The 104,386-nt window shown below is 49.5% G+C and overlaps 1 protein-coding gene across 1 annotated transcript; it reads right to left on the minus strand.

Annotated features, from left to right (window-relative positions):
• Window positions 1-9,461: 9,461 nt before the first annotated feature.
• Window positions 9,462-70,014, minus strand: ZCCHC24 (zinc finger CCHC-type containing 24). Its single transcript, XM_081074874.1, has 4 exons — window positions 69,625-70,014; window positions 57,616-57,816; window positions 21,445-21,609; window positions 9,462-13,633 (listed from the first exon to the last, which is right to left on the minus strand). The coding sequence occupies exons 1-4, from the start codon at window positions 69,868-69,870 to the stop codon at window positions 13,520-13,522; spliced, it is 726 nt and encodes a 241-aa protein (XP_080931000.1). The 5' UTR covers window positions 69,871-70,014; the 3' UTR covers window positions 9,462-13,519.
• Window positions 70,015-104,386: the final 34,372 nt, after the last annotated feature.

A 104,386-nucleotide genomic window follows, 5' to 3' on the forward strand; every position in this document is an offset into this window, starting at 1 on the left:
ACCCTTTAAGTTATTTGTGTCTTTATGTTACGTGTCTTGTAGACAGCATATGATTGAGTCTCGGTGTTTTTATTCTAATAATCTTTGCCTTTTCAGTGGGATATTTAGACCACTTACATTTAATGTAATTTTTAATATGGCTGTGTTTGTATTTACCATCTTGATACATGTTTTCTATCCATCCCATAGTTCTTGTTTCCCTTTTCCTCCTCTTTGGCCTCTTTTTTTGGATTGAGTTTTTGTTATTATTCCATTTTACCTTCTCTGTTGGATTATTAGCTATAATTGTTTGTTGTGTTGCTTTAGGTTTATAGTACGAGGTGTGATCAAACAATATGGTGAATGTTTAAATAAAAAAAATTATAGTATACATCTTAAACTTAACAGTTTGCCTTCCAGTGCTATTGTAGCTCTTTGCAAATAGTATAAGGCTCTTACCACAATATACTTTCATTTCTCCCTTTCATGGCCTTTATGTTACTGTTGTCATACTGTTGACATGTTAAAAAACAATATATTGCGATTTTTAAACAGTCACTTATTTTAAAAATAAATTTAAATAATAAATTTCAAAATTATTCTGTGTTGACTCGCGTTGTAACCATTTTCCCATGTCCTCATTCTTTTCTGTAGATGCAGATTTCTATCTGGAAACATTTTTTTTTTCCTGACCAAAACACTTCCTTTATATTTCTTGTAATATGCGTCTGCTGGTGATGAATTATTTTGTCTTTGAATGTCTGAAAAGTCTTACATTGCCTTTGTTTTTGAAACATATTTTTGCTGAGTTAGAATTCTAGGTTGACAGTTTCTCCTTTCAATAATTTAATGCTGTTACTTCATTGTCTTCTGACTTGAATATTTTTTTTTCCTAATGAACAATGTGTTACCATTTTAATCTTTGTTTTCCTGTATGTAATGTATCCTTTCCCTCAATCTCCTTTTAAGATTTTCTCTTAATTTTGATTTTAAGAATGTGATTAAGATGTGACATGATATGGTTTTATTTCTTGTGTTTGGGTTAAGATTCTAGGTTTACCATTTTGATCAATTTGGGAAAATTTTCATCAATTATTTCTTTGAATATTTTTCTCTGTATTTTACTCTCTTTCTTTTCCTTTGAGGATTCCTGGTATGTATACTAAATTGAGAGTGGCTGTCCCACAGCTCATTGATGCCTGGTTCTTCTATTTTTTTTAAGTCTTTTTATATCTGTGTATTTCATTTTGGATAGTTTCTATAACTACGTTTTTAAGTTCATCAATCTTTTCTTGTTTTAATTTACTGTTAATCCCATCCAGTGTATTTTTCATATTAGAAAAATGTTTTCCATCACTGGAAGTTTGATTTAAGTTTGCCGAAAAAAACAGTTTCCATGTTTCTTTTTAACATGTGCATGCTTCCCTCTACTTTCTTGAACATATGGAATACAGTTATAATAACTTTCTAAAACTATCATCTGTGTCATATTCATATCTGTGCCTGCTTTTAAAATTTGTCCTCCTCATTATGGATCATATATTTCTCTTTCTCTATATACGTCACTTTGATTGGACACCAGACAGAGTATCTTTCGTATTCCTACAAATATTCTTAAGCTTTGTCTGGAATGCAGATAAGTTATCTGCAAACAGTTTTAGTCTATTGAGGCTTTTGAGCTTTGTTAAAAGAGACTGGAACACCCTTTAGTCAAGGAGTAATTTTGTCCCTCCACTGAGGTAAGATCGTTCTAGGTACTCTGCCCCATTTATTTATTTATTTATTTATTTATTTATTTATTTATTTATTTATTTATTTATTTATTTTAAAGATTTTATTGGGGAAGGGGAAGAGGACTTTATTGGGGAACAGTGTGTACTTCCAGGACTTTTATCCAAGTCAAGTTGTTGTCTTTTCAATCTTAGTTGTGGAGGGTGCCGTTCAACTTCAAGTTGTTGTCCTTTCAGTCTTAGTTGTGGAGGGCATAGCTCAGCTCCAGGTCCAGTTGCCGTTGCTAGTTGCAGGGGGCACAGCCCACCATCCCTTATGAGATTCGAGGAATCGAGCCGGCAACCTTGTGGTTGAGAGCCCACTGGCCCATGTGGGAATCGAACTGGCAGCCTTCAGAGTTAGGAGCACGGAGCTCCAACTGCCTGAGCCACCGGCTGGCCCTCCCATTTATTTTGAGGTTTTGCAATCTGGCTGGTGGGAACTATGACTGGCCCCTGTAAGCTCTGGAGATTTAGTTCTGTTGTTCCTTTTTTTGGGGTTCTTTCACCAGCTTTCGGAAATTTCCTCACACAAACAGGTGCTCATCAGCTTCCAGCTGAAGAGTTGTGGGAACTGTGTACACATGTCCGGAGCCATCTCTCTAGATCTTCCTCTTCTCTAGGCCATTATCTATACTCGGTTCAGCTCTCTTCTTTCCAGTGCTCTGATCTGAAAATTCTACCCAACCTTTGCCTCCCTGAATTCCCAACACTGTCTCCACAACAAAGGGAGTGTGTTGAGCTCTGTGTGGCTTCCCCTTCCCTGAACAGTGACCTGGAAACTCTGTCCGGGAAGTACGCTCTGCAACTGTAGGGCTCACCTCATTCACTTTCCTTTTCTCAGGAATCCCTGTTCTGTGTTGCCTTGTCCAATGTCTGAAAACCATCGCATGGTATATTTCGTCTGTTGATTCTCTTGTTTAAAGTGGAGACAGTATATCCAGTCTCTTTTCTCCATCTTGGCCAGAAGCAGAAATCATTTTCTGTATTGTTTGAATTGTTTATAAGGAGAATACATTCTCTTATTTCTTGGATAACATACAACGTCAGCATGGGGTGACAGATATAGATACCCACACTCCCCTCCAACAGAAAGCAGCCAGCCCAGGGGCCCTTAGGGAGCACAAAAGAGGAAGGTAGGTCCGACCTCGGCCCTCCCCTCACCCAGCCTCACCCAGGAGGGGCGGCCAGTCCTCTTAGGTCTAAGCAGACAACATCCCAGACTGGTCCTCTCCACAAGTGTCAAAGTGCTCACTGGCCCCCAGGGTTCAGGTAGGTTTTTGGGTTCACAGACCCCCTCCCTGCACCAGCCCAAAAATTGTACGGATGACCCCAGGACAGGTTGTAAGCTCTGCCCACCCAATGCGAAATCACAGATCAGAGGGATAGTCAGAGTAAGGGATTCTAGAGGGAACCCAATGCCCTAGTGTGTGGACGGGGAAACTGAGGCCTGGAGGGGCACAAGGATCAAAGCCGTGGCCTGAGACCTGTCAAGTCAGACCCTGGCTTTTCTGACTCCAGATCTTCCTACTGCACCAAACAGAAAGGTGATTAAGAAAAACAAGACTGACTTTTAAAAACAATAATGCTTCAATAGGGAATTGATAAATACATTACCCAACAAAGGAATACAATCAGGTGCTGGACATGTGAGGATGATCTCTGTGCTAACAGACAACGCCGCTGATGAACAATGCAGGTTACAGGACCGCAAGCTGAGTGTAATCCTGTTAACGTGTGTGTGTGTGTGTGTGTGTGTGTGTGTGTGTGTGTACATACACACACATATATTTATACAAGCAAAACGACTATGGAAGGATATGGCTGAACTCTGGACAGTAGTGATTTCTGGGGGAAGTTGGGCTTCTGGGAATCTTCACATCCTACTTCCTATTTTTCTGTGTTGTTTCCACTTCACATTGTACATGCATTATTTACATAATCAAGGGGGGAACCCAGATATTACTTGACAGTTTTACCCAAAATAGGTGCATGAGACCTGTGCTGGGGAAGTCAAGACTCACCTGGGATTTGGGAGAAAAAAATGTCTCTTTTGCCCCCTGTCCGGGCTTGCCACCAGCAGGCAGTCGCAGCTCTCAGCGTCAGCCACCAGGGGGCAGCAGGCGATCAGCCTATCCTTACAAGAGGAAAACGGGATTTCTGAGCTGGCAAGGTTTGGGGGGGTGGGGGGAACCCCGCCACATTGTTTGAAAAAGTCTGCAATGTGGGGCGTAGCTAGGGTCAGGTTACCAGGAAGAGGAGACCTAGTTTCATCCTAGGTGAGGTCCCTTGCCTCAGGACAACAGGGAAACTGAGGCAGAAGCCAGTCAGAACTGAACTAACGGGGTGTGGGTGGCTGGGGAAAGAAGGGGAATGGCCTATAGGCCAAGGACCAGACAGCTCCAAGTCCCTTGGTTGGGGGTGGCATGGGCCTCTCATCTCCTGCAACCTAATCAGGGTGAAGATTTCAAAACACATAGCTCAAGGGCCTGACAGGTAAGAAGCAGAGGCAGAGGGGGATTATGGGGGGCCCATTTCAGAGGTAGCACAGGTCCAGGTGACTGTCACCACCCCTGTGATCAGCACAGTAGCTAACAGCTCATGAGCATATCCCAGGTGCCAAGTGCTTTGCCTCGGCCTCTCATTTCACCTTGACAATGACCTTCAGATAGACAGGCAGGCATCAGTGTTCCCATTTTACACGAGAGGGAACTGAGTCTCAGAGAGGGGAGACTGCCTTAGGGTGACAGCTGATAAGGAGTGAAGTTGCAGTTCGGTACGCAGTCCATCTGACCCTCGCCAGGGGGAGGCTAGGGAGGCAGAGGTGGAGGTGGAGGCAGTGCCATGGTCCCCGACACATGAGGCAGGACTTGGACCCCAAATTGCCCCGTAGGCTGCAGGAGGTGGGTGTGGAGGGATGTTGAGAAGGTCGTAGAGGACAATGCTGCTCAGCTCCCAGTGTGGAGTGCTTAGGTGAGGAGAAAGACCGCCTTCACTTCCTGGACCAAGATGGAGGATGTGGGAGGTGACAGGCCTGAGTGCAGGGCTTCAGAAGGTTGTGGGCCAGAGGGGGGGCAAGGATGAGTGGGTATCCAGGATGGAAGGCATTGCTGCCTGACCTGGCTCACACAGGAGGCAACTGGGAAAGGGGCCTCTCTGGGAAGTTTTCACAGATGGAGGTGGAGGGAGTATTGGGGGCTGTGGAGGGGGACGGCAATAACCGGCATGGAAATGTGCTAGTTGGTTAATGGCTCTGAGCTACTGCAGAAGGCTAGCAGGCTGGGCTGGGCAGGTATCAGGGGTCCAAAGCAGAGTGGAGGGGCTGAGGGCAGCTCAGCAGGGCTCCCTAGTGGTCTGGAGGGTGGCACAGCTGCAGGAGGCAGGGATTAGGTCCTGGACCTGACTTCCCCTGGAGGTGAGGGGTCGGAAGTGGCTCAGGGAGGGGGCCCAGCCAAGGAGGAACTCTTCTCCTACTAGCGATGTGGTCTTGGACGAGTCACTCCACCTGTTTGAACCTCAGTTTCCCATCTGTAACATGGTACTCGTCCTTGTCCACACCTCACAGGACTGTTGCAAGGATCAAAAAGGATGACACATGTAAATCATGTAGCACAATGGCTGGCACATAGAGGGCTCCATGGATGTTCAGCTGGGTCTTATTTATTTGCTTACTCCACATTTGACCCTACCATGTGCCAGGACATAGCAGCACTGGAGAGGCAAAGGTAAAGCGTGCACAGCCTCTAGTGGACTGTGTGCGGGGTGGCGCACGGGAGGTGGGTGTACGTGAGGCCATCTCTGGGGAGCCCCCTACTTTGCCTGCTCTACGGCCTTGGCCTGTCTCCTGCCAGAGAGTAGAAGCAGAGGTACAGCTAGTCCCCAGGTCCCTCTCCCACTTCAGCTACTGTCATCGTTTTTGCCAGTCTCGTTTTGACAACCTCCAATCTCCTATTCTGGATTATTTGGAAACAAAGCACAGGCACAATCTCACTTCTCCCCTAGCTACACTACTGTCGAATAGATGAAGACATTTTCACACGACCCCAGGGCTCTCGTCACACCTGAGGGAAATAACAGGGTGCTCTCCACTGTCTGAGACAGTGAGGACGGACTCTGCTTGCTTGTGGAGCCGACGTGCGGGGCTTGGCTTCTTTCACCACCGGAGGGCTCCGGGGCCCCAGCTCATGGTGAGACTCATGGCCTGCAGGGAAGGATGGGGACAAATTTACAGGAAATCCATCAGCCTCTGGACCAGAGTTTCCTCCTCCCTAACAGCGACCTTTGGCTAAGAGAGGTTAGGGAGAGGGGCTGCCCTGGGGCGCAGGCTTGGGGGCACTGCACTGTTGTAGCTGGAGAGGGCACCCCAGGGTTCCCGACCTCAAAGGACTCCCAACAAATGTTTGTGGGTATGGGTATGTGTGTATGTTTGAGTGTCTACGTGTGTGAGTGTGTGTTTGTGTGTGGTGGGGTTGGGGTGAGCACAGGGTCTGTAACATCTCTGGATAAATGGGGAGCGGGTATTTAGAGGGGCCTTTGTCCTGAGGACAGGTTGTTCCTGGCCTGACTACATAGGCAGCGAGCCCTCCCCCAGCCCAATGCCCCGTTGTCTCAGCTCCTCCTGTCCCTTCTCCCCCTCAGACACCATGGGGAATGCCGGCCCAGGCAGCCCTGGTTGGGGAAGCAGCTGGAGAGTGGTATTTGATGCTCTACCCTGGTTCCAAGGCTGTGGGGAGCTGGGGTCAGGGCATCTGGGGACAGAACGGGGCTTGGCTCCCAAGCTCCTCGTAGGGCCCAGCCCGACGAAACGCCGTAGCAGTCTGCTGAAGGGCTGAGCAGGCTCCTGAAAATCCACTTGGAGTCTTGTCAGGATCAGAAACAGCATAGAGTTTGGAGGCCGGAGGGTGTAGCAGAGGACCCCGTTTATTACTTTTGGGCATCAGGGCCCTCCCGGGCCTCAATTTCTCCACCTGCCATATTGGCCTATTGTTCCCTGTCTTGGCTGCTGCCAGGACTGCTAGTAGGACACAGGAGAGACTTGAGCCTGTCCCTGGGACCCAGCGCAGAAGCCCACTTGTCACCTGCGCCCAGCGTTGGGGTACGAGGAACTGCAGCAGGGTAGGTGAGAAGGGGCATGGTCACCATGGAGAATCTGCTGGGTGCAGGAATTGCCTGGTGACCACTAAAGCCGGCAGGTGCGTCCTCCTTGCCCCCAGCTTACAGATAAGGATGCGAGGCTCCCCATCACACATTTCGAGAAGGGGGCGGTGCTAGGAGTCTTGTCTGGGTCACAGGAGGGCCCCTGGGCTCCAGTGGTTCTGCGGTTGAGGTGGGAGAGGAGAGGTGGTTGAGCACTGCGCCCTCTCTCCCTCCAGGCCTGGGGCACTGGCCCGGTCCCCCTTCCCTGTGTCTGGAGCAGACACTGAGGGGGCTCCTTACCAAGGCTTTGTGGGTTGGAGCTACCTGTCCCTTGAGACTCCCTCAGCCCATGGGGCCTTCACTCCTCGCCTCACCTTTGCAACTCTGAGTGCAGGTGCTGTCTAGGGCTCAGGCCCGGATCTGTCGCTGAAATACAGCACTGGAAGTGAGAACATGGGGTTCAAATCCCGGCTCTGCCACCTGCCCGCTGGATGACCTCAGGAGAGCCCTTCCTCGTCAGGGGCCTCAGCTTCAGCCCAGACAGAAATATAGGGGTTGGGGTCGGTGTCAGTTTAGAAGGGAAGCAGGGGTGGGCCCAGAGCCGGGCCGTTCTCTCTGAGTCTCCTGACACCCCTTTCTGCAACGGACGCTGCTCTCTCTCGGCCCTCAGCAGCTGGCAGACTCTGAACGTGGACATTAAGTCCAACCGGAAATCCTTCCTGTCCAGGGGAATTACTGGTTTCCACAGTCCTGGGAGATGTCGAAACGCAGGCTGTATTTGCCTTGGGTTTGTTTTCCTTCCACGGAAAACAAAACAAAACAAGCACACAGGCAGATACACTGACACACGAGGGCAGATAACAGAGCATGAAGCTGGGGCCTCAGCCCCAGGACACGTGGGTGCTCAGTGAATGCCTGCTGGGGGAGCAAATGAACCTAGCGCTGGCAAGATGGTTCCGCCTGAGCCGCAAACAGGGGGAGCAAGAGATCCACACTCCCTGGGTCCCCGGGATGCCAAGCTGCGAGGTGCTTACTGGGCCATCTTATCTGCACAGTACCCCTGTGGAAGCTGGGGCTCCAAGAGGCGTGGAACTGCTCAACCTACACAGTCAGGGAGCAGGATTTCAGGGACGGGCACTCTGACACAGACCCAGGCTCTGTGTCCTCAGACCTGTCCCCTGGGCTCCTGGGTGGCTATTCTCTCCTCCTCCCACTGTGTTGGGGGCTGGGTCTCCTCCCCCCACACACACACGCTCACCTGCGTGGCCGGCTGACAGCCACCTAAGTTCAGGCTGACTCTGGCCCTGCCGGCATGTCACACGCCCTGAGGGCAGGCACTGGAGGTAAACGGTGCCTTTATACCAATACGCAGGAAAGGGCTTGGTGACTTCCAGGATTCCCTGTGCGCCCCGAATAAGACAAGGGGTCCTGCTTCTGGAGCCGAGGGTCTCTGTTACTGCCTGTCCATCCCCCAACCCCATCCACGGTCCCTGATCCTAAAGACTCACATTTTGTTTTCTCTGCTCCATCTTAGAAGCTGTAGTTTGGAGCTGGCCCACAAACATATGGTTTGACCTATATACTATTTAAACATTTAGTAAACTACTTGCCAACATTCAAAAACGGGAAAAACCCCAATAAAATTAATTAAAAATAAAAAAAATTTAAAACAAAACAAACAAAAAAAAAAAACGGGAAAATCTCACATAACCTGGATTTCCATTCCTCCACCCCTCATCCCATCCCAGGGATGGGATGCCCCTCCCATGAGGCTGGAGTCCCGCCCCTGCCCCCCACACTGGCCTCCTCACTGATGTCACCATTGCCCCAGTAGGACCATTGCAAAGCCCAAGTGCTTCTCAACCTTGCCCATGGACTGACCTGGGCTAAGCACCTGAGGACACACCCAGGCTGAGATCTCAAGCGTCTCTGGGGTGAGACCAGGCTCCCTGGGTGATTCTGCTGAGCAGCAAGAAGGAGCAGATTGCTGATCCTGGGACCCACGGCTCCACATAGCTTCCTATCTGTGGCCCTCAGCGAGAGCCCCGCCTTCTAACAGCCCCGTCTCATCCTGGCCTTGCTCCGCAGAGGGACCCTCTGATCCCTCTCCTGGAGACTTCCCAGAGGCCTCGGATACTTCACTTTGCTCACTGTTTGATGCTCAGCATCTGAGGCCCAAACCCCTGCCTTAGCAAGAGGGCCAAGTGCAAGCAGGGGCGGCAAGGCTGCTGGCTCCCGGCTCCGAGGAAGATTCACTCCTATATATGGTCATCCAGGAGTCCCATCGCTGAGCTAACGTGTGACCTAATGTGCTGACAATCTCGCCCAGTCTGGGGCCCAACTTGGGGAAGGCCCTAGCTCTGGACAAAGTGTCCACTTGGGGCAGAGGGGCTGGGAGAAAACATGAATGGCATGGAGGCAGGGCAAGGTCTAGCCGACTCAGGCACCGGAGAGTAGGAGGGTGGCCCCAAGACCCTCCCTCCCTCCCTCTCCATTTGGCCCAAGCATCTGTGAGAGCATGTAGCGCCCCACTGATGCTCTGCGTAAACAAGGAAACCACAAGCCTCTCTTGCTTTTAAAGTCCTTTTAATACAGCATGAAAAGGCTATATTTCTATAGGCAAGCCGTATACAGATTCTCCAGGAATAAGGCACACAACGGAATGCCATCCCGAGGGCAGCCCTTCGAAGAGGTCAGGAGACTTCTCATGCACCCTCCGAGCTGGGCCCACGGGTTCTGTTTGTCTTTTTAGCTGGACACACATGTATTAACAGGCATAGACACGAAAAGGGTCACCCCACGGGAGTGGAGGATGTCAAACAGTGAGGTTGGCAGCAGATAGCAAGGAGCCTGCTGCCACCAGCCCCCAGAGGACAGCTCGGCCATCTCCCTGAAGGCTGGAACACCTCCCACACTTTGGGGTTAGTTGTTGCACTGGGCTACAATGTAGTGATGTTGGGTTAAATATTCACTTAGTGTAGATTCAAGTCTATTAGATGTTGGAGGGCAGGTGAAGGCTCTGGTTGACAAAGCCAAGTTCAAAGAGCTTGGAGCCCTGGAGGCATGGCTCAGATGGCAAAGACCAAGAGGGGCATGGAGAAGTCCTGCCGCTTCTCTTCCCTCCCTGGGCCCTGCTGATGGGGACCCTTCACCAGGCCAAGGTGGCCAGCCCTGGAGCTGGCTGACCATGGAGGGCCTAGTTAGTCACATGCCCCTTCTTCCCTCTGCCCACTCCCTGCCCCCCTACAAAATTAATAACTATAATAACAAGATAATAATAAGAAGGTGCGAGAAAATGGATTACAATGCTGTGTTTGTTATTCTCAGCTGAAGAGGCTCAAAGGGGTCACCATTCCCTTTTTCGCTATGTATCTAGTAATAGCTTCCCTTTAAAAAGGCAATACTTTCCAAAATACACATATGTATAAATACAGGACAGAAACATATTAATAAGTCTAAGCATTTGAATAATATGCTGGCTACTTAATACTGATATTTTCATCCAAGGAAAACAACACAGAATAACAACAATATGGCTTAAAGAACTGCAAAGGTTTTTTTTCCTCATCAGAATTATGTACCAACTTCATATAATATTCTATGTAGACAATATTTCCTTCTTAATGTAGTTCAGTTGCATACTTTTTACAGACCCAAAGTATAGTAAAAAAAAATCAAACCAAAAAAAAAAAAAATTAACCGCAAAAGAGAAAAGTTCTCACCATAAATATTTTCTTGCAGCTCAACAGAAGGTTTGCAAAATACTTCCAGAAATCTCCGTTTGATATTCTATTGTCCTCCTGAAGGCTCTGAAGTTTTGAAAATGCCTCTTTTGTTTTTTTAATCTCAAAAATCAAACAATTATATTTTTCTTTTCTTTTTCTTTTTCTTAAAAAAAGGCCCTCAAATATATACAGACAAAAATTACTGTGAAGATTTTTTGGGAGAAGGTAACAAATTCAGTGTTGTGAGAAAAATTGGTAACCACGCAGAAATTTTAACACCTATGATTTTTTTTTTCAAAATACACAAATAGCATTTTTCTTTAAAAAAAAAAAAAGGAATCCTGTGTCAAGTATAACTCAAAATAAATACAACTTCACAAGTAGAACTATTGAATACTTCATATGGGGTAAACACTGATATCTCCCAGCTAGATCACTAGACCTACTAACTGCAAGCGATTGTCCCTTTTGAACGTACTAAAACCACACACTTTCTTGTCCCCTGGGCTCCCAAGCCCTCTGAGCACTTAATTCTCACAGCACCCGGCCTGCACAGTAGTGGCTTTTGCTGACCTCAGAGAGCTCCCAAATTCAGCCAGAACTATGCAGAGGGGCTGCCTCCGACAGCGGGCCCAGCCCCCACGGTGGCCAGATGGCAGGAGCAATGGCTGCCAGCTGGATAAGCCCATTGAAAAGGTCACTTTGGGATGACAGCCCATCCCGTTGGCCCGTGGAAGGCCCTGGCCTCTGGCAGTCTGGAGTCCAAGTTCTTTTTAGGGTGTGGGTTTCCCCCACCATTGCAGCATAGTTGGCAGGCCCAAGGCATTCTGGAGCCAACATCCCCCTGTGGGGCCAGGTCCCTGGACGGGTTGGGGCCTAGTCCTGGCAGCAGAGAGCACACTGCCCACCACTGTGACTATTATCATCAGCAGTGCACTAGAATGACTGACAGCTTCTCCTTGGGGACAGAGAGCCTTGGGCCAGGGCGACTCCAGCTCCTCTTGACACCCTGGAGAAGGCAGGGAACAGCTGGGCAGGGACTCCTCAGTGGCATTTCCAATGGGTGGGGAGGGTGTTCACAGTCATTTGCCAGGCATTGCCCCTGCGGGGGAGGCAGCTTTCAGGCTCAGGGTGGAACAAATACCCTCTTTTTAAGTGTCAGATGGCACAGCCCCCCCCCCCCAATCTATCTGCAGCCCCCTGGCTGCAAATACACTCACTCCATCTCCTCAACTCGCACCCTGGACCCCTGGTTAACACTTTACTGTAACTCCTCAGTTGTACAAATCATTTTCATTTGAAAACAAAAGGCGATTAGGCACCAGGTGGGTGCCCTTGAGCCGTGGTAAACACTGAATTTCAGGCCCATTTCATGGTCTGATTTTTTTTTTTTCCCACAGAGGCATAATGTTGGGGCAAAATCAAGTGACCCAGTCCTGACAATTGGTTCTCTCCCTGTCCCTGGGAGAAAGGAAGGATGATATGACAATAAAAAGAGGACTTCTCACTGGGGAGCAGGGAGAGGAGCATGATCCCTCCTGCATGCCAGGGCAGTGTCTCCCTGACCAACGTGATGAGCCAAGAGGCCTCCCTGCTCTCTCGGGAGGTAGGAAATCATTGTCCCAGGTTTACAGACGAGAGGTTCTGCAGCTTGTTGCTGGGTTGCCCCATGTGAGGTGGAGGGGGATTCTTCTCCTTCATTTTTGCAGGGGTGGGGGACCACAGGCAGAGCTGGGTCTGCAGGGCGTGACAGGGGAGGACTGGCATCCCTCAGCTTGATGTCTTAAGTGACCAACTGATGGGTGGTGTAAAGTACGGGACCTGATGAAATTCTTCCCATGCAGCCCTCTGCTCCAGGAGATGGCATTCAGCCAGGCTAAATTCCAGCACATCAGAACTGAAATGGGCCTCTCTGCTCTCTAGTGTCACTCTCTCACTCAACTAGTGGGGAAACTGAGGCCGGGAGGTGAGAAATTCTTCCCAAGCTCCATAGTGCATCAGCGGCAGGGCAAGCATATGAGTCTAGGTCTCAGACAGCCACACCCGTGTCCTTCCTGCCAGAGTGGCTTCCACACTCAGCCCTCCAACCTCGACTGAGGATGGACACCCCGTGTGGGTGGGAGGTGAAGGAGAAAGGAAGGGAATGAGGCTGACACAATCCAAGCAAGTGGGGAAAGTGTGTGGTGGGGGCGAAGGGGGCAATGCCTGATGTGCTCTCGCTCACACCTTGGGACACTGTTCAACATTCATTGCTTCTCCATCCCTGACCTCAGGTCTATGGGTGGTGGGTGCAGCACCCAGGTGCAATGCCAGTCATGTCAGAGGCAGGCAGGTTTGGGGCTCGAAGTGGGCAGGGGCCACTGGCCAGCAGCTGCTAGAAACGGCGTCAGCTCACCGTGATTGCTGACTTAAAAAGGACAAAAATAGGGCTTTCTGAGAGTGGCTTTGCACATGGGGCAAACAGGAAGGATCTGGGTAGGAGAAGGTGGCCTGGCTAGTCTTGGGGAGACGGTCCCCTGCAGGCTTTGGGATTCACAGTAAATTTAGTGCACTTGTGGCCAATACAAGGCTGCTCACCTGGAAGGGTATCTCAGAGGAGGAGAGCCTGCAGGGGACGCCAAGGGCTTTGTGGAATTCTGTGCATGGATCTCTGCTCAGCCCCGGCCCTTCCACACAGACCCCAGGCCCACCTGTAGAGAGTCCCAGAGACCTGGCCTTCTGTGGGGCAGCTACGTCAGGAACACCATTTCAACACACATGAGATAAGAACCAAAGCCCCCCCAGGCCCACACCCGCAGGCCTTCGAGAACTCCCCCACACGCAGAGACACGCAGCAACACGGAGGAACACAGGGGAGGTGGCGTCTCCTCTGGCTGGCAGGAGGGTGGTGGGCAGGGCAGTGCGGTCCGGTCATTGCACTCGGCGGCAGTAGTAACCCAGCACCTTGCACTTCTCACACAGGTGCTGGGGGTGCTCCTTGCTCTGGTCGGACACATCCAGGCCATCGGGCTTCTCCAGGGGTCTCTGCAGAGAGGAAGGAGGATGAGGGCCCAGTGGGGGAGGGCAAGGGGCAGCGAGAAAGACAGAAACACAGAGTGAAGGAGGAAGAGAGAGGCAGAGAGAGACAGGCAGGAGGAGTGAGAGGGACACACAGGGAGGGCCCGGAGAGAGTGCGTTGCAGTCACAGAGGTTGTTTTATGAGGCACCAGGGCCCTTCCTGCCTCTCGCTGTCCCGGAGGCACAAGCGGAGGTTTTGGACTGGGGCCAGGGCTGTAGGATGTGGTCCTGTACCCACGGCCCGGACCTGGCTGCCTCTGCTCGCCCCCAGGACTCTCTGAGCAGCCACCACCTGAAGCTCACAAAAGCCCGGGACAAAAGCAGGAGAGGTGCATAGGTATTACCCAGACAAGGAAACCAAGGCCCAGGACAAGCCTACACCTTCTGACACCCAGCACCCAGTGCTTCTTCCCTGGCTACTGTCACCCCCCACGCTTGCTATGTGGTCTCAGGATTCAAGGAGAATTTAACTTGGACATGGTCACAGCGCTTCAGGCTTGGGGGAAGCAAGCCATCAGTTACGTGAGGGGTCGGCAGACAGTGTTCTGATTCCCCCTCATCCCAGGGCCAGGCTATATGAGTGGAACCTCACTGTTTCCTAACAGTGAAACTGAGGCCCAGAGCAGGAAGGAGACTTGCAAAACCCATGATGCTGCTCAGTCACTGTGCGACCTCAGAGAGCCTCAGTTTCCACATCTGTGAAGTGGGCCGTCATCACACCTTGTTTGCAGCGCATTGGTAGGATTCGGATGTCTAGATATTTGTAAACTGAGCAATGTTGGGCACATATGAGCACATTTCTGTTACAAGGAAAGCTTTCCTGCTCCCTTTTTCCCCCCTCCCTTCCTGGCTCTCAAAAGCCAGCAAAATCTTGTCTCCCTGGAAAATTTATGGATGCTATTAGGCATACTTCTTTGGCACAGCCCCAGCACAGGACCCCTGCCTGCAGAAGGGTCCCCTGCACGGACTGGGGGTGGGGGACTCAGAGGAAGCTGGTCAGGGCCAGCTGGCAGACACATGCTGAGGAGAGGGGGCAAGAGCTGCAGGCTGGTGTGGGGCAGGGAGCCGTGGTGCCAGTGACCATGACCCAGGATGGTCCTGGAAGAAAGCTGAGGCTGAGCGCTGCCCCCCTGGCTAGACTGCAAGGTGCTCAAAAGTAGCATCCTGGCATTTCTGCCCCATGACAGGGTGCCTGAACCCAGGGTGACACTCAGAGAACTTTGGGGGTATAGGAGATGAGCACAGGGCCTGTGGAAGGCAGGGTTTTGAGCCAGGGGTCATAAAGCCCATCCCTGTGCTTCCAGGCACAAAGGCACAAAGGGATGGACTAGACAAAGAACAGGAGCCTTGCGTTGCCCAAGGGGCTTGCAGATGGCCCCTGTTCCTGGCTGGGGCGCAGGAGACAGTCTGCTTGGCTCCATGTCAGACCTGGACTGGAACACCACCTCTGCTACCTAAGTAACCTTGGGTAAGCCACCTGACCTTTGACCCTCCATTTCCCCATCTGTAAAAGGGTATATTGATAACCCTTTCTCATGAGATTGCTGTTCCAACTCAATGAAGATCACGAATAGAAAAAGCATAGCACACAGAAACTGTTAATTAGTATTAGAATTAATGGAAGGGGGACACCAACTGTAGAGGGAGACTGAAGGTTGAAGCCCGGATCCCAAGCTGGAAGGCCTTGGAAGGTCACATGCTCTGCTCTCCCAGACAGCTTCATGGGCACCTACAACCTCCCTGGGCAGGGCCTGTAAGCCCGCAGGGTGGGGGGCTCCCTGCAGTTCAGCTGAGCTTGCTGGCTCAGCTCATTGTCTGAGCTGTAAGAAGGGCTTCCCTATCTCGAGCTGACATCGGGGTCCCTGTACCCTCATCCTAGTGATTCCTGCCACACAGGGGCCACATAGACTCTCAGCTCGGCACCCACAGCTTGGTTTCCATTCCTCTCCCCGACTCTTCATGCTGGTCAGGGACCCTGAGCTGGTCTTCCAGATGGGACCAGAGAGGCCAGAGTAAGCAGCCCTGACACCCACTTGCTCCTCATGGTTTACACTTTGCAAAGTGCTGCCACATAGATCACACCACCTAATCTCACACCCTTCGTGTATGTGTGTATATGTGTGTGTGCATAATATTCCTGAGGCTCCAAGACATTAAGGGTCTTGCCTAGGGGCCTGCAGCTTCATCTGAGGGCTGGGAGGCAAGACCTTTCTCTTCTAGAACCTCAACTTGCCCTTCTGTAACCCGGGTAGGAGGTTAATAACACTTGCTGTATGTGTGATAGAGAAGTAAATGAGATGATTCTTAAACCATAAAAAGCTCTGCAAGATTTATCATTGCTGTGTGACCCTTAGAAAGTCACCTAACCTCTCTGTGCTTCAATGTTCTCCTCTAATAAGCACACCTACTTAATAGGGTTGTTATGAAGAGTAAGTCAGTCACTACATGCAAAGTTGTTAGGACAGTGTCTGGACCTAAAAAGCAAGTGTTGGCAAGTTTTAATACTATATATTATTACTATTAGTATTATGTAGGGCTGGGGGCAGGCTGGGAGCAGGGGTACCAGCTAAGTCGCTGTGGGAATGGTCCTGCAATACCCTCTCCATCCACTCCTTGGCCTTGGACCCTATCAGTGCCTCTTCCCCACCCCCCCTGTGGGTCCTGGCTCAGCCCTGCCCACCCCTGGGTGGAGGAGCTGGGGGAAACTGTCAAGACTACTCAACTCACCTCCCCTCCCTTCCTTTCCTTTCCCTTCCCCTCCTTTCCCCTCTGTGGAGGGAAAACAAGCAGCAGCTGGGGTTGATCACCCCAGGGCCATCCCCACCCCTGCAGTGAGGCAAAGCCTATTAGTGTTTTCTTCTGGCTGGGGGCAGGGCCGGCAGGGGGGGCCTCAGCTGGAACCTGACGGGAAACAGATGTGGCAGGGGAGGGAGGAGAGGGGAAGTGGAGGGTTCTCAGGAGATGGCTGCCACAGAGGTCAGAGCTTAGGGGGAAGGAGAAATAAAGCAGCCCCTCTCCACCTGGGGGGTGGGGGACTCCAAGCCCCTCCTCTCAGCTCTTCAAAAGCTCCTGACACCACCCCCCTCAGCCCTCTGCCCAGTTTGCAGCCTCCCTGAGGGAGAAGGCCCCTGTGAGAGGCAACTGCGGGGCTGGTTGGTGGGAGCACTGGGTCCTAGGTTCCCTGGACACTGGCTGGCTGAGTGACCTTGCTCAAGTTCCATATCCTCTCTGGGCCTCAGTTGCCCTGCTGTACACAGTAAGTGCTAAGCAAAAAAGGGCTGAAACACTAGGAGCAGAAAAAGCAGAGCTCCATGCTTTTGGAAGAGCCTTCCAGATTAGGCCCGGAGATTCTGATCCTGAGTATGGAGATGGGGGAAGGGTGGTCAGGGAGGCTGCACTTGGACAGAGCTTGGCGGGATAGAGATGGGGAAGTAGGAGAGGCCATGGTGGTACAAGCCAGGAATGGGCCTGGCATCGAGGAAGGGGTGCTGGGGCTATATAGGGGCAGGGGCCTAGGAGGCTGGGGCCACTACAGGAAGTTGGGGCTCACCAGCCTCAGGTGGACGGGCCAGGCCTCTCTGCTTAAGTCCCAGAGGGTGTGACAGTCGTAAGCACTGAGCCTCCCAGACCTCCAGCACAGAGCCAAGCACCCATCCATCGGAGCCCCTGCAGGAACAGGTCCATTCCAGACTCCCCTGCTCAGACAGCCCCTGGGACTGCCCTCCCTGCTTCCATTCTCCCACCCAGGCTACTCATTGGCCCCATCCGGGCTCCACATTCCCTCCAGCCCCAAATTTGATCCTTCTTCATGAGTCTTAGGTTCTCTACTGACCTTGGGTAAGTCACTTACACCCCTTGCCTCAGTTTCTTCCTCTATCAAATGCGGAAACAATAGAGCTGACCTCATGGGGTGACTGAGAGGACGAAGGTATAAAGTACTCAGAGCAATGCCCAGCCACTGCTCACTGCTGTCATAATTTCCCCATTCCTGGCCTCTGGTCACTGAGATCCACCTGTGGCCCTTCTCCTCTCTCCTGCGCTGGGAGCATGGTGCTTTGGCCCAGGACATCGGGTTCATGGTGGCAGAGCGGGGACACACAGTGAGGCCTGCCTGCCTCAGGGGCAGCTTCCTGACACTTCAATAGACTGTGTCCACAGAGGCAAGTTCAATTCTCGGGCACCACTTCCACTTGGGGACCCTAGAGAGGCCATGTGGCTTCTCAGGACCCTGCTTTCCCTCCCTGTGAAATGGGGATGAACAGATCATACAATTGGAAGGCAAAGCACACATGACGGGTGTGCAGGGGCTCAGCAAACGGACCTGGAGGGTGACCACACCTGCGATTTGGGCCAGGATTTCTCTGAGTGCCAGTTGCTAACCCTGTCTGCTTGAATCCTCTCTTCAGTTAGAGAGGAAGCTCCTGGAAGGCCTGGCAGCCCCCTGACCTTCTTCCTTCAGTACCTGCACGACCTGGCACGACCTCTCAAAAAAGTGTGTCCAGTGAGGGGAGGAAGGAACCCTCTGAACAGCACTGGCCGTGTCCAAAGGCCCCTGGGAAAGCAGAGTTCAACCCAAACGGTGAGCGTGCTGACTGAGACATGGTGGGGAGGTATTTCTGGGCTGGGGTCCAGACCTTCTCAGGAATTGCCAGGAAGACTTCAGGACCCAGGATGCGTCTCCTTTAGACTGCCCACTCTGATCCCATCCCCCGGAAACGCTCCTAGAACACTATATCCCTGTCGTGCACCCTGTGCCCCACCACCTGTTGCGTCACCAGGCCTCTTTGCATTCAGGGCCTCGGTCTCCCCCTCAGTGCCATTCAGGTGTGGGCCTGACCTTCATCCGTTGGGCCATTATGGCCAGTTTTCAGTCTGTCTGCTCGCGGGGACAGTACGGGTTGTGGGAACCATGAAAACTATTGGTGGTGGGGTGTGGGGCTAGAGAGCCTGCTAACAGAGGGAGTGGAGGCCGGCGCAAGGGTCATACAATCAGAGAATGTTTCAACCACATGCGTCCTCTCCTCACGGAGTGTTACCAGTCGCTTCTAGGAGAGAGACCAAATCCTCTGCCAAGACCTCGAACCGCCAGCTGGATGGATAGAGCTGGCCCCTCACACTGCACTCTGCTTCACTCCTTAGCTCCTCCCAAGCTCTGTGCCCACGCTGTCCCCTACTTTGCATGTGCTGTTCCCTCACCAACAGTGCCCCTCTCCTCTCTGCCACTCCCACCCAGCCCCCTTTGTCTATGACCCTCCACGCCCCATCAGGGCTCAGCCTGACATCACTGCCTCCCTCCCACCCCTCTGCCTCCCTTTCCCTCAGGCCTCCTGTGGCCCCTGCTGCTGCCCTTCTTCTTGGTGACTCAGCTTACACAGGGGACTCCTCAGTGCCTCGACTACCTCGTCAAGTGATCTCCTCTCCTTCCACCCCCTGGGCCAGCTCCTGGACTCGGCGCTCTTCAGAAACCCCTCTCTGTCCAGCTCACTGGCTCCCCGACCTCCATCCAGTGCTGGCCCCACCTGTCCATCAGGGCCCCTCTGGCTTCCCTTTCTGCCATCTAAGCTGTCACCTCAGGATCATGCATTACCACACGTCTCCAAATATGCCCAATGCTTCCACCTTCTTCCCTCTGAAACACTCTCCCGGTAAACCTCTGTCCCCTAACCCCATTCCCTGTCTCCTGCCCACAACTGCCCAGTGAACTCCAATGGAGCGAGTCCCAGAACTGGGCTGATGGCTTTGGGTACAGTTAGGATTCAAACCTCCCCTGGGGATGCTGCTTGGTAGTCGCAAGCTTCCTCTGGTAGGCCCGCTTCCTTGCTGGCTTGCTCACTCGTCCTTCCTCAGGCGTGCCACTCTGCCTTCATCCTCGCTCTTAGCTGAAAACCTCATGTCCCATTTCACTGAGAAAACAAGCTTTCTTCGGCACGACATTCCTCTTCTCTGCACCATCAAACCCACCAACCTCCCTAATTACCCCTACCTCTCTCCCTCCTGTGCCGATGATAAGGTGTCCCTCTTGTCCTTGTATCATCAGCCTTTTGTTTTCTTCCGTATCATTCTCATTTGCCTGTACTATGAGTGTTCCAGGCTCTCCCATCTCCATAACTCCCATCCCAATGGCCCCTTCTTGACTCCAGCTACTGTCCCATTTCTCTGCTTCTCTCCACAGTTGAGAGAGTGGACAAAGAAGGGATTCCCTCTGCATGCTTGCCCGAGAAGCCACCTCCATCCTGGCTCCACACACACGACCCTGCCAACAGGTCTGCTGTGAATTGCCATCTCCATTCTGCCTGCATGGTATTGGCTTGAGTGGTTCAAACTTTGGTTATAGTTCAGCAAATTCTCAGGTAAAAGGCATGCCCCATGAAGCCTAAGGACCACCTCCTCATGGCCACTTTTTCACGGTCATTGTACCTGACATCTTAGCACGGACCACCACCTGTCCCCTTAAACAGTGCTCCTCCTGACCTCCAGGTCTCCATGCTCCCGGTTCTCCTTCTCCCTGCTGGGCCCTTCTCCTCCATCTGACCCCCAAAAGCTGGGATCACAACACGTGGCCTGTGGAATCCTTTCTCTGCGCTGCCCACATTCTACAGGAAATCTCATCCAGTCCCTAAATACCTTTAGGTCAATGGTACTGAGTTGTGGAGGAGCCATTGTGACTTCTCATCTGAGCTCCATCCAACGACCTTGACGTCTCGACTTGGATTTTCAGAAACATCTCAAGTATGACCTGTATCAGAGAACTCTGGCTTTTACCTAGGGCATCTATGTCCTATCCCGCCCTGCCCCCAGCCCAGGCTGCCCACCTCAGTAATGACCACCTCCACCCACTCTGGTGCTCAAGCCCAAAGTGTAATTGTTCTGAATTCCTGTGTCTCCCTCACCTTCCACATCCAATCTGGTGACACTTTGTGTTGAACCCAGGTCCAGAGCCAGCTCCTTAGTTCAGACTTCTTCCAGCTCACACCAGACAATGGCCACAATTTTCCCCCTTTCAATCTCCTAGCCCCGCTTCCTGCTCCCTAATCTCTATACACAGCCAGAGTAGTCGTCTCAAAATGAAGAAGAAAGCCGTGTTGTTCAGGGATTTCCCCTCATGGCTCCCAAAGCTCCGTTGAGTGCCCGTTCAGCTCCCCGACCCTTTCCTCTCGTTCCATCCTCCTGCTCTTTCACTGAGCACCCCAAGTCCTAACAGCCTCAGGGCATTTGCACCTGCTGTCCCCTCCCTCTTCTTAGGATGCCTGCCCCCACTTGTGACTTCCTCCCCATCTACAGGTCCCAATAAATGTCACCTCCTCCTTGCAGCCTGCAATGAGGAACACCACCAGGGCAGGCTCATGGGTACCTTGGCCACCAGCCCTCTGCACTGTGCCTGACACACAGTAGCTGTTCCGATTATACATGAGTCAACTGGATGAATAAATAAACGAAATGCACATTTTCTACTGCATCCTATTGCCCTCACATCCGTTTGTCTCACTACAGCACCCCAGTGCATTAGTTTCAAAATTAATTTGGGGTCTGCAGTCTCAGGGTCTAGGTACAGCTGCCCCTTTATCCTCCTTCCCATTCTGGGGCAACGGGCACTCTCTCACCCCCATTTCAGAAGAGACAAGGAAAGAAAGGGCTAGTTAGGAGGGATCTGGCCTCATCCTTGTCGTAAGAAGGAGTAAACTGAGGCCTAATGGGACAAAGCCACCCTCTGTGGCCCTTCGGAGAACACCCACCCCCACAGTGCTTCCCTGCCTGCCTGCCCAGCCCCACCAGCTCACCTGCTTGTGTGGGTACACATTGATGTGGCACTTGATGCATTCCTGCCCCATGTTGGCCCAGGAGTTCCCGCTCATCCATTTTCTCTTGCACTTGGGACACTTGTACTCACCAAAGCAGCGCTTTTTGCCCTGGTACGGGGTCAGACCCTCTCCTTTGGGTCGTGCCTAGAGAATAGGAAGCAAACACAGAGGATTAGGGTCCACCAGGCCAAAATACTGGCCCCACAGGGGCCCCACGGTCTCCCTCCTCAGCCTTCATAACCTATGTCCCCAATCCAGAGAACACCAGGGTCACTCCAGAGCGCACATGGGAATCCAAGGCTAGGAGACCCACACGGGGAACAGAGAAAAGAGGAGGTGGAGGGAGTGCTCATCTTTTTTAGATTTAAGGGAGCAAATTACTTGATGGTGGCTAGGAATTACTTCTTTAACTCAGACATTATAAAGAGGCGGCTGGTGGTCGCACGGACCTACACACAGGTGCTCTTTGGTCCACATGGTGGTATGGGTTAAATGGTTATTGAAAAGGCAACACAGGTACTGTACAACCTGGTACGTATGCAGTAAAAGTGGTCCCCCCTCACCCCTGCTCCCAGCCACCCGCTCCCCTACCTGGAGGTAATCTTAAATTCCTTTATGTACACCAGCCCTAAGATGGGCTCTGTATTTACAAACGTACGCAACACATACATATACACATGCATTCTTTCTTTTCCCTCACTCATATGGGAACAGATTATACATTTGGTTATACATCTTTCTTTTTTTAACTTAATAATGTATCTTCGACATACAAGTACTATTATTATAAGACATAGAAAACATCCTTTTCCCACATCAGTACAAACAGAGCTACTGTAATCTTTTCATAGTTCACAGTATTGACAACCATGCAAGTTCCGGTGTCTGCCAGTCACTGTTACAGAGGATCTGGGTGGTTTCCACTATTGCAAATAATGCTCCAATAGCTGTGTGTGTGTGTGTGTGTGTATGTGTGTGTTTGCACGTGTGAGAGTACATTTGTGGAATAAATTCCTAGAAATGAAATTGGTACGTGCACTTTTAATTTTTAAAGATATTGACAAATTGCCACAGCCCTTCCCCCCACGGTAGGTATACCAACTTAACACCCCATAGCCTCACCAAGTTTTCATCATTGCCCATCTAAGAGGTGGAAAATTCTCACAGTAGCTTTGACTTATATGCCTGTTAGTATGAGCAAGAAAGAAGTTTCCTGTGCATTTAAGAACCATATGTGTTTCCTTTATGAACTGTTAGTTCAAATCCTTTGTGATTTTTTTTTTCCGGCTGGGGTTTCGTATTTTTCTTGTTGATTTATAACTGTACTTTATATATTAAAGAAACTAGCTGTCTCCGACATGGTGTTTTTAAAAATAGATTTATTGAAATGTGATTCTACATTTCACCCAGTTAAAGTGTACAATTCAATGGTTTTTATTATATTCAGTTATACAACCATCATCACTACAATCTAATTTTAGAACATTTTTATCACCTCCCAAAAGAAACCCTGTACCCATCGACAGTCATTCCTTATCCTACCTCCCACGTCCTCACCCCACTCAGGCCTAGGCAACCACTAGTCTACTCTCTATCGCTATAGATTTCCCTATTCAAGGTATTTCACGTAAGTGGAATAGTGCAATAATTGTCTTTTTGTGTCTTACTTCTTTCACTTAGTGTAATGTTTTTAAGGTTCATTCATATTGTAGCACGTATCAGTACTTCGTTTTTGTTGCTGAAAAATATTCCAGTCCATTTTGTATTGACATGCCAAGTTTCATGTAAATTTATCAGATGGTAACCATTTTAGTTGTTTCTAATGTTTGGCTCTTAGGAATAACGCTGCCTTCAGCATTCATGTACAAGCTGCATAGTGTTTCATAAAGTTGAATTAGCCACACTAACTAAAAATGGGAGATTTCACATAGAAATAGGACAACACTGGTCCAGAACTCTTGGCGTCTATCAGCTGGGGTCGCGAAGTAGCTGCTCTACCAGACCGACTGCATATGCGTTCTGCACGTCACCTCTGTTCCAAACAGCTGCTCCCTGCATTGGTGTCTCCTACGTGGCATGCTTTGAGTTTGAGACAGGCTTAAACCCAGTTCTACACCATGATTATTCAGTGGTGGTCCCCAGATGGGCCTTAGCAGCGTTCCCGAGAGGCTTGTTACAAACGCAGAGTTGCAGACACCCCTTAGATCCACTGACTCGGAATCTGCATTTCACCAAGAGGCCCAGGGGAGTCATATGCCATTAAGTTTAAGAAGCACTGGGCTATGACATGATCTATTTCCATAGTAATGTTTCCCTGGGTAATTGTCCATTTATGAAATCGTGCATAAAGTTAACAGCACAGACGATGGAGCTAAATCCTAGTTCCGTGATCTTGAGCAAGTTACTTTACAAGGATAATGATAAGAAAAAAAAATACAAAAACTACCGTATAAGATTGTTCTGAGGATTAAATGACAAAATACCTATAAAACACTGAGAACAGTGCCTGGCGCATAAAAAGCAAAATGGGAGTATTGGTTATTATTATTATTTACTAATCTAGAACAATAGTGGTATATCAAAGAATAATTTCTTCCTTCAGTAATCATCCCAGGAACTATTACCACCACTTGGTGACAGCCTACTAGAATTTCAGGCAAAACACTAAAAAGGGACATAGATGCTGAATCTCTAAATCTAAACTTAGACAGTGACAGTAACACTGCCCTGATCTTTTGGGCCTGCTGCCTAATGTCTTCTGGATCCTTATGGGCCTTCCTGGCAGCTGTGATATCCCAGGGAGGGTCAGTCTGAGTCCGGAGGCAGGCTGGCTCTTATCACTGGTCAGGTCTGTGAGAGGCTGGTTATGCCCAGGGGACCACTCAGCGTGCAGTCAGGGCCTGGGGTCCGGTCAATTTGCAGTAGAGGAGGCAGCACATGCCTCTGCAGGCCCTGTGAGCTCTGCTGTTGTCTAGTGGGCATGCAATTAGTAACCCCTTATGGTACCATCTTTTCTACCTGGGGCCTGGTACTCCACCTTCTAAGCAACCAGCTTCCACTGTCTTCCTTTCCCAGTAATCCTGAAAGTACTAAACAAACTCATTCTAGTGTGTTCCCATTCATAAAGGTATTTACATTTTAAAGGGGGATGAAGGATAGGTGGGGTGCCTCACTAATGGTAGGATTTGAGACTCCTTGATTGAAGAGGGACATTTAGGGGCCACCACCAGCCAGGTCCACTCTGGGACCTGGCTCTGCAGGCTTCTTAGTCCAGAGACTGATAGGACCTGGCACCCGGCCCCATGCAGCTGGGGCAAAGGGCAGGGGTCAGGGCATCCCAGGGACACTGAGCAGATTGAAGGGTGAGGACTGACAATTTGCTTCCCAAAGCATCTCTGCTTCAGAAACGAGCAGGAAAGAAACCCCCACAAATGTAGAAGATTCAGAGTGTGCAGCACAGGGAGAAATGGGAAGAGGAGAGGAGAGCGAGGGCATGAGGCGGAAGACATCACCACCCCGTGTAACTAGAAAACCAGCACTTGTGGAATCATCCGCCAGGGACTGTGAGCTGCTGGGCAGGGTGCACACAGTTCCCACACTGCTGTCAGGCCAGCACTGGGAGGCCTCGGCTCTCTGACACCCACAGCACAGGATGTGGCTCAGATCAGAGCCAGACGCCCGTGATCTCATGCGGCCTCTGCCTGTGACCGTCTGGGGAAACCTCAGCAAGCCACTCAACCTCTCTGTGCCTCGCCTTCCTCCCATGGAAAACCGAGATGACGAGGAAGGGCCTGTGCCCCTGAGCTGTTGGAAGGATGATCTGTGTTCATGCACACGAAGGTCTTAGCTCGGTGGTTGGACATTCCAAGTGCTCAGTCATCATTAGCGACGCCAGGGCCTTTACTCTCCTGGGCCTTTCCAGGGAGAGGGAGCAGATGTGTTCTACGTGATGGGGAGGCTAGGGCAGAGACCAATGGGTGGAAACCCTAAGAGGAAAGTTCCAAAGACGGGAGGGAGGTCCCGGTCGAGGTGGGCTTGCTCTCCCTGGACTGTCGGGGAGGTGGCAAGCGAAAAAGGAACAGCATGAGGTGCCTGCACCTTCTGAAATTCTCAGGGAGGGAACAGGATAGAGGGAGGCTGTGGAAGCTGCAGATGCTGCTGGCGGAGGACAAAGGGAAGAGCGAAGAGAACAAACATTCACGAAGCATGGTCTGTGTGCTGGTTTTGTGCTCAGGGCTCCACTCACCTCCTCTCATAACCATGCATGGCAGGGAATATCATCAACTCTTTTACCAGAAGGTGAAACTGAGGCACAGGGAAAGAGCAGGACTTGCCAAAAAGTTTCCAGTGTGTAAGGAGCAGGAGGCTCGGCCCAGTGGGCTTTTCTACAAGGTTTTACACTTGGCTCACGTTTTCCATCACCCCCAAGTGTGTCGCCATCATGAGGCTGAGGCCTGTGTTCAGGGAGAAATCCCCAGGACCCCAGGGCCTCCAGCTCAGCCCAGCCCGGTGGCTTTGCTGTCCTGTGGGTTCGGAGGGGAGTCGTGGCCTGAAGGGCAGGGGTGAAGAGGCAGTACACGGAGGTAAGCAGCGCTTCCTGGAAGGACTCAGACCCAACATTGTTTATGCTGACAGACAAGGGCAGGGCTAAAGGGAGCAGGAATTTTTAATGGAACAAAGGCTTCTCTACCCCCCACACTTTCCCCCAGCCTCCTCCCAGAAAGGCACGGCCTCTTCTCATAAACTTCAGCGTAGAACAGACGGTGACTGCCCACAGCTCTGCTTGGGCCTCCGCCCACCCTGGCTGGGAATGATGCCAGGCCCAGCCAGGCTTTCCTGACCCAGGCCCCTGCCACGTACCCCTCTGGGGAATCACATCTGCCAGGAGCCCGGGGAAAGCACACTGGGACTCAGAAACCACTTCTGGTAGCACAGACAGGCTTCTGGGGACCAGAGAGGCAAGGGACTTGCTCAAGAACACATAGTAAATTGGAAACGGAGCTGAGAGGAGGGATTGGGTCCTCTGACTTCCAGAGCAGGGCTAGAATTGCCATGGAGAGAAGCTTGGGAAGTGGGATGTGGCAGCTGGTGTGGGGGTGGGAAGAAAGCCCTGTGCCAAGGAGCAGTGAGGGCAGAGCTGGGTGGGGAGTGGGAGGAGCCACCCAGGCAAGCCAGCGGCTTGGGAAGAGATGGAGATGATGCTGACACTAACTGGGCACTTCTTCAGAGTGGCTCACTGTTTTCTTTCCATCAACTCATGAGATTTCTGGTCGATGGCCAGGAGATGGTGAGCTCCCTATTACTGAGGGTAAGTAAGCAGAAGCTGGGTGAACAATGACCAGGGAGGTTGTCGAGAAGACTTTTGGCCTGGTCAGGCAGTGGGACCAGGTAACTCTGAGGGCACTTCCCATTCTGTAGCCTTCCCAACTCTTGTTGCTGGTAAATGCCGACCGGGCAGATGTGGCGGGGGAGGGGGGGCACTCTCAGATGCTGCTGGGTGACGGCTGAACAGCTATATTTCCTACTGTATTTCTATAGTACAACTTGGCATGAAGCTTTCAAACTTAAAAAATAAAGTCCATTCCTTCCCCCCAGCAAGTCTCTTTCTGGCGACTGTCCTAAAAACGATCAGAGATGTGGACCAAAGGGCTGTTCAAGGATGTTCATCACACTGTTTACGACAGTGAAAACCTGGAACAAGCTAAACATTCAACACTGATGCTCTAGTGACTTAAATGATGTTACACCCATTGGATAAATGACAACAGAGCCATTAAACTATTTATGAGGATTTCTTTTTTAAGGGTTTGGGAAGATGCTTTTAACGAAAGAAGGAAAAGTAATTGAATATAGATTGCTCCCAGAGAAAACCATAAAGAAGGAAAAATATGCAAGAAAAGGGCTGGCAGGAAATCAGCCAGAAGGGTTCAGAAGTTGCCTCCGGGAGACTGGATGCTCTGTTCTAATTAATGAGCTGTCTTTAATGAGTAGGTATGACTTGGATGGAGAAGATGATGATGGTTCATCCACCCACTCCCTGGCCTGCAGGCCTTGCCTCCCCACGAGGGGGCACCCTGTACCTTCCCACCAGTGATGGTGGCTCTGTCCATATTCTTCCCCAGCTTTGCCCCTGCGGGTGTGGACACTGGGGACTGGTGCTAGGAACGGTGACCTCTGGCTGCTGGTTCTGTTGGACCATGTTCATGCACAAAGAGCTGCCCTGCCCTGAGCCATGGAGCAGACCTCCCAGTTCCTGGACGCCATCTACTCCCTCAATTTTGAGGACAGTCAGAAGTATTCACAACTGTCACAGGACACAAGAACCCTGGCTGGTCACTCTGCCCAGTAATTTCCCTGTCCCTGCTTCCCAAATTCCTGCCAAGTACGAGTCTGCCTTTAGGGTAAAGCATGCGCTCCTCTTGGCCCCTTGTAGAGAAGTCCCGTTTGCAGGGAAATGACATCATCACCTTTGGTAGCGTGAGGCAGAGCATCCCAGGGACCCTAGCTCAGGAGGCGGTGGCACAGTGGGGTGCTGAGGACCTGTGGCTATGCCCTCCACGTCACAACTCCATGTTGATCTGCACCAGCACGTACGGCCTCTTCTTTCAGGATACTGCGCTCCAGCTGTGGGCCCCAGTAGCAGGCCGCCCCCCTAGCCCTGGCCACCCCACCTCTGCCTGCCCAAGAGGGCAGTCTGTGCCTGGCCGAGCTCTGGGACAGACTAATAGCCACTAGACACTTATTAGGTGTCTAGTCAGGGACAGGCCTTCTTTGAGCCACTTTATGAGCTAAATAGGATTAGGCCCAGGTTTCAGATGAGAACACTGAGCCAAGAAGATGTTAAGTAACTTGCCCAAGTGGTGGAGCCGGGATGTGAACCCAGGCTGTCAGACTCAAGCCCATTCTCTCAATTTCCCTGCAAAGTTCCAGAATCACACAAACATAGGAACACACCCAGCCAGGATGGTGAGAAACAGGAAAGGGTTGTTACTGTCATGGGTCCTGGAATGCTGGGTGGCCCTGAGGGCATCAGTTCCCCTCTCTGGGCCTCAGTTTTCCCATCTGCAGACTGAGGGTAGCACTGACCACCAAGCAGGGTCACTTTCCTTCTGAGGCCCAGAAGTCAGCGTGTGCCCGGCAGCCCCACTTCTGCTCCCTGTCTCCACCATGGAGTTCTAGGCCAGCTCCACAGTGCATCCCGCTGAGAGGCAATGGCGGGAGCCAGAGGCGTATGGGGAGGAAATAAGGAACCGGCTCCTTGCCCGCTCGCTGTCCCACCCGGTCTGCATGCTCTCTTGAAGCTGGACCACTGAGGTGGTCCTGGCCTCGAGGAAAGAGAGGAAGGGCCCTGGGTCTCGGGAGTTCACGATGCCCTTCCCACAGATGGAGATATGGGGGCCATGGGGTGGGGGTATCTGGTCCATGGGCTCCAAACTGTACAGCTTTGTTGGCCCTTCCTGGAAAGTCCAAGTGGGTTTGGGGGAAGATAGGGGTAGTGCCCTGCTCCCAGAACCTCCTCATTCGAGCCCCCCTCTCTCAGGCCATGGGTGCCTCTCTATCCTCCCTGCTGTTGTCTCCTTGAGCCTGGGCCGATGGGAAGAAACGGGGTGTGGCCAGAGGCCCAGGTTTGGGCTCTGGTTCTCCCACGCTCGTCTTAGAACCTCAGTTTCTTCATCTGCCAAGTGAGGGGGCTGCTCTGGTGGAGTTGGGACACAAACATTTAATGAGCACCTACTATGTGCCAGCCACTTCCCACCCGATCACTCCACCGCCCCTCCATTGGACAGGAGAGCAAACTGAGGCCTCGAGAGGCCAAGCACCCTGTGCCAGCCCCACAGCTGTGAGCCAGGGCTTGAACCCCGTCTGCTGACTCCAAAGGGACACGTCCCACCTCGCATGTGGCCTCTCATGAAATGGCTCTGAGAAGTTAGAGAACAAGTCTGCTCTTAGGAACACAGCTCCACCTCTGGTCTCCGACTCCTGGCCATCTCCTCAATTATTCATTTGCTCAACTGACATGTATGGAGCACCCACTCTGCACCAGGCTCTGTGGAACATTCCAGGAATATGGAAATAAACAACACAAATGAGGAATGCTCTCAGAGTCTGGGGCCTTCCAAAAGGGCCAGTCCTGTGACCCTTTCACCGACCAGTCATGAACACTCGTGGCCATACACTTCCAGGCCACACACTTCCAAGCCCAAGTCAGACTCACACCTGTAGGAACACTCTTGGACCCACAACCTTGGGCAAAAGCTACTCTTCACCCAGTCCTGGGTGATACATGGAATTATCTCTAATCTGTGCAACAGCCCCACAATAGCAGCACTCTTAACCTAATGGCAGATAAGGAAACTGAGGCTTGAGATGGGACAACTTGCTTGAAGTCATATAATTAGCAAGCAGTAGGGCCAGCTTCTGAGCTCAAGTGTGTCCCATGCAGAGACCCATGCTTTTCCTCCCCTTGTGCTCCGCGACACTGCTTTAGGGACCCACCAAAGACCCCCACACTCAATTGTCCACAGACATGGCCTTGGGAGGCAGGCGGGAAGGCTGCCTCGGCCTCTGCAGCCTGGTCCAGACAGCTGCAGAGGCCACTGAGGCAGGAGAGGAAGCAGGCGATCAGATGGACAGGTGAGCTGAGTGGGGTGGCCTGCAGGCTGCTGGGAGGGAGGCAGGACGCTGGCAGAGGCCACCCTCGGCTTCCTCCGGAGCCTCAAGGGGCCCCTTGTCTGAGCACAAGCGTCCTCGCCACCTCCCTCAGACTCCCTCCCCTTTTCTGGGTTCCTGCCTTAGCAGCATGGGCCCAGAAGACCCAGTCTCATCGTCACCCCTCCCACCCGGTTCCCAGGCCAAAGCCACCACAGAAATGCCATCTTGATTCCACAACACTAGGGTTTGTCAAAGTGCAGGGGAACAATGGAAGCTTTCACAGTGCCAGGAAAAGGTCTCAGGAAAACCCTGGGGAGGGGGCATGGAGTAGGGGTGTGGAAAGGAGGGAAAGGGCCAAAAAAGAGGAGAAAACAAGGGGAACAGAGAGGCAGAGAAGAGAGGCAGAGGACCAGCAGGAATAAGGGTCAGGAAGGGTGGGGGTGTGGTGAGAGCCGAGGGTGTGAGTAAGACAGGTCCATGTGGACAGACAGACACTGGACATGAGTGACAGGGCGAAGGGAGGGAGAAGGTGGGAAAAGAACCAAAGGGAAAGAGGCAACAGGCATAGGGAGGGACAACAGAGGCCAAAGCCCTCCAGGACCCAAAGGGGTGTACGGCCCAGCACCTCCACATGCCTCTGAGCACGAGGTCCATGGCCCTGGGGAAGCCTATCCCAGGAGGCAACAGAAACCCCTCTTTCCAAACCCTGCCCCAAGATCAGGCAATTTGAAGTTCTCTCGGGCAAAAGTTTTTGGAAAGCAAAGACTTTTTAATCACATGAACAGCCACTCCCTAAGTTATCTGTTTCCTGCTTCTGGCTTTCCTCCATTAGCAAACCGCACAGATCAGAGCTAAGGGGTGGGGAGGGGAAGAAGGGCCAGTCCAAAGGGGTGGAAAACATCCGAATCATAGCGATTGCAAAAGCCCTGGGTTTTCCTCCCCTTCTGTGACTGCAGACAGAGATTGCTGTCTGCTGCCGCCCTAGGGGGCGGATGTAAGATTTGCAACCTCTGTGGTTGGCAGACAGCTGGATGCTGCTCAGTCTGAATACCATTTGTTGTCCTCAGTGGGTTTCCAGGTTCCTGGGCATCCTTGTTTGGGGGTCCCGTTTGCTCAGGAAGCCCTCTCTTCTGATTGTGTCCCCCGCTCTTGCTATAGCCATGACCCCTGTTCAGACCCCTGTTCAGACCCCAGGTACTTTAGTGCCCACTTCAGGCTTAGTGGCCGCCACCGCCTACAGGACTGAGGCAAACACTGAAGGCTTTGGGGCCCCTTCCCCATCTGGTCCAGCTGGCCTTTTCACCTTAGTTGCTGCTACTCCCTTCTACAAAACTCATACTTAAACAACAAAATCATTTCCTCCAAATGATGTGCCCCCATCCCCACTCCTTTGCTTTTGCTGTTCCCTATGCCCCCAATTTTTCTCCACCTGGTGCCTGGTGATTGCCCATGTAGCCTTCAAGGCCAAGCTCAAAGGGCACCCCTCGGACCTCCCCCATTGCACATAGGGTTAACTGCCCTCCACCGTGTGCCCACTCCATCCTCTAAGCCCCAGTCTCGCATGCGTGCTAGCTGAGAATGCTCCTGCCGCTTCTCCAGAGAAGGCCTTGGTTCCCCAAACTCGCAGGGGACTTTGTGTTTGCTATCACTCGTTTGGCTGTGGGTCATGTCCTGCCCTGACCCAGCCTCCCGCATGCCAGGGAATGCACCCCGAATTAAGCAACTTTCGCAAATTGCCATTTCTGCTGTCTTGTTTCCCACTAATCTCTAAGCGTGCTGTGGCCACACCAGCCCTCCCTTCTCCTGCTTCCCTCAGAGCAAGCACCCTGGGTGGGGCCCAGAGCACATCAGTCTCTGAAGGGGACACCAGTGTGGCACTGCCCATGACGGGGGGTATATATGGGCCAGGGCCAAGGTCACTCAGGCAGGAGGTGGCAATACTGGAACTGGTCCTTGGTATGGGCTCTGTCGACTCCCAGGACACCCTTCCTGGACTTTGCTGACCCTCTAGATGGCCACCTCAGTCCGACGGTGCAGTTTTCATAGGCGAGCTGGTCCCTGGCTCTGTATCTGAGGCCTGGCCAGACGTGACCTGGCTAGACATGGCCGTGACCAGCCCAGCCCTATCTGGCTGGAACGAGGCGCCGCACAAGTCCTGAGGGTGGGGCTGGGGGTAGGAATGTGTTGGGTTAAAAGGAGGAAAGGCCTCAACCTGAAGTGAGGCTTTGGGTGTGAGGGCCACAGCCCCGGGAGGAGGGGACAGGGGAACTCAGCTCAAAATAACGTGGGGGAAGGGTGTGGAGAGTGGCTGAGTGCCAGAAAAGAAATCTGATCTGCCCAGGCCGGTGAAACGCTTAAGTCAGCAGTTTGGGGCCACTCTGGCAGGAGCCGGGACTGGGGCTGGGAGGCTGCAGGCTCGACTTCCAGCCTGGGCTCTGTCCTCATGTCAATCCCTCCTCTCTCAGGCCTCAATCTCCTCATCTGGCCACTGAGGGAGAGAGAGGGGCAAGCTGTCCTCCTCAGAGAACTTTAAGCAGGTGACTGTTGGAGACCGTGACCGCCACAGACACGACACTACGTGCCAGCAGTGCCGTGCACCAGACCTGTAGGCAGCTTCCATGTGACCCAATTTCCAGATGAGAAAACAGAGGCCCAGAGAGGTTAAGTCACCTGTCCAAGGTCACACAACAAGTAGGTGGGGCAGGGCTTGAACCCTGGGCTTTCTGGCTGTTGTCTGATACCTTCATTGCCAAGTAAGGTCCAGAAGGCCGTGGACTAGTTTCAAGGTCACCTGTGGCAACTGTAATGGGGCAGGGGTTAAGAGGTTCCTGGGGACCAGCCCAGGCATCTGCCAGCGCAGTGATGCTGGTGTTGGAAATCAGAGAATGGGTCATGGGGAGGAGGGGGTGTGTGTGACCGTGCGTGTGCACTTGTGCGTGTGCACTTGTGCGTGTGCCTGCCTCTTGTGGTCACTGCAGGGTGTCGATGGCAGCACAACCCCCCTATGTTCTTCCCCTTGAGGGGGTGGAGAGGGTCCTGCAGAGGAAGAACTGCTCTGATGTGACTTTCCAGAGGGTCACAGGGAAAAAGCAAACCTGGCATTTCCCATTCCCCCAGCCCAGGCTGCAGCTGACCTTCCTTTTTCACCCAGGGTCTGGAAAAGGCTGCAAAACCGTCCCTTCTACACTGTCCCCAAAGGCAAGGGCATCCAGCACGGCTCTGCAGGAGGCAGGGTGATGGAGCCATGCTGGGTGCCCCTAGGTGCTCCGTTTCCCTCCCTGGGCCCTTGGTTCCCCAGCTATAAAACCCTCGCCGCTCCTGCTATGTCCACCAGTCATTCCGTTCTCACTATAACGCCTACAGAGGAGGAGTCCAAGGCACAGAGAGCTTGGGATATTTGGCTGAGGTCACACAGCCAGGAAGTAGCAGAGCTGGGATCCAAATCCAGGCCTAGCTGGCTCCCACAGCAGTACATGCCTCCCATGTAGTCTGCAGCTCTGAATTTCTGGGGTGTCCTTTTCTTTGTCTGTGGGCAGCCCCTCATGACAATAACCCTGCTTGTGCCCTGAGAAAGGAGGAGACAGAGTATGTACCCATTATGGGAGAGAGCGCTGGCGGTACTCATTCTCACACCCACCTCTGCACATGTCAGTCCCAATATCTGGCAGACCCTTGTCTTCTAAACAAATCCAGTGGAAGCCACACTTCCCCCTGAAAGCTTTCCTTGACTGCTCCTGCCTAGAGGGACCCCTCTGGCCTCAGGTCTCCTCGGGGTTCATCTTGTTACTATCTGTGTCACAGGCCCTCAGGCAGGACCAGGGCCCACTGCACACTTGCTGAGGGAAAGCAGTATACATTTGCCCCGCAACCAGTGCACACGGCCCCTCTGCCAGGGTTCTGAGCCAGCTCCTTTCGACTGCTGATACTGTGGCCTGAGCCAGACAGACGTGGGACGTGCCCTCACGGAGCATCTGTCCCAGAAGAGCTCTGGTGTGGGAGCAGGGCTGACCATGCTGTGTGCTATCTCATTCACTCACCGCAGCGAACCTACCACATACAGGGGGCGGAACACCAATCCATTTTCCTTACCAGAAAACTAAGGCTCATTTCCAAAGCCACACAGATGTGAAATCTGCAGTCCATGTTTCTGACTCCAGATGCCCAAGCTCTTAGTTCTAGAGCCCAGGCTGTTTCTTATCCTTGAACAGGCATCAGAACCATGTGGGAGCTCCTTGTATCACAGGCTGCTGGGCCCAGCCCTAGGGTTTTGGAATTCCTAGGTCTGGGGTGGGCCTGAGAATCTGCCTTCTAACACATTCCTGGGTGATGCGATTCTGCTTGTGCAGGGACCCACTTTGGGAACCACTGCTCTAGATGATACTGTGAAAGTAGGCGTGTCAAAGACTGTCTTTTCCACACTGCCACCTCCCCTTACTCCCATTCTACAGCCCAGGAAACAGGCACAGAGAAGGCAAGGGACTAACCCTAGGGGAAGTTAGGGTCAGAGCTGGGAATGGAGCCCAGGGCTCCTCACCCCTGGAGCTGAGCCAGATGCAGGACAGTGAGGGTGCTGGGCTCAGGTGGGCAACAGCCTGCAGTGGGAAGAAGGGCCGTCTCTCCAAAAGCGGGACTGGTGGTGGTGGAGTTGGTGGTGGGGTACGCGGGGAGGGCTGTCCTGGCTCTCCTGGCCCAGCCCCAAACCTGTGACTCCCCGGCATCTGGAAACCATCATGGAGAACAATGAAGGGAGCAGGGGGCCTGGCTGCTCAGGCTCTGATTCTGTCTGTTCGGGACAGCAAAGGAACCCACGGCCTGCAGGCATCTCCTGCCCCCAGCCGCACCACCACTCTTTGCCATACCACTGGACACACAGTTCCCCAGGGGCCACCTGTCAAGGAAAGTCAGCCCCTGAACTACAGGGCGGGCTGGTGGCCAGGTTGGGTGCCCGGAAGCCTGGCCAGGAGTAAGGAGATCCCAGCCGGCTCAGCTCCCTGCTCAGCCTGCAAGACTCTATGCTCATTGCTGTGCCTCCCCGGGCCTCAGTTTCCCTGCAGAAAGCTGAAGTACCACACTGCCTGGGCTGGCTGTTTATCACGTACTGGCATATATCCGACCAGCTTGGTCCCTGGGCCCTTGTTGCCCCCACGGGTCCCATTGTCCTCTGCAGGCCAGTGGAGGTCAAGCAACCAGCCATAGAGTGGGAAAGCACTGAGGCACATGTCCTCCCTCATGCCTTCAACACTCAAATCCAGGGCCCACTATCTACGAGGCACTGGAGCAGGGTTAACAAGACAGGTGGAATCCTGGCCCCCAAGAACTTACAGTCAGGTGGGAAAAAGAAAAAAAAACAGGTATCTTATGCAACTAATTAAAGTTGCGGTGAGGGCTATGAAAGAATAGGGTGCCACAATAGACACTAACGGGGATCTCTTTTTCAGACAGGGCAGCCACCCTGCAAGGTCTATCCCAGCCTCTGAAGTTACACAACTTAAACTGCTTTTACAGGGATGTTTCTTACCTGCCCCCAGCCCACTACTCTAACCCTAAGGCACTGTGACCTGGGACAAGGCCCTTCCCTGCCTGGGTCTCAGTCTCCCCATGTGTCAGTGAGGGGAGGGACAGAACCAGGAAAGGCAAACACTTCATCTTCTGTGTCCATACCAATTACTTGCTACCAGAGCACTGTGTTGAGAAGGATTCTGCAGCTGTATCCTAGCTCAATAGGCCAGGAGGGGATGATTTTGGTGATGTCTGCTTTACCACGGCCATGGGCTGGGGGTGACAGGCACACAGGATCTGTGCTAGCATTCCTGACCTAGGTGATTCCTAAAGATCCTCCCAAGCAAATGTTCCCCAAGTAGACAGTATACAGGCTTGGAGACACAAACAGAGTTTGAGTTCTGGAATGGGCCCTGGATTGCCGTGAGGAAGAGGCCATTACTTCCTCCCCCTCTGAGCCTGTCACAGATGCTAGTCTTGTACCCCACGGCTGTTGTGCCTTGAAAATATGACCCTGGATGGAAAACACTTCAAAGCCTGACCTCTCCTCCAGGAAGACTTCCCTCCCAGCCCTGCCAGCTGACATCCCTTAGTCCCCGGGGGGCCCCCTGCACTTTGTACAAATCTGCAGGAAGCATATAGGAAGCTTCACTCAGTTTGGTCCCTCCCCAGGGACAGAGACCATCCAGGACTCCTCTCTGCTCCCTGGGCCCAGAATGGGTCTGGCACAGAGCAGGGAGCCTCTGGGGAGGAGGCGAAGGACAAAGTGACCATTTTGGACATTAGTATTAGCCTGAAATAAGTAGCTAGAGGAGAAAGTCAGGAGGCCGGGGGAGGGGGCAGGCAGCAGCCTGGCGACTTCCTGTACGAGCATGCTGGCCAGTGTTCCTCAGTCTCAGTGTGGCTATTGTCCCTGCTGGTCCAGAGAGAGGGCTCAATAGGGCCTCTGTCCCTCCTTGGGCAGGCCAGCCCAGCTTGGTGGCGTCCCACCGGGGCAGCTGGGAAGCGAGGGCCCATACTTCCTGTCCCCACTGCGAGTGTTCGAGTGTTCCGAGAGGCAGGGGTAGGAGAGGGGGGCTCTCCAGACAAGCACCCATCTATGTCCCCTAGAGGAGGGCTGCCCAGCTGGGGGAGGAGGCGGGAGAAGGGACAGCAGGGCTGAAGATGTGCTCCCCATGCCTCAGCTCCTCTGTTTCCGACCAGGTCTCCTTCTGAGCCAGCGCTGTCAGGAGGGTCACTCTGGCTCTCTGGCTCTTCCTTGAATGGGCCAAACACAGCCTTGCCTCACCGCAGGGCCTTTGATCTTGCTATTACCTCGGCCCAAAATACCCTTCCCCCAGATCTCCACATCATTTGTTCCCTGCTTCATTTGTCTCTATTCGAGTTGTCACTTCCTCCGAGAGGCTGTCCCTGAACATGACCCAACACCATAGCATATCTGCTTGTATCTATTTCTTTACCGTCTGTTGTCCCACAGAATGGGAGCTGCATTCTCCCCTTCACTTTCATGTTAACTATGGTATGTCCCCAGTGCCTAAAACAGTACCTGGCACATAGTAGGTACTCATTAAACACATGCTGAATGAACAGAGAAAGTAACACATTCAAACATGGATCTACGCACAGAGAGATGTGCTTTCAGAGCAAAGCCTTGCGTTTTGGGGAGCATAAAGACCAGCTTGGCTGGGGAGGAGGCCACGGGACGTGCAGGAAAAGCAAAGTAAAGATAAAGCAGAAAGGGATCTGCGTGGATGCAGCCGCTTATGCAAGGGGCTGGGCTGGCAGGAGCTCGGAGGGCCCGGGGAAGCCAGGCAACACTGGGCCCTGGGACTACACTGCAGTGGGATTTGGGCTCAGGAGTCAAGGGGAGCCAGGGAAGGGCTTAAAATTGGGGGTGCCGAGGTTGGTCTCATATTTCCAAAAGGTCTCTGTAGATGGAGAAGGGATTGAAGGGATTAGATGTGAGGACACCAGTGAGGGGCTGCTGCCACATGGCTGACAAAAGGCGATAGAGGGATGGCAGAGAGGAGAAAAGTGGAGAGACTCCAAAGACAGACAGGAGGTACAGTCAACAGGACTGGGGTTAGCCTGGGACAGGGAGAGCGGGGGGTCAAAAATGACTCCAAGGTGTCTGCCTTCAACCTCCTCCCACAGTGTGGCTGTGTGTGTTGGGCCAGGGGCCCCCTTTTGGCTGGTGACAGCCCTGGCTCGGCAAGACTGTTGGGGGAAGGGCCAAGGTGGGGCAAGGGGAGGGCGAGGGCAGTACCGTGCAGCTGGCAGTGATGAATGGAAGGAGGACTGGCCGTCACTGCGCTGCAGGAGACAGTGATGGATGGGACAGTCTTGTGATACCTATCTGCCCTGGCTCCTTCCCAGAGGCCTGTCCTCAGGAGTCACCAATAAAACAGTCACCTGAGCCTGTAGAAGGTGTCCCTGGAGACAGGGTCCAACCCGGGGCTAATGTGGAGGTGGGGCTAGATACCCTGGAGTGGTGCTATAATTACACACATACACTCCTGTGCAGGTGAGCAAACAGGCTCCGTGCAGGAAGGGACAAGTTAGAAACAGCCAGGCCACGTGCACTCCGGCCCAAGGCCTTCCCCCTGCTCCAAGCTACCTGGTAGAACAATTTTCAAAGCCACAAAGGAGAAATGGATGGAAGACGTGTTGAGTTTAAAAAGGGAGAAAACCCAGAAGAAAGGCGAAGAAGCTGGAGTCCAGAGGGAGAGGCCGGCCCCCGGCGTTGCTCAGCCTGAGTTTCGCACGGCCTGTGCAGGGTAGCACAGAGCTCAGACCTTCAGGATTCGAGTGCAGTGTGAAGGGACAGTCTAAAGCGGATGAAGAGAGGAAGGAAGAATGGCTCACTTCCAGACTCTCCGTGGACCTTCTGGATCCACCTGCTGAGTCTGGGGACCCCGCCATGCTCCCTGAGAGAATCTCCCAACCCCAAAGGACCAGCATGCCACAGGAGAGGGCTATTCAACCTGACATTGGCCACGTCACCAGGGGGGCACATTTTCCTCCCCAGGGGTGATACCAAGGTAATACTTGGTACAGGGACCCAAGGCAAGCCCCCAGAAGCCCATATACCCAGTTCCTGGACCCACCCTACTGGTCCTAGACCATCTCTTCCATCCTTGTCTTACTCCCAGCCTCCCAGACGGCCAGAACAGCAGGAGTGGAAGGACCTACCTGGGAGATCTGGGCTGTGGAAGCCCCGGAACAGAGCCTCCTTGCTCTGCCCATAAAGGGGCACTGAGCCTGTACACTGAACTGGGCCTGGGCAAGCACACAGTAGCCGCAACACACACACACACACACACACACACACACACACACACACACACACACGTGGGCTCGCAAGGCCCCAGGACCCTTGAGGCTTCTGGGCCTTGGCAGTGGTGTGCAGAGTCCTAAGCCTCTGTGTCAGTCTGCACCTTAGCACACTGGTGCGGGGTGTGCGTACCAGCGTGCACACGTGGGGGCTCCATGTAGGTGCACCATGCGCGTGGCTGCTCAGAGCCCCCTGTCCTATGCCCATCACCACAAGTTTCAGTGGGTTAGAGGTAAGTTCTGGGCTGGTCAGCCACAGGCAGCTCTAGATTTCTCAAAATGATTAAAAATAACTCCATGAAAAATTAGAAGAGTCGTGCTGAAGGAAGGAGAAATGCAACCACTCTTATCTCTTCTGGAAAATGTCTTTCTATTCCTTGGCTGCATGAGGAGATGGCTGCCATCCATCTCGCGACCCTGCATCCTCCCAGCCAGCTGAAAGCAAAGTGGAAGAAAGCTGTGGCTACGCAGTTCCAAGACCTGGGTTTGAATCCTGGTTCTGCTGTTACTGGCAGCAAGAGCTTGGGAAAGTTTCCGAACCTCTCTGAGCCTCGGTTTCCCCATTGCTCAAGTGAGGGAATTGAGAAGACTTGATGAGCTTCTGAATGTAAAGTGCTCGGCACATGGTTGCAACTCACTAAATAATACACCTCAACCCTTGTGGTCAGTATATGGACACTTACCTAAAATCTCAAATGTCTAAGGCCTTTATATTCTTTCTTCCCTATCTTGTCAACCTTCTGAAAACCCAGGAAAATCTCTGAAATCCAAAATTTCACTCTCTCAGCAAATATAAATAAGCTCACTCAATCTCCTTCAACGAGAAGGAGAGCTGGTCAGAACTAGGCTCAGTGTGAGGAGGGGGCAGTGGAGGAGGCCGGCCTCGGCCCTGTCCAAAGGTGTCAGGTTTTCCCAGATAGGATCTCATTTAATCCTCACAGTAACTGGGAGTTACGATCCTCCAGTCCCCAACATGGAAAAGCCCAGAGAAGCGAAGGGACTTTCTCAAGATCACACAGTAAGTGGCATATGACTGTTCCCAGCCCACCCTCTGCCACCTGGTCTGCGAGCTTTATATGAACTGGTGTATGTGGGTACCAGTCCTGGGGGAGTGAAACGGAAGATTGTGTGGTCTGGTAGGCAGGAAATGGCCAGGAGAGGTCACGTGGGGCAGGGAGAGCCGCTCCTAGGCCTGGTGAAATCCACCTACAGGCTGCAAATCTATAATCCCGTGAGTCACAGGGCTGGTCCCTGTCACCTCAGGGAGACCCACAAGTCAACTGGGTTCTATAGATGGTTCTGTGCAGAGAGCAAGGCCTAAGAAGTTCTGGCTAGAAGACAGCATGTAGCAGCTGCTACTGAGTTAAGAATCCTGGGTTGGGGCACCAGCTCTATCAGGCTAGTCACCTCCTCCTTCTGGGCCTCAGTTTTCCCGTCGGAAATCAGGGTGCATGTGCGTAGGGGAGATGATTTGGATGCAACAGATTCTAGCCAAAGCTGACATTCTGGGAACTGACAGCTGTACTATGAGGTGGGACCAACGAACTGCATAAATAAGAGATGCTGTTACATGTCTAACCCACTGCCCTTCTTGCTGCATGAGCAAACAAATATGCCCCTCATGCTTGTTCCACCTTCCACTCCTCTATTGATAGTGATGGAACAAAAGTCAGAGCAGAGAGCTCTGTGGGGTCTCTGCTCTCCCCACGCCCACTCTGTCCCCCAACAGAGGCCGTCCAGGCCAAGCAGGGGAGGGGGCACACGTCCAAGCTTACACAATTGCCACCTTGTCTGGGGGAGACAAAGGCCAAGCTCTAGGCCTTGCCCGGATGGAATGACAGATCACAGAGTTGCTGAATTCAGGATTTTAAAAAATGTTAGTACCATAATAGCTTAGATTCTTAGAATCTCTAAAACCCAGAATAATAATGTTAGAATTATAGATGTGGAGAATCTTCATTTCAAAGAATAACTGCACGCTGAAACAGAAAAGTGTGGTAGAGTTTAGAACCATACAATTTAGATAGGGAATGATTACTGAACCTCAGGGTATAGAACTCAAAAAATTCGGAACAACCAAGTGTCAGAATTGTCCAGTGTGGGAAATCTAGTTCCTCAGAACAGGACTTTGTAATCATATGATCTAAGAAATCTGGAATTGAACATCAGACAGTGACAGAAGCAGGACCACCTGGAACATTCATTTCCGAGTCTCATGGAACCTCTAATCTTGTTCTCCGAGCACCTCAGAAGGACAATGACAGTTTGGCTTAGCTGTAGAGACCCTCCCCCACACCGGTCTGAGCTCCACACTACTTCAGACCTGGGCAAAGGTGTATCAGAATCACTTGGAGAGCTGAAAAAATGCCCATGTCCAGGCTTACCTTGGATCTACTGAATTAGAATGTCTAACACCAAGCTTAAAAAAAATCCCCGGGTGATGCCAGTGTGAGGCCCTAGTTGAGAATCACTGATCTAGAGCACTCTCTTCCATTTTACAGCTGGGGAAACAGAATGCATGTAACTGGCCCAAGAACACACCGTGGTGGTACCTAGCCTCTAGCCCGAGGTCAGGCCCCTGAGGCCTCTCTCTACTTGCTCCCTCTGCCTGGACTCCTTTGGCTCCAGGGGCCTGTGCCTAACTCACTGCACCTGCCTCTGAGCCCCCCTGCTCCAAGGGTGTTCCCAGTGGCCTTGGGACAGAGAGACACCTGAAGGCTGCTAGGCTCCCAAAGCCAGCCCCTCCCTTCCTGCCACCCAATGCTCAAAGCCCTGCAGGTTGTTTCAAAGGGGGAATGGAGGGGCACTATAAAGGTCATCAAGGTCAATATCCAGCCTCCAGGGAGGCCCGTGAAGCAGAAAGTTCCCATGCATGACGAGTCATAAGCCAGGGGGTCCTCACTGTCACTAGCTTGCTGTGTGGCCTTAGAAAAGTTCAAAGTCACTCACTGGCTACACTCCGTCCTCTAAACTCCCACTCCGTGGCAATGAGCGGCCTCACTCAGTGCCTCCCTGTCCTGCCTCCCTGAAGGTAGAGGTCAGTTCCTCTGCCCCGAGGCCTCCTGGGCATCTCCAGCGGACCCTGCTGAACTCTGCTGGCTCCTGATCTGACTCCCAGGGCTGAGTTAGCGGAACGGACAGTTAGGAATCAGCTAGGCTGTGGAGACAGTCTCACTAGGCGCAAATCCTAGCCATGCCCTCGGCTCCTGTGTGAGCCTAGGGGAATTCCTTGATGTCTCTGAGGACATGATGATGTTCAAGGACTCAGCATGGTCCCGGGCACATAGAGAGTCCTCAGCCAACATCAGCTCCCTGCCTTCCTTTCCTTTCCCACATCCCAGTCTTTTTTTTTATTATTATTGGGGAAGGGGAACAGGACTTTATTGGGGAACAGTGTGCACTTCCAGGCCTTTTTTTCCCCAAGTCAAGTTGTTGTCCTTTCAATCTTAGTTGAGGAGGGCGCAGCTCAGCTCCAGGTCTAATTGCCATTGCTAGTTGCAGGGGGCACAGCCCACCATCCCTTGCGGGAGTCGAAACCGGCAACCTTGTGGTTGAGAGGACGCGCTCCAACTAACAGCCATCCACTGGCCCATGTGGGAATCGAACCGGCAGCCTTCGGAGTTAGGAGCACGGAGCTCTAACCGCCTGAGCCACCGGGCCGGCCTCCAGTTTAGTCTTGTTCGTTTCTTCCTTCCTCCTTCATATACCAGAGGAGCCAAACAAATGTATACACATGACTAGTATTCGTCTTTTGTTATCAGTATATATTATTATAATTTTCATGGTGTTTTTTTTTTAAATGTGTATACATTTTTTTTGGCACCCTCTGTATTTATGACGTCATGGACTCTGAAGCAAGACTGCCTGGGACTGCATCTGAGCTGTGTGACCCTGGGCAAGTCATTTACCCTCTCTGTGCCTCAGTTTCCTCCTCTGTGCAATAGGGATAATGGGAGTACACAGAGGGCTATTGTGAGGATTAGATGAGTCAATACATGTAAAGTGCTTAGAGTAGCGCCTGCGATATGGCGAACACTCCTTGCAAGTGTTAATACCTTCTCCATATGACGGCCCCTGCTCTGCTGCAGGTGCCATGCAGACATGAGGGCTACAGCAGCAAAGCAGCAGCAATAGCTCACAATAGCTGAGCACTCAATATGTGCCAGGTACTGTGCTAGTGATTTCATGGACTTCCTGGCCCCACCCCATAAATCATAGTCAAAAGAGAATACCAAATACTGAGCTGGTTGAGTAAAGGGTTTTTTTCAGAAGACAGTGACTGATAGATGGGAGAGCTCAGAAGGCTTGTGGAAGGAGGGGGTGCACAGCTCTGTTTGAGCTTCATGCACCCCAGCAAGGCGGGGGGGGGGGAGCAGAGCTTGGGCTTCTGTCAACTTTTACCCCTTGTCATCATACTTACTGCCTTGGGGACAGCCCCCTCCTCACCATCACCCCAACCCATGGGATGAGAGACACTGGGCTCCTGCACAAAGCTTCCCTCCCTAGCCAAAGCCAGGGAAGTGCCAGGATACAAGGTGGGGAGAAAAGGCAGGGGGCACACTTTCTCCTGCAGCCTAATTTCTGCCTGGGCCTGAGCACAGCAGGTGCAGCATATCCTAATGGATGGCTCTGTCCTCCTGGGCAGAGAGGGGCTATGGGAAAAGCTGGGCCCTGGGGTAATTGACCAGCTGTGTGTCTACCGGCAAGTTACTTAACCTCTCTGTACTACTTTGTTACAAAAGAAAGGTAGGATGGAAGGGAGGGAGAGATGAATAGAGAGAAGGTGGGCAGATGGATTGCAGACTAGGCTCAGGCTAGAGTGACAATCCAATGAGATCATGAGATGGAGACCAGACACGAGGAAGGTCTCATTTCTCCAGCTTCCCCACCCCACTCCATGGGTGTTCCTTCCCTGCATCTGTGGCCTGATTTCTCTCCAGCCTAAATCTTAGAATGGGGGGACCTGTGGGGGAGGGGAGCCTAACTCTTAAAGGCAGGCCAGGTCCGTGGTGCCAAGTCCTCAAACCCAGAGGCTAGGCTACCTCTCACCCCAGACAAAGCCACAGGGTGCAAGAGGAACCCAGTGGAGGCTCCATTCCCATCCCTGAGGGCCACCCCAGACGGATGGGAAGGGAAACCACTACCATCATAAATATGTTTGCAAGATCCCCCCGCCCCAGCCCCCTGCAGACGAGGGCATGGGCTATGGCAGCCCTCTGGCTCACACCCACCTGGAAGCCCAAAACCCTCACTCACTCCCATGTAGCCATTTCAGCAAACATTTTGTGAGTGCCTGCTGGATGCGGGGCCTGAGCTTCACTGCTCACGGGGCAATGGAGCACTAGCACAACTTTCCAGTTTTTATAGTGCATTTGCCTGCCGATAGCCTCTGGCTCTCACAGAGGCCCTGACAGATGGGCTTCACAGCTGACCCTGCTTCCTGCGTTCAGGAGTATGGGGGCTCAAGGGCAGGGTGGACTTTGCCAAGGTTGAACAGCTACTGAGGAGCAGGCCTGTGTCTTCTGACCTCAAAGCCCGTGCCCCCTCTGCCAGCTCTGTGAACACAGACCCTACCTGGGACAGGTCACTTGGAAGTAGGCGAGAGGGTTGTGCCAGGACCAGCCCCAGGCTCGGCAGGGCTCAGCAGGTCAGTGTAGGAGCAAGGCCAGGGACACAGAGGGCACAAGGGACACTGCTCTGGGGAGAGTGCGTTTGGGCTGGGCTTGGAGGAAACGGAGAAAATGAGAGCCAAGGGCACAGCATGGCAAAGTCCCGGGGTATGACAAAGCTTAGCAGGACTCACATGGCAAACAGCTGGGGCCACACTCCAGGACCGGGGCAAAGCAGAGTGGAGCCCACACAACGAAGGGGCATCTCCCGTCCTCCAGGAACTACATGGAGAGGTGGGAGAAGTGAGAAGCCGTTGTAGGCCTTAGAACTCGGTCTTGGGTGCTGGTCCTGAACAGCAGGGTTCAGAGAGGAGAGCCTGTGGGCCTGGGATGGCTGAGGAAGGTATCCCGAGGGAGGGAGGGGTTCAGGCTGAGCACTGACGGGGGCTAAGGAGGGAAGCAATTAGGGAAAGGCACTGAAGGCTTGGGAGATGGCATGAGCAAAGGCTTGGAGCCTGAAGAGCCCCAGGTGCATGTGTGTACATGAAGGTGCATGTGTGCACCTGTGTGTGAGGGCAAGCAGCCTGGCTGGGGGAGGGCAGGGACAAGGAAAGAGGAGGCGTCAATCCCCGTGCGTCGCATGACCACATCCCAAGCCCGTAAAGCCAAGCTCCAGGGCCTTCCCTTACAAATGAGGGAGCTAAGGTTTGGGGAGGCCCAGCAACCTGACAAGTACACGACCAAGAGCTGCCACTTACTGGACACTATGGAACGCCAAGCACTGAATCAGCCGCTTTGCCCACACATTTCCCACAAACACCCAACAAGGGGGCGAGCCCATTTCACATGCCGGGGTGACATCGTGCAACATGCACCAGGTCCCACAGCTGGAACACGGCAAAAGTGAGGTCTGAGTCCAGCTCAGTGAGACTCGGCTGCTCTGTACTATCACAGCCTCACAGAGGTTGAGGGGAGCAAGACATGACCCAGCCAGAACTTTCCACGGGGCCCGAAGACTGCCCCGAGCTACTCCAGGGCAAAACAAGCCATATAAGAGGTTCAGGTCAAGAGTGTGGCCTACAGAAGACCATGGGCAGGGGGTGTTGAGTGAGTGAGTGAATGGGGTCCTTCCAGGATTCAGAGGAGGGCAATCCTTTTGAGCTTGAAGGACAGGTGCAATCAAAGAAGGCTGCCAGGAGGAGGTGACACCAAGCAGCTATTCAGCCGAAGAATGCAACTGCTCTACTTCAGCTCTCCATCCACGGAAACCTGCAGGTGCTCAAAGGACCAGGGCTGGGTCCTGGCTCCCAGGCTTTGCCAACATCCCTGTCCCTCAGGGCCCAGGGGTAGAGGATTGAGAAGGACTGATACAGTGAGAGTCCTAGGGGCTCCACTAAATATGGGGAGGTGAGGGCCCTAAATCACCATCTGTGGTCCATTTAAAAGGAGAACTGACAGCTAAGGATGTGAAACTGGCCCTCTGGGACTCTTTCCTGCCAGCCTGAGACAGCAGGAAGGATGTACAAGTTGCTGCCCCATGAGCCCCCATGCCCTGTGCCCCGCCCCTCCATCCCCCCTGCAGCTGCTTCCACTTGTCTGTGCCAGGGTGAGCATTTGGCGATCCATCCCTTTGCCTGGCCAGAGGGGAGCTGACAGCCCACAGGTGGCTCTGGGTACCTTCTAGCCATGCCCTATCGTGCCCCTCCCGGTGCACTCGTCCTGGGCTGAGCAGAGCCTCTGGCTCAGTCCCTGCCTTCTCGTTCAAGCCAACCTAGGTGACCCAAAGTCATCAGAGGCTGCCTATGTCCCCATCCAAAGGCTCCTGAGAAAGCACAGCCTTGTCACACAGCCTCCCAGTAGCCCATCCCGATAGGCTGAGGGTGAGATGGGAGGACTACAGCTGCCTCTGATGATCCCCACCGCCTTGAAGCACTTTCTTAGACCTCTGGAACTTCTCAAACCAGCCAAGCTGAGGCATAATAATAATGATAGTCGTTAACGCAGCTACAGCAGCTAACACTTAGGGGGTGTATGAGGTACCAAGCTCTCTGTTCAGCACTTCTGATAAAACAACTCACTTACCCTCACAACTTCCCATGAGATAGGCTTTTATTACCTTCAACTTATAGAAGAGGAAACTGAGGCCTAGAGACATGGAATTTTCCCAAAGGTCCCCAGCTGGTCCGAGGCAAAGCCAGGTGTTGAACCCAAGAGGGCTGCCTTCAGGGGCCATGCTTGGAACCACCATGACACAGGAGAGGGCCTCAGAAGAGGTCATAACACTTGGTTTGGGGGTTTCCCCAACACCAGCAGTCACCACACCATCCCCAGCGACACCCATCTCAGGTAAGGTTCTCTGAGCACTCACGAAATTTCAGGTTCTGTGCCAACCACTGGCACATCGCAGCCTGGGCCCCTCGGCCAGTGAGCCTGCCCCAGGTTCCCGAGGAAGCCTTTGCAATGACGCCTGCCATGCACATGTGCAGACCACCAACCCTGGGCCCAACACTCCGTCAATGGAATTATATCATGACGTTTGTCCTCCCTCCCTCCATCCCTTTCTTCCTTCTTCTCTTCCCCCTTCCTCCCTCCCTCCTTCTTTCCCATCCTTCCCCCACATCCTTCCCTCCCTCCCTTTATTGCTCTTTCATAACTTGTAGGCCTGGTCTTGTGCTATGAGAAAACCTGGTTTCCCACTGGTATATTGATGGGTCTGAGCTAAGCAATGGTCCTGGGCCCGAGGTTCTGCAGGGGAAATCCTGCGTACCCTCAGTCCCCCTGCCCAGGCTCCAGCCACTCCAGCCCCAGAGGAAACCCAGGCCTGCAGTGAGGTCAGCACCAGAAGGGAGGGTTAGAAACCCCAGGCAGGGGTCAGACATGGGCTGGTGGCCTTGGCCTTCCCTGCCGTCTTAGAACACCCCACAGGGACCCCTGCTCTGACCTAGGGAGAGGTGCAAGAACTGAGGTCCAGTATGCTGCTGTAACCAGGGGCGGAGAGAAGGGGGCCTGGTCCAGGCTCTGCTTTCCCCTTGCCTCCTGCTCCTCCCCCCGGCAGGACCCTGAAACTATTTACATCCTGCCTCTAAGGTTTCAGCTGTTCTAGGATTCGATTCTCTCTCTGCTCTATTTTTCTTCTTCTTTTGCAATCTCCAAGAAACTTGAGCTGCCAGATGGGTGGGGGTGATGATTGTTTTCTGTCTGACATCTGGATTTCATTAGCAGCCCTGGGCATGCTGACTCAGGAATGGCAGCTCCCCTGTGCTCAGGCCCTCCCCAGACCCCTCACAGAGCCCAAGCCCCTCACAGAGCCCCGTCCTCAGCTGGACATGCAGGCACAGGTGACAACGCCCCTCAGACCTCCCTCAAAGGAGTAACCAGCCCTATTAAGAATGTCTTGGGAGTGGTGGAGGCTGAGGGCTTATAGAATTTCTGCTCTCAGCTCAGTGCCTGATGGGTGGCTGCCAGGCTGGGTGTGGCTGGGCCTGACCACCATGGGAGTGGACAGAGGGCTTAGGGACAGGACGCCAGGTCCTGAATGTACTGGCCCCATCTGCACCCCAGTCTCCAGTCCAACAAAGGTGCTGAGTATGTCATGAGGGCAGGGAGCCCTGCATTGACCCCAAATCACAGATACATTTTGGAGATGAGGAAAGGTAGCTCAGAAAGGTTAAGTGACTTGTCCAAGGTTGCACAGCAGGTAATAGTAGAACTGGAACTTCAGTTCTGGTCTGTGTGTTATAAATTGGAAGTTGTTCCCTTTGATCTCAACCAGCTGTCCCTTCACTAACATTAGGGTCCACAGTATTCGCACGTGGACCCTGAACCTTGTCTAAGCTTAAGAGGGAGGATGATATCGGGAGTTTTCACACCCTATCATCAGAGAGATCCACAGGAGCATCCAGTCTAAAGCAGCTCGCAGATACTCTTCAGCGTCACAGTACACCTCCTGTGGGCCCCTTCTTCCATAAAAAGTTGTTAAAAATGACATTTTACGACTGCATTGGTAAAGACAAATATTATCCAGGCTGGGTTCATTATTATCTATTCATTATTATTATATTCATTTTTCCCTTCTGGCTTTAAAATAAGTAAAAAGGAAAACATTTTTGTGGGCCCCTAAAAGAATCACAGACCTGCTGTTTCTCCTGGAGAAGTTGGTCTGGTGTTCTCTATCAAAACACTCCCATTCTGCAGAGCAGTTCTTGCTGGCTGATACCTCATTTTCTTATTGCTTTGCGCGTATTGTCTGACTTCACCAACTAGAAGGTAAGCCCCAAGAGAGTGGGGACCTTTCATGGCTTGTTCACTGTGGCACCCTCAAATGCGCTTGGCACATAGTAGGAGTTCAGTAACTATTTGCTGAATGAATAAATGAAAGAGAGCCTATCATTTCAGGCAAGCATATTTGTATCGCAGTTAGTGCCACCCCACTTGCCCAGGTGACCACCTCAGAAAGCTGGTAGCCCTTATCCCTCTCCCCTTCAGCTGCCTGCTCACCAGTCCCACAGACGCTACATTCCCAGTGTCCAGAATTTGTCCCCTCGCTTCCCACCTTTGCTCACCCTTGCCCTGTATCTGGTCGTATCATCTATCCACGTTCCTGGACTGGTTTCGTCCACAATCTTGCCTCCTCCAGCCCGGCCTCCAACCTGCCACCAGTGTGATCTTTCAAAATGCCAATCCAAGCATGTCACCTAAAACCTTTGGATGGCTTCTCCCTGCCCTCCAGATAAAGTCCAAGTTTGTACAGCCTGGCACACAGGCCCTTCACCACCTGCTGCGGCCACACCTCCCACTCCTCCCCTCAGGCACCCAGAGCGCCAGCTGTTGCCAAGGGCCGGCGATTCTCGGAAAGCATACTCCCATGACATCCACACTTGCTTGGAAGCCTTCCCCACCCCAGGCTCAGACTCCTCTTCCCTGAGGCCTCCCATGAAGCCCAGGCAGAGCTGGTCCCTCACTGCAAACCTCAAACATCGCCCTGATCACCCTGAGCAGCCAACAGTGTTTCTGTCTATCCCACTGAGGACAGGGGTAGAGTCTTATCTAGCAAAGGCCTGGCACACAATAGGAGCACAGCAAGGGTTGGGTGATGGCAGTGAGTCTTGGGCCTGGCTCCGTCCTAGACAAACGAGGTGTCCTGAGCACAGATATGACACTGAGCCAAGCCCCCACAAACACACATACTCATGAAGGCAAGTGCAGCTGGCTCAGAGCAAGACGCTGCTGCTCAGGTCTTCATGGTCTGGCCCCATTGGTGTAGAGGCCAAGATGAGATGCCCAGGTGACGTGCCAGGTAGGCCCAACAGAGAGCAACCAAGATTCTCCTACAGCCATCTGGGATTTCTGCAGCTACCAGAGCTGGCGGCTCCAACCCACCCCTGGCCTCCTTGACTCAACTAGGACAGCAGACACCTTGGGGCTGGACCAGTGGTGGAATTTACTGGACACACAGACTTGGCCAGACCAGGCCTGATATGGCCTTGGCCCACATTGTGCTTGTCCCTCTTTACTTCCAGAAACCCTTTAAAAAATAAATGCTTAGGCAGAGAGTAGAACCTAATTTGAAAAACATGGACTCTGGAATCAGGAAGATCCAAGTTCTAATTCCAACTTTGATGTTCACTAGCCCTGTGACTTTAGGCAAGTCACTGAACTTCTCTGGGCCTCAGTTTTATCATCTGGCAATTGACTGATAGAGGTTTTGAGAGAATTAAATGAGCTAATGAATATCACATGCTAAGCTTAGTAGTACACTCAATGCTTAGAAACTACTATTATTGTTGTTAATATTACTACTACCCTTGAACTGACACAGTGTGGTGACAGCAGTAGAGGCAGGTTTTTCAAAAATTGAATAGTAGACATTCTTGGCTCCCTAGCCAGTGCTGACATTAATGGAGATGGACTCAGTCCAGGCACAGCCTCACCCCACAAACAGAGGCTGCCCTTTGACAAAATTGGAAACTGGTCTCCAGCACCTTCCATCTCTGCTTCAGGATCTCCCAGTCTTCCTGCACAGCCCAATCCCCCGCACACTGCCCCAGGGACCTGTGAGAAGCCCCATCAGTGTGACGAATTGAGCTCTGGACACCTCTATCCTACCCTTAATGTTGGAAAAGAACAGGTTTCCACCCCTGGTTCCTGTGTCCTACCACCTGGGCATTGGCAGGGAATGGTTTACCCCCACTTTCACTGCTGCCTTCCTCAGAGCTGTGGGACTGCACGGGCAGTTTCAGGAGCTAAGCAGGGCTGACTTAGGGTTTTCCACATTCTACTCCCAGTTAAACCATTTAAGATTTTAAAAGCACTTCGACCATTTAAAAAATCATTCCACAGGAGAGGAGAAGAGAGCAAAAAAAAAAATATTTGAAGAAATAATTAAATAATGAAATAATATTTGAAGAAAAAATATTTGAAGAAATAATGGCTGAAAATTTCCCAAATCTGATGAAAAACTTTGATCAACACATCCAAGCAGCTCAAGAGACTCCAAGTAGGATAAATAGGAAAATACTTACAAATGGACACATCATCGTAAAACTGCTGAAAGCTAAAACAAGGAGAAAATCTTGAGAGTAGCAAAAGAAAAATGACACATCAATTACAATGGAATTCCAATAATATTAACAACCGGCTTCTCATCAGAAACAATGGAGACCAAAGGGCACATATTCAATATGCTCAAAGAAGAAAAAAAAAGCCTGTCAGCCAAGAATTCTATACCCAGCAAAGCTATCTTTTAAAAATGAAAGTGAGCTAAAGACATTCCTAGATAAACGAAAATAAAGAATTCATTGCTAGCACACCAACCTTTCAAAAATACTAAAGGAAGTTCCTCTGGCTGAAAGCAAGTAACCACAAAAAGTAATGCAAATACACACACGCACACAAAAAAGGAGCACTGATAAGGTGATTATGTTATTGTAAAAGGCAGTATAAATGAATATTTATTTTCCTTTCATCTCTAAGCTTATTTAAAAAGCAACTGCATAAAACAGTATGCACATAATTATACTGTCTTATAACACATAGAAACATAATATATTTTTGCCAATAACAGCACAAAGGAGGCAGGTAGGAGCAAATCTGTCTTGGGCTAAGGAAATGATTCCAGGTGGTAACTTGAATCCATAGCAACAAATGAAGAGAACAATAAATGGGAAATAAGGCTAATCTGACAAAAGCTATAGACATATAATTGCTTTCCTTTCTTCTTTCAGCTACCTTAAAACACATACAATTATATAAAGTAATAGCTGTAACAAGTACTGCTGACTTTATAACATAAATAGATGTACTATGTATAATAATAATACTATAAAAACAGGAAAAGAGAATAAACCTATATAGGAGTAATATTCCTATATCTCACTGGAGTTGAGTTCATATAAATCTGAAGCAGATTATGCTAAGATTTTATAAAATAAGCCCCAGAGCAACCATTAAGGAAGTAGCTTTAAAAAAATAGTGAAAAAAATAATTAAAGAGATTAAAACATTACATTAAAAATGATCATTTATGCAAAAGGAAACAGTAAAGGAGGAATAGAAGAACAGAAAAAAACATGAGTAATTTAGAAAATAAAAAATAAAGTGACAGACCTAAATCCAACTATATCAATAATAGCATGTATCAATATAGAATTAACAATAGCATTATCAATAATGTGAATGGATTAAACAATCCAAACAAAAGGCAAGGATTGTCAGAATGGATAAAAAGTAAACCAAGATCCATGTGTATGCTATCTACAGGAGACAGATTCAAAAAGTTAAATAGATTGAAAATAAAAGGATGGAAAAGATCTGTCACGTAAATAGCAACCATAAAAAAGCTGGCTACACTAATATCAGACAAAATAGACTGTAAAACACAAAAAAAAATGTTACTAGAAACAAAAAGGGACATTTTATAACAATAAAAGGATCAATCAGGGAAATATAAACATAGATGTAGCTAATAACAGAGCACCAAAATACATGCAGCAAAAACTGACAGAATTGAAGAAAAAGAAGTCAAGTAAACAATAATAGAGATTTCAATACCTCTACTTACAGTAATGGATAGAAGAACGAGGCAGAACATCAACAAGGAGACAGAAGACATGAACAACATTATAAACTGCCTAGACCTAACAGACATCTATAGAACATTCTATCCAACAACAGCAGATTACATTCTTCAGTGTATGAACCATTCTCCAGTATAGCCCAAATGCTAGGCTATGAAGCAAACTACAACAAAGTTAGAAGCATTGAAATAATACAAAGCATGTTCTGTGACCAAAATAGAATAAAACTAGAAACAATTACAAAAAGATATTTGAGAAACTCACAAATATGTGGATATTAAACAGCAAGCACACTCTTAAATAACCAGTGGGTCAAGGGAAAAAAAATCACAAGGGAAATCAGAAAATACCCTGTGATAAATGAAAATGAAGATACAACATACATACCAAAACTTGTGGGATTCAGCTCAGAGGAAAATGTATAGTTGTAAACATCTGCAATAAGTCCTCACTTAACGTCATATGTATGATTACGTCATATGTACGTCAAATACTGTATGATTCGTTAGTGTCCTCAACGTCATTGATAGGTTCTACAATTTTAAGTGAAACAACATTTAATGAAACCAATTTTACCATAGGCAAATTGATATAAACAGGAATTAAGTTCCAATGACATCTCATCAATGTTATAATGAGCAATGTGGATGAAACGACGTTATTTAAGGATGTGCTGTACATTTAAAAAGGAAGACGTAAAACCAGTAATCTAACCTTCCACCTCAAGAAACTAGAAAAAGAAGAGAAAACTAAACTCAAAGCAAGCTGAAGGAAGGAAATAATGAAGATTAGAGTGAAAAAACTTGCAAGCGACGACTCAAAGAAATATTTGTCCACACATGTTCATTGCAGCATTATTCACAATAGCTAAAGGTGGAAGCAATCCAGTTGTCCATTGATGGATAAATGGGTAAATAAAATGTGGACACACACACACACACACAGGAATAGTATTCACTCTTTTTTAAAAAAGGAAGGAAATCCTGTCACGTGCTACAACATGAATGAACCTTGGGGACATTATGCTAAGTGAAATAAGGCAGTTACAAAAGGACAAATACTGTATGATTCCACTTATTTGAGGTTCCTAGAGTAGTGAAATTCATAGAGACAGAAAATAGAATGGTGGTTGCCAGGGGCTGAGGGAGGGAAACAAAGGGAGTTATTGTTTAATGGGTACAGAGTTGCAGTTTTGCGAGATAAAAAAAGTTCTACAGATGGATGGTGATGATGGTGGCACAATGTGAATGTGCTTAACGCCACTGAACTGCACACTTAAAAAGAGTTAGGATGGTAAATTTTATGTTGTATACGTGTATTTTGCCACAATTTTTTAAAAGACTAGAGTGGAAAGTAATGAAATGGAAGAAATTAACTAAAACAAAAGTTGGTTCTTCTGAAAAATTCAGCAAAATTGACAAAACTTTAGCTAGACTGACCAGGGGAAAAAAAGAGAGAAGACTCAAATTACAAGAATCAGAAATGAAAGGGGAGAAATTACACCAACCTTACAGTGATTAAAAGGATTATAATAGAATATTATAAACAACTGTATACCAATAAATTAGACAACACAGATGAAATGGACAAATTCCTAGAAAGACACAAACTACAGAAACTGACTCAAGAAGAAACAGAAAATCTAAATAGACCTATAATAAGAGTTTCAATTAGTAATAATTACAAAAAATCTACCCACAAAAGAAAGCCCAAGGTCAGATGGCTTCACAGATGAATCTACCAAACATCTAAAGAAGAATTAATATTAATTCTTCCCAAACTCTTCCAGAAAATAGAACAGGATGGAACATTTCCTAAATCATGGAACTGATAACTGCTACTACACGGATGAACCTTGAGAACAATATGCTGAGCAAAAGAATCTAGTAACAAAAGACCACATATTATATAATTCTATTTATATAGTATCCAGAAGAGGCAAATCTATAGAGACAGACGGTAGATTCACGGTCGGTAGCGACGGGATCAGGCGGTGACGGCGAACGGGTATAACGTTTCTTTTTGAGGTGACAAAAATGTTCTATAACTAGTTGTGGTGATAGTTACCAAAATATCTAGTACCTTGCTCTGTGGGTATACTAAAAATCATTAAATCGTACATTTCAAATGGGTAAATTATGTGGTATGTGAATTGTATCTCATTAAAACTGTTACCAAAACAAGCTTTTAAATATATCTGCTGAGCTCTTCATAATATTTCCTTTGAAACAAAGGATTCCATGGCTTATAAAAGCCTGTCCTTTCATTCCGGAAGACTCGCACTAAGCACCTGCTATGTGTGGTCTCTTGGCACGGGGGTCAGACAGTGAGGGGTACAGAGATGAATCTAGCCCAGCACTGCCCCTGGGCTTATGGGCAGGTGAGGGGTGGGGAGCACCCAAGTAAATGCCAGCCTGCCAAAATATCTAGTACCTTGCCAGCTGGGTGCACTCCCCATTGTGACGCAAGGGAGAAAAAAATAATGCTAGTGAACATTTATTGAGCACCCACTGTGTACCAGGTACTGTGTGCTAAGCACTTTCCATGCATTTCATTGAACCCCCACAACAATCCCATGAGTTAGTGTCCTCATTAGCTTCATCTTACAGATGACGAAACTGATGAGGCAAGCCTCTGCCCTCCCACCTTCTGTTCTGTGAAGAAGATCCTTGGAACCCCAGATAGAATCAGGCTAGAGAAGAGGGCCTCTACCAGTTCAAGGGGGAAACTGAGGCGCCACACGCCATGGAGGTCTCACGTGGAGTGGCATGGATGCTCAGGGAGACAAAGAGGACTGACGTCCAAGACCTCGCAGACTCGGTTTCTTCTTCTGTAAAATAGGGCTATTACTCCCACTTTTGTCAGAGAGTTAAGAAGCCGCAATAAGTGAGCCCCCATCACAATAAATGAGCACACTGTTCCCTTAAAGGAAGAACTAGGGGTAGCCCTGAGCTGGAAAGCAAGAGGCACTGAGGTCAGGGACCCTCGCTCCCACATTAGAAAAGCTCTGGCCTTGTCTGGAGAGAGGACAGTGAGTGCTCACACACTTACAAACACACACTCACACACCCCTTCGCATCCCTCTGCCTCTGGCTCACCAGCCATTGCCCTTGGATACCAGTCGCGCCAAGCAAGGGAAGCATTGCAACCCTTCTCCTATCAACCTGCAGCCCCACTCAAGCCCCGCTCCTAGAAGCTTTCCCAGGCTGCCAGCCCACCATGATGAACAGACCTCCTTACCTCCTTGGAGCCCTGAGAGCCCCTGTTGGTGTCTGAGTGTCACCTGCCTGCAGGGGTTAAAATCCCACCTCCTCCACTGACCAGTTCGATGATCTCATGGGAGTTTTTGAGTCACACAAAGCATCGCATAACATGAGGCCAAGGAGAACACTTTACACACTGAGTAGTTGTGAGCACTGAATGAAATAATGCTTGGAGAGCACTTAGCACAGTGTATCTCCTCCTTCACTGGGGCTAAGTCCTGCTGTGCCCGCTTCACAGGCTGCAGGCAGGAGAGGGAGGGCGTGAGTTTTTGAGGTGCTGCTATGAATGACCGAGAGCAGAGAGCCCCTGTGCTGGAGACACAGCTGGGGAGGGCACAAGGGGCTGCTGACTCGGTGGGCCATGGACACGTCCCTGAGGACCAATCAGATCCTTAGCTGCCTGTTTGCCCCTCATCCTATCCAGAGCCCCTGGGTGTAGGACCTCACCTTCTGCTGGGAGCTCCCCATGCCAAGAGCCGCTGCTTACTGCATACTGAGGGGTAGACAGGGCCACTGGAGAACAGCCAGCAGTCGGTCAGCTCCCACTAGCCAGGGTCCAGGGTGGGCCTCGCTCGTCCAGAGGTTGTGGGTGGCCAAGATCACTGGTGTATATGAATCATGGGGCAGGGGTGGGGGTGTCTTACTGAAATGCAGTGCTGGGGAAGGCCTGAGAGTCTACATTTCTGACAAGCTCCCAGGAATGCCGATGTGGCTGTGCCTGGCTGTCCTTTAAGTGGCAAGGATAAAGCATGGCATGGCCATTTCTGAGGGGAGTGGTGAGCAACAAGCACATCTCGGCCTCCTGCTGGTCCTGGAGGGACCCAGCCCCACCCAGCCATGCCCTCAGCTTCCAACATCTGGAGGGTGAGACTACATGGATTTTCTGAGTTTCCAGGATTCCATTTCCATTACATATATAAAATAAAAGTAGTACCACATCATAAAAACATTGGAAAATATGAAAACATAATAGGGGGAAAAAATCACTGATAATTTCATACCGTATTTAAAACAACTGTTAAGCTCTCTCCCCAGGATTCCAAAGCTATGTCTGTCAGAGAGCCAGGGGTCAACTTGTGAGTGGGGTCTGCCCCAGTAGCCCTGCCCTGTCACGGCCAAGCGTTGGGTGAGAGCTGGGGACTACACCCCACACCTTCGATCTCCTGGTCCTTCCCACCCCGGCCCCACAGCACCTTTACCCAGACCCAGCACGGGGGCACAAAGTCGGGGCAAGCCCCCTCCTCCCTCGTAGGCAGCAGGCTGAGGAGGAAGCCTGCTGCAGAGGAGGCAGAGGTAGGGTCTGGAGGAGGGGGTACACATCTGGATTCCTGGCCCAGAGCCTGCATTCCTTCCCTGTGAGTGTGAGGAGACAGGGTCTCAGGAGAGCTGTGAGGAGGTTGCTGGCCCCCATCCCGCTCCACCATAACAGGACCCACCCTGTCCACAAGACTGGTGGGGACTTGGAACCCCAGAACCTCATTTTGGGGTCCCCCTCCCAAATTGCTGCCTACCTAGTGCAGGCCCAAGCTGGGTCCTCTGCCCCATCCACATCAGCCAGCCTTGCCTCAGAAATAACAGAGGGGACAAAACAGTGGAGACCAGAGGGCCACAGGGCCAGTTACTCATGGAAGGGGCCTTGCGGAGGCTGCTTCTACTCACAGAAGCTGGTTCCCAGGTCAGTAGAGACCCCGCGAGCCCTGCCTGGGCCAGGCTGCCTTACCTGGGGGCAGTCCTTGATGTAGTGTCCCTTGTTGAAGCACAGGTGGCACAGGTAGTTGGGCGGGGGCCTCTTGCTGGGCTTCCGGGTCTCAGAGGTGAGGGTCAGGTCAGAGAAGTGCTCGGTGAGGGAGCTGAGGCCATCAGCAATGTTGTTGAGGGAGCCATAGGGTGAGGCACTCTTGTACACGCTGCTGCTCAGCGCCTGTGGGGGACAGAGGCTGTGAAGGCTCTAGAAGCCCTGGACACACTCATTTGCAGCCATGACCTCGGGGAAATTTCCATGGGTGCACGTGTGCACCCGTGCGTACACACACGCGCACACACACACACACACACACACAGTGAATTCATACTGACCCTTCAGTTGCCCATGGGCTCTGCCTCCAAGACTTGAGTTCAACTTCTAACTCTACTTGTGTGTTCATGGGCAAGTCAGTTAACCACTCTGGGCCTCAGTGGTCCCATCTGGAAAGCAGAAATAACTGCCTCCTAGGGTTTCTCTAAGACTAACATGAGGTCACAAATGTATAGCACTTACCACCTGCTTGGCACTTAAGAACTACTCAGTAAATGGTGATGATAGTGAAGATGATAATGATAATTATTGTTGTCATTAGTTCTTCTTTCCTAAGGTAAGAAGGTATAGTAGAAAGCAACCTGCTGCATGTACGGCTCTGCCACTCACTGGTGGAGAGACCTTAGACAAGTCACTTATCTCTGAGCTGACTCAGTTTCCCCAACTTGTAAGGAAGAGGAACATCAGATTCCAGCATCGCTTCCATTGTACAGAAGAGCAGACTGAAATTCAGCTCTTTGCCTGGTCTCCTATGGTACGAGGCCTGTGCCGACTGTGCCCAGAGAGCCCTCAGCCCAGCCCAGCCAGCGCTCTGGGAGCTCAGGGAGGAAGTGGCCCACCTCTCCCACCTCTCTCACCTCTCCCACCTTCAGTTGACAGGAACCAGATGTCTGCCTAGCTTCAAAGCAGACGCGGCCCAGGCCCCCTCCTGGTGTATACAGCCTCTATTTATAGGAGTCACGGGCTCCAGGCGGCCAGGCACACTGGAATTTAGTGAAGGTGGGGCTTGCGGTGAGGCCATGGGCCCCCTTTCCTGGGGCAAGTCCAAGGCTGGAAAGAGGCAGCTTCCTCAGGAGGGTCAATGACAAACCTGGGCATAGGGCTTGGGCAGCCCCTGGCCCCAGCTCAGGTGCCCAAGAACTCTAGGACTGAACTACAGGGCCTCGGGGAGCAGGGGAGCCATGTGTCTCATGGAGACATGGCCTTGCTCTTGGGAGTCCCCAGGCTGATGGGGGAGGAGAGCCCCTGAGAGGAAGTGGCCTCAGGCTCCCTTACAAAGATGGGGCAGGCAGGGGCCAAAGGTGACAGTCCTTTTTGCATCCCCTCAGTGTGAGAAGGGAATGGAGGTGAGCTAAGAGCTGGCCCCAGGTGATGAGGCAGGGCCTCCCCTGCCCTGGGCAACCAGGACAAATTCCCATCCCGCACACATGTGTACCTCAGCCTCGCTCCTTGTTCCATCTCTGGGGGAGATGGAACAGCCCTCACCATCTGGGTGCCCCCACTCTTCCTGGCTCCCTAGACACCCTACTATGTGACTCTGGGCCAGCCCTCTCCCTCTCTGGACCCCTGTTCCCTCTCATGTAGATTTGAATGGAGCCTGGTTTCTGGTCAGAAAGACACAGACAGCATGTCCAGGGCAGCCCCTGCCCAACACACAGTCAGCCTCCAGCAACTGGGCACGGCGCTCAAGGGTTCATAATAGCCATCTCTGCCCAGTGCTACTGTGACATCTAGGACCAGTGGAAGACACTGCACAAACCCACATTCACTGAGACTCTCTAGCTCTCAGTTGGCCCAAGATAAGGTTGTCCGTCCTGAGAGGCAGAGGGTCCCCCATTCCTGGAGGTGGGTGAGCCAATACTAGACAACCTTAAGGGGTATGGGAAGGTTCCAATGGAAATGGGTTTGGATGATGATAAGCATTTACCACATCCCAGGCCCTGGAAACTGTACATATTCAGATAGCTGATGCTCACAACCCTGAGTCACTGTCCCCATTGTACAGATTGTACAAGTATGTTCCAACTTGTATTGAGTGACCTGGAAATCTTTTGAACAAACACAGTTTCCTAGGCCCCACCTCAGACCTACCAAAGCAGCCACATGGCACTGAGGACCTACCTGGAATCTGCCCTTTTTATTATGGTAAAATATGCACCATAGAAAATCTACCATTTTAACGATTTTTAAGTATACAGTTCAACAGTGTTGAATACATTCACATTGCTATGCAACCATCACCACCACCTATCTCCAGAACTTTTTGTCATCCCAGGCTGAAGTTCTGTCCTCATTAAACACGATCTCCCCCTCCCCCAGTCAGAATCTGCATTTTTAAAGCTCCTCCAAGCAGTTCAGACACAACCAGCCCAGCACCAGGCCTTGGGAGCACCTGGACTTTCCAGCGGTCAGGGTCTCTCCTTAGCTGGACTCTAGGCCTCTCCCCACCCCAACTGGCCTGAGGGAGGACAGCATGGCCCTAGTCTCCTAGAGAAAAGTTCATCCAAACACGAAACTTGAAGCTCCAAATGTGTGACTCACCCTCATGGCTGGGAAATGCAATTTCACAAATAACAACTCTCTTTTTTTCCCCCCTTTTCTTTCCTTTTTCTTTTCTGGATAAGATTTAAGCAAGTCCACAGGAATCAGGACTGTTTTGGCAGCAAATTGTCAAGAGGAAGGGGAAGTTTGGTGGGTGCCAGAAAGTGCACTAATTATACCCTGAAAAACCTCTCCCCCGGTCTTGCGGCCACTCTCCCCTGCCCACGGGCGGCCCAGCAGGTATCCCTGGGCAGCCAGAGGCCTCCGACAGCCAAAGCTTGACACCTCACGAGGGTCACAGCTTTGCCTCTATCAGTCAGGCAGCTCCCAGTCAGAGAGGTATGGCCAGAGCTCCCCTCCTCACAGCCTCTCCCAGCTCCAGGGCCCTCAGACCTGTCTCTCAGGGCTGCTCCAGCCCCAATTCAAGATGACACTACGTTAGACCTCAAAAAAACAGAGAGTGGTCAGCTAATATAACCTCACTCTCACAGATGGAGAAACTGAGACCCAGAGAGGCCCAGGGGCACAGACCAGGGCACACAGCCAGGCCTAAGGGCCAGGAGTCCTGCTGCCTGCCGGGAGTGCAAAGAGTGGGTGGGGCAGCAAGCTGTTTCCTCTCCAAAGAAGTCCGAGGAGCTCAGCCCATGGAGGTGAAAGGTGAGTCGGCCTCTCCGCTATTTCCACAGCCTGTGGGGACTGCACAGAGCCGAGGCCAGGACACACCGAGCTTCCTCCCCTCCGGCTGCTGAACTGGGGCCTCATCTCTTGGGTTTACCACATGTAAAATATAAAATGGAGCAAGGAGAAAGGGCAAACTTGATGATCTCTGCGGTCCTACTTTCTTAAGGTCCAACACCCAGGCATTGAACGACACCCCCGGAGCCCAGCATGCAGAAGGTACCATCTGTTCCAGGCCCTGCCATCTGCAGCTGGAGGGCAAGGCCAGGGAGGAGTTCCCTTCATCAGCCAGTCCCTAACTCTGCACCGCGAGCTGCTCCCACAGAACAACTGCTTTTCTCCCGCCAGTTCTGCGCTTGCTGTCCACCCCGGGAGGCCCTGTCTGTGTCCATCCAAACGTCCAAGACCTGGCTCCTGATCTCGTTCTAACACTAGTGCTGGGGCCTTGAACCCACCCCTTCCTCTTACTCAGGCCTCAGGCTCCCCAGGAAAGTGTGAAAAGTACAGATTCAGGTGCTCCTGAGGCCCTACTGGCCAGAGCCCCAGCCTCCGCCAGGGGCCTCCTAGACCTTCCTGCCATAGCCTTGTCCCTCAGTGCTGTAGGGGTCATCCTGTGACTCCCCTGCCCTTGCCTGAAGGAGCTCTGAAGCCTCTCTCTAACGTTTTTGCACAGTGATGCCCCCTCATGTCTCCACAAGGCTGGATATCTCCGAAGGCAAAAGTTCTACAGCCCTTGTCACCCACAGCCCAGACTGTTCTGCAGCTCCTCAGACCTGTGACTGTCCTGAGCCCAGGTAATCACAGGTGGGGGGGCCTGGAAGCCCCACTTGACAGAAACGGGAACGGATGCCCTAACACTTTGAAGGATTTAGGTTGGGGTCTCCAAGGTCCTGTGGACTAAGTCGGAGGGTGCTCTCACCCCAGATTAAGCTGCTCTGGACACTGGTTGACGGCAGCCCACTTATATGGTGGGTCAAAGGCTCAAATCACTAGCCTGGGGGAAGAGACCACCTGTCCTTCCTCCCTGGGTCAGTGACCCAAACAGCTAGCAGGAAGTATGGGATCCTCAAGCCACATCTGGGGGACAGAGTGTCAGATTTCTATCCATTGCTGGAACTTCTCCAAGGTTCTGGCTTCGCGGTTGGGGAAAAGTTAGATGGGAAGACACTAATGTTTATGATGATCCTACTGTGTCATATACTTGAAAGGATCCTTCCTCCTTCTTAGTCCTCTTATACCTGGCAAGAATACTATTTAGATTGGCATTATTGGCCCTATTTCATAGAACTGGAAACTGAGGCTCAGAGAGGCTGAGTAACTTGCTCAAGGTCACACAGCCAGCATGTGGCTGAGAGGAGATTCATACTCACCTACATCTATTGGCCTGTTATGTTTCAGCCACCACATTGCCTCCAAGGCTTGGCTTCCCCTCTAGGAAGGGAACTAGAGGAAAACACCAGGTGTGAACCACTCTTCTTGGCACAGAGGCCTGTGACATAACATTGCCAGGCCCCTCAGCGCTGCCAAGATGAGGCACCAGCTTCTCTAGGCTATATGAGGGGTTCGGGCCCGGGGTTGGTCATTCTGCTAAGGGATTTGAGGTACAGAGGCAGGGATTTCCAAGGCTGACTGAACCTGCCAAGCTGTGCTCCTCTTCTTTCCCACCAGGACAATAAGAGGACACAATGGGAGGGAGGCGGGCCAGAATTAGGGCAGGTGGGCAGAAGCTTCTGAGAAGCCTAGAGGGAGAGGAGACCAGGGCAGAGCAGACAGGCGGGGACGCAGGCAGACACACAAGCAGCACCGCAGGGAAGGACATGGAAGTGGGCGAGGCAATGAAGAGGACACCTTCCAAGGAGACCTGGCAGAAGCAAATGATGAGTCCTGCCCCCCCAGGCTGAGATGGGCCTGGAGGGAGAACTCTCTGACCCTAGTCCCCAGCTCTGTGGGGGTTCCTTCATCAGCTGGAAAACTGCTTTCTTATCCACAAAAGCCACCCCTGTACCCCCCTACGCCCAGACACATGCATATACACATGCATACACATACACACCCACACTCCTCTCTTTGGGACAAGAAACCTTCCTCTCACAAATGACTTCACCCTTTCTTCGAGAGGATCTGCACTTCTTCTACTGCTAGGGTCTACTGGGGCTCCAGCCTCAGAATCAAACATCCACAAGCACCCTAGACACACAAGCAGCGGTGCATGTGGGCTGGGCTTGGGGAGAGGAGGTTGTCAAGGAAAGGAGATGGCCAACGGGAAAATGAAGCCACTGGGAGAAGGGTTTCCCTCGCCACAATCACACCCCAGCTGTGCTCCTGTTTCCATGATCCAAAGCTGACCCATCAAGAAGGAGGCAGGGCTGGCACCTTCGCCCAGGAACTTCAAGGGCACCACTGCCTCCTGGAGGCCCATGCACCCAGGATGCGCAAAACACAATTCCCCAAACACAGGGAGGGCTCAGTAAGAGATTCCAATTTAAACAAGCAGTCCATGTTCTTTTTGGTAGGGGGAACAGGGTGAGAGAAACAGGGAAAGGATCAGGAGATAAGAGGAGTAGTGACAGCAGGACAAGGCAGAGAGGACACAGGGGAGACCCTCCCCACTTAGTTCCTCCTGCTCTTGCCCAGGTACCACTTACCTCATGTTTCACAGCCATGTATGCCCTCTGCCCAGCTACAGCATAAGCACTGAGGACCAGGCTGCCTCTCACTTCTAGAATGTGTTCATTGAATTAAAGCAGAAAGCATGAATCAGAATCTGAGGACCAGAAGGGACCTTAATATTTACTCAGTCTGGGGCACCACTGAGGCCTGCAGCCTCTATACCAGGGGGCCTTGGTATGGGATCCATTGTTGACATGAGGGCGCCATGATCCCCTTAAAATCCTATGTAAATATGTGTCTGCATAGGCACATATGTTGTGCTCTGCGCATTGCAGTGAGGTGAGGAACTCTAGCTATCTTCAGATTCTCAGAGAGGTCCATAACCAAAGAAGGTCAAGAACCAGTAGCACACCTAAGCTGCTATGAGGACACCGCGAGGGACAAGGTCTCACCATCTCCCAAGTCACCTCTTTGCAAGTAATCAAGCAATCCGTAAACATTCTTGCTGAGATAAAACAAGAGGCTCAGAGACGGAGGAGCGCATTCACGGAGTCATTAAGTAAGTCTAGAGGAGGAAGAGAGGAGAGGGTTCAATTCTAGTCGACCATCCACCGAGCAAATGTTAACGGAGCACCTGGTATGTCCCCGGCACTGACGAAGCACTGTATGCCAAGAGTGCAAAGTGGAAGAAGACAACATTCCTACTCTCAGAGCGCTGGCAACAGTGCGATGAAGACAGACGCATCTAGTGCACAGTACTTGGCACGACCAATTGTTAAGACATGCTTGACCAGGGGCTTGTAACAAGTCTTCCGTCACGTACAGAAGCTGGAGAGACAAAGCAGCTGGAGGGAGGTGTGCTCCCCACAGCAGCCATGTAAAGCCTCTCAGAGAGGGGCATCCACCTGTGCCATAAAGAAGAAATCTGGAGTCTGCCAGCTGTACAAGGGCAGGGAGGGACATTTTAGTTAGAAGCCACAGCAAGTGCTAATGCTTTGCAGTTAGAACCACCTCGTGTTTTCAGAAACCTCAAATAGACCCGTACGGCCAGAGCACAGAAAACTATACACCACCACCATACACACATGCGTGCGTGCACACACGCACAACAGATCAAGCACCCTGAGACCTAGGCGGGAGCCCTGGTTCTGCCACTGATTCCCTGTTTCATCCTCCTCTTGAAGAGCCTTAGTTTCCCCATGCAGGCAATGGGGACGCTGCACACAGGCTGAGACCGAAGTACCAAGAAGTGCTCAGCGTCCACCTTCTCTGCCTCTCCCAAGCCAGGCCTTCCTTGGACTCACTCACCCAAGCTGGGTTCCTGGGGAGTGGAGCAGGGGCATGATAGGAAACCCAACACTCATAAGTAATACTACCACTCCTCAAAAGGCCGGGATCAGGGACAAAACCTCAGGGGCACTGAGGCGTGACAAATGCCCCTGGTTTCGGCCAGCATGACCCAGGTGAGAGTCAAGCTAGAGACCAGCGGGACGGACCACAGAGACAACTGCAGTTGGAATACAGAGGAGTACGAGATGGAGCTGTGCCACTGGACCTCTGGGTGACTTGTCGGGCCTCGGTTTTCTCCTCTGTAAAATGGAAGCTCTGAAGAAAGAGATGCCAAGATTAAAGCACCACTAAGAGGAGAGGATCTTAAAGGATCTTCTCCGCAGGGCCCTCCTCTCAGTGCTGACGACACCTGGCCCTCTGCTGCAGCTAATTAGCAATTATTAATGCTGCTGCTTGCCTCCCTCCCACCTGACTCAGAAGGTCCCTGAGGTGTGTTCTCCCCTCTGAGGCTAGGCCTACTCAGTTAACTGAAGATGACGGAGGGAGGGTCAGGCCCTCGAATGATGGCCCTCCTTGCCTGAGTCACAGCTCAGCTTCCCAGGAGTAGCCAAATGGATTTCAGCATCCTCCCAAGTTCCTGGCTAGGCTGGAACAGCCATTCCTCCCAGCACGTGGGGCTGCCACCCACCACCCCACATAAACCACGAAGGCTGATGGGTACAACCTTCAGCTCCTGAAGCCCCCTCTTCGCTCCAGTGAGGCAAACTCCCATCTTCGCATAGGTAAGTGGCTTTATTATACACACCCACACTGCTCAGGTGGACCCTTGGCTCACCTATATCTGTGGAGGGCACAGGTGACACATCAAAACCTTCAGAAGACTGTCAAGACCTGGGGCCCTTTTAAAGCAGGACCCCACAGTCATTCCTCTAAGGGCTCTAAGAGCCCCGTCTGTGCAGAATTGTGAAGCCTCTCTACTAAGCTGGTGACACCTTTGCTGCAGTTTTCAAATCTCCCAGAGTAGTAAAGGCCAGAGCAGTAAAGAGGAAGGGATCTTCAGTGCTGCAGCAGACAGTGCCGGGACCTGGGGAGGGTCCCTGATCACAGATCCAGGAAGAGCCTCCTAAGGGTTCGAACTATCCAACAAGGGAGAGGTCTGCCTCAATGGAGTGTTTTCTGGGCTTGGGGATGTTCAGAAGAACGCTGGCAGGTGTTCTGTGCCAAAAATGTGCTCTGGTCAAATAGGTATGGAAAGTGTTGGGTTAAAGAACGGTTAACAGGTTTTGTTCCCAGAGCCTTTGCTGTGCTAGAGCTCCTGTGTGTCTCCAAGGGAAGGACAGTATTCTATGTTTTCCAAATGCACTTGACCCCAAAGCCCTTCCCCCAACCTCCATAAGGCATCGTTTGACTGTAAGGCCACAATTTCGAGTCATATCGGTCCCTGGAGAAAGAGGGAACGAAAATGGCTGCCCTAAGCATCTGACCTGAAGTGGGACAGCCATATCTCCCCGTGAGGGGGCACAGGAACTACTCCAGAGGGGCTCTGGGCAGCCCTCTGTGGGGCACAAGAGCTAATGCTCAACAAGGTGTTAACTACTTTTATGGAAGAGGAGTCCCATAGTACGCATACTTGTGTGAATTTAAATTCTTGGCAGGGAAGACTCCATGCGTCCCAGCCCCCACTCCCTCTAAGAGCGGCCTTCCTTAGGTACCTGGAGAGAGAGATGGTGCTCAGCCAAGGGCCTCAGGAATCTCTCTCCAAAGACATACAGTTGTTGCCACAGATCAGGGGTTTAAACAGGGTTCACAGGGCCCAGAGTCTAGACCCAGAGGCCTTTACGAAAACTACACAAAGTGTCTGTGCCTCTTTGGCCTGGCACCCTCACCACAAGCTGAGAAGCCGAGGAGCCCCCACAAGCCCCCACAAGCATCCACATCAACTCCTGCACTTGTACATGAAGTCTGCCATCTCTCTCTCTGCTTCCAGGGCCAGTGTTCCACTCAGAACCCTTGGCTTATCTTCAGCATCCAGAGCTGAGGTTCCAGGAGCACAATGGGCTTCTATTACCCCCATGTCCTCAACAACCCCCGCCCCCCACCGCCCAAATCCCAGCTGCATTCATGGTGTTTTGCTATTGTGGTGGGAGCAGCCTGGGGGTGGTGCAGGAGGGGGTGGGCTCTTGGCACAGGGACTGGCGCAGACAGGCCGTGGTCAGCGGTCAGCATGCAAGTCACATCCGCAGGCAGTGCCACAGGGCCTGCCAGGCCTCACACAGAATGGCGATGCTCCTGGGTCCCTGGGTCCCTTCGTAGAGTCCCCTCCGGCCCACACCAACTTACTTCCTCTCCAACTAGCCCCTTGATGGCATTCAGGTAGGGGGTGTTTTTTCTTGCCTTCTCAGCCAGTTGCTATTTTGGAGCCACATTAGGTCACTGGCTAAGTCCTAGATGCAGGAAAGGCCTGTCCCCAGGAGCACAGCTGAGGCTCCAAGAGGGCTTAGGAGGTGAAGCGGGTGGGGGGTGAGAGTGAGTGAGCCTGAAGCCAAAGACAGCCTTCTGGAAGTCTGCAAGCACAGCCCTCCAACCCCTCCAAGGAAGCCACTGGCCTGTGAGCACAGAAGTCTCTGTTACCTCCGCTACCCCAGGCTGTGTCTGTAGGCACATCCTCTCCTGTTTGCACAGCTCTCAAATCCCATACACACCACCTAGGGGGACAGCAGAGACTACATTTAACAGATGGGTAAACTGCAGCCCAGAGACAGGGGGGTTCCGCCTAAGTCAGGTCATGAGAGACTTTTTTTCCACCACTGCTGTAGAGAACCTTCACCAGCTCCTTCTACACCGGCCCCAGTGAAGGAATGTGACTCTTCAGGGAGAAACTAAGGTAAGCAGCAGTGAAGTGACGGGAAGCAGATCTCAGAGGTGCAGCTGAGATCCTGGATGCCAGAAATTTCCAAGAAGAGGCACAACATCCTCCTTCCACAGGGGACTCGTAATGGCCCCAAACTCCCAGGCCCTCTCAGCAGAGACCCACATGTGGGAAACAAGGCCACCACAGGGGGACGTCCAAGGGAGGTGAGTAGGGGCTAATTAGGAACCCCCACTTGACCTGTGGGTCATGGTCACCCTCTTTACTTAGAGTTTCCACAGGACCCCCAAGAGATCACCCACCATTCACTGTATGGCCCTATCGGTCTTCTAATCTGGGCCCCCATGAGCCTGTGACTGAATCCCCAGGGGCCCACACAGAGCTAAACAAATGTAAGAAAACAAACAAATGAAAAGACCCATGCACTGAAGAAACATCCCACAAACTGTGCCCCAAAGTCACTGGTCCCCAAAGCCAGTTCCCTGAAGAGGCGGCAAAGTCTCTTACAAGAAAGATTCCCAGCCAAGAACAATTCCTCGTTTGGAGAGAGTGCTTTACAGTTTACAGAGAGCCCTGGCATACACATTCTTTCACCTGGCACCAAAGGCTGCGCCCCCACACTCCTCTCCTTCAACTGTGCCCAACCAGCCCAGCACAAGTCTTGCTCTCAGCTCGCCTGGTGTTCACCCACCGCTCACCCTGAGACCAGCATCTCACCGGTCCATATCCCTCCTCATCAATAAAGGCAGAGTTGAACACAGGATGGGGCCAGAAAGGGTGACCCTCTGTCTCCCCCTTCATCTGCAGCACACTGGTGCCTACACAGGCCTTCTCCCCCAAATCATTCAGGCCTCTTACTCTCCTAAAACTAACGGGTATGCCCAAGTCTGGCAGGAAAATGACCCTCCTATGTGTCCTCTCCCCCACTCCTTCCCCCTGAACTTTTGCAGAGAGTGCTGCCAAAAGGAAAGTGAGTGAAGGCCACAGAAGGGTGTCTGCAGTTCACAAACGAGGCAGGAGTAAGTGGGAGTGGGGGAGTAAGTGGAGTCCAGCTGAAGAGAGGAGTGACATCCAGGAAGGCTCTGAAAACCCCTCAAAAGGGGCTGGTAGGTCCTGGCAATCTGTGTGTTTATCTAGCTGTAGAAGATGCACTGCCCCTTCGACTTTGTAACTGAATCCACCCAACAGTAGACTTTGCAAGAAGCCGGCGCAGGTTTCAGGAGAAGGCACTGGGCAGCTGGAACCTCTCCCCCGACTAGCCCCCCTCCCAAGAGCTCCAGAGGATTTCCCTTTCATTTCCTTCCAGGCTGGGAGGGCGGGGGACAGCGCAGTCTATGGGGTCAAGCCCTCCAAAACCACTTCCTATGTGGCTGGGGGAGGGAGAGCAGCTGGAGGATGTATCTGGGGGTCCCTGAGTGCGAACAGCAGAAAAACCTTCTGGGCGAGTCACTGCTCTCCAGGGTGCCCTTCGGGTCGGAAACCACCGAGGTCGGAGAAGAAAAGATTTTAGGCCCCTCCAGAGGAGCTCGGGGCAGATTCTGCACTGTCGGTCCCAGCCAGCGGGGTGCCAAGAGGGGGATGGGATTGGGCGTGGGAAGGACACTTGGAAGGGGCTCCCCGCCCTGGCCGCGCCCCCGCTGTCTAGAGAGAATCCGCAGCCCCCAGCCCAGCCGGGCCCCCCAGGCCCCTTCGAGCAGGGAGCCCGGGGCTGGGAGAGGGGGCGGGAGGGCCCCGCCCGCGCCTGAGCTGCTCCGGGCTGGGATCAGCCGGGAGGTGACGTGCTCCGGGCGCCCCGGGGACTTCGGGCGGCGAGTTTGGCAGAGCCGAGCCGAGCCAAGCCAAGCAGGGCCGGGTAATACCGAGCCGGGCCAGGCCAGGAAGAGCGGGGCAGATAGGAACAGGCCCAGCGCGGTCGACGGAGGGCGGGGGCGCGCGGGGGCACCCACCTCTCCGCGCTGCAGCTGGAAGAAGCTGTTGAGATAGCTGGAGTGCAGGGGCGAGCCCAGCTGCTCCGGGCGGCCCTTGCCGAAGGCCAGCTCTGGAGGCGCGGCGCCGGCGGGCGGCTCTGGCCGGAAGGCATCGAAAGCGCTCGCCTGGTGCGTGTCCTGCAGCGACAGGTAGACCCAGTTGAGCAGCTGGGCTGGCTGGTACACCGAGGCGGCGCTCGTGTCGATGGCCGACAGCAGGCTCATTTTGCGGCGGCAGCGCCGGCCCCTCCCCGGCAGCCCGCGCGCACCCCCCCCTCCAGCGGAGGGGCGGGCACCGGGGAGCCTGCGCCCACTGCCTGCCGCCCGTGCCCCGACGGCGATCGCCCCGCGCCCCGCGCTCCGCGAACTGCCCGCCGCCGCCGCCGCCGCCGCCTCCCCCAGACTGCAGCCGCCGCGCGCGGGCGGAGGAAGGAGGCAGCGAAAGTTGGGCAGGAAACTTTGGGGCCCGCCCTCCGCGCGCCGCCCGCCCCGCCCCGCCCCGCCCCGCGATCCGCTATCTGCCTCCGTGCTGACCCCTCCGGCGGCCGCTCCCGGGGTGGGGCGCCCCGAGTCCGCGCCCCTTCGGGCACCCCCGTCGCCCTCCATTGGCTGGTGTATGAATATGAAGTAGCGGGCGCGGGGCGAGCGGGGAGCCGGCGCTCATCTACATTTGCAGCTCGGAGCCGGCCCGCCCCTGGGCGGCCCCCCCAGGCCCCAGCCCGCCCCCCGCGCCGCCAGCCCTGCTGGGGAGCCTGCGGAAGCTCAGTGCAGCCCCGGCCTGACCAGGCTCGTCGGGCTCTGCTCTCGGCGCTCTTCTGTTCTTTCCGGATCCTCTCCAATTATTTCGTTTTCACTCGTGTTTCCTTTTCTATTCGCCTACCTTTGTCATACTCTGTCTTCTTTCTCAGACTGTCTCCTGTGTCCCTCGTCTCTCCCTCTTTCTCCGCGGCTGTGCGTGTGTGTGTGATTGTGTATGTGTGTGTGTTTCGTGTTTTCTATGTCCGTCGAGTCTGATGTGTCTCTGTGTCTCCCCCTCATCCCAGATAAACACACACACACACACACACACACACACACACACACACACACGTCTCTCCCTCCTCTCGCTATCACCGTAGGACCCTCCCCCTCCCACTTAATTCCTTCCATCTGCAGAATCGCTTTGCGGGCCAGCTCTGCCAAGTGGGGCCCGGGTTCCTGCCCCAGGAAGGACTCCCCGCCCCCTTCCCTCGCTTTCCACACCCCCTCTCCCTCTCCTGTTTCTGCTCTGGGCCATCCTCGCTTCTCGCCCCTTTCCTCCTCCTGGACCCTCGGCGCCTCTGCGAGTCGCCAACACCCCGGATGGGTCCGAGGGAGCTCGGGGAGACCACTGCCACCACCCTCCGCACACACACCCAGGGCGACCCAAATAGTCCTACTATGCCTGGAGTGCCCCCCGCCCCCGCCCGACTCACCCCGAAGCACCAGGGCTCTCTCGCTCGGGGGCAGTCATCCGGTGCTTGCTCTTCGCCAGCGCCAGAGACCTAGCGGAAAGGCTCCTTGGAAGGGACCCATATCACCTCTCCCACCTCAAACCTGGCTCTGGAGCCGTTCCACCCGCGTTTCAAGGGCCAGCTTTGCTACCTCGGCCTGGCGCCTAACCTCTCAGAGTGAACCTGTAAGATGCCTACAGTCACCATCCTACCTCTGGGGATGTTTTGTAAGTTTACTAGTTTGATCTTGATAATCAGGAGATATTCCATAAAGGTCAGCTCTCCGTCACCCCCCTCCACCAGGATTTCTGCTATGAACTGCACCTAAGCACACCTGTGGATGCTTGGACCTGAAAGGATCTCATTGATGACCAATGATGCCCTTTCCCACCATATCACCAACCAAGAACCCCTTTGATTTTGTTCTATCTCATTTGACCATGTTTCTCAAAGATTTTTGCCTATCAAACAATTTGTGGTTATTAATACAAATGATAGCACATATACCAATCAGATCTTAATATTTTTAGTCATCAGAAACACATCTATACAGTACCCCTTATATTTTAAAACAGTGTCAAACCTACCGTGTTTCCCCAAAAATAAGACCAGGTCTTATATTAAGTATTGCTCCAAAAGACGCGTTAGGGCTTATGTTCAGGGGATGTCAACCTGAAAAATCATGCTAGGGCTTATTTTCCAGTTAGGTCTTATTTTCGGGGAAACACAGTATTGGTTTAAAAGAAATTACACGTTTGTGAGGAATAAATGTGATAACCATTTTACTCTTGAAAGTATTTGGGGTCATCTCTGGAATTCTGCTACTATCTTTGAGGTTCCAAGTGGGGAGTGGCATAGTGGTGCATAGGATTTGGAATCACTGCTCTAGATTTCCCCTGGATTTTATAGGGAAAGCTGCTGTTCAACGAAGGGATATCTCCCAAGCAGTTGGGGAGCTCAGAGGAGACCCTGAGGCACCCACCTCCAGCCCAGAGCTCTGTCTCTGGCCCCCACTCTTCTTCTGGGGGAGGGTAGTCCTGTTAGGTTGAAGTGCTAACATTTTTCCCAAGTGTGAGTTGCAGAATTCAAATTGCTTTAGGGGGTCAGGCAGGTACCATCAGATATAAGGCAATAAACAGTTGTGATGGAGCCTGAGGAGAAACAAAGTGCTAGCTACACAAAACCCTTCAGTCACGGTTTTCAGCCTGAGACTATGAGTCTGCCACCTGCTTAGAGAGACACGTGGTCGAAGTTCCCTGTCCTTCAGTGATTTGATGCTGTCAGGGTACTTGTCATACCTCGTGACCGCACTGATTGCCTCTGCCCATTTCACAACCCCCACCTGCCCCATCCGCTACACAGGGCCTGGTGCATACATAGATAGTACGTGACCCAAAACTGTTTGCTAGGTTGATAGTTAGATCGAGGGATGGAGGGATGAGCAGATTATGCTCTCCATTGAAGCTTGAATGGCTTTGGTTTTGTACTTTCTCCCTCCCCTTGCCCACACCACACCTGCTCAACATTTGGGCTCTGTACCTAGTGGGTGATCAATAAATTTGAGCAACTAACAGTCAGTTTGCCGGAATAGCAGCTAATTGACCTGAGGTCAGCTCCTTAGCTGGTCTGTCAGGACTCCCTGAGACAGCACCTCCTGTGGGATGGGGCATGGTGGTGATGGGTAAGGGTGACCCGATGGGCATCAGAGACCTGGGTACCAGGCTCAGAAGACTGGGCCAGGCCTAAACTCTGTACCTCCTCACTCCCCATCATGTACACATTAAGAAGTCTTGCATTTAAAATGTTAGAGGTCCTAGGCAGAGCCTTCACTTTACAGAGGAGTAGGCACCATGGCTAGAGAAGGAAAGGGACTTGCCCAGGGTCACTGTCACACAGAAAGCCTGATGGCGAAACTGCTTGCTCCTGATCCACTCCACACCCTTCACTGGTCCTAGTCTGGCAGTCTCTTGGTGTGACAGCTCTGGCCCCATGCACTGTCCTCAGAATGGCAGGTAAGAGGGAACTCCCAGGTGAGATTTGTGTCCCTCTCCCCTTCCCTTTCTGGTGACTCCATCCACTGCACGGTCTCCAGAATGGGACAATGGAAAGAAGACAGGATTTGGAGAAAAGAAATCTGGCCAAATGGCTTTGGGCAAGTCTCTGCCCTCTCTGTAAACCTCAGTTTTCTCAATTAGTGACTGATAGAGTCAGGTGAAGATGTGAACAGAAAGGTGTGTTGCTAGCTGTGAATAAGCAGTCATATGACATGAAGTGTGGTATTAAAAATTTCAATAAGAGCAATATTCAATTTATCTGGAGTAGTGGTTGGGAGGAGGAGGTTACATGTAGGGAAGTATCTGCCCCTGAAGTTGCCCAGGCAACAGGTCTGATAAGAGTTCAGTGGACTTTCAAACCAAGAGCTTCGAGCACAGAGAAGCAGGAGAAACTTTGGAAACAAGAGCAAGGAGGGGTCTTCATGACGGAATCAGCCTTCAGTTTGGGCTTGAAAGGCAAGCAGAGATGAGGAGAGGAAAAAGAGGGGGGTTCACAGTCCTATGCAAATCGATTCAGCTGGTTTCTGTAAAAAACATCTTGTGTTGACTTACAATGCAGAAGAATCCCTAACCCTTTTGAACTTGGCTGTCTTTGTGCCTCAGGAATAAACAGCAAAGGACACAGGGGAGGCTGAGATTCCCCTCTCCTCTGTGCCATGACTGGCTGTTGGGTTCCTCTGTGCAGTGTGTTGACACAGAAGGTGTCAGTTTGCAACACTGATAGCAAAATGGCAAACACTCTCCCTGAATGTACCATTGCCCATCCCCCACCCAGGACCGAGTGCAGAGCTCCTTTCCAGACATGACCTCAGATTCCTTCTTAATACAGCACTCTACGCCACCACGAAGGGTGGAATTGACCCAGAAGATGAAAATCATTTGCCATCGTTGGCTGATGCACCCTCCCAGGCACTCTTTAATCTATAAGGTAGCTTTGTGCAGAATGAAAAGAGGCTCCCCTCAACCCCAGTGAGCTTAGATCTTGTGTAGAAGGCACCTTTACGCAAGTAGGTATGTGTGTGTGCACACTTACACATGCACACAAAAGGTACCTCCTCTTCCCATGGGTGCAGCCCCTTTGTTGCCAGGGCATATGATTTAGTGGATGCTAGTAGATTTCGCCCCAGATATTTTTGTGCAGTGCTCCGATGGTAAAACCACAGGACCCACCTGACCGCTCCAGGCTCCCCCCACAGACTCCTGACCATAAGAGAACCAGAAGGTGGGGAGATCCATGAACCTTAAACTCAGCCATCTACTCCATGCAGGTTCTGAGTTGCAGAAAGTGCCTGGGCCTTTGGAGACTGTCCCCTTCCCGGCTGTGTGACATTAGCAAGTTGAGTATCCTCTGCTGGATGGTTTCCTCATGTATAAAATCTTGCCACTGTTGCTTGAATTCCAGGACACAGGACTGCACTGGACACTCGGATGGCCCTGGCTTCTGGAAGGCCTTGGCAGGGTACTAGCTTGGTTTTGAGGCTAGGCACTGGGAGGTGGGCATAAAGTACAGCAGCCTGGATATCAGAAGCCTATGGTTCTCTGCCCAACTCTTTGTGTGCGGCCTGGTGCAAGCTAAGAGAAGCCCCTGGACCTCTGGGGCTTAATACCAGAAGCGATGTGTGATATGGAGCGGTGTCATGATGGAGGATGATTTACAGCACACTTTAAAACACACCTTCTCTCAACCGTAGCTCACACTCAACTAAGTGCACCGAACAAGTTGAAACTTGTCACACACTGTGACTAAGGTTCCATACGCCGTATTGAAGATCGCTGCCTTTCCGTTGGATGGCACTCGGCAGCAGCGTTCACCATATTTTGTGATCACAATGAAAAGGCTCCATGTCACACATCACTTCTAGTACAGCAATTTTTGTCAAATAAAAACATTATAGTGTGTCTTCATCTACCTTATTTACCAGATATGGCACCGTGTGACTTCTGGCTCTTCCCCAAAGTCAAAATGATTCAAGACATTGAGGCATCCATGACAGTGCAACTAAAGATACTCACAAAAGAGGACTTCCAGAACTGCTCCAGAAAGTGGAAAGAACGATGAGATAAGCGTGTGTGAAGCAAGGGGGAGTATTTTGAAGGGGATTAATAGCAATGTGTCTTTTACTGTAATAATTTGTTTTTTAATTTAAACACCTACCATATGTTTTGCTCCCACCTCATAATTATATATTTAAGCTTATGGGGCAACTGTTTGGAAGATGGAGGTTCAGACATTCACCCTAAAGTTGAGTGTGCTGCACTCCCTACATTGTGTTGGGAAAAGTCTTGTCCACATCAAAGAATGGAAGGGAAGCTGGCTAATGGAAACTTTGGGTGGGGTTGAAATGGCCCCTCAAGTTACACTTTCGCCTTCCTTGCCTACTTAGAATCTTTCCATGACTGCCTACTGAGTCAAGTTCACCCACTGGGCATAACATTCAAGGCCCTTTTGACCTCTGACTCTAACTCCTACACAACATGGGTACCCTGCCCTCTAACAAAACAAAACTCCAATAAGGCCTTCCTTGCCTCCATGCCTTTGCACATGCTGTTCCCTGCCAGGATGTCTCCTTTTTTGGTTTTCCTGGCAGTCTCCTCTCACCATTCAAGACCTAGCTGAAAAATGACTTTCTCAAAGAAGCCTTTTGTCATCACAACACCCACATCCACTCTCACACACACTCATTAGACAGTCTTTCTTTTATTCTCCACTATAGGGTGTTCATACGGTATTACAATATTTGTAAAACCGTCAGTCCTCCCTTCTCACCTACTTCCCACCCAGCACCACCACTGGACTGTGAACTCCTGTACCTGGCCTAGTGCTGAATCACAGCAGGCCCTCTTCTGACTTAATGAATGAATAAAAGAAGTAAACTCAGGAAGCCTTTGTGGTTTATAGTCTTAGAGAAAAGAGACTGTCAAATCTGGTCTGGAACAACTCAGGGACTCAGAGGGCTGCAGAAATGCAGGGGGCTGTGGCAGCGAGAGCCACTGCTCGCTAAACATTCATACCCCCCCTCCATTTCCCAGCCTCCCTTGCAGCTGGGGACATGGGACTTGTTTTTGACACCAGAAAGGTGCATAGAAGCAATGTGTCTCTAGTGAGGCAGCAAGAGTAGGTGTGAGTTCTTCACATTTTCTGTCCTTCATTCTGGTTGGACAGGGGAGAGGAGTAAAAGACTCCAAGACAGCAGAGACCAGACTCCGAAGTCAGCATTGCAGGAGAGCTGAATGAGGACCTTTCAGATTGCAGGGTGAGCTAGAAACAAACCTTCTGGTGGTCAACCACTGAGATTAGGGCATATTTGTCATAGCAGCAGACCCTGTGCTATCTCGGTGAATAGAGGGACTCAAAGCTAATCTGGTCCAAAAACCTCGTTTTACCTGTATGAAAACTGATGCCCAGAAGAGGAAAATTACATAGATTCTGGATTTTGAGTTGTCCTTCTGAAAACTACTTGGTGACAGCACCCAAGTCTTCTGATTTCCAGTGCCAACCTTCTCACTCTCCCTCAGCCCAGGCTCACAGAAGGCCATTAGCTATAATCCCTGCTTCATAACATTATTATTTATTTAATTGTTTGTTTATTAATATAATAAGTCTGTAAACAAACCAGCCGACATAAAACCTCCGACGCTGACAATAACATATCTTCCTACCGTATGAGGTCTACCCCTAGCCAATCCCCAGAAACCTCCAACCAGAGATGGCCGCCGTATGGAATCATCCCCTTGCTTTCCTATTTATATAGTTTGTCTTATATATATATGTATTCTAAAAACATATATCTTTGATTTGTTGTTTAATTTTATTAAAAGAGCGTCATGCTGTCTGACATCTTTGTTATTTGCTTATTTTACTTACTATAGCACTGGTAAAATTTAATTATATTGAAGTATGCCACTCTCATTCATTCGTTTAGATAGCTGTATTCTATTCCATTGTGTGACTACAGCACAGTTGGTTCAATCACTCTCTTTGTGATGGTTCTGCCACAGTAGAGCGAGGACTCTTCCTCACATATATTTGCAAGAGTATCCCTTGAGTATGTGGATTTGCTGCAGTGTAGGACACGTAATTGTTCACCTTTACAAGATACACCTAAAGGTTTTCCAGCATCAGAGGTCCTGTGAGTCTACACCTTCCCCCACACTTGATTTCTCACTTTTGTATTTTGCCTAATGTGCGCAGGCTCCTTGGCCTCCCTGGACCTCAGTTTCCAAATCTGCTAAAGGGAGGTGATATGCTCATGACCTACGCAGCTACTGAAAGTGAAGACAACATGGAGAATGGGTAGCGTCTATGCAGGACTCCTGAAGCCAAGGAGCCAGAAGGTTGGCCTTGTTGCTGTTGTGGCCTTCACAGTGAGATACAGGCAGCTACTCCCTCCAAAGTCTCCAGGACCTGGCACGTTAGGCCATTTTAGCGAAGGAGACGCTGAGACTCAGAGCTGTGGAACCAACATGCTGGAAATGGAAAGTAGGGGCCGGCAGAACATGAGAGTTTAGGGCTGGGAAAGGATTCCAGGCCCACACAAATCGGCCAACTCATCACAGACCCAGAGTTGGGGGGTTTTCCTGTTGGCTCATGAAATGATATTAAGCCAGGGGTATTGTTTTCCCTGGTCTCTGCCATTGATAAGCCAGAGGAAAACAGCTTGCATGATTACCCTGATGCCGCCAGCCCTTCCTGCTGCTTGCCTTCCTGGTTGGAGTCCTCTCCTCTGCCCTTCCTCTCTCTCCTTCCGGAGACTGTGATTCAGGCCGAGATGCCTTGTGGGGCTGAGGAGCTGGGAGGGAGGCTCAGTTGCTACCTTCAGTGGCCTCAGTGAGCTCATAGCTCCTTCTAATCTTGGACTTTCAGCCTGTCAGAGCCCAAAGGATCCTAGGCGGTGGTGTGCTGGACTCAGAAGAGCCAACTGCTAAATTTTTAGGAATTTTGTCAGCCCGTTGTTAAACATAGTCATTATTAAAAATTAAATAAGATTGTGATTGAATAAATTATATTAACAACAAAGGTTTTTATACCCCAAACTCTTCACGTCCTAATTATTTATCTTTTACTGTTATCCATGCTCCTGATGTGATTTATGTATTGTTTTTTCATGGTGGAAAGGCTGCAAATGGTGTGCTGCCACGCATCCCTTCCCAATCTGCGTTTGTCACATAAATATAAATATAAACTGGGGGGAGTATTTACACCATGGAAATCAGTGAACACTACAAATAATGTGTTTTGGCGGTTTTGTTTCTTTCTTTCTTTCTTTTTTTTTTTTTTGGAGAACTGGTTGTTAAACATCAACCAGGACACCACTGCTCCTAGGTACTTTCCCTAAGAGCCTCCTCTGAGGAGCCTGTGATCCAGAGAGGGCTTGAGGTTTGCCCAAGGCCACACAGTGAGTCACAGGTAGACCGAGATGAGAGCCCAGGTCTTCTGAGGACTCCACCACAACACACACCTCACTTACGCCATGTGTCTGTATCACATAACACTTTAGATGCACAGAACACTGTCTCAACTTCTTTCCCTAATTTTAAAAGAAAGTCTTTTACAATGGCTGTATGCTATCATTGTCAAAAATTCAAACTACCTGCAATCCCACCAGCCAGTGAGAACCAATGCTACCTGTTACATGCATCATTCTAGTCTTTTGTCTGTGCATATATGCATACATTATTTTTACCACAGAAGCAGATCAAAAATTGCATGCATTGTTTATGATCTGAATCCTGCTTTTGTTTTTCAACTCTGCAATATAATGTGGACATCTTTCCAAGTCAAGATTCATTCTTCTCCAGAGATTGAGTACTTCTTTCCTTGACAGAGCTATATTTTGCAATCAGGCTAAACTGGTTTAAATCTCAGCTCTGGCACCTATTTGCTGTGTGACTAAGGACTGTGAAGTAACATCTCTGTGCCTCTTCTGTAAAATGAAGATAATAATGGCACCTATCTCATACCATTATCCTGAGAATTAAATGGATATGTGTAATGCTCTTAACACTGCCTGGCGCAGAGTAAGCCCTGAGTAGATATCAACTAAGGTTTTTGTTTTGCCTTAACACTTCACTGTGGTGTTGCTTACTACCTGTTGTGTACTTTCTCTGGAACTGACTCTAAGCCTAGAGCAGACACAATTAAGAGGAGTGAAATTGCACTGAAATTGACACGGTTCAAACTGAACTCTTGGTTACCTGCAATCTGTTCCTTCCCCAGGATAACTCATGTCTGCAATCAGCACTGCTATTCCCCAGCAACCCAATCCAAACGCGAAGTTGTTACTATCTCCTCCCTCTCTCTCCCTTTGTATCTACTTCATTTATAAATCCTGTCCATGCTGCTTCTAAGATACAGTCTGTGTCTGCCCACCTGCTTCTGTCCTCACGTCCAATCCTCTATCCCTTTGTCTCTGGATTTGTGCAACACCCTCCTCACTGCTCTTCCTGCTGCTTCTCTTGCCTCCCTCCACTCTCCCCCAGTATATTTCACACCAAAGGGCCAGAGTAATATTCCAAAAGCAGTGCAAATTATAGGTTACAATCAGTGAGTGGGTTGTGAAATCAATTTAATGGGTCATGACCTGCTTTTTATTTTATTATAATAGAAGAATTGAGACTATAAGAATACATTGCACAACACATCTATTGTTTCGTGAAACTTTTGTTTCATTTATAAAAGACATACACTTATATCCATACCTGGTGTACCTGGTTATGACATAACATGTATGTCTTTTTCTCTTTTCTTTTTTTGTGTGATAAGAACACTTAACGTAAGATCTACACTCCCCAAATTTTTACGTACATAATACAATAGTGTTAACTCTAGGCAGTTTGCTGTACTATAGATCTCTAGAACTCAGTCATCTTGTATATCTGAAACTTTGTACCCTTTAACTAATATCTCCCCATGCCCCCTCTTCCCAATCCTGGCAACCATTCTATTCTCGGCTTCTCTGAGTTTGACTCCGTTAGATTCCTCATATAAGTGATATCATGTAGTATTTGTCCTTCTCAGCCCGGCTTATTTCACTTAGCACAATATCCTCAACATACATTTCTTAAGCCACCGTTTTAAAACATCTATCAGATGCTCTTATGCTGCGGCTCAAAGCCCTCCAATGGCTTCCACCACACTTGAAAAAAGCCCAAGGTCTTTACTCTGAACACGGGCCGTGCAGAACCTGCCACTCCCTTTCATTTCCCCCACTTTCTTTCTAGTCACGAGCCTTCTTTCTGTCCTTCTAACACCCTCAGCTTGTTTGTCCCTAAGGGTCTTTGTACTGGCTGTCTCCACTGCCTGGACCACTCAGCCTCAAATATTTGCCTTGCTGCACAGGTCATTCAGGCTTCAACCCAAACGTTGTCTCCCTGCTCATTTATTTGTTTACTTATTTATTGTCTGTCTTGCTCCATTCCACCCAAACACCCCCTGGAATGTAGGTCCCATGAAGGCAGAGGCGTTGCCCAGCACGTGGCCTGGCACACAGTGGGTATCAGTATATGCTGGCGAATTAATGCACTGACCCCAGCACTTAGGGCAGCACGGATTGTCTCCTGACAACGGAAACTTGCTGTAAGGTCTCCCCCAGCTCTTCTGAAAAACCCACTGCTGTGAACCTTTCAGCTCACCCCTGCACTTTATGGCAGAGGAAAGTGAGGCCCAAAGAGATAAGAGATGCCATAAGGTCACTGAGGGAGTGAGCAGTGTGAGGAGTGCAGGCCTGGCTGCCTCACGCGTCCCCTGCTACCCCTGGGCTCCCCAGTCTGTAGTGAAAGGCTTTGTCCCTGAGCCGACCTCAGGCCCCCGCGGGAGTTCAGGCTCTCCTGAACATTCATCAGAGGGTCTGGCACCTTTAGTGTTGCCATTTTATTTTGCTTTGTTGTATTTTATTTTTGGTGTATTTTATCTCCTTTTGTTAGTTTATAAGCTAATAATAACAGCCCACAGCTTCTGTATTCTGGTGAAGGCTAATGATTTATTAGTGGATCCTGAGCTTTGGTTATTTTTCTCCTCCCTGCATCTCTCTCTCTCTCCACGCTGGCTCTCTCAGGCTGATTCCCCTCCCCCTGTACCCTACCTGGCCCCTTAGTGGGAGAAAGGTACCATGCTCCCCAGGGACTGTTTCAGGTTTGCCATGGCTCCTGCGTGGGCTGACCCCTTCCCTTGTGAGTCCAACTCCAGAACCTCAACAAACCTCCCTGAACCTCAGCAACCTCGTCAGTGTTCTGGGCACGTGGATCTGTGCTGTGTCCATATCCCAAAGCTGGAGGATCCAATTAAAATAACAGATGCAAGCACTCTTGTGGGCTCCAAGGAAGCTAGGTTTCAGGGGGAGAGAAGGAGTTCTGCATGGGCATGCTCTATTTGATCTTGTGCAAAGAGCCATTTGTACTCACCCCATTGGACCGTCTGTCCACAGGCTGACCTGCTGGTTTGGAGTCTCTTCCCCACGCTGACCACCTTCCCATGGCTGACATTCTTCTCTCAGCCATACTCAGATCTAACCCTGCCCTCCCAGCCCCCTGGGCCACTAACAAGGCTCTCTGATTCACACAGCCACCCTGGCCTACTCTCCTTCCTTCTGGATCGCCAGATTTAGCAAAACAAAACAGCAAACAAACAAACAAAAACAAGGTTGCCCAGATAAATTTGAATTTCAGATAAAGGTGAATTTTTTTGTTTCTTTATTTTATTTTTTTTGCAGTAGTATGTTCCATGAAATATTTGGGACATACTTCAACTAAAAAAACTAGTCATCATTTATCTGAAATTCAGATTTAACTGGGCCCCTATTTCAGGAGTTTCCTCACTTTGCCTTGGGTCAATCACCTAAATCACACTCGGCCTTGGTTTCATTTTCTGAAAATGGGAAGCACGATAGATAACTCTCAAGAAAGTTATGAGGCTGAAAAAACATGCTTGGGAAAGTCCAAAAAAGTGTGACTCATGTATGAGGTTGAGTGAATCTCATTGTGGGGCTTAACAACCACCACCAGGCCTGGAGTTCTGGTCTCTGTCTTCCACCCTCCCTAGCAAAGCTTCCCTCCTGGGCTTCTCCAGCTTGGTGAGCTTCCTGGCCACACCACCTTTCCCCACTCTGTGCTCAACTGCCTGCATGCCCTGGTGTGATGACATCACACCAAGGCGCTGTCTTTTTCTCCATCTTGAGGCCTGCCATCAGCCAGAATGGCTAAGCATTAGGATGACCACATGTCTCAATTGGCTCAGGGCAGCCCAGGCTCATGCCTGTTATTCCTGTGTGGATTGTAAATTAATAATGCCTCCTTTCACTTCCAAAAATGGGCAAGAAATAATATGATGGCCCATCCCCACCCTGCCCTCTCAGTTCCTTGACTGCCTCATCCCCAGGGACCGTCATTTCCACTGCATTCCAGTCCTCACACTTCCCCTGGCCACATTCTGGCCATGTCACTCAGAACCACACCTGTTTTGACGTTGAAAATGCAAACATCTCTCTTTGGCCATCACTTCTCTTCCTCTAACTCCATCACTCACCTCTTACTCCCATTTTTTCTTCTTTCCTCATACACCGTACCTGTCTTGCTATATACATCTTGTCAATCATTCTTGTCAGCATTCCACTGGTCGCACTGGCCTGACATCTCACCTGCCCAGAAAATTTCCAGGGTACGTGCATCTATCATCAGCCTTCTCTGGACTGGCCCGGACTGTCAAGGGATTCTGGACAATCTCATACAATCACACAGTCTGAGGCCACTAAATTCTTGGTTGAGGAAACGGCACGATTGACTATGTGCTCTGACAGGACACCTTGGCTATAATGTGGAGCAAGGACTGAGACGAGGGCCTCGCCAGCAGAGACCACACAGGAGTTATTCATTCACCAGAACTTTACCAAGGATAGGCACTGTTCTGAGTACTGGAGATAAAACAGTCCCCAAACCATACAGAGATCTTTGCTGTCAGCAAGCTTACATTTTAGCGGAGGAATTTAGACAGTAGTCAAGTAAAACCAATAGGAGCTATCTATATGTCTACATGTCGATACGTCTGTATCTGTATCTGTATCTCTACATGCATCTATATCCAGTCCAAGTCTGACTCTGAAGGCAGGGAAGAACAATGTCCCAATTCAAAGACAGTCAGGTAGAGAGAGAGAGTTATTTCTTACTCAGCCTTCAATGGATTGGATAAGGCCCATCCGCATAATGGAGGGCAATCTGCTTTAGTCCATCTGCTGATTTAAATATTCATCTCATCCAGAAACACCCTCCAGATAAGCCCAGGTCTGACACACCCAAGGACCTGAGCGCCCAGTCAAATTGACACCCAAAATCAACCATCATAACAAGTGAATAAGTAAAATAAATAACATGTTAGAAAGTATAAGTGCTAAGGAGAAAAGAATAAAGCAGGAAAGGAGGATAGGAAAAGCCAGCAGTTGATGTTTTAGATGTCGCAGTCAGGGTAGGTGTCTCTGAGAAGGTGACAAGTGAAGAGGACCTGAATAGAATGGGGCAGTACAACCTTGGGGATATCAAGAGGAAAAGCATTCCAGAGAGAAGAAACAGCAAGTTCAAGGCTTTGAGGTGGGACTACATTGGACATGCTCAGGGGACGTGGAGTAGGACCCAAGAGAGCAAGAGGGAAAGTAGAAAGCAATAATGTTTAGTGAGGAAACAGTGTCCCACGCAGAGCCTTGTGGGTCATTGTATGGAGTGTGGCTTTTACTGGGTGTGATATGGAGGGATACTGGAGGGTTCTTAGTGAACTGACGTGCTCCACTTTACACTTAGAAACAGGCTTGGGAGGAAGTATGGACACTGGTTGGAAGCCACTGTGGAAATTCAGGCAAGAAATGGTGGCTGGGACCAGCTTGTTAGCCGGCAAGGTGGTGGGAAGTGGTTGGATTCTGGATGTATTCTGAAAGTAGGGCTGACAGAACTTCCTGACGGATTTCCTGTGGCACGTGAGAGATAATACTAAGTGTTTTTTACCTAAGCAACTGGAAAAGTAGAGTTGGCATTCACTGAGATGGGGAAAACAGACTGCAGGAAAGCAGGTTTGTGGGAAAGATTAGGAGCTCACTTTTGAGTATGGTTCATTTGAGATGTCTGTTTGGCATTCTAATGGAGATATCAAATAGGCAATTAGAGATACAAATTCAAGAGAAAGGTCTGGACTAGAGCTAGGAATCATCAACATAGAGATGATATTGAAATCCACGGGACAGGATGAGATCACCAGTGGAGTAAGTATAGATAGAAAATAAGACTTAAGAAATGAGCTCCGGAGAACACCAACATTGAGAAGTTACCAAGATAAGGCTAATCCTGCAAGGGAGACTGAGAGCATGCAGCCTGAGTGTTAGGAGAGAAATCAGGCACAGGAAACATCCTGGGACTAAGCGAAAAGAGTCCATTGTGTCAAATGCAGCCAGTGGGTGAGAGAAGATGAGCACGAGGAATTGTTGAATTCGGTGTGGTGGAAGGCACTGGAGGACTTGAAGAGAGCAGTCCGAGGGAAGTGAGGGAGGTGAAAGGCTGCTGCAGTTGGTATAAAAGACACACTAGGAAGAGGAGAGGAAGAGTGTGTTGCTGCAGTGTCCCAGGAAACTGATGGGGTCCCACACTGCACATGGCCATGGCACAGAGAGGGAAAGATGCAATCGAGAGATGTCCAAGAGGGTGCAGTGACTGAGTGGATGTGGGGAATTTGGAAGAGCAAAGCTCCAGGAGGACACCGAGCTTTCAGGCTGGGGTCACTGGCTGGGTGGTCGGGCCTTTCTGAGACTGCAAACATGGGAAGGAAGCTAGGTTTCAGAGGGAGAGAAGGAGTTCTGCATGGGCATGCTGACTTGGGGAGCCCTGAGACTCCAGGTGGACAGGCCTGGAACTGATTGGATAGTCACGTCTTCAGAAGAGAGATCTGGGCTGAGGTGTCAGTTTAAGAGGTTAAAGAAGAGAGTAAAGCAAGAGCAGGGCTGGCTCTGTAGAAAATGATTACAGTATCTTCCATTTATCAAGCCCATTCTGTTGGACATTAGACATTTATATGCCTCACCTCATTTGTTCTCACAGGCACACTGTGACATCAGTAATATCATTTTCCCAGATGTAGGACAGACATTTGAAGGTGTTAAATGAGTTAACCCAAATCACACTTGGATTAAATGGTAATTCAGCCTACGAACTGTTCAGCATACAAAACCTAGGCTCTTTCCAGGGCTTCTGAGTTTAGCAGGCACATGAAACACATAAACACCAGCCCAAACCCCCACAGTGTGCCAGGCCCGGCAACGAGGCCCTGGAAAAGGGCTCTGTGGTGGTATAGGCACACAGTAGGAACGCACTAAATGATGCCGGATCAGAATGTGCTAACAGGAGAGGCAGTGCCAACTCCCAGCCCCCACCATTGTCCAGCACAAACTGCTGCCCTTGGCTTGGTAGAAAGCCAGGCTCAGTGGAAATTCTTGCTGCTGGTGAGCAAAATCCAAGCAGGTCAAACACTCCTGACCCCCTCCATGGCGTCCAAAGGTCGCCCTTTTTCTGGGGCCTTCACATCAAAGACCCTCTCAGAACCTGTGCAGGAGAAATGGATTTGTTCTGCAAAAGGTGAGACCCAAGGGAGGACTTACTGATCTCTGGGTCATTATTGCAACCATCACTAAATCTTTAATTAATTACACAGTGTGGACTTGTTTTTCAGAGTTGATTACTGCCCCTGGGATCACTGTCTCAGAATTCATAATCTGAGACAGACTTACTCAAGATGCGAGTAATAGAAAAGACATTTTCTATTTGCAAACATCAAGCAAAATCCAGAACCCCACAGATGGCAGGAATTTGAACTTAAGGTAACAGACCCTGAGTGTATGTATCTTAGATACACCACCAAAAGCATAAGCAACAACAAAAAAAGCAAAAAGGTAAATTGGACTTCGTCAAAATTTAAAAGTTTTTGTTTTAAAGGATACTATCAAGAAAGTGAAAGGGAAACCAGCAGAATGGGAGAAAATATTTGCAAATCTTATGTCTGATAAGGAATTTGTGTTCAGCATATGTAATGAACTATTACAGCTCATTAACAAAGAGACAAATAACCCAGCTTTGAAAATATACAAAGAATCTGACTAGATGTTTCTCCAAAAAAGACACACAAATGACCAATAAGAACACGAGAGGATACACAACTTCATTATCATTATCATCAGGGAAATGCAAATCAAATCGCAAGGAGGTACTACTTCTCAGCCATTAAGGTGGCCATTTCAAAGAAAAGAATAGAAAAGAAAAATAACAAGCATTGGTGGAGAACTTGGAGAAATTTATGGTGGAAATGTAAAGTATACCCCTTTGGGGGTTCCTCAAAGAGTTACACGTAGAATTACCATATGACCCAGCAATTCCACTCCTAGATATGTACCCAAAAGAATTGAAAACAGGTACTCAAACAAATACGTGTATACACGTGTTCATAGCAGCTCTATTCACAATAGCCAAAAGGTGCAAACAACCCAAGTGTCCATCAGCTGATGAATGATTCAGCAAATGTGAATGTCATTCAACCAGAACAAGGAATGAAGTAAAGATACGTGTTACAACCTAAACCTTGCAAACATTCCACTAAGTGAAAAAAGTCATACACAAAAGGCCTCCTTTTGTATGATTCCATTTATACGAAATGTCCAGAATAAGCAAAATTATATATAGAGAGAACGCAGTTTAGGGGTTCGCAGGGGCTGGGGTGAGCAGGAGGAGAAATGGGGAATGACTGCTAATGGCGGTGGGATTTCCTTTGGTGATGATGCAGATGCCCTGCAGTGAGTGGTGATGGGTGCGCACCTCTGAATTCACTAAAACCCTAAACCGTACCCTTTAAGAGGATGACTTTATGCACGTGAATTACAGTAGACCTCCCTTATCCAAGGGGGATACACTCCAAGTCCCCCAGTGAATGTCTGAAACCACGGATAGTACCAGCTCCTACGTATACTATGTTTTTCTTTTTCCTATTCACACATACCTTTTCACTTAAAGGAAGCACTTTACGGCTTCTCCTTGGCGTAACTGAATTGCCAGCATCACTATTCTTGCACTTTGGAGACATTATTAAGTAAAATAAGGGTTACTTGAACACAAGTACTGTGCTACCACAACGGTCCATCTGTTAAACCTACATGGCTACTAAGTGTCTAACGGGCAGGTGACATATACAGTCTGGAAACACTCAACAAATGGATGATTCAGGCCCCTGACAGGACAGAGTGGAACAGCGTGAGAATTCATCATGCTGCTCTGAGAGTGCGCAATTTAAAACTCATAAATTGTGCTCGCTTCGGCAGCACATATACCAAAACTCATAAATTATTTATTTCTGGAATTTTCCATTCAATATTTTCAGACCTTGTTTGACTGTGCGTAACAGAAACTACAGAAACCAAAACTGTGGATAAAGGGTGACTACTGTATATCTCAATTAAAAAAAAAAGTTGGGCCAGCCCAGTGGCACAGGTGTTTGGAGCTCCGTGCTTCTAACGCCAAGGTCGCCGGTTCGATTCCCACATGATCCAGTGAGCTGTGCCCTCTACAGCTAAGATTGTGAGTAATGTCTCTCCTTGGAGCTGGGCTGCCGTGAGTTGCCATGTGCTGCCATGAGAGACCAGCAGCCAGTGTGAGTGGCCGGCAGTTGGTGACAACCGGCAATCTACTGCCTCAGCTGGGGGAAGCGCAAGACTTATAATACCAGCATGGGCCAGGGAACTATGTCCTACACAACTAGACTGAGAAGCAACGGCTTGAACCGGAGTTGGGGGTTGGGGGAGGCAGAAGAAGGAAAGAACAAAAAAAGTTGAGTGTGAATTCCCAGATCATATAGAGACCCACCCATTTTCCAGAGCCCTCTATGACTGTGTTGAAGAAACAGGAAGGGGGTTGCATGGAAAAGGAGCCCTTTCAAAGTAGCTTGAGCAAAAGGGAAGATTTACTGGACAGATGCAGAAATAGTTTATGATGCCTGAGGGCAGGCACTGCAGGACTGGGGGAGTGAAAACAGGAAGGGGAAGTTGTCAGGAACCAAGGCAGGCCCTCTTCCAACCTCCCTCCTGTCTCTGCTCTGAGCTCTGTCTCCACTTATGTAAGACTCCACATGACTACCCCCAAAGGCTCTGTTTATTTACCTCAAGAGTTCAGCACTGGCTAATATCTGACCTTGACACTCTATGTTCCAGTGCTACGTAGGAGATACAATCTGATCAGAACAATCCTGCTTCTGGATAGATTCCCCCTGGGTCAAATGTCCACCCACAGTCTGTCCAATCAGCTGGATCTCAGGAGAGGCTGGGGAAAATGGGCCGTGCCTTTTGTATTCTAAGGATGGTTTGCGCCACTAAGTGGTGGGACAGATAGGGCAGAAGGAGGCCTGACCCAGGGACACAGACATGCTATGTCTTTTGTGTCTGTGTGTCAGCTTTCTTTCCTCACTGCAGGCTGGTGTTCTCCACGTGGCTGCCAGCAGCTACAGATCGACACGTGCAGAAGGAAGGATTCTTCCACTTCCAACATGAAGAATCTCAGAGAAGAACTCTGTTTAGCCCAGCTTAGGTCATGGAGAAAGTCATGAGGTCAATGAAGACCCAGGGGACAGGTAATGATCCAAAAAGGTATTCTCTCTGTAGACATGTGAATGGGGTAGGGACAGTTCCCAAGAACAAGGAGGGAAGACAGAACTACAGATATCTTCTACAGGGTCTACAAAAGTTGGAAGTTGGGGAGAAAGTAGGACCACTACCCTATCTGATCAATTTGTGCGAGTCTCTTGGAGGAAGGCAGGACTTCAGGAGTGTTTCCATGACAGAAGAGTTACCACCCTGTTTCCCCGAAAATAAGACCTAGTGGACAACCAATTCTAATGCGTCTTTTGGAGCAAAAATTAATATAAGACCCAGTATTATAATATTTTACATTGTATTATATTATCAAGACCAGATCTTATAGTAAAATAAGACTGGGTCTTATGTTAGTTTTTGCTCCAAAAGATGCATTAGACTGGTTGTCCAGCTAGGTCTTATTTTCAGGAAAACACGACATCTGGTGCCTTCAAAGTTGCAGGGTTATAGAGCAAAAGATTAGTAACCATCTCAACAGATGATGTCAAGCAGGGAGCATCAAGGAATGCTGTCACCAATAAAGCACCATAACACACACACCTGTTAAGGACTCAGTGTATGCTCGGTACTTTCATATTCCTAGAGCACCTCTGCAAATGAGCTCCCTTCCTGTTTTTCAGATAAGGGAAACTGAGGCTCTGAGAGGCAGTGAAGCAGGATTCATTGGACGACTTCTGACTCCAGCTGGGACTCACGCTTTACAGACCTCTGAGGTGGTGGGGGAGTCAGGGCCAGGGCTAGATGTGTGTGGCCAGATGGCAGCAACCTAGACCTCAAGGCACAGGGCCATCGCCAGACATTTCAGAGCTCCTGTGGGAGCAGCTGGGGTGGGAGGCAAGCAGTGTTTGTGTATCTGGGAGGTCACATCCTCCAAATAAACACATCCATGAGGGAACCAGGTTCCTCCCTGTGACCGAATCCATTTGTTTCCAAGCAGTAAACTGGCTGACCTGGGGACTGGCTGATGCTTCCGAGGGGAAAAACATCTGATGCTCCAGCAGCGACCAAGTGCCTGCCCTGAGGGCCTCCCCCAGGCCCCCAGTGCAGATGTTGGGATTCTTCTGTGGCCACCACCTCTGAGGAGACAGGCCTGGAAGGGGTTAGTTTGTTCCAGAGAAGTCTTAGGGGAAATGTAATCACTGTTTACCTGTCCCTGTAGGACTGATTTAGGGCAATGAAGCAGATGTGTGCTGAAAATCCCGGAGAAGACATCAAAAGAAAGGTTCCAACCCAATATGACGAGAGGCTTCTAGTGGTTAGAGATGTCTCTAGGATAAAGGCAGGTTACTCTGTGAGCTAGTGGGCTCTTTGTCATTGGAGGTGTATGAGCTGAGACTGAACGTCACCTTGGAGGACAGATGAGGATGGAATTACAGCAGCCTCGGGAGATCAGGCTATGTGAGCTTCAACGGCCCAGCCTTGCGCTTTCAGGTTTCTGTACTCCTCCTCTTCCAAGATTTATTTCCATTCCATTCTTTTTGTTCGAGGGAATAGTTATGTGATGAACATTGCCGTTTGCTTCCCAACCTCCTTCCCACTCTCCCAACATTCCAGGACAGCTGCCACACAGTTCTGGTGGGACCAGCCCACACCCAGCCCTGGAGGGTGGCCCTGGTTTGCCTCGGCCAATCAACATGACCCTATCTCTTGCCACAGTGATGGGTTACTGGGTGGGCAGTAACTGAAGACTAAGGCAACCAGGCAGAGTATTCGCCTGGACCCAGGTTTTGGTTCAGGTGTGTGCATAGGATTCAGCAGGACAAAGCAAAGTACAGCCCAGAACTATTGTGTGATGGGCGTGGGAGGAATTGTCCCTCTCCCGGTGGGCATGACTGAGGAAGCTCACACCGGTGTAACGTATGCACTAGGTGCCCTCTTCGTATCCCCTGTCCCATTTCCAATTGCCAGCTCTTGTTTATTTTTAGCCTGAGGCTTTTTCCAGCTGCGGGAGCTCACTCTGTCTGTTCCCAGGGTTGTCAGGATAACTCTGATACATGGTTCTACATTGTTCCCCCAAATTCCTCAGTGGGATTGCATTCTAGTTTTCGAAAGGTAATTTTCTAAATCACCCTTTATGAGTTATTTCCCTTCCCTATCTCAGTTTCTCATTTTCCTACTAGTATTTGCTAGGATTGCTTCCCAAATAAACTACTTATTCTTAAAAAAAAAAAAAAAAAAAAAAAAAGAACTACTTATTCTTGTATTCCCATCTCCTCAGGGTCGAGGGGAGTCTAACCTAAGGTACCTGGTTGCTGCTTACAGCCATGCCAAGGCCACATGGGAGCCAGCAGTAGGATGAGACCAGGATCGTGAAAGAATGCAGGGCAGGAGAACAACAAAAGTGGGTCCTTGAGGACATTGATGAGTTGTTTGATTGACTCTGGCTTGAATTCTGCCTTTTTTCTAGACACTTGATTTTTGTGAACAACAAGCTCCCTATCCGGTTTAAGCCAGCTTGAGTTGGGCTTTCTAGTAGTACTTGCAACCTACATCATCGTGAGTGATATAATTCACAACGTGGATAGCCCCAAGCTTGATCGGGCAGGTCGGGGTGGCGGACAGCGAATGCTGGATAATAAGATGCGGAGAGACAGCCTGCCATGGAAGATGGGGTCAGAGGGACGCAGTTAAACTCTCAGCTCTGCCGTGTAGCAGAGCCACTGACGTTTCCTCTCTAAGGCCTAGTTTCCTTACCTATAACATAGGAGTAATATTCCCAGCCTTCTAGGGTTATTGTGAGTTTTGAAAAAATAACACTTGAAAAGTAGCTAACATGTAGCAAATGTTCAATAAATGGTAGTTATCATTGAAAATAGAGGAAGGAGAAGAAGGAGAAAAAGAGAAAGGAGAAGGAAGAGGACGGCTTCCTCTGTGCCTTTGAAGACTATCGAACAGAAGTTCAGAGTTGGGGAGGGGAACAGGGAGTGGAGCCTGATTGGAGTGGAGGGTCTCTTGGGCTCAGAGAGTAATGGTAGCAGCTGACAGCTAAGGAGCACTTTCTAGGTACCAGACACTGTTCTGAGCCCTTTTCATTCATTAATTCGTCTAATCTTTGCAAGAACTCTATGAGACACATGCTATTATTACCATCACTCACCACTTTACAGAGAAGGAAACTGAGGCACCAAGAGGTTAGGTAACTCACAGCCAGTACGTGGCAGAGTCAGATTGGAACCCCGGTGGTCTGGCTGCAGAACCTACACTCCTAACCTCATTCTACTGACTCTTTGCAGCCGCGAGATAAGAGTAAAGCTGCAGATGTTGAGTGGCTTTAATTACAGGATGAAGCATTTAGGCTCTATCCCATGAGCAGTAAATGTTTACTGGTTACAGGCCTGGGGACAGTGGGAACATTGCATAAACCCCTGGTAATTGGTTAAATAGCTATGGAGTCATCCTAGGAACCAGATTTTCATCCCATCCATCCCATGGGAACAAACCCTCCAGTGTATTTTCCAAAAGGGAAACCAGAGAACTGGGAAGTTCTTCTTACCCCAGTGAGAGATAAGTTAACAATGAAGCAGAAAGAATGATGGTTAAAATAAACTTGAAGAAAAACTGCCGAGTGCGTGTGAGACCCTAAACTGTGTTCTCATAAGAGGCTGGGAAGCATCATTCTCCAAGGAGATGGATTTCATTCATCCTGAGATGGTTTAGGGTTGAAAGAGGCCCTTCCAAAATAAACCGCAGGAGATATGTGTTCTTTCAAGTTTCAAGTCAAACAGCAGTCTTGCCCTACACCCAGAGACCTAAAATATTATAACAAAGATATTTAAAAGTTACCAAATAAATACATAACAGTTCCCAGAAACAAGGAGAAGACATATATATATATATATATATATGTGTGTGTGTGTGTGTGTGTGTGTGTGTGTATGAACCAGAAATGTGGTGAATTCTTAAGAAACTCAAAACAGAGAGGTTGGGCTCGAATCTGAAGAGGAAAGGATGATGCAGAATACATCCAGGGCAAAGCATCTCTGCTCAGCTAGAGGTGAGGGAGGGACTGTGGTTGGAGATAGAACTTGGGGAGTCCTTAGGATCCGGGCTGCAAGTGAGAGCACTGAGTGGATGGAATCACCCAGGGAAAAAGCACTCTGAGTAGAGTGACAAGAGATGAGGGCAAAGATATTAGAGGGAGGTGACCATTATGAAGATATTAGAGGGCACAATGACCATTCAATTTCTTCACTCTGAACTTCACCACCTCTATCACTCCCCCAAGACGGTTTGCTGCAAGACACTGTTAGAGAAATGAGGATGGAGGCACCCAGCAGAGAAGGTTATTTGTGCTGTTCTTGCTCTCTTTACCCCTAACCCTGCCCCACCATTTGTGTCATTTTCCCGGGCTGAGCCATATGCAGACATGACCTTGCTCCGAGGCCTCCAGCTCAGAATATTGAGCCAATGTCCCTCCCTTCTCAATAGGTTGTGGCCTTCAAAGCCCCAAGGGAGGGATCATTAAGGCAGGGGGTGGGACTGAGGCCTGGACTAGGACAGGTCCTGGGAGAGAGAACTAGAGCAGAGGGTCTTCTCACATGACTGGAGTCATAGCAGCCATGACTTTGTAAACACTGGCTCTCCCTTCTCCATCCCCAGGGGGATCAAATCTCAGCCTCTGAAGAAGGAAGAGGAGATACTTCTGGTTGAACTTGGTGAATTGAGCACTGACATCGGCTTTCATTCCATCCCACTAAAACGATAATAAAAAAGTAAAAAAAAGGTATAAACCCACAAAATAATGGGATCAGAAGAGGGAATTATGTAACATGATTTTTCAGGCTGGAAAGCTGGTGGAAGAGTGTAAGTTGACTTAGCAGAACAGAGAAAGCTGAATAAAAAATGCACAGGAAGAAAGCTGATTTACAGTGCAGAACCCCAAAAGGTGTGGGAACAGGTGACAGGTGGAGCCAAAATGAATGATTAGCCACAAGTCTGTGTAATTACCCAACTGATTTGAAATCTTGCCCACACAAAAGCCTGCATGCAAATGTTCATAGCAGCTTTATTCAGAATTGCCCCAAACCAGAAGTAACCAAGATATCCTTCAATAAGTGAATAATAGATAAACAGATAAACAAAATTGTATACCCATACAGCTGAATGATATTCAATAAGAAGAAGAAATGAGCTATGAAGCTATGAAAAGACATGGGTGAATCTTAAATGCATATTGCTAAGTGAAAGAAGCCAGTTGGAAAAGGTTTCATACCTCTTGAAATACATGTATGATTTCAAATATATGACATTCTGGAAAAGGCAAAACTATGGAGAAAGTAAAAAAAATCAGTGATTGCCAGTGAGTGGGGGAGGGTTGAGTAGGTAAAGCATGAGGGGTTTTCGTAGGGTTATAAAACTATTTTGTAGGATAGTGTAATGGCGCCTTTGTCAAAATCCATAGAACTTTATAGCACAAAGAATAAACCTTAACATATGAAACATTAAAAAAAAATCATCCAGGAGGTCATCAGATCCCAGGATGGAATGCAGAATGTGACAAAATAATCTAACTACATTATAAATGTATGAACAAAACCAACTGGCGGGGATGGGGGAAAGGTGCTGACCTAAGTAACTTTAGAAATGAATGAAGTCCGTAAAACTAAAGACAAAAGAAACTACATAATCACTGTGCTCAAGCTGTATTCTAATTATTTCCCGTGGGAGAACAGGTTAACAATTCTGGTACTGCTACATATGTACTGTGGACTTGAAAAATTAGGTAAATGCGTGGAGCCTGGTTTCTCACTGTTGGAGTGGGAGGTTACAAATCAGTAAGGAGAAGCAAGAATGATTTATTTGTTAATGGATTAGAGGGGGAGACAACAGCATGCACTCATACTTAGCTTGATATACATGTCATATAGACAGCTACATACACAAATATTTATAGACATGTATAGATACTCATACGTGGCTTAGTGTACACACACATACACACATATATACATATTGCTCTGTCAGTGACTAAGCCTAGAAGCAACACCATCCCAAATCAATGAGCCGCGCTCAGCTCTTGGCTTCTGATACCACAGTCCAATAAAAGGAACCAGGACTCCTTGGAGACACGGCTGATCTAGAACGGGGGCAGAAAACCACTTCCAGGTCAAGATGGTGGAATAGGTAAACACTGTACTCCCAGGACCACAGTATCCGATGGACATGCGTCCTATTTGGGAGACCACCTCAGGGATACTGTGGATACCTGATCATGGCATTGTACATCAGAAGCTAAACATTAATGAATGCCAACTATAATTTTATATATATAATGTGATGGTTCAGTGTGAGGTCGGAGGGATAGTGGATGGGGGGAGGGGGGTTCACAGTATGAGGGATATAAATGATGAACGTCTAAGTATTACCTTGTTTTGTACACCTGAAACTAATAAATAAATTAATTAAAAAAAAAAAAAATCACAACTCAACTGGGCGGGCCGGATGGCTCAGTTTAGCCCCATCTCAACAAGCCCGAGCTCTCAACACGGTTGCCGATTCAATTCCTGCTTAGTTGTGCCCCCTGCAACTAAGACTGAAAACGGCAACTGGACTTGGAGCTGAGCTGCGCCCTCCACAACTAGACTGAAGGACAACGACTTGGAGCTGATGGGCCCTGGAGAAACACACTGTCCCCCAATATTCCCCAATAAAAAAAATTTTTTTTAATTACAACTAAACTACACAGCCACCACTGAGACTTGCCTGAAGTCTAGCTGAATAAAACTGGGGGCAGAAAAATATACAAATGAGCCTGGAGCATCTTGTAGTACCAGAAGTAAGGAAGTATGCGGGCACACACACTCTCACACACACACACACACACACACACACACACAATGTGTCAAAGGACACAAGACCCAGCTGAAAGATCTCCTAATTGCCAAAGCTGGAACAATTTGAGCAGCTAAATAAATAGCATTAGATTATAACTCAAAGAAGAAAATAAATATCCATGAGTTCATACTGATATAAATAATGATTAAATAAATAAACAGAGGAGACTAGTTAACTCTCCTGTGCAGAATTCCAAATCATTTATGGAGATACTCTGCCCTCAAAGAGATGGAACATAACTCCCCAGTCCTTAAATATGGGCTTCGCAGAGTGATTTCCTGCCAAAAAGAGGACAGAATGGATTGGAGGGAGAGAGTCACTTTACAGTAGGAAAACCTGACAAACTACCTCAGCCAGGTGACCAGTGTTAACATCGTCAGTGATAAGCCATGTTGATATTATGGACTATTGACAATGCGATGAGAATGGCACTGTACCGCTGTGGTCTGTCCCTCAAGAACACTCAACCCCTGTCTAATCACGAGAGAAACGTCGGACAAATCCCAACTGAAGACCATTCTACAAAGTGCCTAACCGACAGTCCTCAAAATTGTCAAGATAATCAAAGACAAGGAAAGTCCGAGAAATTCATAGCCAAGAGGAGCCGAAGGAGACATGACTGCTAAACAGAAATTTTATTAAAAAAAAAAAATAATAATAGGGGCTGCCTGGTGGCTCAGGCGGTTAGAGCTCCGTGCTCCTAACTCCGAAGGCTGCTGGTTCAATTCCCACATGGGCCAGTGGGCTCTCAACCACAAGGTTGCCGGTTCAATTCCTCGAGTCCCGCAAGGGATGGTGGGCAGCGCCCCCTGCAACTAAGATTGAACAGGCACCTTGAGCTGAGCTGCCGCTGAGCTCCCGAATGGCTCAGTTGGTTGGAGCGCGTCCTCTCAACCACAATGTTGCCAGTTCGACTCCTGCAAGGGATGGTGGGCTGTGCCCCCTGCAGCTAGAAAGAGCAAGTGGACCTGGAGCTGAGCTGCACCCTCCTCAACTAAGACTGAAAGGACAACAACTTGACTTGGAAAAAAGTCCTGGAAGTACACACTGTTCCCCAATAACGTCCTGTTCCCCTTCCCCAATAAAATCTTTAAAAATATATATATATGAATATATATACACATATATCTATATGGAAACAATAAGTAGATAATGCTAGCTAGAACCCAGAATGCCTTGAAGAATCTACTGAACTAAAATACACAGAAATATTTCCTGATAGCAATGTTTTGTTCAAGTTCCTTCATTACAAGTACAGATTGAGGATATTAAAGTTGGGTGTTTAGATGAACAAATGACAGAAACGTATACATTTTAGCAAAATCTCATCTTAGGATGACAGAAAAATAACTTCATATTTTTTTAAAAGAGACTATTGGAAATTAGTGTAAAATATATATAAGTATCGTATCACCATTTCTGATTTTAAAATGCAAGTCTACAAATAACATGAAAAGACTTTAGATGCTATTCTCATAGAATACTAAACCACAGAGGGAAAATGAAATTTCCCCTTTGGAACAAACTCAATATATTATGCCAAAAAAAAAAAAAAACCCTAAGAAGAAGCTTAACCCTCAGATCCACTCCCACACTACTCAGGAGTGGGGGCTGTCTATTCTCCATCTCAGCAGAAGCCTGAAGCTTCATTATCTGGAGAGGATAAAATGAGGCTATCCAGACAGGAAGACACCAGACACAGATGAGTGTGGAATATTAAAAGTAGGGATTAAATGGTACTAGATATTGAAACCTCCAGTCTTCTTCCACCACTCAAATCCTAAACCACTAGGAGCCAGGCTTATCAGGTCCATGCAAGGACTGTGTAGGCAGGCTACCTAAGAAAATGCTCAGCCTGATTATTCTAGAGAGGAGCCCTCAGTCACCAAGCATTCTCCCCACCCACAAAAAAAAATATACACACACAGAGCATCCAGTCAGATTTCCGGTGTCTTCCTTAGACAAGAAGACAACCAAGAATCACCTGTTGTTTGGAGAAAGCCTCTACTAAGAAATAAAAGCCACTTGGAAGAAACAGAGGCTCTGCAGAGAGAAGAAAACTTCAGGAAAAAACAGTCATGAATATCTTCAGAGAGATGAGAAGAATTAACTGCACCCATGAAACAAAAGGACATACAGAGGACAAAAATGAGCTCTTAGAAATTAATCACACAACAACAATACAAGTTCAGTAGATTATGAGAATGAAAAAGACATGCTGAAGACTGGGAGAAAATATTTGCAAAACATTCATCTGATAAAGGCTTGTGTCTAAAACATAGAAAACTCTTAAAACTGAACAATAAGAAAACAAACAACCCAATTAAAAGTAGGGAAAAGATCGGAACAGATACCTCCTCAGAGAAGATATACGGATGGCAAATATGAAAAGAAGCTCAACAGCATATATCATTAGGAATTGTACAGTAAAATAACAAGCTACCACTACACACCCATTAGACTGGCTAAAATCCAAAAACACTGGCAACACCACATGCTGGCGAGGATGCGGAGCAACAGGAACTCTCATTCATTGCTGATGGGAATGCAAAATGGTTCAGCCACTTTGGAAGACTGGACGTTTCTTACAAAGCTAAACATAGGCTTCTTATATGATCAGAAATCCTGCTCTTTGGTGTTCACCCAAATGAGCTGAAAACATGTCCATGCAAAAACCTGCACACGAATGTTTATGGCAACTTTATTCATAACCACCCAAAGCTAGAAGGAATCTAGATGTCCTCCAATAGGTGAATTTAAAAAGTATCAATACAAGCAAGTTATCTATTTTTTAATTAAAGTTTATTGGGGTGACAATGCTTAGTAAAGTTACATAGGTTTCAAGTGTACAATTCTGTAATACATCATTTATATATCATGCTGAGTGTTCACCACCCAGAGTCAGTTCTCCTTCCATCACCAATATATTTGATCCCTTTTACCCTCATCTACCACCCCCTCTCCCTTACCCTCTGGTAACCACTAAATTATTGTCTCTGTGAGTTTTTGTTTCTTTATTTGTTTGTCTTGTTCTTTTGTTGCTTTCAGTTTTATATCCCATATATCAGTGAAATCATACGAAGTCTGACAATTAAGTTTGCAAACTTGTTGCAATGATATTACTAACTGTTTTGATATCAAAGGGATTATTCAGTATGAATTTGTACCAACTTGACAAACAGTTAACCAAGTTTACTATTTGGAAGTGCTGAAAAGGTTGCATGAAAAAGTTAGACAACCTGAACTTTTCGCCAACAATTCATGGCTCTTGCATCACGACAATGCACCAGCTCACACGGCACTGTCTGTGAGGGAGTTTTTAGCCAGGAAACAACTACCTGAATTGGAACACCCTCCCTACTCTCCTGATCTGGCCCCCAATGGCTTTCTTCTTTACTGAAGATAAAGGAAATATTGAAAGGAAGACATTTTGATGACATTCAGTACATCAAGGGTAATACAATGATAGCTCTGATGGCCATTCCAGAAAAAGAGTTCCAAAATTGCTCTGGCGGGTGGGACTAGGTGCTGGCGTCAGTGCATAAATTTCCAAGGGGAGGACTTCAAAGGTGACCGTAGTGATCTTCAACAATGAGGTATGTAGCACTTTTTCTAGGATGAGTTCACAGACTTCATTGTCAGACCTTCATATGGTTCTTGACTTTTTCTGTCTGACTTATTTCACTTAGCATAATAATCTCAAGATCCATCCAGTTGTTGCAAATGGCACTATTTCATCTTTTCTTATGGCAGAATAGTATTCCATTGTGTACATACAGCACATTTTCTTTATCCAATCATCTATTAAAGGACATTTTGGTTGTTTCCATGTCTTGGCCACCATAAATAAAGCTGCAATGAACATTGGAGTATATGTATCTTTACAGATAAATGTTTTCAGATTTTTGGGGTAGATAACCAGGAGAGGGATTGCTGGGTCACATGGTAATTCTATTCGTAATTTTTTGAGGACCCTCCACACTGCCTTCCATAGCGGCTGCACCAGTCTGCATTCCCACCAACAGTGTATGAGGGTTCCTTTTTCTCCACAGCCTCTCCAACACTTGTTACTATTTGTCTTGTTGATCATAGCCATTCTGACTGGGGTGAGGTGATATCTCATTGTGGTTTTTATTTGCATTTCTCTGATGATTACTGATGTTGAGCATTTTTTCATACGTCTATTGGCCATCTGTCTATTCAGATCTTCTGCCCATTTTTAAATTAGATTGTTTTGTTGTTGTTGTTGAGTTGTATGAGTTCCTTATATATTTTGGATATTAGCCCCTTATCGGAGGCATTGTTTGCAAATATCTTCTCCCATCTGGTTGGTTGCCTCTTTATTTTGTCAATGGTTTCTTCTGCTGTGCAGAAGCTTTTAAGTTTCACATAGTCCCATTCATTTATTTTAGCTTTTACTTCCCTTGCCTTGAGGTCAAATTCATAAAATCCTCTTTGAACCCAAGGTCAATAAGTTTAGTACCTATGTTTTCTTCTATGCAGTTTATTGTTTCAGTACATATGTTTAGGTCTTTGATCCATTTTGAGTTAATTTTGGTCCATGGTGACAGATAGCAGTCCAGTTTCATTCTTTTGCACGTGGCTTTCTCCCAGCACCATTTATTAAAGCGGCTGTCTTTTTTCCGTTGTATGTTTTTGGCTCCTTTGTTGAAAATTATCTGTCCATTTATGTGGCTTTATTTCTGGGTTTTCAACTATTCCACTGGTCTCTGTGTCTGTTTTTCTGCCAATACCATGCTGTTTTGATTATTGTAGCCCTGTAGTACAAGCTAAAGTCAGGGAGTGCAATACCTCCAGCACTGTTCTTTTTTCTTAAGATTGCTTTGGCTATTCGGGGTCTTTTGTGGTTCCATACAAATCTGATGATTTTTTTGTTTTATTTCTTTAAAAAATGCCATTGGGATTTTGATGGGGATTGCATTAAATCTGTATATTGCTTTGGGTAATATGGCCATTTTAACTATGTTGAAACTTCCAATCCACAAACATGGAATGTCTTTCCATTTCTTTGTGTCTTCTTCAATTTCTCTTAAAAATGTCTTATATTTTTCAGTGTATAGGTCTTTCACATCCTTGGTTAAGTTTATTCCTAGGTATTTTATTCTTTTTCTTGCAATTGCAAAAGGAATTGTTGGGGTTTCTTTTATTTCTTTTTCTGAGATTTCTTTGTTAGTATATAGGAATGCAATGAATTTCTGTATGTTGATTTTGTAGCCGGCAACTTTACTGTATTCGTTTATTGTTTCTAATAGCTTTTTGGTGGAGTCTTTAGGGTTTTCTATATATACAAGCAAGTTATTTTGAAATATGGAAGTAAATACCAAAAGAATTGTTAACAAGTTGAAAGTGGTTGCCTCTGGGGAAAAACAAATAAAAAGGGCAGGGTAGGAAACTGGTTCTTGTTGTAACAAAAGAACAATTTGCCTCTTTAACTATGCCTGTGGATAACTGATAGAAATTAAAAAAACAAAAAACAAAAATACAGGGGAAAAAAAGAACTAGAGAAAATGGAAGACTGATCACCCCACTCTGAGCCAGCACTGTTCCAGACACCCCCTCATGCTTTGTCTCATTTAATCCCCACTACTATGAAGCATGGGTCGCCCCTCCTGTTATCAGGTGAGAACATGGAGACTCAGAAACACTGAGAGCCTGCCTAGGAACACACTTCGAGAGAGAGCTGCTCAATCCATCTATCTCCTCTGCGACCAGCCCTTTGGACAGCTCTTACCGGGCACATTATTTTTCTTCTGATGTAGTTTCTCTAAGGAGAAAAGGTCTGGGCCCTTCCCCAAAGCCTTCCTCCAGCCCCTGCTGACTTGGGGACATAACTCTGCCAGTGATTTAATTCAATCCAGATGGAAGGCTCCACTTGGCTCTCAAAGCATGCCTTTGGGAGTGCTGAGATTTGCAGATAAGCCCTAGGATGCGGTGGAACAACAAAACAAGAGGGTGACAGAATATGAACGCTGAGGGTAGAGGAGTCGTTTAGGGATGAGTCTGAACCTAATAGAGCAGCCTCCTCCATAGCTGTCAGGCCTAGGGCCAGGTCTTGGGGCCTTGGGCCACCATCCCAGAATCTTAGAGACAGAGACACATGCACCCCACCCATTCACAAATTCCCCAAATACTTTTGAATGTCCAGTGACAGGCATTGGGTGGGAACTAAGGTACAGTGTTGAATCAGACACAAACCTCTGCCTTCAGAGGTTCACAATCTAGCAAATGAGACAGTAATATGGACAGACTAATGGATCACCAAATATTTAAATAAACATTACAGTAGAGGCAGGGATAGAGTACAAGGGAAGGACACAAGAGAGAGTCACGGTTATGAAGGAATTGACACTGGGCTGGGTGGTGAAAAATGAAGAGTCACATGCTATGGAAAGAAGTCACGATAGACACTCAGGCAGAGAAAAGAGTAGGTGCAAAGGGCATAGCACCTTGAGTGGATGGTGAATCAGAGAAGCAAGGTGAGAAGAAACTCTCTGGGAATAACTCAGGGTTATTTGGAGCCGCCCCCAACGGCTCAGAGATGCTGGTGTCATGAGCTATGGCCCCACTCCTGGTTCCTCCTCTTCCTAGCATTGTGACCTAAGGAAAGTCTCTTCACCTCTCTGAGCCCCAGTTTCTCCACCTGTTTAATGGGGAAAATAGATTTTAAATTTAAAAATAACATGAAAAAAATCAATTACGTTGTGTTTTTTTTTAAATCAAGAAATGTTATATACATTTGTGTGACGTAAAACGAGTTTTTTGGTCTAATCCTCCCTAACCTGACTCACTTCCCCAAGGTAACCTCCTTCAACCATTTGTATTTTTGTCCATTAGGTTGTTATCCTCTGTAACTCCAAACAAAATGCTTTAGATCTATTTCTTTATTTACCGACTTTAGGTAATCTATTGACTCCACAGCATGAAAAATGAGAATTTGGTTCACATAAAGTCCTCCTTTTTTCTCTTCATCTCTGATCTATCTATCTATCATCTATCTATATCTTCTATTGGTTAAACTTGAACATTTACACAATGTATGTAGATTTCTATTTTTTTGTTTTATTAACTCTATTCAGTATCTCAACAACCTTGTATGAGGATTAGGCTATTAACTCCTCCACCTTTTATTTCATTTTTTCCTTTCTAACATAAGTATTCCATTGCTTATACATTTATTTTTACATTGTCAAGATTATCAACATTTACAGTCTGTCTTTAATCATCACTAAGTTTCGACGTTTTGTGGATAAGTTGTTTCTAAAAATCGAAAACTGTTTATAGTTTTATGACGACATAATGTTTCCTATGTACGAAGTGTGACCAAATCATACGTGAATGCTGCAGCTAAGTGCCGTCCAACAGAAAGGCAGGGGTCTTTAGTACAGGAGGCAGCGAGGCAACCTTAGTCACAGTGTGTGACAAGTTTCAACTTGTTCGGTGCACTTAGTTGGGTGTGAGCTACGGTTGAGAGAAGGTGTGTTTTAAAGTGTGCCATAAATCATGGATCACGAACAATGCATTAACATGAAAGGGACAAACGGTTACATCCTCCATCATGACAATGCTCCTTGTCACACATCGCTTCTTGTACAGCAGTTTCTGACAAAAAAAACGTGGTGTGTCCTCATCCACTTTTTTCACCAGATATGGCACTTACGACTTCTGGCTCTTCCTCAAAGTCAAAATGACCATGAAAGGAAAACGTTTTGAATAGATTCAGGACATTGAGGCAGCCACGACAGCACAACTAAAAACACTCATGAAAGAGGATTTCCTGAACTATTTCAGAAAGTGTCAAGAACTATGGATAAGTGGTTCGAAGTGAGGGGGATTAATGTAATGGTAATATATCTTTTACTGTAATAAATTTTTAAAATGGAAACATTCACTATAATTTTTTATCACACCTCGTAATCAGTAGTACATTATAATTACATTGCCTTTACTGTTTTGTTTTGTTTTTTTTTGCCATTTTTTCTTGGAGCTTATAACTGCCTTTCTTTTTTCTTTGCATTGTCTTAATCTACCCTATCCTTAAGTTTTTCCAGTGTCTCAAGGTTAATATAAAATCCATGGAATTTCTAGATCATAAACTCCACAAGGGCAGGTATTTTTGTCTGATTTATTCACTGCTGTATGTCCTCAGTCTGCCATCTTGAACCTGAAGTCAGAAAAATTTTTATCTACCTCTCAAGACTATTTTTTTTTAAATGGGGGAATACTGGGAAACAGTGTGTTTTTCCAGGATGTCGAGTTATTGTTTTTCAATCTAGTTGTGGGGGGCACAGCTCAGCTCCAAGTCAAGTCATTGTTTTCAATCTAGTTGTGGGGGGTGCAGCTCACTGGCCCATGTGGGACTTGAACTGGCCACCTTGGTGTTATGAGCCCCGCACTCTAACCACGGAGCCAACCAGCTGCCCACGAGCGGCTCAGCTCCAAGCTCAAGTCGTTGCTTCTCACTGGTCCATGTGGAAATCGAACCGGTGACCTTGATGTTAGGAGCACCATGCTCTAACCACTGGACCAATTGGTCACCCTGCTCAAGACTATTTTAAAACTGAATTGTACCAAAACAACTTATTCAATGTCAAGTACCATAAACATAAAATTATTAGTTTAATTTTTTTCTATTTAATTTTATTATTTTCATTTAAATGCAGTAATCCTTTTTATCACCTCCCAGAATAATGACTGTTCAACCTCTGTG

Source organism: Rhinolophus hipposideros (assembly GCF_964194185.1).
Source record: "Rhinolophus hipposideros genome assembly, chromosome: 15".
In the NCBI taxonomy this organism is placed as follows: domain Eukaryota; kingdom Metazoa; phylum Chordata; class Mammalia; order Chiroptera; family Rhinolophidae; genus Rhinolophus; species Rhinolophus hipposideros.

Coding starts and splice junctions, on each gene's coding strand:
- ZCCHC24 (XM_081074874.1), bottom strand. CDS start 69,870: ATGAGCCTGCTGTCGGCCATCGACACGAGCGCCGCCTCGGTGTACCAG. Junction 21,610..57,615: donor ACATCAAGGACTGCCCCCAG/GTAAGGCAGCCT, acceptor CCTATTCTCTAG/GCACGACCCAAAGGAGAGGG. Junction 13,634..21,444: donor ATGTGTACCCACACAAGCAG/GTGAGCTGGTGG, acceptor TCCTCTCTGCAG/AGACCCCTGGAGAAGCCCGA.